The sequence below is a fragment of the Rana temporaria genome, chromosome 1 (assembly GCF_905171775.1).
Source record: "Rana temporaria chromosome 1, aRanTem1.1, whole genome shotgun sequence".
NCBI lineage: Eukaryota > Metazoa > Chordata > Amphibia > Anura > Ranidae > Rana > Rana temporaria.
In genome coordinates this window covers 26,168,655-26,312,833 of record NC_053489.1, presented here as the reverse complement: position 1 = coordinate 26,312,833, position 144,179 = coordinate 26,168,655, and the positions used below count along the sequence as shown (strand labels likewise).

At 46.5% G+C, this 144,179-nt stretch overlaps 1 protein-coding gene and 1 non-coding gene across 2 annotated transcripts; both read left to right on the top strand.

Moving 5' to 3' along the window:
- The first annotated feature begins 47,990 nt into the window (after positions 1–47,990).
- Positions 47,991–111,042, top strand: UBE2R2 (ubiquitin conjugating enzyme E2 R2). The gene is made up of 5 exons (XM_040336049.1): positions 47,991–49,095; positions 96,394–96,480; positions 98,350–98,447; positions 101,402–101,536; positions 109,516–111,042. Exons 1-5 carry the CDS (start codon positions 48,919–48,921, stop codon positions 109,733–109,735), a joined length of 717 nt encoding a protein of 238 aa, XP_040191983.1. The 5' UTR covers positions 47,991–48,918; the 3' UTR covers positions 109,736–111,042.
- On the top strand, positions 74,916–74,997 carry LOC120925434. Its single transcript, XR_005746706.1, has one exon. It is a non-coding gene; the product is annotated as a small nucleolar RNA SNORD121A (small nucleolar RNA).
- Positions 111,043–144,179: the final 33,137 nt, after the last annotated feature.

Sequence of the window (144,179 nt, the reverse complement as noted above, 5' to 3'; positions counted from 1 at the left end):
TTTGCTACACAATACTAGCTCAACGGTTTATGAAACACAAAATTCCAATACAAAAATACATTACATAAAACTATACTATAAAACTTTTTTTGTTTTTATTTTTACTTTTTTTTTATGTGTCTTTTACATTTTTAAAACTTTTTTTGATATTATTCTTATTATTATTTTTTTACATGACTTTATTGCTATCACATAAGGGACCGCTAGCATGGGCGTCTGCTCCATAGGGCAAGGGGGGTCGTTTCCCCCCCCTGGTATTGCCAGGGAGAGCCAGGAGCAGGGCCGAACTGGCCCTGGGGCCGCTTTAAGCGGCGACTGCAGCGCTCCCCTCCTTCTGTCCTCCGGCACTCGTATCGTATGTCATGGAGCTGGATCTGTGTGCAAGGTTCTGCCCCCCTAGTTCGGCTTGTCTGATAGTCTTCTAGTGTTCCGCCTATCACAAGAGCCGAACTAGGGGGACAGGACCTTGCACACACACCCAGCTCCGTGACATACGATACGAGAGTTGTAGCCTACGGCATAGTTTCTAGTTGTCCCTTATTTAGAGGGCCTGTAGTGTTTCAGTCAAGGGAAAGGGGTGCTGTGTAATGTAAAGGGGTCCAGTGATGCAGGGTGCTATGTAATGTAAAGGGGTCCAGAGCTGTGAGGTGATGTGTAATGTAAAGAGGTCCAGTGATGCAGGGTGCTGTGTAATGTAAAGGGGTCCAGAGCTGTGAGGTGATGTGTAATGTAAAGAGGTCCAGTGATGCAGGGTGCTATGTAATGTAAAGGGGTCCAGAGCTGTGAGGTGATGTGTAATGTAAAGAGGTCTAGTGATGCAGGGTGCTGTGTAATGTAAAGGGGTCCAGTGATGCAGGGTGCTGTGTAATGTAAAGGGGTCCAGTGATGCAGGGTGCTGTGCAATGTAAAGGGGTCCAAACTGCCATTCAGGACCCCCCCCCCCACGCACGCCCTCGCGCCAGCCCCAAAAAAGATGATTTTTTTTTATTGCCCCCCACTTGTCAGCCTCATTTTTTTTATTGCCCCCCACTTGTCAGCCTCATTTTTTTTATTGCCCCCCACTTGTCAGCCTCATTTTTTTTATTGCCCCCCACTTGTCAGCCTCATTTTTTTTATTGCCCCCCACTTGTCAGCCTCATTTTTTTTATTGCCCCATTTATTACTGTAGTGTCCCCAGCCCCAGTGCCCTGACTTGTCAACTGACCTGCTCCAATCAGGTTCCATTTGCTCACCTAATCTGGACTTCTGGTGTGGTGAGCAGTTGAGCGCCGGTTTTTGTTTCCTGGTCCAGGGTGGGGTGCCCCCCTCAGGCAGTCGGGCAGCTCAGGCCGCGGGTGGGAGGAGGAGAATTTTGGGCAATGCGCTGATGGAGTCGGGACCGACCCGTGGATCTAAGCCAGCCAGCACTGCAGAAATCTCGCCGCCCATCGGGAGGTCACTGAAGACTGGAGGAGTCAGGAGGAGACACAGTGAAGATGCTCTGGCTGCTTTCTCTGGGTGCTGCTGCAGCGGCCAGGGAAGGAGAGGAGGTGGGTGGATTTGGAGCACAGGGCAGCACTGGGTAAAGGCCTTGCTCCTCTCTGCCTCACTCTGACACTCTGCGAATGTGCCGTCACTGGTTGCTAGACGCCAGGCGGGGCGGCCCTAGCAACCAGTTTGGCAATCGTCTATTAGGGTGACTATATGTCCTCATTTCATTCTGGGACACTGTATTGTCCCGAAATGAAGGTACCCGGGACACAAATGCAAATTTCGGGACAATCCCAGGCAATCCAGGACACGTGGGCACCCTACTCCTGCGCCCACTATGGACGCACCGCCACTGGTACACCTGCTGTGCCCATTATGAGGGGTTCCCACCATCCCTGTGCTGAGTTCCCGGGTGTGCGCCCTTTATAAGAGGCTCCCACTATCCCCGTGGAGTTTATTTTACATTAACCACTTCATTACTGGGCACTTAAACCCCCTTCTTGCCCAGACCAATTTTCAGCTTTCAGCGCTGACGCATTTTGAATGACAATTGCGCGGTCATACAACACTGTACCCAAACTATATTTTTATAATTTTTTTCCCACAAATAGAGCTTTCTTTTGGTGGTATTTGATCATCTCTGCGATTTTTTTTTTTTTGCGCTATAAACATAAAAAAAATGAAAATTTTGAAAAAAAACACAATATTTTTTACTTTTTATTATAATAATATCCCAATTTTTTTTAAAAAAAATAAAAATTTTCCTCGGTTTAGGCCGATACGTATTCTTCTACATATTTTTGTTAAAAAAAATCGCAATAAGCGTTTATTGATTGGTTTGCGCAAAAGTTATAGCGCCTACAAAATAGGGGATAGATTTATGATTTATTTTTTACTAGTAATGGCGGCGATTTTCGATTTTTTTGTCAGGCCTGCGATATCGCGGCGGACGTATCGAACACTTTTGATACAATTTTGGGACCATTCACATTTATACAGCAATCAGTGCTATAAAAATGTACTAATTGCTGTATAAATGTGACTGGCAGTGAAGGGGGTTAAATGTATTCCCTGGGTGTGATTCTTACTGTGTGGGGGGAGGGGGTTGACTGGGGGAGGTGACCGATGCTGTGTCCCTATGTACAAGGGACACAGATCGGTCTCCTCTCTCCCTGACAGCACGTGGAGCTCTGTGTTTACACACAGAGCTCCACGTCCCCGCTGTCACCTGCTGTGTCACTGACAATCGCGGGTGTCTGGCGGACATTGCGCCCGCCAGGCACACGCATCGGCTCCCAAGCGATGCGCCGGGCGCGATGTTTCCCCGCTGCATGCCCCCAGCGGCGCGCATGGGGAACAACAACAACAGAACGTCCAGGGACGTCCACCCGGCACTTAAAAGCCGCGCTGTGGACGTCTTTCGTCTATAGCGCGGATCCCAAGTGGTTAAGGAGAATGTAAAAGGAGGAGAGGGAACGCCCAGAACTCAGAGGTGGAGAAAAAAGAGTCGGGAATTTTGGCCGGTAGATCTGACTGGTAGAGTATCCATGACCTATAACATACCTCCCGACTTTCTGAGATGGGAATGAGGGACACCAATCAGCAAAAGTATCCAGGCATAGGACACACCCCCTGCCACGCCCCCTTAAAGGAGAATTGTACAAAAAAAACAAGATTGGTTAAACCCAGTTGGATAAAAAGGTTTAGCACTGGGAAACACTTTTTGATAGCTTAACCACTTCCGGACCGCCGCATGTACATTTACGTCGGCAGAATGGCATGGACAGGCACATTGGCGTACCTGTATGTCCCTGCCTAGACGTGGGTCGGGGGTCCGATCGGGACCCCCCCCCCCCCGTACATGCGGCGGTTCCCGTGGCTTCAGGAGCGATCCAGGACGAGGGCGCGGCTATTCGTTTCTAGCTGCCCCCTCGTGATCGCTCCCCGGAGCTGAAGAACGGGGAGAGCCGTATGTAAACACAGCTTCCCCGTGCTTCACTGTGGCGGCTGCATTGATCGAGTGATCCCTTTTATAGAGAGACTCGATCGATGACGTCAGTCCTACAGTCACACCCCCCTACAGTTGTAAACACACACTAAGTGAACACTAACTCCTACAGCGCCCCCTGTGGTTAACTCCCAAACTGCAACTGTCATTTTCACAATAAACAATGCAATTTAAATGCATTTTTTGCTGTGAAAATGACAATGGTCCCAAAAATGTGTCAAAATTGTCCGAAGTGTCCGCCATAATGTCGCAGTCACGAAAAAAATCGCTGATCGCCGCCATTAGTAGTAAAAAAAAAATAATAATAAAACTATCCCCTATTTTGTAAACGCTATACATTTTGCGCAAACCAATCGATAAACGCTTATTGCGATTTTTTTTTACCAAAAATAGGTAGAAGAATACGTATCGGCCTAAACTGAGGGAAAAAAAATGTATATATGTTTTTGGGGGATATTTATTATAGCAAAAAGTAAAAAATATTGCATTTTTTTCAAAATTGACGCTCTATTTTTGTTTATAGCGCAAAAAATAAAAACCGCAGAGGTGATCAAATACCACCAAAAGAAAGCTCTATTTGTGGGGGAAAAAAGGACGCCAATTTTGTTTGGGAGCCACGTCGCACGAGCGCGCAATTGTCTGTTAAAGCGATGCAGTGCCGAATTGTAAAAACCCCTTGGGTCATTTAGCAGCATATTGGTCCGGTCCTTAAGTGGTTAAAAGTGAATTTTATAAACATCTATATGGATCAGACCAAAATGAGGAGAAATGAGGGACAGAGGGACATTGCTCCAAATCAGGGACAGTCCCTTGAAATCAGGGACAGTTGGGAGCTCTGCTATAATAGGACAGGTACTGACTCCGCCCACTGTGCTCCACCTACAACTATGATATCACATTTGGCTCGAACGATCCTCGATCATATCCACACACCTGTCTATAAAGGTAAAAAAACACAATGACTTCCCTTCAGTATACAGACCTCAACTGTGACATAGAAGAAGTGATAACAAAGGGAACTGGTCATTATCTATCCCCCCCCCCCTGTACACAGAGCAGTTTGGTTAATTAATGTCTTGCACAGGATTACGGTAATTAGCAGCGGTTCCCTCAGGACAATGGGATGAGAATGACTTGACAAGCCTGAAATGAATGCTCACTGTGCTGCCCAATGACTCACCCCGAAAGAGTTCATTACAGACTCGGGTTTGGATGAAGACGTCACATACCCGACAAGCCTTCTGCAATGGAGTTTTTTTTTTTTTATATATATTGATGGAGTTATTTTTTTTTTTTACTATTTTAATATAACATTTATTTATTTAAATATATTTATTTAAATATATTTGATTTCTCTTTCATTTTTATTTCATTTTATTTTTTATTTTATTTTAATGTTTTATAATTCAATTTTTTATATTTAAATGTATTTTATTTTTATTTATTTAAATCTATTTCATTTTTATTTCATTTTTATTATTATTTTATTATTATTTAAATGTATTTTATTTTTATTTATTTATTTAAATATATTCATTTAAATCTATTTAATTTATATTTCATTTTATTTTTTATTTTATTTTAATGTTTTATAATTCAAAATTTTATTTTGTTTTATATTTAAATGTATTTTATTTTTATTTATTTAATTTATTTATTTATTTTAATTACATTTTTATCTAATTTTATTATTTAATTCAAATTTTTATTTAAATGCATTTTATTTTTATTTATTTATTTAAATATATTTATTTAAATATATTTAATTTCGTTCTCATTTTTATTTCATTTTATTTTTTATTTTAATGTTTTATAATTCAAATTTTTATATTTAAATGTATTTTATTTTTATTTATTTATTTTATTTAAATCTATTAAATTTTTATTTCTTTTTTTTTATTATTTTTATTATTATTTAAATGTATTTTTATTTATTTATTTAAGTCTATTCATTGATTTAAATATATTACATTTTTATTTCATTTAATTTTTTATTTTGTTTTATATTTAAATGTATTTTATTTTTATTTATTTATTTATTTATTTAATTAATTGTATTTATTTTTTATTTCATTTTATTAATAAAATATTTTATTTAAATGTATTTTATTTTTATTTATAAATTTTTTATTTTATTTTAATGGAGTTATTTTTTTATTTTTCCAATACTCAGATTGACCTTAGGAGTTTTCAAAAATGGGAGAGAGCTGCAAGGAGTGTCTCGTTCATTCTTTACCATGCTTTGCTGAGATAAAACCATTTACTTGGTAGGTCCGTGCACATGTTTATAGCCTTTGTCTTGCTAACCCCAATCTTACCGATCACCGGGACCCTGGACCAATTCCCGGGACCCTGGACCAATTCCCGGGACACTGGACCAATTCCCGGGACACTGGACATACCAGTATACTGTATATCTGGTTGCTAAGGAGCAGGCTGGTAAGCCGGCCGCTGCGTCATTAAAAACTGATGAGTCATCAGCTATCAGCGGGTTTTCCAACTGACAGATGAATGTAAAAGAAAAAAAACAGCGTAGCCCCCCCCAAAAAAAAAATTGCGTAGGGTACCCCCCCCAGATCCATACCAGGCTTTTCAGGTCTGATATGGCTTTGGAGGGGAACCCCAAACCCAAATAAAAAAAAAAAAAAGAATTTCAGGCAAACAAAATCGGAAAGAAAACGGCGTGGGGTCTTCCCCAGAAAAAAATGGCATGGGGTCCCCCCCAGATCCATACCAGGCCCTTCGGTTATAGTTATAGCATCTACAAACTATGGTGTATATATATTACAGGGTTTGACAAATTTGCTTGGAATCTAGGAGCCAGCTAAAAAAGTTAGGAGCCAAACACCGCGCCCCGTCCCGCCGAGCTCGCGAGCTGAAGCGAACGCATACGTGAGTGGCGCTCGCATATGTAAACGGTATTCAAACCACACATGTGAGGTATTGCCGCGATTGGTAGAGCGAGAGCAATAATTCTAGCCCTAGACCTCCTCTGTAACTCAAAACATGCAACCCGCCTATGGGGATTTTAAAGGTAAAAGTTTGTCGCCATTCCACGAGCCGACGGAATTTTGAAGCGTGACATGTTGGATATCAATTTACTCGGCGTAACATTATCTTTCACAATATAAAAAAAAAATTGGGCTAACTTTACTGTTGTCTTATTTTTTTATTAAAAAAACAATGTTTTTTAAAAATGTAATTTAAAATGATTGTGTGTGGGCTTCACAGCATTTTTCGGGTTCTGAAAAACGACAAAAAAAAAATTCGAACATGCTCTATTTTTTCACAAAGTTTTAAACAATGTCGTTTTTCGGGTTGTAAAGAATGATCGTGTGTGGGCTTTAACGATGTGAAAAACCTGCGCATGCTCAGAAGCAAGTTATGAGACGGGAGCGCTCGTTCTGGTAAAACTACCATTCATAATGGAGTAAGCACATTCATCACGCTGTAACAGACAGAAAAGCGCAAATCGTCTTTTACAAACACGAAATCAGCAAAAGCAGCTCCAAGGGTGGCGTCATCCCCATGGAACTTCCCCTTTATAGTGCCGTCGTACGTGTTGTACGTCACCGCGCTTTGCTAGAGCATTTATTTTTCCACAATGGTGTGTGGGTAATGTCGTTTTAATGATGAAGTTAGAAAAAACTTTGGGGCAGATTCACGTACCTCGGCGCATATTTCCGCCGGGCGCAGCGTATCTAAGATACACTACGCCGCCGTAACTTATATATTTTTTTCGAATACTCAAGAAATTTGCGCCGTAAGTTACGGCGGCGTAGTGTATCTTTGGCAGTGTAAGGGCGCGGAATTCAAATGGATGTGATGGGGGCGTGTTTTATGTAAATACGTTGTGACCCGATGTAAACAACGTTTTATTTTTAACGGCGCATGCGCCGTCCGTGGGGGTATCCCAGTGCGCATGCTCGAAATTAAACCAGCCAATGCTTACGACGGTGACGTCATTCTACGCAAATCCCTATTCGCAAACGACTTACGCAAACAACGTAAAAATTTCAAAAGGCGACGCGGGAATGACAGCCTTTTGAGTACGCCTCATAATAGCAGGGGTAACTATACGCCGGAAAAAGCCGAACGCAAACGACGTAAAAAAATGCGCCGACCGGACGTGCGTTCGTGGATCGCCGTAACAAGCTAATTTGCATACTCAACGCGGAATTCGACGGAAACGCGACCAAACGGGCGCCGAAAAAATGCACCTAAGATCCAACGGCATACAAAGACGTACGCCTGTCGGATCGATCCGAGATGCAGTCGTATCTTGTTTTGTAGATACAAAACAAAGATACGACGCGCAAAATTTGAAATTACGCAGCGTATCAAGAGATACGCCGGCGTAATTCTTTTGTGGATCTGCCCCTTTGTTTTTTCTAGAGGCTGAAAACATTGTTTTTTACAAGCCGAAAAAATTATCGTGTGTACGCGGCATTAGTTCCGTTGCGAGAGGTAACAGCCAATCCCGGACGAGCCCCCCCACGTGTAGCACTACCCTCGAAGGAGCTGCTGGTTAGTTTTGGGTTACCTCTATTCCTTTGCAGTCTAGGGTATACGATGAGAGTTGAGAAGAACTGCAATGTCCACACTTTAGGTGTCTTTTTCTGTGCTTTATTACCCAACGGGGTAAAAGAATAAAAGTGGTAGTTTAAGAGGTAGAAAGGATAGTAGGTAGTGGGTTCAGGTGTATAACGTTGTTCGGAAACACTCCTGCTTCCAGCAATACTCTCGTCGCCACTTTAGCCAGAGTGGGTATTGTGCACCTGGATAGGCCTCTCTCACAAGCCTAGCAGCCAGGGAGTCACACGGAAACTTTAGCAAAGTCTCTGCCACAGACCTTCCCAAAGGTGGAGATATGTTCGGTCTAGAATCCTCTCAGCACAGGATTAACCACTTCCCGACCGCCTCATGTAGATATACGTCGACAGAATGGCACGGACAGGCACATCAACGTACCTGTACGTCCCTGCCTAGACATGGGTCGGGGGTCCGATCGGGACCCCCCCCGCTACACGCGGCGGTTGGGTTCCCTCGGGAGCGATCCGGGACGACGGCGCGGCTATTCGTTTATAGCCGCTCCGTCGCGATCGCTCCCCGGAGCTGAAGAACGGGGAGAGCCGTAAGTAAACACGGCTTCCCCGTTCTTCACTGTGGCGCTGCATCGATCGAGTGATCCCCTTTATAGGGAGACTCGATCGATGACGTCATTCCTACAGCCACACCCCCCTACAGTTGTAAACACACACTAAGTGTACACTAAATCCTACAGCGCCACCTGTGGTTAACTCCCAAACTGCAACTGTCATTTTCACAATAAACAATGCAATTTAAATGCATTTTTTGCTGTGAAAATGACAATGGTCCCAAAAAAAGTGTCCGCCATAATGTCGCAGTCACGAAAAAAAACGCTGATCGCCGCCATTAGTAGTAAAAAAAAAATAAAAAAAAATGCAATAAAACTATCCCCTATTTTGTAAACGCTATAAATTTTGCGCAAACCAATCGATAAGCGCTTATTGCGATTTTTTTTACCAAAAATAGGTAGAAGAATACGTATCGGCCTAAACTGAGGGAATTTTTTTTTTTTTATATATATATATATATGTTTTTGGGGGATATTTATTATAGCAAAAAGTAAAAAATATTGAATTTTTTTCAAAATTGTCGCTCTATTTTTGTTTATAGCGCAAAAAATAAGAACCGCAGAGGTGATCAAATACCACCAAAAGAAAGCTCTATTTGTGGGGAAAAAAGGACGCCAATTTTGTTTGGGAGCCATGTCGCACGACCGCGCAATTGTCTGTTAAAGCGACGCAGTCCCGAACTATAAAAACACCTTGGGTCTTTAGGCAGCATATTGGTCCGGGGCTTAAGTGGTTAAGCACCCGGATCTCTCTCTTGAATAAACTTGGGTAAATTCAGAACTGACAGGCGACCATCATTCAGCCTTTCAGTAATGGTCCGTCCTTCGATGAAGTTCAAGGCCTCTCCTGAGATACCAGCCTCTTGCTCGGTGCTCTCCCAGACAGGTTCTTCATCGGGTGGCTTCCTCTCTCAGGACCAGGGCCGTCTTTACCGCAGGGCAAATGGGGCAGGTGCCCTGGGCCCTGTCACTGTTGGGGGCCCAAAGCAACCCCCTTTAAAAAAAAAAAAAAAAAAAAAATTTTTTTTTTTTTTTTTTTTTTTTTTAGGGGTCCGGAGGCCCCCAGGGGCCCGGAGGACCCCAGGGCCCCAGATGGCAACCCCCTCTTTTTTTTATTTATTTTTAAATTAAAAAAAAAAATTATATATTTTTATTAAACGGACAATTTTTTAATATATTTTTATTTTATTTTTTATTAAAGGGGCAATTTTTTTTTAGAGGTCTGGGGGTCCCCAGGGGCCCATAGTTCCCCAGGGCCCCGGATGACAACCCCCCTTTTTTTTTATAAAAAAAATCTTTTTATTTATATATATATATATATATATATATATATATATATATATATATATATATATATAAAAATGTTTATTATTATTATTATTATAGGACCCAGAGGTCCCCAGGGCCCCGGATGGCAACCCCCCTTATTTTTTATAAAAAACATTTTTTTTATATATTTTATTTCTTTTTTTTCTTTTTATATATATATATATATATATATATATATATATATATATATATTTTTTTTTTTTAATTAAAGGGCTCAGAGTTCCCCAGGGCCCCATGTGGCAAACACCCTTTATCTTTTTTATAAATGTTTATTTTTTTATTTTTGTTTATATATTTTTTTATTTATTTTTTATTTAAGGGCCCAGAGGTCCCAGGGCCCTGGATGGCAACCCCCCCTTTTTTTTTATAAATGTTTCTTTATATATATATTTTTTATTAAAGGGCCCAGAGGTCCCGGATGGCAACCCCCTTTTTTTTGTAATTTATTTTTATTAAAAAAAAAATATTAAAGGGCCCAGAGGTCCCCAGGGCCCCAGATGGCAATCTCCTTTTTAAAATATATATTTTATATATATTTTTTATTTCTTTTTTTCTTTTTATTAAAGGGCCCAGAGGTCCCCAGGGCCCCGGATGGCTACACCCCTTTTTTATATATATTTTTCTTTATTTCTTTCTTTATTTCTTTTTTTGTAAATGGCCCCCCGCTTCTAAATTTGCGGCAGCCCCCCCCCTGCTTTATTAATTTCAGGCGGCAGCACCCCCCATCCCTGTTCTCTGCTCCAGGGGGCCCATGCCTGAAGCTGTGTAAGTGGCCTCATAATTCCTGATGGCGGCCCTGCCTCCCGTTAAGCCCCTGTGCTGCCCACAAATCAGGCTGAAAATCATCAGTGGCACGCAGCCAGTGACAGTACTGCTTCCCTTCCCAGTGTTTTAAAATGTACAGCACCCCTGGCTTCCCTTTAGACGTGCTCTTCTCCCTTCCTGCCACTGGGTGCTGCTTGCATATAAAAGTGAATTAGAATGTGATTTTATAACATCCCCAGTTTGCTCTTCCCGAGGCTGACTTCTTCATGTCCTGCTCCTCAAGGTATGTCACTGTTTGCTAATCTATATTGTATATAGAAGTTTTCTGTAGAGTGTGCCCAAAGTCTTTATAATATTTGATGATTCACTGCAGGTCTGGTCAGTGTTTAAAAAGTTCCTCTATTTTACACATGGCATGGCATGGGGGTCACAGCACTGTCTGTCCATTCTGCTTTAGCACCATGGGACCCCATGCCATGCCATGTGTAAAATAGAGGAACTCTTTAAATAACAGACCAGACCTGCAGTCCAGGCTGAGTAAAGCCTCAGAGCAGATGACATTACTGTCTGTATTTAACTGCTTGACGGGCTTATTTTGGGCCTGGCTGGTTCACATGTATGTGTTTTGGCGGCCCACATTTGCGCAGGCACAGCAGCCCATTCATTTGAATGAGCCGCCATGCCTGCGTTTCCTGCAAAGAAAAGCGCATGCCTCATGTAATAGGCTGCGCACACGGCATGCCTATGCCCATCAAGCACTGAAATACAGCACTGTCTGTCCATTCTGCTGTCTGCTGTGACTTATCTGCAGTTCCCGCACTGTCAAACTTGCTGCATTTTTAGACGTTTAGGTCACGCTTTTAAAAACACAGTGCGTTTGTGTGTGCAAGAACTGCAGGTAAGTAGCATGGTGCAAAAGCAGAATGGATTTCAAGGCAACTGTATTTTTAAAATGCTGAATGCACCTTTTTTCTGCAGGAAACAAAGGCATGGCAGCCCATTCAAATCAATGGGCTGCTGTACCTGCACAAATGAGGGCCGCCAATACATACATGTGAACCAGCCAGGCCCAAAATAAGCTGGAGGGGGGCCCAAAAAAAATGTTTGCCCTGGGCCCAAACCATATTAAAGACGGCCCTGCTCAGGACGGACAGCACAGGACCACTCTGCAATTGTTGACCCAGTCCGACTACCGGGCCCACACAGTAGATCACAACCCCGGACCAACGTGGTCCCAGGAACACTTGAACATGCACCCCCGGCCATGAGGGCCACACACGGGGGGTGGTGGGATGACAGACCAGCGATCGACGACCGCGAACCAATGACGTTTGTCCCTTAAGTACTCTCTCCCAGCATGCACAGCGAGGCGATCAACCCCCACTGATTGGCTGCTGAGGAAAAACACCCAATACGCCCTGACTCGACTGCTGCCACCCTCAGCCTGGGGTGGTACAGGCACCCCAGGCAGCCATAGTGGTCACTCACAGTACAGCCATGGCTGGAACAGAGGCCCAAATTTGGCAAAACATCACAGTCAGAGGCAACTGAATCTCTGATCACCCTCTAAATTTAAGGCAGCACCAGCTATGAAAGTAGCAGGGCACGACACATGAATGAAAAAAGGCCTGAAAATTTATAATAAAAAAAAACAATATTTTTTACTTTCTGCTATAAAACATACTGTATCCAATAAAATAAAAATAGAAATACCATAGTTTGTAGATGCTATAACTTTTGCGCAAACCAACAATTATACACTTTTTTTTTACCAAAAATATGTAGCAGAATACATATTTGCCTAAATTTATGAAGAAATATTTTTTTTTTATTGGATACAGTATGTTTTATAGCAGATAGTAAACATTTATTTTTTTATTCAAAATTTTTGGTCTTTTTTCAGTTATATAATAATAATAAAAAAGTGTATCAATTAGTGTCAGATTGCCCACCATACTACCACAGTCCCACTATAAGTCCCTGATCACCATTGCTAGTATAAAAATGAAGAAATAAATAAAAATTCCGGCATTTATCCCATAGTTTGTAGACGCTATAACTTTCACGTAAACCAATCAATATCCGCTTATTGCGATTTTTTTTCACCAAAAATATGTAGCAGAATACATATTTGCCTAAATTTATGAAGAAATAAATTTATTTTTTATTGGATACAGTGGGCCAGATTCATGAACAATGGTGCAGATTTGCACCGGCGTGGTGCATAATTTTTAGACTACACCGGTCCAGCGCGGAGAGGCAGTTAGGTGATTCAAGAAACTTTTTTTGTCTACGATGCCCCAGCGGGGCGGATTTTAGACGGCGTAAGGCGGGGTAAGGCCAACTGGGAGTCACCCTATGCTAATGAAGTGCCGACCGTGGCGCAGGGGTCACGCCGGGGCGCATCTTAGACCGCACATGCTCAGTGACATCCAGGGGTAAATGCCCCAATCTGCACATGCTCAGAACTGCGCCCTGGCGTGATCCCTGAGCTACGCCGGTCCACTACCAATGCCCAGTCCATAAATCAGCCCAGACTTCCGCCCTGCAGGCGCAAATGTATTTAAGCTTTTTTTTTCCAAGCTAGGTCGTTTGCATTGTGGTGGGGCAGTTATGGCTGGTGAGGTCATCCTGCAGGATGCTGGTTAATTCCAGGATGACTTCACGGCTGAACCTGTAGGTGCGATACACCTCCACTTCCCCCATGTCAAAGACGTTAATGCGCGGGCGGAAGATCCTCTCCCGTGCCCTCCTACGTGCCCTTCGACGCAATAGTGCAAGGACCACGGCTGCCCTGGCATGTTGGCACACAGATGTGTTGTCCAGCAAGTGTTGTTGCTCAGTTTGTTTGTAACGCTGCTGCTTTAGCTGCTCTCCAGCTGACCTCTGCAAGTTTGGTGCAAAGTTACCCCTGCTTTTATGAGGTGTAACTTGGCGCCGGAAATTTCAGCTCCGCTCACTGGGAGTAGCCTGCGCCGGTCAAGCTTAAGTTGATGAATCGGCCCAACAACCTCATTTGCATATTTAAAACACAAAAACCATGGCCGCGCCAGATCCGACCAGCGTAAATCTGCGCCAACGCCGCGCCGGCGTGGAAAGGTTACACCGAGGCGATGAAGTCTATTTGGAGGCGTAATCTGGTTCTCTGGGTACGGTGCAGGGATCCGCCGGTGCAAATCTGCACTTACGCCGCGCATCTACCAAAAAAAAAGGTGTAAGTGCTTCATGAATCTGGCCCAGTATGTTTTATAGCAGAAAGTAAAAAATATTGTTTTTTTATTATTAAAAAATTTCGGCCCTTTTGTTATTTATATAATAAAAAGTAAAAAACCCAGTGTGTCAGTTAGTGTCAGATTAATATATATATATATATATATATATATATATATATATATATATATATATATATATATAAATGTAATTTTTATTTATTTATTTTTATACTAGCAATGGTGATCAGTGACTTAAAGTGGGACTGTGGAAAAAAAATCCCAATAAGCGGATATTGATTGGTTCACGTGAAAGTTATAGCGTCTACAAACTATGGGATATATACTGGAATTTTTATTTATTTATTCATTTTTATACTAGCAATGGTGATCAGTGACTAATAATGGGACTATGGTAGTATGGTCGGCAATCTGACACTAACTGACACACTGGGTTTTTTATTTTTTATTATATTATATATTAAAAGGTCGGAAAAAAACAAACAAAAAAAACAATATTTTTTACTTTCTGCTATAAAACATACTGTATCGAATAATAATAATAATAATAATAAAAAAATTAAAATACCATAGTTTGTAGATGCTATAACTTTTGCGCAAACCAACCAATATACACTTTTTTTTACCAAAAATATGTGGCAGAATACATATTTGCCTAAATTTATGAAGAAATAAATTTATTTTTTATTGGATACAGTGGGCCAGATTCATGAACAATGGTGCAGATTTGCACTGGCGTGGTGCATAATTTTTAGACTACACCGATCCAGCGCGGAGAGGCAGTTAGGTGATTCAAGAAACTTTTTTTGTCTACGATGCCCCAGCGGGGCGGATTTTAGACGGCGTAAGGCGGGGTAAGGCCAACTGGGAGTCACCCTATGCTAATGAAGTGCCGACCGTGGCGCAGGGGTCACGCCGGGGCGCATCTTAGACCGCACATGCTCAGTGACATCCAGGGGTAAATGCCCCAATCTGCACATGCTCAGAACTGCGCCCTGGCGTGATCCCTGAGCTACGCCGGTCCACTACCAATGCCCAGTCCATAAATCAGCCCAGACTTCCGCCCTGCAGGCGCAAATGTATTTAAGCTTTTTTTTTCCAAGCTAGGTCGTTTGCATTGTGGTGGGGGCAGTTATGGCTGGTGAGGTCATCCTGCAGGATGCTGGTTAATTCCAGGATGACTTCACGGCTGAACCTGTAGGTGCGATACACCTCCACTTCCCCCATGTCAAAGACGTTAATGCGCGGGCGGAAGATCCTCTCCCGTGCCCTCCTACGTGCCCTTCGACGCAATAGTGCAAGGACCACGGCTGCCCCTGGCATGTTGGCACACAGATGTGTTGTCCAGCAAGTGTTGTTGCTCAGTTTGTTTGTAACGCTGCTGCTTTAGCTGCTCTCCAGCTGACCTCTGCAAGTTTGGTGCAAAGTTACCCCTGCTTTTATGAGGTGTAACTTGGCGCCGGAAATTTCAGCTCCGCTCACTGGGAGTAGCCTGCGCCGGTCAAGCTTAAGTTGATGAATCGGCCCAACAACCTCATTTGCATATTTAAAACACAAAAACCATGGCCGCGCCAGATCCGACCAGCGTAAATCTGCGCCAACGCCGCGCCGGCGTGGAAAGGTTACACCGAGGCGATGAAGTCTATTTGGAGGCGTAATCTGGTTCTCTGGGTACGGTGCAGGGATCCGCCGGTGCAAATCTGCACTTACGCCGCGCATCTACCAAAAAAAAGGTGTAAGTGCTTCATGAATCTGGCCCAGTATGTTTTATAGCAGAAAGTAAAAAATATTGTTTTTTTATTATTAAAAAATTTCGGCCCTTTTGTTATTTATATAATAAAAAGTAAAAAACCCAGTGTGTCAGATTAATATATATATATATATATATATATATATATATATATATATATATATATATATATATAAATGTAATTTTTATTTATTTATTTTTATACTAGCAATGGTGATCAGTGACTTAAAGTGGGACTGTGGAAAAAAAATCCCAATAAGCGGATATTGATTGGTTCACGTGAAAGTTATAGCGTCTACAAACTATGGGATATATACTGGAATTTTTATTTATTTATTCATTTTTATACTAGCAATGGTGATCAGTGACTAATAATGGGACTATGGTAGTATGGTCGGCAATCTGACACTAACTGACACACTGGGTTTTTTATTTTTTATTATATTATATATTAAAAGGTCGGAAAAAAACAAACAAAAAAAACAATATTTTTTACTTTCTGCTATAAAACATACTGTATCGAATAATAATAATAATAATAATAATAAAAAAATTAAAATACCATAGTTTGTAGATGCTATAACTTTTGCGCAAACCAACCAATATACACTTTTTTTTACCAAAAATATGTGGCAGAATACATATTTGCCTAAATGTATGAAGAAATTCAATTTTTTTTTATTGGATACAGTATGTTTTATAGCAAAAAGTAAAAAATATTGTTTTTTTTTTTTATTCAACATTTTTGCTATTTTTTCAGTTATATAATAATAAAAAAAAACAGTGTGTCAATTAGTGTCAGATTGCTCACCATACTACCACAGTCCCACTATAAGTCACTGATCACCATTGCTAGTGTAGCGCCTGTGTACTTTATGATACCGGTGCTAGTTGAATTTAAGGGTAGATCAGAGTGTAGTTAGACTCTGATCCAGATTGTTAAGTGGAAAACAGGGGTCTCTGTCTCAGCTTGGCTGTGCTGTGGGCTCATTCTGCTGCACTGGGGTGTTCTTTCAGCCCCGGTGCTGCAGGTGGCAGCAGTGGAGTCAAGGTTTGGGTACTCTTTCCCAGCAGCCAATCAGGAGGGTTTGACCTCACTGTGCACTGTGAAAGAGTTAATGTCGCCATTAAAGCTGGGCGGACGTGCGGCGAATCCATGTGCGCCTGCCACGCGTGAAGAAAATAACTCAGGTGGGAGGAGTCACCCACCCCTGCGTGAGACGCAGACTGAGTTTGGTGCCAAAGGACAGAGTGATTGCCCGCCCACGAGAGAAGGTCGTGCGAACATGTCTGTGCCATCAACGCCATTTGGAAAGCTGCGACCCCCAATGTCTGTGCCGAGAGTCAACGCGATGTCTGCTGCTGCTGGAGTCCCCCTGGCAGATACCGGAATTCGAATGCGGACCCAGGGAAGTTCGTCCTGTTTTCCAGCGGTAGAGTGGAGGCCCTCGGACTGTCTTGCCCCCGATGTCCGGAGCTGGCCGTCCGTCTTTTGCCTTTTACCAGATGCAAGAGGTGCCGGAGTTACCTATTTTAAGTGGAACCACTGACTGAGTCTCCCCGGGAGTACAAGATGGACTGGATCACTGGGACTGTGACCGCAGAGGAGGAGGCCCCATGGCCGGAGCCCTCCCCAACTACAGTAGTCGCTTATCCGGAGGTGGTGACCGTTTCATCCACATTGACCCTGCCATCGGCTGCTACCCCAACCGTATCACCAGAGGTAAGCGATGTGGATGATAAAGAGTGCGTGCCTAGTGTGGAAGCAGATGCCGTACCGGAGACAGCACCAACCAATGTGGTCTCTGTGTGGCACGCTATCGCTAAGATGGGCCCCGCTCAGGCCTCCCACGGCTGTGGTCGAGGCCTGCCTGTGAGCAAGAGTGATACAGCTAATATCTTTGCTGGAGGACGTTCATGTCTGCCCGCAGAGGAGTGTAACACATCGGACTTGGACTGCAGATGGGGATGATAGATGGTTCGATCCGGAGTTTCCTGAGTCTCCGTGGGGTAAAAGCTCCCGAGCCAACAAGTCCTGTAGACGCAAGAAACGCTCCGGCCATGCCGCACCAATTGCAAGTGTCCCACAGTTAACATGGGAAGTTGGAGTGCCAAGCACCAGTGTCGTTAACCCCATGTCTGCTCTTCTGCCTGTACTAAAGAGAGCTCCCGATGCTATCGTTCTACAAGGATTTGTGAACCCCCGTTACTTTGCCGCGGCTGGCCCGCCTGCCGCGCATCTTCAGGTGGGAATATCCCTATGTGCCTCCAGCCCTCATGCCCGAAATTAAAGAGAAGAGGGAGGACTGGTTCCAGGACGCAATTTAGGAACGTTTGAATGTACCAAAGGCCGACTGCAATACGGAGTATGCATTCATCTGTGTTGGTCATCGGTTTGAGGATTGTTTGAGAGACTGGAGCCCTGGCCGGTATATTTTCAGCGATAGAGTGGTTTTTAAATCCCCCGGGAAAGTGGATCAAGTTTTCTCCGTTACCACTACAAATCAGCGAGAGGACATTATCACTCTGCCGGATCCAAGGTTCTACAAGTAGGCCCCATGCCTGCATTGTTACCTTTATTTGCTGCTTTAACCACTTAACGCCCGCCGCACGCCTATTTACGTCCACAGAATGGCACGTACAGGCAGAAAGGTGTATATATACGTCCCTGCCTTCTAGCGGGTCGGGGGTCCGATCGGGACCCCCTCCGCTGCGTGCGGCGGGCGGCTTACCTCGGGGAATGATCCGTCTTGAGGGGGCGGCTGTTCGTTTCTGTCCGCCCCCTCGTGATCGCTCTCGGCCAATCCCGTCGTGTCCCGCCGTGTCACTTCCTCTGCCTGTGTAATGTAAACACTGGCAGAGGAAGTGATGCAGCTCTCCTCTCGACGGTATTTTAAAACCGCCGAGAGGAGAGAAGACTCACACAGTAAGTCGCACCTAACACTACACTGACACTTGTACACATAGGCACATTAACCCCTTCAGATGACCCCCCCACCCCCCTGTCACAGTGTCACTGAATGCAGTGATCATATATGTACTGATCACTGCATTTAGTGTCAGTGTGACAGTTAGTGTGACAGGCAGTTAGTGTTAGGTCCAGGGTAGCCCCGTACCCCCCCTAATAAAGTTTTAACCCCTTGATCACCGCCCTAGTTAACCCTTTCACCCCCTATTGCCAGTGTCACTAAGCGATCATTTTTCTGATCGCTGTATTAGTGTCACTTTTGCCGCTAGGTAGCAAATTTTTTTTTTTACTAAAGACATGTGGCTGAATAAATTTTGGCCTAAATGTTTGACTAAAATTTAGTTTATTACATTTTTCTTATAACAAAAAGTAAAAAATATTGATTTTTTTTCAAAAATGTCGCTCTATTTTTATTTATAGTGCAAAAAATAAAAATCGCAGAGGCAATCAAATACCACCAAAAGAAAGCTCTATTTGTGGGAAGAAAAGGACGCAAATTTTGTTTGGGAGCCACGTCGCACGACCGCGCAATTGTCTGTTAAAGCGAAGCAGTGCCGAATTGTAAAAACGCCTCTGGGCATTTAGCAGCATATTGGTCCGGGGCTTAAGTGGTTAAAGAAGTTACGGACAGGAACTGTTGCCCCTTTCCAGTTTTTGTTTTCATCCACCGGATCCACACTTTGTTGTTTGTGCAGAACTTCGGGGGGTTTGATAAGTTAGTAAGGGCTTGCCGGCTTCTTCACAGCACCAGGAGAAAGAAAGAAGGAGAAGAAACTGTTTATTTTTTATATATCTCTCTTTTTCTACTGATTGTTCTAAGTGAGCAATGGACTGCCTTATCCTGGTAGTACCAGTGCGCTGACCACTAGGGGCAGTGTTCTGCAACTTCTACCAGCGCAGAAAACTATTGTACATAACCATGTTTTCTTCTTTAGCCTTGCAGCAGAGAGAAAAAAAAAATACAAATTATAAATATGATTATTGTTGTTGTGTACCTCAGCATTTACTGAATGTCTCTTTGGGAGGAAGGGAAATTTCGCCCTCTGACGAATGAGTGCAGTTTCAGTTTCAATCTTAGTGGCTGTATGTTTCAGCCGGCGTAACGCATCCTATTTGCACTACACCGACGTAACATAGTGAGGCAAGTACTGTATTCACAAAGCACTTGCCTCCTAAGTTACGTCGGCGTAGCGCAAATGGCCCGGCGTAACCCCGCCTAATTTAAAATAGGCAGGTAGGGGGCGTGCTCCATGTAAATTACCCGTGACCCCATGTAAATGAGGGCCATTGGTACGGCGCATGCGCACGCATGCTCAGAATCACGTCGCAAATACTCCCTACGTAGCGACGTCGGCTCAATGCTTTCGACGTGAACGTAACCTACGCCCAGCCCCATTCACGTACGCTTGCGCAAACGACGTAAAATACGACGGCTGTTCCGTCGTCCATACCTTGCATGGGCTGCGCCATCTTGTCTAACGTAAACGGCGTATCTTACTGCGACGGGCGTACGTACGTTTGTGAATCGGCGTATTTTACTCATTTACATATTCGACACGTAAATCCACGTACACGCCCCTAGCGGCCAACGTAAATATACACATAAGATACGACGGCGAAGGAGACTTACGCCGGTCGTATCTTAGCCAAATTTAAGCGTATCTGGTTCCCAGAATACGCTTAAATATACGACGGCGCGTATTCGGACTTACGACGGCGTATCTACTGATACGCCGTCGTCAGTCTTTTTGAATCCGGCTATGTATATATATATAGTTATTTGGACGTGTCTCTCTGGGAGGAAAGGAAGTTTCACCTTAGTTGGCAGAGGTGCAGCTCCAGTTCACCCCTCAGGGACCAAAAATGTAAATAGTTAATGTATATGTGTATTTGTTTTTTTTTTAGGGATTCTTCCAATTTTGTGTTTTGCAGGTGGATTAACCAGCTATCAACATCTGTCGGAGAATAGATAGTCAGGACTGTAAAATGTTCTATGTATCACTGTACATAAATCCTTATATGATAATGTTTTAAAATGTTTGTAAATTTTCTATTTTCGTCTGTTCTACTATCCTTTTCTATTGTTATGCAGATTCCTGTCAGGTATTCAGGAGTGAATACCTTTTCTTGAGACACTGAGGACAGTGTCTATTCAGGTGGGGGGAGTGTGTAGCGCCTGTGTACTTTATGGTACCGGTGCTAGTTAAATTTAAGGGTAGATCAGAGTGTAGTTAAACTCTGATCCAGATTAGTTAAGCGTGAACTCCTGCGCTGTCTAAAAAGTGAGGGAGGTGGACGGGTGGGGGAGGGGAAGAAGCAAACTAAAAACTAAAAATACTGCTGCAAATATAAAGGTCTACCTCGATAGACTAAAGTGAAATAAATGTGTCAAATGAAATACTTGCGCTGTAAAATATGAGGGACAGTTAATGAAATAGGGTGGTATACTACAAAGTAACTAGTGAAGATAATATTTAAAATAACAATAAATCACAAAACGACGGTCCTCAATAAAGTCCGGCACTCTGAAAAAAGTCCAGATCTGGCACAATTCTGCCGTGTATGGGTGTGTTTCATCAAAAATCAATCCAATCAGTGCAAGTGTTGTATAAATAATAGTACACAAAATACACACACTTTTAAGGAAAAACGCACGGAAGGTAGTTCTAGAGAAAGTACATATAAGACCCTTGAATCCGGAGTGTGAGTGGGATAGAGTAGTTGAGCCAACACCAAGATTACATGTATACACCTCTGGTGGGCCCAGCTGCTCACCTCAAATTGGTCGCAATATGTCCAGATCACCTGGTCTGGATGTTTTATGGTCCACAAATAGAGAAATCTCCGTCCAATGTGTCATATGAGAAAACAAAGTAAAAAGACAAACAAAAATTTTTTTTCACCATCAGCTTTTTGTTGTCTTTTTACTTTGTTTTCTCATATGACACATTGGACGGAGATTTCTCTATTTGTGGACCATAAAACATCCAGACCAGGTGATCTGGACATATTGCGACCAATTTGAGGTGAGCAGCTGGGCCCACCAGAGGTGTATACATGTAATCTTGGTGTTGGCTCAACTACTCTATCCCACTCACACTCCGGATTCAAGGGTCTTATATGTACTTTCTCTAGAACTACCTTCCGTGCGTTTTTCCTTAAAAGTGTGTGTATTTTGTGTACTATTATTTATACAACACTTGCACTGATTGGATTGATTTTTGATGAAACACACCTATACACGGCAGAATTGTGCCAGATCTGGACTTTTTTCAGAGTGCCGGACTTTATTGAGGACCGTCGTTTTGTGATTTATTGTTATTTTAAATATTATCTTCACTAGTTACTTTGTAGTATACCACCCTATTCCTCTGATCCAGATTGTTAAGTGCAAAACAGGGGTCTCTGTCTCAGCTTGGCTGTGCTGTGGGCTCATTCTGCTGCACTGGGGTGTTCTTCCAGCCCCGGTGCTGCAGGTGGCAGCAGTGGAGTCGAGGTTTGGGTGCTCTTTCCCAGCAGCCAATCAGGAGGGTTTGACCCTGCTGTGCATGCTGGGGAGGGGTTTTTATGAGACAGACGCCATTAGTTCTGGGTCTTCTTCGTCCAGTGTCGCACCCACCTTTAGGGTGGCCACATCACGGCGCCCCGGCGTTATGGCCTACCTGGCCGGGGCGTGCGTGCCACGCAGTGTTCCTGGTTCTGGGGCCATGCTGGCCCGGAGCATCTGAACAGCGACAGGGACCCTGTGAGTGACTGGGTTCCCACCTTTGAGGATCCCAAGCTGTACTGCTGTTCGGTGGGGAGTCAGTCTGAGGAGCGCCATTGAGAGGCTGGTGGTCCAAAAGGGCCTGGACAAACCACCGGGGATCAAGTTAGCCAGAAACTGAGGGATTGATCACCTGTCAGTCGGCACCTGGGCGACAAGTTGAAGGAGATCCAGGCGTAACTCATCTAAGGAGGGATATCTCCAAGAATTTAATCCAGAAAGGGCCTGTGGCAGAGGTATCTTTCTGAGGCTCACTGAAGAGGGTCTGTGGCAGAGACTTTTCCTCAAGTTCACCAAGGAGGCATACCTCCCAACCGTCCCTGATCTCGCGGTTTGCGTTAAATCCCGCGGTCCTGCGATGACTGTTAGGTTTCAGAGATTTCGCGCCACCCCCCGCGATTGACGTTAATTCCCGCGACTCGTGATAATTTCCGTGATTCGTGATAAATCCCGCGATTGCCGATAAACCCCCCCCCGCTCAACAACTCCGACCCACTGTATTCCCCCCCCCACTTTGATCCGCGGAACCCCCCCCCCCCCCGCTCAACAACTCTGATCCGCGAACCCCCCCCCCCTCACTCAACAACTCCGATCCACGGAATTCCCCCCCGCTCAAGAACTTCGTTGGGAGGTATGCTCATTTGTCCCTCATTCTGAAGTTGAAAAGTTGGGAGGTATGAAGGAGGGTCTGTGGCAGAGACGTTATCCTACAATTGTCCGAGTGATACTCCGGCTGCCAGGTCAGTGAGAGAGGCCTGTCTGGGTACACTGAACCCACTCAGGCAGGAGTGGCGCTGAGAAGTGTTACGCTTGGGAGCAGGACTGTTCCCTTATCATCACGCCTGAATCTGCTGTTCTCTCTTCTTCTTCCTCAACTTTACTTTCCTCACCACAAGTTTACTGTTTTTACCCGGCTGGGTAATAAAGAGCACAGCAAAGAGCACCTGTGGTGGACATTCCTTTACTTCTACTATATGCAATACGCATCACTCACCCCTCCGGGGGTAGTGCTACACTAGTATAAAGATGAATAAATAAATAAAAATTCCGGTATATATCCCATAGTTTTTAGACGCTATAACTTTCACGTAAAACAATCAATATCCGCTTATTGGGAATTCTTTTTTCACCAAAAATATGTAGCAGAATATATATTTGCCTAAATTTAGGCCTCATTCACACATGCGGACTCTGTCTCTACGGAGTCTGCCTGCTCCCGTCAGCTCAGCGGGACATCAGTCCGCAGATCTCCGCTGAGCCGACGGATGACAAGCTCCTCTCTGTTCACTGAGCAGGGAGGGGCTTATCGGGCACCGCTATGTCCTATGGAGCGATCTGATGAAAAGGGACAGCATGTCCGTTTTCATCAGATCTTACCCGATCTGCATGGACGGATAGGGACGTGGCCCCCATACGTCTGTTTTTAGCGGATCGGGTCGGATGTCAGCGGACATGTCTCCGCTGACATCCGACGCTCCATAGGAATGCATGGAGCGGCCGTTCAGGTCTGTGACAGACGGACCCGAACGGCCTGTAGTGTGAATGAGGCCTTACGAATATTTTTTTTATATATATTTATTGGATTCATATTATAACAGAAAGTAAAAAAATATCGTGGTTTTTTTCCATTTTTTTTTAAATTTGTAGTGCAAAAAAGGGTGGTGGGAGACTGCTAGGAAAGAGGACCTGTCACTTTAAACATGAGACGCGTTTCCGCCTAACTTCGCGGGAACCTTTCACCAAATACAAAATACAGGTTTCAGGTTTTGTTTCCAACAAAAATAATCACGACACGGGGAAAGTCTAGCAGAGAGATAAGCGTGACGTTAAATATTACGATTCTGTGCGGGAAAGTTGCTGACGCTGTCAGGGAAATTTCTTCATATACGGTAGGTGTTTTTTATTTTTCTTGTACAGCACCCAGTAATATTTATTCTCCCAGCAACCCAGCCAAACAAACACTCTTCTGTTTATTTAGTGAAAAAAGAAAGAAAAAAAAGAAAATTCTCGCAAAGCTAAATCAATATTGATGGGGGTTAAAGAGGATCTCCGCTAAGCTGCTAACATGACCTCATTGTAAAAATGACGTCTCTCTCTCTGGACGCATTTGCCCGCACTCGCCACACATTGGTTACATATAAAGTCCAACAAATGAAAACGAAGGTATCGGCTGAATGTGCAGCAAGTTTGTGGTGAATTTTCGGTGAAGGTAAAAATCGCATCTCTACGGGAGATCAGGGCAAATCGCTTTCTAGGCATGGCAAGCATTTCAGAAACCAGCACTGGGGCCCATTCAGAGCTCTCCAGTGTGGTGCATTGTGGGAACGTGCGTCAACGCACCTACTGTGTGCCCAATCATTGGTGTCAGTGGGAGGAATAGTGCCCCATCATTGGTATCAGTGGGAGGAATAGTGCCCCATCATTGGTATCAGTGTGAGGAATAGTGTCCCATCATTGGTGTCAGTGGGAGGAATAGTGTCCCATCATTGGTGTCAGTGGGAGGAATAGTGTCCCATCATTGGTATCATTGAGGGGAATAGTGTCCTATCATTGGTATCAGTGTGAGGAATAGTGTCCCATCATTGGTGTCAGTGGGAGGAATAGTGTCCCATCATTGGTGTCAGTGGGAGGAATAGTGTCCCATCATTGGTGTCGGAGGAATAGTGTCCTATCATTGGTGTCAGTGGGAGGAATAGTCTTGGCAAGCATTTCAAAAACCGGCACTGGGGCCCATTCAGAGCTCTCCAGTGTGGTGTATTGTGGGAACGCGTGTCAACGCACCTCGTGTGTGCCCAATCATTGGTATCAGTGGGAGGAATAGTGTCCCATCACTGGTGTCAGTGGGAGGAATAGTGTCCTGTCATTGGTGTCAGTGGGAGGAATAGTGTCCAATCATTGGTATCAGTGTGAGGAATAGTGTCTCATCATTGGTGTCAGTGGGAGGAATAGTGCCTATCATTGGTGTCAGTGGGAGGAATAGTGTCCCATCATTGGTGTCAGTGGAAGGAATAGTGTCCAATCATTGGTGTCAGTGGGAGGAATAGTGTCCCATCATTGGTATCAGTGTGAGGAATAGTGTCCCATCATTGGTATCAGTGTGAGGAATAGTGTCCAATCATTGGTAACAGTGGGAGGAATAGTGTCCCATCATTGGTATCATTGAGGGGAATAGTGTCCTATCATTGGTGTCAGTGGGAGGAATAGTCTTGGCAAGCATTTCAGAAACCGGCACTGGGGCCCATTCAGAGCTCTCCAGTGTGGTGCATTGTGGGAACGTGCGTCAAGGCACCTACTGTGTGCCCAATCATTGGTGTCAGTGGGAGGAATAGTGTCCCATCATTGGCATCAGTGAGAGGAATAGTGCCCAATCATTGGTATCAGTGGGAGGAATAGTGTCCCATCATTGGTGTCAGTGGGAGGAATAGTGTCCCATCATTGGTGTCAGTGGGAGGAATAGTGTCCCATCATTGGTGTCATTGGAAGGAATAGTGTCCCATCATTGGTGTCAGTGGGAGGAATAGTGTCCCATCATTGGTATCAGTGGGAGGAATAGTGTCCCATCATTGGTGTCAGTGGGAGGAATAGTGTCCCATCATTGGTGTCAGTGTGAGGAATAGTGTCCCATCATTGGTGTTAGTGTGAGGAATAGTGTCCCATCACTGGTGTCAGTGTGAGGAATAGTGTCCCATCATTGGTATCAGTGGGAGGAATAGTGTCCCATCATTGGCATCAGTGGGAGGAATAGTGCCCCATCGTTGGTGTCAGTGGGAGGAATAGTGTCCTGTCATTGGTATCAGCGGGAGAAATAGTGTCCCATCATTGGTATCAGTGGGAGGAATAGTGTCCAATCATTGGTATCAGTGGGAGGAATAGTGTCCCATCATTGGTATCATTGAGGGGAATAGTGTCCTATAATTGGTGTCAGTGGGAGGAATAGTCTTGGCAAGCATTTCAGAAACCGGCACTGGGGCCCATTCAGAGCTCTCCAGTGTGGTGCATTGTGGGAACATGCGTCAACGCACCTACTGTGTGCCCAATCATTGTGTCAGTGGGAGGAATAGTGCCCCATCGTTGATGTCAATGGGAGGAATAGTGTCCCATCATTGGCATCAGTGAGAGGAATAGTGTCCCATTATTGGTATCAGTGTGAGGAATAGTGTCCTGTCATTGGTGTCAGTGGGAGGAATAGAGTCCCATCATTGGTATCAGTGGGAGGAATAGTGTCCCATCATTGGTGTTAGTGAGAGGAATAGAGTCCCATCATTGGTATCAGTGGGAGGAATAGTGTCCTGTCATTGGTATCAGTGGGAGGAATAGTGTCCCATCATTGGTATCAGTGGGAGGAATAGTGTCCTGTCATTGGTGTCAGTGGGAGGAATAGAGTCCCATCATTGGTATCAGTGGGAGGAATAGTGTCCCATCATTGGTGTTAGTGAGAGGAATAGAGTCCCATCATTGGTATCAGTGGGAGGAATAGTGTCCCATCATTGGTATCAGTGGGAGGAATAGTGTCCCATCATTGGTATCAGTGGGAGGAATAGTGTCCTGTCATTGGTGTCAGTGGGAAAAATAGTGCCCCAAAGGTTTAATAAAGTCAAGCGCAGGGCCGCAGGCTGTGAACCACTACACTAAACCAATGCTTGCTCCTTATGAAGGGGGGGACCCCATTCCTTTCTCAGTACTGAGGCGCCTACACAAGGTGGGTTTACTTGGATTGTCGACTCTCTCCCAGACGAGAGTAAAGCTGGCCATACATGTTAAGATTCCTCTCGTTCAGCCTGCAGAAAGCACTCAAATTCTCCCAACCACAGTAGAAATTCTGGGAAAACCTTGTATTCTGATTGGAGGAGGTGGAGATCTTGATGGTGAACCCCTCTTCATACCCAAAACCACAAACCCCACTTGCCACTCCACTTTGTCCAATCACAAAAGGCCTTGTATTCATTGGGGAAAAAAAGGCTTTCCCTGAATGGCAGCAGTGCTAAGTGATGAGCGACCCCCTGTGGCCACCAGTATTTCCAGCGTTTCTACTACCAGTAAAAAGGCTGGAAATATTGGTGGCCACAGGGGGTCGCTCATCACTCGGCACTGCTGCCATTCAGGGAAAGACTTTTATTTTTTTCAATGAATACAAGGCCTTCTGGGATTGGATGAAGTGGAGAGGAAAGTAAAAGAATGGGGGGTTGGGTTTGGGTATAAAGAAGTGTTGGGGAGGGAGGGTGACCATCAAGATCTCCACCTCCTCCAATCAGCAAGGTAAAGGCAATGTAGCACATTGCAAGCTCCTATGGGGTGTCTCTCTCTCTCTCCAGACACAATGCGCACCACATAGCGATGAATGGAGTGAGTCACCTCCCGGTGTCACCAGCACGCTCTGCTGATTCAACTGATAAATAGGACCCGGGCTCTCTGTTCACAATAATTGCAGGATCTGTTGTTTGGGCGTGAAGTTTATTTTTAGACGGCTCTCGGGAACCCCATTCTGTGAGGGGGGGGGGGGTTCAAATAGGGGCACTTATTTTTTCTTGTAGGCGGGGTATTGTTTTAATTAGGGGTGGGTCATTTATATGTAGGTGTGGTCTAGTAGGAGTGGAGAAATGTGAAGGAAAGAAAGAAAGATGGACAGAGAGAGAGAGAGAGTAAGAACGAAAAAGAAAGAAAAAGAAAGAAGGAGGGATCGAGGGAGAGAGAAAGAAAAAAGATGGGGCAGGAGAAAAAGAGGGATGGAGGGAGAGAGAGGTAGGGAGAGAGAAAGAAAGAAAGAAAGAAAGAGGGAAGGAGGGAGAGAGAAAAAAAAAGAAAGAAAGAGGGAGGGAGGGAGAAGGAAAGTAAAAGAAAGGGAAAGAAACAAGGAGGGACGGAGGAAGAGAGAAAGAAAGAGGAATGGAGGAAGAGAGAAAGAGGGGTGTAAGGAGAGAGAAATATAGAAAAAAGAGAAGGAAAGAAAGAGAGAGGGGCGGAGGGAGAGAGAAAAAAAGAAAAACAATGAAAGAGGGATGGAGGGAGAGAGAAAGAAAAAAAAGAGAAGAAAAGAGGGACGGAGGGAGAGAGAAAGAAAGAAAGAAAGAAAGAAAGAAAGAAAGAAAAACAAAAAAGAGGGACGGAGGGAGAGAGAAAGAAAGAAAGAAAAAGAGAAGAAAAGAGGGACGGAGGGAGAGAGAAAGAAAGAAAGAAAGAAAAACAAAAACGAGGGACAGAGGGAGAGAGAAAGAAAGAAAAACAATGAAAGATGGATGGAGGGAGAGAGATAGAAAAAGAGAAGGAAAGAAAGAGGGACGGAGGGAGAGGGAAAGAAAAAAAAGAGGGGTGCAGGGAGAGAAAGAAAGAAAAACAATGAAAGAGGGATGAAGGGAGAGAGAAGATTAGAAAAAGAGAAGGAAAGAAAGAGGGACGGAGGGAGAGGGAAAGAAAAAAAAAGAAAGGACGAGGGATGGAGGGAGAGAGAAAGAGGGAATGGAGGGAGGGAGAGAGAAAGAAAAAAAGAGGAATTAAGGGGGATATAAAGAAAGATAAAAAGAAAGAGGAATGGAGGAAGAGAGAAAGATGGATGGAGGTAAAGAGAAAGAAAGAAAGAGGGATGTAAGGAGAAAGATAGAAAAAGAGAAGGAAAGAAAGAGGGATGGAGGGAGAGGGAAAGAAAAAAAAGAAAGTGGGATGGAGGAAGAGTGTAGGCATAGTGACTACACACCTTCATTCTATCCTCTCCAGCTAGATCTCCCTGTTTTCTGTCTCTCCTGCTCTCCCCGCTGGCATTGGCTGTGTGTGAGTCACTGACAGTCCATCATACAGTGTGACAGATACTGGGAACCAGTATTCCCTGTTCCCTCCACACCTCTGTACCAGGAGTCACCACCTGGTTATGACATCATAAGCTCCCTGGTGCCCCAAATAGGTACATATTAGGTGAGGCTGAAAAAAAGTCAAAAGTCCAACCTATGTGTGTGACTCTATGTCAGTATTACATTGTATATCCCTGTATGTTGCGGTTGTTCAGGTGCTTATCTAATAGTTTTTTTACCTATCGATGCTCCCCGCTGACACCACAGCTTGTGGAAGAGAATTCCACATCCTTGCTGCTCTTACAGAAAAGAACCCTCTACGCCAGGGGTGGCAAACTCAAATTCATCGGGGGCCGCACCAGCAGTATGGTTACCCTCAAAGGGCCGGGTGCGCTACGTATACAGTGCATGGGTCAGGATTGCGCTACGTATACAGTGCAGGGGCCAGGATTGCGCTAAGTACACAGTGCATGGGTCAGAATTGCGCCTAAAAATTTCTCACATCTGTACTCTTTCCTACCTTCCTACCTAGACCAGCTCTGGTACCTCCCTGTGTAGGCGTCTTCCTCCCTATGGTACCTTTTTTTTTATTGGGCTATAGTAGTGGTACCATCCCTCTGTGGGTGAAGCTCCTTGCTTCTTTTTGTTTTTGACCAAAACTGTAAAATAGCAGCACACAGTTTTTTAAGAAGAGCCACAGGACGCAGCACGCTGGATGGGGGAAAAAAACTTCCCCAAAAACTGCCAGCAATCTCTGCCACTTCATACATTCAGTGGCATGCAAAAAAGCCAGCATCGCTGGCTGGAAAGACTGGGGTGGCGGGGTGGAGGTGGAGACAGGGCGGTGGTGGAGGCGGAGACAGGGTGGAGGAGGAGGCGGGCACTAGAGCGGCATTGTGGCTGCAGACAGAGTGGAGGCGGAGACAGGGCGGAGTAGGAGGCGGGCACCAGAGCGGCAGCCCGAACCATAATGAAAGATCACCGGCGGTGATCGGAGCCTGAGACGCAGCGTTGGAGGCAGGACGGAGGCGGAGACGGAGCGGTATGTCACATATTCACCTTACTCTGTGCCGCTCCGTCTCCGCCTCTGTCCTGCTTACAACGCTGCGTCTCAGGCTCCGCCTCCACCGCCGGTGATCTTTCATTATGGTACGGGCTGCCGCTCTGGTGCCCGCCTCCTACTCCGCCCTGTCTCCGCCTCCACTCTGTCTGCAACCACAATGACGCTCTAGTGCCAGCCTCCTCCTCCACCCTGTCTCCGCCTCCACCACCGCCCCGTCTCCACCTCCACCTCCGCCCCCCAGTCTTTCCAGCCAGCGATACTGGCTTTTTTGCTCGCTGAAATCCTGGAAATCTTGGCAAAATGAGGTGGCAGCTGTGCGGGCCACATTACAAGGTCCGGCGGGCCGGATTCGGCCCACGGGCCTTGTGTTTGCCACCCCTGCTCTACGCTGTTTCCTGTGGCTCTTCTTAAAAAACTGTGTGCTGCTATTTTACAGTTTTGGTCAAAAACAAAAAGAAGCAAGGAGCTCCACCCACAGAGGGATGGTACCACTACTATAGCCCAATAAAAAAAAAGGTACCATAGGGAGGAAGACGCCTACACAGGGAGGTACCAGAGCTGGTCTAGGTAGGAAGGTAGGAAAGAGTACAGATGTGAGAAATTTTTAGGCGCAATCCTGACCCATGCACTGTGTACTTAGCGCAATCCTGACCCATGCACTGTGTACTTAGCGCAATCCTGGCCCCTGCACTGTATACGTAGCGCAATCCTGACCCATGCACTGTATACGTAGCGCACCCGGCCCTTTGAGGGTAACCATACTGCTGGTGCGGCCCCCGATGAATTTGAGTTTGCCACCCCTGGCGTAGAGGGTTCTTTTCTGTAAGAGCAGCAAGGATGTGGAATTCTCTTCCACAAGCTGTGGTGTCAGCGGGGAGCATCGATAGGTCACCAGTGCGGTATTTGTACATTGAAATCATATCCCCTCTCAAGCGTCTCTTCTCCAGAGAGAATAAGTTCATCGCTCGTAACCTTTCCTCATAACTAATATCCTCCAGACCCTTTATTAGCTTTGTTGCCCTTCTTTGTACTCTCTCCATTTCCAGTACATCCTTCCTGAGGACTGGTGCCCAGAACTGGACGGCATACTCCAGGTGCGGCCGGACCAGAGTCTTGTAGAGCGGGAGAATTATCGTTTTATCTCTGGAGTTTATCCCCTTTTTAATGCCAATATTCTGTTTGCTTTGTTAACAGCAGCTTGGCATTGCATGTCTTTGCTGAGCCTATCATCTACTAGGACCCCCCAGGTCCTTTTCCATCCTAGATCCCCCCAGAGGCATTGAACCTCATTTGCCATGTAGTTGCCCAACCCATTTGTTTGTTCAGATCTTCTGGCAAGGTTTACACATCCTGTGGAGAAGTTTTTTACCTGACCCTTTGGTCCATGCCAACAGACCCTTTACAGTGCAGTCCCCTCTACATCACAGTGCCCCTATACAGAGCAGTCCCATTTTAGAGTACAGTGCCCCCTTTACACAGCAGTCCCCTTTTAGGTCATAGTGCCCCCTTTACAGTGCAGTCCTCTTTACATCACAGTGCCCCCTTTACAGTCCAGTCCCAATTACATCACAGTGCTCCCTTTACAGTCCAGTCCCCATTACATCACAGTGCCCCCTTTACAGGACAGGCCCCTTTTACATCACAGTGCTCCCTTTACAGGGAAGTCCCCTTTTACATCACAGTGCTCCCTTTACAGGACAGGCCCCTTTTACATCAAAGTGCTCCCTTTACAGGGAAGTCCCCTTTTACATCACAGTGCTCCCTTTACAGGGAAGTCCCATTTTAGATCAAAGTGCATCTTTTACAGGACAGGCCCCTTTTACATCACAGTGCTCCCTTTACAGTCCAGTCCCCATTACATCACAGTGCCCCCTTTACAGTCCAGTCCCCATTACATCACAGTGCCCCCTTTACAGTCCAGTCCCAATTACATCACAGTGCCTCCTTTACAGTCCAGTCCCCATTACATCACAGTGCCCCCTTTACAGGGCAGTCCCCTTTTACATCAAAGTGCTCCCTTTACAGGGCAGTCCCCTTTTAAATCACAGTGCCCCCTTTACAGGGAAGTCCCCTTTTACACCACAGTGCTTGCTTTACAGGGAAGTCCCCTTTTACATCACAGTGCTCCCTTTTACAGGACAGGCCCCTTTTACATCACAATGCTCCCCTTACAGGACAGGCCCCTTTTACATGACAGTGCTCCCTTTACAGGGAAGTCCCCTTTTACATCACAGTGCCCCCTTTACAGGGAAGTCCCCTTTTACATCACAGTGCTCCCTTTTACAGGACAGGCCCCTTTTACATCACAGTGCTCCCTTTACAGGGAAGTCCCCTTTTACATCACAGTGCTCCCTTTACAGGACAGTCCCCTTTTACATCACAGTGCTCCCTTTACATGGAAGTCCCCTTTTACATCACAGTGCTCCCTTTACAGGGAAGTCCCCTTTTACATCACAGTGCTCCCTTTACAGGACAGTCCCCTTTTACATCACAGTGCTCCCTTTACAGGGAAGTCCCCTTTTACATCACAGTGCTCCCTTTACAGTGCAGTCCCCTTTACATCACAGTGCCCCCTTTACAGGACAGTCCCCTTTTACATCACAGTGCTCCCTTTACATGGAAGTCCCCTTTTACATCACAGTGCTCCCTTTACAGGGAAGTCCCCTTTTACATCACAGTGCCCCCTTTACAGGACAGGCCCCTTTTAAATCACAGTGCCCCCTTTACAGGACAGGCCCCTTTTACATCACAGTGCTCCCTTTACAGGGAAGTCCCCTTTTACATCACAGTGCTCCCTTTACAGGACAGGCCCCTTTTACATCACAGTGCTCCCTTTACAGGGAAGTCCCCTTTTACATCACAGTGCTCCCTTTACAGGACAGGCCCCTTTTACATCACAGTGCTCCCTTTACAGGACAGGCCCCTTTTACATCACAGTGCCCCCTTTACAGGACAGGCCCCTTTTACATCACAGTGCTCCCTTTACAGGGAAGTCCCCTTTTACATCACAGTGCTCCCTTTACAGGACAGGCCCCTTTTACATGACAGTGCTCCCTTTACAGGGAAGTCCCCTTTTAAATCACAGTGCTCCCTTTTACAGGACAGGCCCCTTTTACATGACAGTGCTCCCTTTACAGGGAAGTCCCATTTTAGATCAAAGTGCATCCTTTACATGGCAGTCCCCTTTTACATCAATGTGCTCCCTTTACAGGGAAGTCCCCTTTTACATCACAGTGCTCCCTTTACAGGGACGTCCCCTTTTAAATCACAGTGCTCCCTTTACAGGGAAGTCCCCTTTTACATCACAGTGCTCCCTTTACAGGGAAGTCCCCTTTTACATCACAGTGCTCCCTTTACAGGACAGGCCCCTTTTACATCACAGTGCCCCCTTACAGAGCAGACCCTGTTACATTAATGTAAAGGGGACTGCATGATAATGGAGCACTGTAATGAAAAGGGGGGCTGTGATGTGAAGGGGAACTGAGGACACTGATATAAAGAGGGACTGTGATGTGAAGGGGAACTGAGGACACTGAAATAAAGGGGGAACTGTGCTGTAATGGGGGACTTAGGACACTGATATAAAGGGGGGCCTGTGATGTAAAGGGGAACAGAGGACACTGATATAAAGGGGACTGTGATGTGAAGGGGAACTGAGGACACTGATATAAAGGGGGGTCTGTGATGTGAAGGGGGACTGAGGACACTGATATAAAGGGTGGTCTGTGATGTGAAGGGGGACTGAGGACACTGATATAAAGGGGGGCTGTGATGTGAAGGGGAACTGAAGAAACTGATATACAGGGGGGCTGATGTGTAGGGGGACGGTGGACACTGATATAAAGGGGGGACTGTGATGTGAATGGGAACTGAGGACACTGGTATAAAGGGGGGACTGTGATGTAATTGGGGACTGAGGACACTGATATAAAGGGGGGCTGTGATGTGAAGGTGGACTGTGGACAATGATATAAAGGGGGGACTGTGATGTGAAGGGGGACTGAGGACACTGATATAAAGGGGGGACCGTGATTTGAAGGCGAACTGAGGACACTGATATAAAGGGAGGACTGTGATGTGAAGGGGAACTGAGGACACTGATATAAAGGGGGGGCTGTGATGTGAAGGGGGACTGAGAACACTGATATAAAGGGGGGACTGTGATGTGAAGGGGAACTGAGGACACTGATATAAAGCGGGGACTGTGGTGTGAAGAGGAACTGAGGACACTGATATAAAGGGCGGCTGTGATGTGAAGGGGAATTGAGGACACTGATATAAAGGGGGGACTGTGATGTGAAGGGGAATTGAGGACACTGATATACAGGGGAGCTGATGTGAAAGGGGACTGTGGACACTGAAATAAAGGGGGGACTGTGGTGTGAAGGGGAACTGGGGACACTGATATAAAGGGGGGACTGTGATGTGAAGGGGGACTGAGAACACTGATATAAAGGGGGGACTGTGATGTGAAGGGGGACTGAGAACACTGATATAAAGGGGGGACTGTGATGTGAAGGGGAACTGAGGACACTGATATAAAGTAGGGACTGTGATGTGAAGGGGAACTGAGGACACTGATATAAAGGGGGGACTGTGATGTGAAGGGGGACTAAGGACACTGATATAAAGGGGGGACTGTGATGTGAAGGGGGACTGAGGACACTGATATAAAGGGGGGACTGTGATGTAAAGGGGAACTGAGGACACTGATATGCAGGGGGGGCTGATGTGTAGGGGGACGGTGGACACTGATATAAAGGGGGGGGGCCTGTGATGTAAAGGGGAACTGAGGACACTGAAATAAAGGGGGAACTGTGCTCTAATGGGGGACTTAGGACACTGATATAAAGGGGGGACTGTGGTGTGAAGGGGGACTGAGGACACTGATATAAAGGGGGGCTGTGATGTGAAGGGGAACTGAGGAAACTGATATAAAGGGGGAACTGTGATGTGAAGGGGGACTGAGGACACTGAAATAAAGGGGGGACTGTGATGTGAGGGGGGACTGAGGACACTCATATAAAGGGGGGACTGTGATGTGAAGGGGGACTGAGGACACTGATATAAAGGGGGGACTGTGATGTGAAGGGGGACTGTGGACAATGATATAAAGGGGGGACTGTGGTGTGTAGGGGGACTGAGGACACTGAAATAAAGGGGGGACTGTGATGTGAAGGGGGACTGAGGACACTGATATAAAGGGGGGACTGTGATGTGAAGGGGGACTGTGGACAATGATATAAAGGGGGGTCTGTGATGTGAAGGGGGACTGAGGACACTTATATAAAGGGGGGCTGTGATGTGAAGGGGGACTGTGGACAGTGATATAAAGGGGGGACTATGATGTGAAGGGGGACTGTGGACAATGATATAAAGGGGGGACTGTGATGTGAAGGGGGACTGAGAACACTGATATAAAGGGGGGACTGTGATGTGAAAGGGAACTGAGAACACTGATATAAAGGGGGGACTGTGATGTGAAGGGGAACTGAGGACACTGATATAAAGGGGGGACTGTGATGTGAAGGGGGAAGTCAGGACACTGATATAAAGGGGGGACTATGATGTGAAGGGGGACTGAGGGCACTGATATAAAGGGGGGTCTGTGATGTGAAGGGGGACTGAGGACACTGATATAAAGGGGGACTGTGATGTGAAGAGGGACTGTGGACACTGATATAAAGGGGGGCTCAGTCAGATCTGTACTTCTGCCATCAGTAAAGCTCATTCTCTCTGTTGATTGGAGCTCTCAGATTCTGACTGACTCACAGGGGGCATGGCAGACCTCTGCAGAGAGACCACTGCTTCCACACACACAGAAAGGTCTCTGCGGCTGCTGGCAGGAGATGGGTTTGGTATTTCTTTTGATGGAGAAAGGGGAACGAGAAGCACACCCCTCCCCCTGCAAGTAAATGGGACCGTGCCTAACATACAAGGTTGCGGCCCGGTTGGGATCCCCCCCAAAAAGAAAAACTGATGTACAGGAGGCGATATATTGGCGTGGAGCCACCTTGTTCCTAGATCACTTTTCAGAGTGTCGTCCGTGTAAACGAGGCCTCACTATAACCAGAAGTGTGAGTAAACCAGGGAAGGGTTACAACTTCTATTCCAGATGTTTCTCCTCACTTCCTGTCTGGATCAGAAGAGAATCTCGCCTTGCTGTCCTGGTGACAACACCCCCCATTCTATGTCCCGGTGTCACAAGGACAGGAAATGAGGGAGAAATTAAACAGAAATATTGCTTCCCCACCCTTCCAAAAACAGAAAATTGGTAGGCTGTAGGATGTTAGGACTGGAGCTAGGAGTAATTTGCATTGTTCCCATATCATTGGGGTCACTGAGTGGCACAGGAAGGACACCTGAGCCCCTTACCCTACAACTACCAGAGGAGCAACATGGCCGCCCACTTCCTGTTTACATGGCAGAGCATGGAGGAATTGTGTGACTCAGATGATAATAATGATGTCTGCAGTACTGGAGATGTCCTAGAGACACACAGCTCTGTGTAGGGAGAAAAATACCAGAGACTTTATATATAGAGAACTGTATATATACACTGCACACAGGTCTACAATATACTCCCACACAAATACCAATACTGTATATATACACTGCATACAGGTCTACATCTATCATGTATATATACACTGCATACAGGTCTACAATATACTCCCACACAAATACCAATACTGTATATATACACTGCATACAGGTCTACAATATACTCCCACACAAATACCAATACTGTATATATACACACACTGCATACAGGTCTACATCTATCCTGTATATACACACTGCATACACGTCTACAATATACTCCTGACCTACACAAATACCAATACTGTATATATACACTGCATACAGGTCTACAATATACTCCCACACAAATACCAATACTGTATATATACACTGCATACAGGTCTACAATATACTCCCACACAAACACCAATACTGTATATATACACTGCATACAGGTCTACAATATACTCCCACACAAACACCAATACTGTATATATACACTGCATACAGGTCTACAATATACTCCCACACAAATACCAATACTGTGGCCCAGATTCACGAAGCTCAGCGCATCAATAGGCGGGCGTATCGCAACGCAGATACACTAGACCGTCGAAACTTAGAGAGGCAAGCAGCCTATTCAGCAAGCAAATGCGCGCTGCGATGCGCCATCGTAATGTAATTTTGATGGCGTAACCCGACGTAATTCAAAGTGGGAAGGAGGTGGGCGTGATCCATTTAAATGAAGCGTGACCCCATGCAAATTAAGGTCCGAACGAACGGCGCATGCGCCGTCACGTGATCGCATCCCCCGCGTCCCACTGCGCATGCGCCCCAATTCGCCTCTCGTATTCCCCCCCACGATAACCCAGCCCACCGTTTCCGCCCAGGGCATAAATCCGCACGGACATGCGCCAGTCAAGTGCAAAAGTACACCTGCAGGTTTTGGTCGTTTGGTGTGGCTACTTTTGCTTTGTTCAGATCAAAAAAGATGTCTGAGGCTGGCTCGAAAGATAGGAGGGAAAAAAACTTTATTATTGAGGAGAAGGCGGTGATTATTGATGCCATGAGAAAATATAACAAGTTCCTCCACGGCAAGGAAAGTGGCTCGACCAGCAAGGTCCGTAAGGATCAAATCTTGGCACAGATTGCAGCGGAGGTGAGTGCCCTTGGCTATGCCAACCGGACCCCAGACAAGATCGCCAAGAAGATCAACGACCTGTGGCGTCTTGTGAAGGAGAAGGTGGCCAAGATAAAAAAACACAGTAGGGGCACCGGAGGTGGACCAGCCCTGAAACTAAGACTGACACCTGATGAGGAGGTCATTGCCAGGTGCCTGGAGAAGGAGCAGGTGGAGGGCCTGGAGGGCTTCGAGTCAGTTGATCAGCCCTTGAGGACAGGTGAGTGTTTTTTTTCTTTTATCTGGTGTATAGCATGTGTGTGGGGGGGGGGAGTGAATATGTGACAAGTGTGTGGGTCCACCAACATGTTACTGTTTTGTGTCATCCACAGATATGCAGGATGAAGCGGGCCCATCCTCGGCTGCTGGCCAACCAAGCCCATCCCAGGATACCAGTGTCCACACCTCTCCATTAGAGGAAGTGGAGGAGGAGCACGGGCACCTGGATGATGGCATATATCTGGGGGATGAGACCACCGTCGCTGGACCCTCCCATACCTCCACCTCCATAGGGGATACCCCCCCAAGGGACTCAAACTTCATTCTAACCCCCCCAAGGCCCTCAAATGTGGGATCCCCCCCAAGGGCCTCCACCCTTTTGGGAAGCCCCCTAAGGGCCTCCGACCTTTTGGGAAGCCCATCCTCCCTAAGGGAAGTTCCCTCAGGGTCCTCCCCATACATTCGTCCCCAAGCCTCACCTGCACCCAGGAAGGCAATTAGGAAGACGAGGGGTGATCCTGATGCCTTAGAAGCCACTTTGGCTATGGACCTGGCCAGGCAGACCTAACATGTGGGTTCTGTTGCATGTGATATGCGCCGGGTGGCAGCCAGCCTGGCCTCCATGCAGCAGACCCAGGCTGCTTTCACTGCCACCATTAGTGAAAATGTGCAGGAGGTCAGTGCCAACAGCACTGCGTTGGTGACCTGCGTTAGGGACCTGGATGACACTAATTCAGGCCTTGTGGCAGAGGTCAGGAGCCTGGGAGTGGCCATACAGGCCAATACAGCAGCCATTGAGGCGGTGGGGAATCAGACCACTGCGGTCCTTACCCGCATAGCCCTGGCTTTAGAGGGTATCCAGGCAGCCAGGGAGAGACCGGGGGATGTTCCTCCTCCCAATGACCCACCCCCCCCACCCGCGGCTGCCCCCAGGCAACAAAGGGCACGGAGCCTTGGCACTAGGCGTAGTCCACGTCGGGCCAGATGAGTGCCATTTTGATTATTTTATTTTTATATTCAATTTGATTTTTGGTTATTAATTGATACTCATGATATGAGTGATATTTTGTTATTATGATACTCGATTGGAGTTGTATTTATTTTATTATTATTTTGGATATATATATTGACAATTATTTTCAGAGAAACATACAGCAACATAATTGGAGCCTTGACGTGGCGTTGCTGCTCCCAAGTACCGCACGGTGTACTTCGGTCTAATCCAATTTATTGGTGTTTGGGGGGGGGGGGGGTGTGTTAGGGACCACAGTGGGGTGCATGCGTGCATTAGCATTGTGACATGTTTCATGTGCGTGTTGCACGTGAAAATAAGCCTTCCACGAGGCATCTCCTGACTGCTCTTCCCTCAGCAGACGGGGGACCCTCGGTTGGGGGGGGAATGTCTGGTTCGGGGGTCAGGTCATGACGGACTTCAACCTGCAGGCCCCTTCTCATGGCGAAATTGTGCAAAATGCAACATGCACCGATAATCTGGCACACAAAGTCTGGGGCATACAACAGTGTACCCCCAGACCTATCTAGGCATCGGAACCGTGACTTCAGGAGGCCAAACGTGCGCTCCACCACTCCCCGGGTACGTATATGAGCCTCGTTGTAGCTTCTTTCTCCTGGTGTTTGTGGGTTCCGGAATGGGGTCATCAGGTGGGGTCCCAGGGCATATCCAGAGTCACCTGGAAGGGAAAAGACAGGAGGATGTTAGTCATGCATGTGCCCCTCGTGATGTCTGCATTATGGGGGGGGGACAGTCATACCTGACACCCATGTCACTCACCAACCAGCCAGCTGTCCCCATACACGTTCTCTTCAAATTGTCTTGGGATGTCGCTTTGCCGGTAGATAAAGCTGTCATGGGTGGCCCCAGGGTGTTTAGCACATACGTGCCATATGAGGCCTTGAGCATCGGTTATTACTTGTACATTAATGGAATGCCAATTCTTCCTGTTACGGTACATATGTTCAGCGTCACGGGGGGGCTGGAGTGCCACATGAGAACAATCAATGGCCCCCACAGTGCGTGGAAATCTGGCTATTTTATAGAAATCGGTTCTTGCCTTTGCCTGCTGGACCTCCTGGGTGGGTCTCACAATGTGGTGGGACATCCGTCTCAGGATGGCGGGTACAACTTGGTGCACGCACCTACTCATTGTAGATTGGGACATCCCTGCCAAATTTCCACTGGTTCTTTGAAATGATCCACTGGCTAAAAAATGCAGGGTTGCCATGACCTTGAGCAGTGCCGGCACTGCTTGTGATCGATGTGTTGGGCTGGTGAGGTCATCCTGCAGGGATCGTACTATTTCCATGATGCATAAGGAAGAAAAGTGTTACTGCGCTGATCTAATTATCCAGAGGTATTAAATCTCTGGGAGTATGGACATAAGTGAAATATCAGGGCCACAATGTACCCAATCTTAAATGTGAATAACCTGGATACAAACAATATATAAAAAAATATGAGAAATATATGAGTCATACAAATGTGACACAGTGATTTCAAACTTGAATCGTATATCTAGATCAGTGTGTCAGCATACAATCCATATGCCACAGTGCTTCTATGAGAAAAATGGATGTTGCTGCTACTGACCAACCAAATAGTGAAAACAATACGAAAGATATTACAAAAAATATTGTGTATATATGTGTATAAAACTACAATATGCAGTATGCCAACTGCACCGTGAGTTGTCCAATAACCGATATTGGAACAAAATAAATATCAAAAAAGTGAAATAATTATCAAACAACCATACAAATGTGCAATGTGCTGACTGCACTTAAAAATAGTCCAAATGGCAGGCAATCTTGCGCTTATACAATAGGTTCCAGCAAACACAAGGTTCAATGTTGGTAGTACTGTGTAGAGGAAAGTGCCGCTATCTCTTCCACCCGACAAAGATGTGCCACCATCACCAATGGTTAAAATCAACACTCACCAGACCCCAGATATTATTAGGCTCCAAAGTGGTGTCTTTTCTTTGTCCGTCAGTGGGTGTTGCCTCCTTTTCCCTTTTACAAGGTGTCATCAATTCCTCAAAAACAAGGGGCTCATCATGGTGTAGTATATTAAAATATGTATTTATTTAAAAAAGGTAAAAAAATAACACTTACAATATAAAGTGCCTCTGACCGGCACTGAGTGTCTTTGGCAGTGTCAACCGTTAAAAGCCGCTGACCAGCATTTAAATGGCGTCCTAAGAGGTGTGCTTGCCCCGCTGTGCTCCGCATGTATTGCTACAAGGGGTCCGGGCGCGCTGGTGTGCTGCACCCTCTGTGTGCGTGTCCAAACAGCCTCTACGCGTTTCGCTAATTGCGTCGTCAGGAGAGCTCTCCTGACGACGCAATTAGCGAAACGCGTAGAGGCTGTTTGGACACGCACACAGAGGGTGCAGCACACCAGCGCGCCCGGACCCCTTGTAGCAATACATGCGGAGCACAGCGGGGCAAGCACACCTCTTAGGACGCCATTTAAATGCTGGTCAGCGGCTTTTAACGGTTGACACTGCCAAAGACACTCAGTGCCGGTCAGAGGCACTTTATATTGTAAGTGTTATTTTTTTACCTTTTTTAAATAAATACATATTTTAATATACTACACCATGATGAGCCCCTTGTTTTTGAGGAATTGATGACACCTTGTAAAAGGGAAAAGGAGGCAACACCCACTGACGGACAAAGAAAAGACACCACTTTGGAGCCTAATAATATCTGGGGTCTGGTGAGTGTTGATTTTAACCATTGGTGATGGTGGCACATCTTTGTCGGGTGGAAGAGATAGCGGCACTTTCCTCTACACAGTACTACCAACATTGAACCTTGTGTTTGCTGGAACCTATTGTATAAGCGCAAGATTGCCTGCCATTTGGACTATTTTTAAGTGCAGTCAGCACATTGCACATTTGTATGGTTGTTTGATAATTATTTCACTTTTTTGATATTTATTTTGTTCCAATATCGGTTATTGGACAACTCACGGTGCAGTTGGCATACTGCATATTGTAGTTTTATACACATATATACACAATATTTTTTGTAATATCTTTCGTATTGTTTTCACTATTTGGTTGGTCAGTAGCAGCAACATCCATTTTTCTCATAGAAGCACTGTGGCATATGGATTGTATGCTGACACACTGATCTATATATACGATTCAAGTTTGAAATCACTGTGTCACATTTGTATGACTCATATATTTCTCATATTTTTTTATATATTGTTTGTATCCAGGTTATTCACATTTAAGATTGGGTACATTGTGGCCCTGATATTTCACTTATGTCCATACTCCCAGAGATTTAATACCTCTGGATAATTAGATCAGCGCAGTAACACTTTTCTTCCTTATGCACTATTGACCCCCACTAAGGGCACACAGTACTGCAGCAGATCACGGTTCACATTTTATTTATTTATTTATTTTCTTTTGCGCCGGTGACATTCACAACCAATTATTTCCATGATGGCTTCAGTGTCAAATCTCAACAAGCGAAACACCTCCGATTCCACCATGCCAAAGAGGTCCATGCGATCTCGGGGTACCCTCTCCTGTGCCCTCCTCCTCCTCCTGCGTGCGCGTAGACGCCGTAGTAGTATGACCACGGCTGCCCCTGACATGTTGGCACACAGATGTGTTGTCCTGCAAGTGTTGTTGCTCAGCTCCTCTGTCACGCTGCTGCTGTTGCTGCTCTCCAGCTGACCTGTGCAAGTCCGTTGCAAAGTTACCCCTGCTTTTATGAAGGGTAACTTTAGATCGGGCTAGCAGCTTACGCGCACCGCGCGTAGCCTACGACGGACAATCGTACGCATGTGAATCGGCATTTCTCCCTCATTTGCATAATTGAATAGCTAATCAATGGGAACGAAGAATACGCCTAGCCTAAATATGCGCCTAAGTTTCGCCGGCGGAGGACAGTTGCGTTGGACGGGTGAAGCCTAAGTTCACGTGTATGTGCTTCTGTGGGTACCGCGCATCGATACGACGGCGCACATCTACACTTACGCCGCGTATCTCGAGATACACCGGAGTGTGTCTTTGTGAATCTGGCCCTGTATATATACACTACATACAGGTCTACAATATACTTCCACACAAATACCAATAATGTATATATACACTGCATACAGGTCTACAATATACTCCCACACAAATACCAATACTGTATATATACACTGCATACAGGTCTACAATATACTCCCACACAAATACCAATACTGTATATATACACTGCACACAGGTCTACAATATACTTCCACACAAATACCAATACTGAATATATACACTACACACAGGTCTACAATATACTTCCACACAAATACCAATACTGTATATATACACTGCACACAGGTCTACATCTATCATGTATATATACACTGCACACAGGTCTACAATATACTTCCACACAAATACCAATACTGAATATATACACTGCACACAGGTCTACAATATACTCCCACACAAATACCAATACTGTATATATACACTGCACACAGGTCTACATCTATCATGTATATATACACTGCATACAGGTCTACAATATACTTCCACACAAATACCAATACTGAATATATACACTGCACACAGGTCTACAATATACTCCCACACAAATACCAATACTGTATATATACACTGCACACAGGTCTACAATATACTTCCACACAAATACCAATACTGAATATATACACTGCACACAGGTCTACAATATACTCCCACACAAATACCAATACTGTATATATACACTGCACACAGGTCTACATCTATCATGTATATATACACTGCATACAGGTCTACAATATACTTCCACACAAATACCAATACTGAATATATACACTGCACACAGGTCTACAATATACTCCCACACAAATACCAATACTGTATATATACACTGCACACAGGTCTACAATATACTTCCACACAAATACCAATACTGAATATATACACTGCACACAGGTCTACAATATACTCCCACACAAATACCAATACTGTATATATACACTGCATACAGGTCTACAATATACTCCCACACAAATACCAATACTGTATATATACACTGCATACAGGTCTACATCTACACCCCTACACAAATATAAAGACAATACCAATACTGTATATATACAAGTTCTACATCATATTTATACTGTACGTATATATTCTATCTATGGCTACTGGGGTGTAACTGGCTAACAGTGTGCATATCCAGTATATGTATATATTCTACACTATTCTGTATGTATAGAATTGTATACAGCATTTACTGTATACTGTGTGTGTATTGCACACTACAATATAGTTTTGAATATTTTATTTGAACATTATATATAGTTATATATCTATAGAACTGAATACAGTAGTGGGCCGGATTCAGAAAGCCCGGCGTAAATTTGTGAAGGCGTAGCGTATCTCAGATACGCTACGCCGCCGTAACTTAGTGAGGCAGGTTCTGTATTCAGAAAGAACCTGCGCCCTAAGTTAAGGCGGCGTAGCGTATGTGGTCCGGCGTAAGCCCGCGGAATACAAATTATCCATGCAGTAGGCGTGTTGTATGGTAATGAAGGCTGACCCCACGTAAATTACGTTTTTGACTAACGGCGCATGTGCCATCCGTGAACGTATACCAGTGCGCATGCTCCAAATTACGCCGCAAATAGTCAATGCTTTCGACGTGAACGTAACTTACGTACAGCCCTATTCGCGAACGACTTACGCAAACTACGTAATCGACGGAAGGTTCAATGCTGGCCCGACGTCCATACTTAACATAGGATACGCCTCATATAGCAGGGGTAACTTTACGCCGGAAAAAGGCTTACGTAAACGACGTAAAAAAATGCGCCAGGCGCATGTACGTTTCTGAATCGGCGTATCTACCTAATTTACATATTCTACGCGTAAATCTACGGAAGCGCCACCTAGCGGCCAGCGTAAATATGCAACTAAGATACGACGGCGTAAGAGACTTACGTCAGTCGGATCTTAGCCAAATTTCGGCGTATCTTGCTTTCTGAATACAGAAAGAAGATACGCCGGCGCAGCTTAGAATTTACGCGGCGTATCAATAGATACGCCAACGTAAATTCTTCCTGAATCCGGCCAAGTGTGTATAATAAACAATGTGGGCCAGATCCACAAAAACGGGCGTATATTTAGGCGGGCGTAGCGCATCTCATATGCGCTACGCCGCCGTAAATCAGAGTGGCTCGTAGGGTATCCACAAAGAACTTGCTCCCATATGTGTGCGCGGCGTAACGTAAATCTGCCGGCGTAAGGCCGCGTAATTCAAAGTAGGCTTGGAGTGGGCGTGTTGTATGTTAATCTAGTATGACCCCACGTAATTGACACTTTTTACGAACGGTGCATGCGCCGTCCGTGAACGTATCCCAATGCGCATGCACGAAATCACGTTGCAAATAGTCAATGCTTTCGACGTGAACGTAACTTCGCGAACAATTGACGTAAACGAAGGAAAATTCTACGCTGTCCCGACGTCCATACTTAACATTGCGTACGCCTCATAGAGCCAGGGGTAACTTTACGCTGGAAAAAGCCTTACGTAAACGATGTAAAAAAATGCGCCGGGTGGACGTACATTTGAGGATCGGCGTATCTAGCTAATTTGCATACTCGATGCGGAAATCAACGGAAGCGCCACCTAGCGGCCAGCGTAAATATGCACCTAAGATCCGACGGCGTACTAAGACGTACGTCAGTCGGATCTAGCCCACATTCAGGCGTATCTTGTTTTGTGGATACAAAACAAAGATACGACGGCGCATTGATGGAACTTACGCGGCGTATCAATAGATACGCCGTTGTAACTCTTTGTGGATCTGGCCCTGTGTGTGCATGTGTGTGTGTGTGTATATATATACTGTATAGTAGTATTATATACAGTATATTTTGTACAGTATAATAGTGTATATACAGTATGCAGTATACAGTATAGTAGTATTATATATAGTATAACATTATATACAGTATATAGTGTAAAGTATAGTATTATTATATACAGTACCTGTGTATAGTAGGATATACAGTATGGTAGTAATATATACAGCATATAGTGTACAGTAAAGTCATATTATATACAATATAGTATTATATACAGTATATAGTGTACAGTATAGTATTATTATATACAGTATATAGTGTAAGTGTACAGTATAGTATTATATACTGTATAGTAGTATTTTATACAGTATATAACGTACAGTATAGTAGTAATATATACAGTATAGTGGTATAATATACAATATATAGTGTACAGTATACTATAGTACTATAAACAGTATAGTAGTATTATATACAGTATAGTAGTAATATATACAGTATAGTGGTATAATATACAATATATAGTGTACAGTATACTATAGTACTATAAACAGTAGGGTTGTCCCGATACCACTTTTTTAGGACCGAGTACAAGTACCGATACTTTTTTTCAAGTACTCGCCGATACCGAATACCGATACTTTTTTTAAATGTGTCCCCAAATGCAGCCATGTCCCCCCCATATGCAGCCATGTCCCCCACATATGCAGCCATGTCCCTCTAGCCATGTCCCTCACATATGCAGCCATGTCCCTCTAGCCATGTCCCTCACATATGCAGCAATGTCCCTCTAGCCATGTCCCTCACATATGCAGCAATGTCCCTCTAGCCATGTCCCTCACATATGCAGCCATGTCCCTCTAGCCATGTCCCTCACATATGCAGCCATGTCCCTCACATATGCAGCCATGTCCCTCACATATGCAGCAATGTCTCTCTAGCCATGTCCCTCACATATGCAGCAATGTCTCTCTAGCCATGTCCCTCACATATGCAGCAATGTCCCTCTAGCCATGTCCCTCACATATGCAGCCATGTCCCTCTAGCCATGTCCCTCACATATGCAGCAATGTCCCTCTAGCCATGTCCCTCACATATGCAGCCATGTCCCTCACATATGCAGCCATGTCCCTCTAGCCATGTCCCTCACATATGCAGCAATGTCCCTCTAGCCATGTCCCTCGATGCGGCGGCGCGATGCGGCGGCAGCGGCGGGGGGGGGGGGGGGGGAAGGGGGGGAAAGTATTCTATTTAGGTATCGGGGGTATTTGCGCGAGTACGAGTACTCCCGCAAATACTCGGTATCGGTCCCGATACTGATACTGGTATCGGTATCTGGACAACCCTAATAAACAGTATAGTAGTATTATATACAGTATATAGTGTACAGTATAGTAGTATTATATTCAGTATATACTGTACAGAATAATAGTATTATATACAATATAGTATTATATAGAGTATATAGCATACAGTATAGTATTATTATTATAGTGTTCAGTATAGTAGTATTATATACAGTATAGTATATAGTAGTATTATATACACAGTATAGTAGTATTGTGTACAGTAGTATTATATACACGGTATACAGTACAGTATATAGTAGTATTGTATATAAAGTATATAGTGTATATAGAAGTATTGTATATAGAGTTTATAATATATAGAGTATATGGTGTATATTGTATATAGAGTACCTAGTGCATATAGTGTATATAGCATATATGGTGTATATTGTATATAGAGTACCTAGTGCATATAGTGTATATAGAATATATGGTGTTTATATTATATATTATCCAGCAGCACACACAACTATACAGACACGTGACTTGATGTTGATGTTCCGCCCTTCTCCTCACAGCCACGCCCCTTCCCCTTGTCGCACCGTCCCCCTCTCCCGCCCCTCTGGGCGGCGTCGTGATGTCAGCGCGTTGGTGACGTCACAAAAGGAACTGGTAGAGCGGCGTTTCGGGTCCAGCTGGGAGCCCGTAGAGAGTGAGCGTTACCCGTCTCGGTTACAGAGACACCCGCACCGCGACCGGCCCGAAGGAGACGTCTGAGGTCAGCGAGGCCTGGTTCCGGACCCACAACAGCCTGCCAGAGAGGAAGCGGAATACGGGGCCCTCGTCACCCTCCATCCGGGCCACTGAGGAGGTCACTCCACCCACAGGGCCCCACTGCGTCCCAAGCGAGGGGAGAGAGCCCGGGGAAAGGGGGGGGACCGCAGCTTCTAAGTCCCCAGACTCCTAGAGCCACCAACTGGTCCCAAGAGCTGACACTCACTCTACAAAGGAGCTGGAACTTGGTTGGCTGCTCTGGTCCCAAGAGCTTACACTCTACTACGGCCAGGACTCCCCCTCTACGGACTGTGGCTCACTTATTGGGACCTGTGTAAATCTGTACAGAGCCCCAAGGGGCCCACATAGACTTCTGGGCACAAGAGCTAGCACTCTGTTGTGGCCAAGACAGAGATCTGAGTGTCTACAGACTGTGGCTGGTGCATAACGCTATACAGGGGCCCCACACAGCCTGCTGGTCCCAAGAGCTAGCACTCAGCAGCTGGGGGAGGGGAGTGACAAAGGAGTTTCCCCCCCTGCTGACCACCACCACTGGGCCCCACTAATGCAAGTCCAACAAGTAGCTTGTCCCAAGAGCTGGCACTCGTCTGTGGCGGAGGCACCAGGACTTCACTTTATCTAGACTGGGAGTGGGATCTGGTTTGTGGAGGAGACAAAGGACTTGGAGACCCCCTTGTCCCAAGAGCTGACACACTATAGACACACAAAGGATCAGACTCTTTGGGCCCTAAACTCTCCCCCCTCCCTTCCCCCCCCCACCACCACCACCAGGCCACCATGGCCCAGCAACCGATGACCAGCTCACAGAAGGCCCTGATGCTGGAGCTCAAGTCCCTGCAGGAAGAGCCGGTGGAGGGTTTCCGCATCACGCTGGTGGACGAAAGCGACCTGTACAACTGGGAGGTGGCCATCTTCGGGCCCCCCAACACCCTCTACGAAGGGGGGTACTTCAAAGTGAGTATTGGGATGGAGGTCAGGTACAGTACGGGGCCTGAAAGACCTGAGTGTTTACACATCCTGAATGTATGGTGTGTAATGTGAGTTTGATTGGGACGGGTTCCTTAAAAGATAAGTGGGGGGTGTGCGTTGAAAGAAGCAGGAGGAGGGGGTTCCCTAGAAGGTGAGGGGCCGGGAGGAGGGGGTTCCCTAGAAGGTGAGGGGCCGGGAGGAGGGGGTTCCCTAGAAGGTGAGGGGCCGGGAGGAGGGGGTTGCCTAGAAGGTGAGGGGAGGGGTTCCCATAGAAGGTGAGGGGCCGGGAGGAGGGGGTTCCCCCCTAGAAGGTGAGGGGCCGGGAGGAGGGGTTCCCCCCTAGAAGGTGAGGGGCCGGGAGGAGGGGTTCCCCCCTAGAAGGTGAGGGGCCGGGAGGAGGGGTTCCCCCCTAGAAGGTGGGGGGCCGGGAGGAGGGGTTCCCCCCTAGAAGGTGGGGGGCCGGGAGGGGGGGTTCCCCCCTAGAAGGTGAGGGGCCGGGAGGAGGGGTTCCCCCCTAGAAGGTGAGGGGCCGGGAGGAGGGGTTCCCCCCTAGAAGGTGAGGGGCCGGGAGGAGGGGTTCCCCCCTAGAAGGTGAGGGGCAGGGGGATGCCTTAGAAGGTGAGGGGCCGGGAGGAGGGGGTTGCCTTAGCAGGTGAGGGGCCGGGAGGGGGGTTCCCCTAGAAGGTGAGCGGCCGGGAGGGGGGTTCCCCTAGAAGGTGAAGGGCTGGAGGTGTTCCCTAGAAGGGGAGGGGGGGTTCCCCTGGAAGGTGAGGGGCCGGGACGGGGGTTCCCTAGAGGGTGAAGGGCCGGGGGGTTCCCTAAAAGGTGAGGGGCTGGGAGTAGGGGTTCCCTAGAAGGGGAGGGGGGTTCCCCTAGACGGTGAAGGGCCTGGAGGCGGGGTTCCCTAGAAGGTGAAGGGCCGGGAGGAGGGGGGGTTCCCCTAGATTAGGGATATGCAATTAGCGGACCTCCAGCTGTTGCAGAACTACAAGTCCCATGAGGCATAGCAAGACTCTGACAGCCACAAGCATGACACCCAGAGGCATGATGGGACTTGTAGTTTTGCAACAGCTGGAGGTCCGCTAATGGCATATTCCTAGAAGGTGAAGGGCCAGGAGGGGGGGGGGGGGGTTCCCTAGAAGGTGAGGGGCCTAGGGGGGGGGATCCCCCTAGAAGGTGAGGGGCAGGAGGGGGGGGGTCCCTAGAAGGTGAGGCGATGGGAATGGATTCTTTAAAAGATAGCGGGAGGTAGGTTCCCTAGAAGATGAAGGGCCGGGAAGTGTTCTTTAAAGGTGAGGATGGGTGGGTACCCTAGAAGATGAAGGGCCTGGAGGGGTTCCTTAGAAGATGGGGACCACCGGTGGTATTTGAAGACGGCAGGATGGGGGTTCTTTAGAAGATGAATGGACTGTGAGGGGTTCTGTAGATAGGGGGTTTCACTGAAGTTGGGGGCTTTCTCAAACAATGGGTGGACCGGGGTGGTTCTTTAAAGATGGCAGTTCCTTAAAGGTACCTTGGAGGACCTTACCAATGCAAGTTTCTGCCGTTTTACCCCCTTTTTGTGCTTTTTGCTGCAATCATATACTACCCAACATGTCCAGTGTTGTCATCAGCTTTCCCATTTCAGGTCCTGTCCCACGCCTCCATTTTTTTCATGACTGTATTTTTCTGCTTCTTGCCGAGGGACAAGGTTCCTGTGGGGACTGGTCTACCTTAGAGGACCTTCACCCTACCAATGCAAATTTAATTTCTTTTTCTCCTTTTTTGGTGCTTTATGTGGCATTCATATACTACCAGGCGTGTCCAGCGGTGTCCTTTTCTCTGGCACTGCTTTTCTACTCCAGGTCCCATGGTGCCATCTTTTATTTGGTCACCATGATCCAACTGTCTATACTTACTTTTGGTGACATGCCGGGAGACATTGTTTGCATTAAAAGACTTTGAAAATTCCCCTCGCATAACTTCTTGTAACAGGGTGGCAACGCTGTATGTAGGGGAGTGATCACCCGCACCAGTCGGGTGGCAACGCTTGCATGTAGGGGATTGATCAGGCGTACCGGTAGGGTGGCAATGCTTTCATGTAGGGGAGTGATCACCCGTACCGGTACGGTGGCAACGCTGCATGTAGGGGAGTGATCACCCGTACCGGCAGGGCGGCAACGCTTCATGTAGGGGAGTGATCACCCGTACCGGCAGGGCGGCAACGCTTCATGTAGGGGAGTGATCACCCGTACCGGCAGGGCGGCAACGCTTCATGTAGGGGAGTGATCACCCGTACCGGCAGGGCGGCAACGCTTCATGTAGGGGAGTGATCACCCGTACTGGTAGGGTGGCAACGCTGCATGTAGGGGAGTGATTACCCATACTGGTAGGGTGGCAACGCTGCATGTAGGGGAGTGATCACTTTTACCGGTAGGGTGGCAATACTGCATTTAGCGGAGTGATCATCGTACTGGTAGAGTGGCATGTAATGGAATAATCGCTCGGATCGGTGCGCTCCTGTAGCGGTCTACAAAATGGGCTCTTTCTCTGACAGGCTCCCTTTATCTGAGACTAGGCTCTTCTTCAAGACGCTTGCCGTCACACGATGACATCACATACAATGTAGGACCAATAGCCCTGTGTTCATGAGGTTGGCAAGGGCCTTCCATAAGACTGAGCAGAGGCATACTGCCTGCCAGAGCAAGGAATGGGTTAAGTCTGACACCCTACTCCTCATCTTGGATAATAAGTATTTGACCCTAAAAGGGGGGTCCAAAATCATAAGAACTGCCCAACAACTAACCAATGATAAGAGTGACCCGTCCTCTAAACGCCAGTTCTTGATGGTCTCCAATCGTGCTTGTCACTATCCCTCACGTTATCCACCAACAGGGTTCCTCCAAATATTCCAGTGCTGGAGCGAAGAGACTTCTGGCTTTTGCAGGACTGCAGGTGAAGGAGAGTCGTACACTGGTGGAAAAGTGGAAAAAAAAGTTGGTGGGAGAAGAGCCTGGTTACACTGGTGGTTAATGGGAGAAGGTCCTTATTACACAGATGGTCATTAGGAGAGACCATCAGAGAAGGACTTAATTTCACTGGCTGTCATTAGGAGAGTCAAAGGAAGAAGGGCCTTGGTACACTGGTGGTTAGTGGTAGTTAATGGGAGAAGGTCTTTATTGCACCAATGGTCATTCGGAGAGACTTGTCAGGGATCGACCTAATTTCACTGGTGGTCAGTCAATGGAAGAAGGGCTCTTGGTACACTTGTGGTCATTGAGAGATTCGGTGGGAGAAGGGCCTGATTACTGGAGGTAATTCGAAGTCAATGGCAGAAGGGCCTTGGTACGACACTTGTGGTCATTAGGACAGTTAATGGAAGAAGGGCTCTTTGTACGCTTGTGGTCATTAGGACAGCCCTTAGTACACTTGTGGTCATTTGGACAGTTAATGGAAGAAGGGCCTTTTGTACACTGGTGGTCATTGAGAGATTCAGTGGGAGAAGAGCCTTATTACACTGGGGGTCATTAGTAGAGTTAATGGAATAAGGGCACTTGGTACACTGGTGGTTAGTGGTAGTTAATGGGAGAAGGTCTTTATTACACCAATGGTCATTCGGAGAGACTTGTCAGGGATGAACCTAATTTCACTGGTGGTTAGTCAATGGAAGAAGGGCCCTTGGTACACTTATGGTCATTGAGAGATTCAGTGGGAGAAGGGCCTTATTACTGGAGGTCATTTGGAGTCAATGGAAGAAGGGCCTTGGTACAACACTTGTGGTCATTAGGACAGTTAATGGGAAAAAGTGCCCTTTGTACACTGGTGGTCATTGAGAAATTCAATGGAAGAAGGGCCTTGGTACAACACTTGTGGTCATTAGGACAGTTAATGGGAAGAAGTGCCATTTTGCACACTGGTGGTCATTGAGCAATTCAGTGGGAGAAGGGCCTTATTACACTAGGGGTCATTAGTAGAGTTGATGGAATAAGGGCACTTGGCACACAGGTGGTCATTCGGAGAGTTAATGGAAGAAGGGCCTTATTACACTTGTGGTCATTCGGAGAGTTAATGGAAGAAGGGCACTTGGCACACTGGTGGTCATTGGCAAAGTGAATTTGAGACGAGCCTCATTACTTTGGTGATCAGTAGAAAGTGCCTCCTTTACTGAGAACTAAAAAGTTAATTGGAGTCATCGGTTACGTCTTTCTGAGAGTCAGAAATCTCATTTCTCCTCCTTTGGAGGGGCTCCTAGAGCTCCACTGAACCCTGGGTGAGAAAAGCCGCTCTAAGGAAAAGCCTGTTGCCGTCGTCCTAATGGGTAACAAATCCTGTTGGTGAACACCATGGTTGTCTAGCATCTGTGGGCCAACTTTCAGTTCCTTCAGACCTGCTTTGTATGGATAGAGATGTTTATGTTTGTTGTATTGCTAACCAGTCTCAGTCCGATGGCATTACACGATGGTGGAACACGATGGTGGTGGTCCGATGGCGGAACACGATGGCGGTCCGATGGCGGAACACGATGGCGGTCCGATGGCGGAACACGATGGCGGTCCGATGGCGGAACACGATGGCGGTCCGATGGCGGAACACGATGGCGGTCCGATGGCGGAACACGATGGCGGTCCGATGGCGGAACACGATGGCGGTCCGATGGCGGAACACGATGGCGGTCCGATGGCGGTCCGATGGCGGAACACGATGGCGGAACACGATGGTGGCCCGATGGTGGGACACGATGGTGCGACACGATGGTGGCCCGATGGCGGAGCACGATGGTGGCCCGATGGCGGAGCATGATGGTGGCCCGATGGCGGAGCACGATGGTGGCCCGATGGCGGAGCACGATGGTGGCCCGATGGCGGAGCACGATGGTGGCCCGATGGCGGAGCACGATGGTGGCCCGATGGCGGAGCACGATGGTGGCCCGATGGCGGAGCACGATGGTGGCCCGATGGCGGAGCACGATGGTGGCCCGATGGCGGAGCACGATGGTGGCCCGATGGCGGAGCACGATGGTGGCCCGATGGCGGAGCACGATGGTGGCCCGATGGCGGAGCACGATGGTGGCCCGATGGCGGAGCACGATGGTGGCCCGATGGCGGAGCACGATGGTGGCCCGATGGCGGAGCACGATGGTGGCCCGATGGCGGAGCACGATGGTGGCCCGATGGCGGAGCACGATGGTGGCCCGATGGCGGAGCACGATGGCGGGACACGATGGTGGGACACGATGGTGGAACAAGATGCTGGTCCACGATGGTGGCCCGATGGCGGAGCACGATGGTGGCCCGATGGCGGGGCACGATGGTGGCCCGATGGCGGGGCACGATGGTGGCCCGATGGCGGGGCACGATGGTGGCCCGATGGCGGGGCACGATGCTGGCCCGATGGCGGAACACGTGTCTCCAGCACAATGGAACCCCCATTTAGGCCCAACCAGGAAATGCTACCAGCTCATCCATGGCTTGGGAAGCAAAGACTTTAATTATAACCTGTGCTTTACAGACTTGATCCAGGAACTGTTTTCCTAGGTGGATACGATGGTGACACCACTGATAGAACTCGTTTCATGAGTTTTATATTTAAGCCTTTATGAAATAAATATGAGGCCGACAGCCCTTTTTATCCTTGGGGATAATTAGGCGCTCGTCGGGTAGGGTACTTCCTAGCAGCTGCTCTGCTTTTGTCTGCTTTTGTGTTGGCTTCTTGGGTAGTAGTTTGTACAGCTAAAAAAATAAAGGCATTGATAATCTATGTCCTCGTGCGCTCAAGTAACCAGAGGAAGTAAAAGAAAAAATCCTCTCAATGGTTGTCATCAACGTTGTCTTTTATCTGTTTGTTGTGGTTTCTTGTTTGGTGACACCTAGGAATGTACCTCCTTTTTCTCTGTATGTGTAAATGGCTGCTTCTTCATTTATCACTTCTACATCCAATTTGTTTGATTTAAAAATATTTTTGATAAACAATAGTCCACCAGTGGCCCATTCTGCCAGGCGACCTTATTTGTAGAGGAGAAAAGTCCAAGATTGTTTTTTGTTTTTGCATACAAACGGGTTGTAAAGGTACAATTTTTATTTCCTAAATGGCTTCCTTTCCCTTAGTGCAGTCCTCCTTCACTTACCTCATCCTTCCATTTTGCTTTTAAATGTCCTTATTTCTTCTGAGAAATCCTCACTTCCTGTTCTTCTGTCTGTAACTCCACACAGTAATGCGAGGCTTTCTCCCTGGTGTGGAGTGTCATGCTCGCCCCCTCCCTTGGACTGCAGGAGAGTCAGGACGCTCCACTAACACACGGCTCCTTTCTCAGGCTCCTTTCTCGGTCTGCAACGTAGAGAGCGTCCTGACTCTCCTGTAGTCCAAGGGAGGGGCGAGCACGACACTCCACACCAGGGAGAAAGCCTCACATTACTGTGTGGAGTTACAGACAGAAGAACAGGAAGTGAGGATTTCTCAGAAGAAATAAGGACATTTAAAAGCAAAATGGAAAGATGAGGTAAGTGAAAGAGGTAAAGGAAGCTATTTAGGGGGGGTGGGGGAATTGTACCTTTGCAACCCCTTTAACCGCTTCCCGACCGCCGCATGTAGATATACGTCGGCAGAATGGCACGTACAGGCACATTGGCGTACCTGTACGTCCCTGCCTAGACATGGGTCGGGGGTCCGATCGGATAGTTACATGCGGCGGTCGGATCCCCTCGGGGAGCGATCTGGGATGACAGCGCGGCTATTCGTTTATAGCCGCTCCGTCGCGATCGCTCCCCGGAGCCGTATGTAAACACGGCTTCCCAGTGCTTCACTATGGCGCTGCATCGATCGAGTGATCCCTTTTATAGGGAGACTCGATCGATGACGTCAGACCTACAGCCACACCCCCCTACAGTTGTAAACACACACTAGGTGAACCCTAACTCCTACAGCGCCCCCTGTGGTTAACTCCCAAACTGCAACTGTCATTTTCACAATAAAGAATGCAATTTAAATGCATTTTTTTCTGTGAAAATGCCAATGGTCCCAAAAATGTGTCAAAATTGTCCGAAGTGTCCGCCATAATGTCGCAGTCACAAAAAAAATCGCTGATCGCCGCCATTAGTAGTAAAAAAAAAAAAAATTATAAAAATGCAATAAAACTATCCCCTATTTTGTAAACGCTATAAATTTTGCGCAAACCAATCGATAAACGCTTATTGCGATTTTTTTTTTTTACTAAAAATAGGTAAAAGAATACGTATCGGCCTAAACTGAGAAAAAAAAAGTTATGTTTTTGGGGGATATTTATTTAGCAAAAAGTAAAAAATATTGCAGTTTTTTCAAAATTGACGCTCTATTTTTGTTTATAGCGCAAAAAATAAAAACCGCAGAGGTGATCAAATACCACCAAAAGAAAGCTCTATTTGTGGGGAAAAAAAGATGCCAATTTTGTTTGGGAGCCACGTCGCACGACCGCGCAATTGTCTGTTAAAGTGACACAGTGCCGAATTGTAAAAACCCCTTGGGTCATGTAGCAGAATATTGGTCCGGTCCTTAAGTGGTTAATTTGTTATGGATGCAGGGCCAGGTGAGTCACACCTAGAAACAAATTGAACAAAACTGAGAATTTCTAATTTTGAAGGCCTAATACAAACCCTTAACCGACTGCTGCACAACTTTGTACGTCGGCGAATGGCTCGGCTGCGCATATGGACATACCCATATGTCCCCTTTAAGAGGCTGCATTGCGGGCGCGCCCGCCACGAGCTCCGTGAGTATGATCGCGGGTCCCGGCGGCCTCTATGTCCGGCGGTTGCCTGCGATCTTGTCGCGGAGCAGCAGAACGGGGGGGATGCCTTTGTAAACAAGGCATATCTCTGTTCTGCCTAGTGACCAGACACTGTCTGCTCCCTGTCATCGGGAGCGGTGATCAATGTCGTGTCACTTGTAGCCCAGCCCCCACTGTTAGAATCACTCCCTAGGACACACTTACCCCTTCCCTGCCTCCTACTGGTTAACCCCTTCCCTGCCAGTGTCATTTACATAGTAATTTTTATAGCACTGATTGCTGTATAAATGACAATGGTACCAAAATGGCGCCAAGTGTCCGCCATAATGTCAGAGTCACGATAAAAATCGTTGACCGCCGCCATTACTAAAAAAAATAAAAAATAACCTTAAATGCCATAAAACTATCCCCTATTTTGTAGATGCTATAACTTTTGCACAAACCAATCGATATATACGCTTGCGTTTTTTACCCAAAAGTATGTAGAATACATATCGGCCTAAACTGAGAAATTCATTTTTTTTATATCTTTTGGGGATATTTATTATAGCAAAAAGTAAAAAATATTGCCCCCGCCCCCAAATTCTTTTTTTTGTTTTTGCGCAAAAAATAAAAACCGCAGAGGTGATCAAATACCACCAAAAGAAAGCTCTATTTGTGGGGGGAAAAGGACGCCAATTTTGTTTGGGAGCAACGTCGCACGATCGCGCAATTGTTGGTTAAAGCAGCGCAGTGGCGAATCGCAAAAAATGGCCCGGTCATTGGGCAGCCAAATCCCCTGGGGCTGAAGTGGTGTGTGCCAGAGATAGAGCTGGGGAGAGAGAGATGGAGCTGGGGAGAGATAGTTCCATGTATAAATATTACTTTATTAGTAGTGTTTTACTTATTTTTTTGTCTGTAGGATTAGAGCTTTTGGCGCTCCAAAAAAAAAGCCTTATTTTTATTTTCAGATATCGTTAAGCACTATCTATTTTGCATTTATTAATGGCTTTGTTGTTCAGTGACCTGCCCTTTTTTTTAACATTTAGTTTTCAAAAATGTGTCACAGTTGGCAGAACTGGTGCTACAGGATTACGGGCCGGGGAGAGATTTCTGTTCACATGGCTGACTTCCTGTTTAGTAATCCCAGTGTGTAGGACAGCGGTGACTACTGATTAAGACTTGCACCCAACCCATTTGTGTGTGTGTGTGTGTGTGTGTGTGTGTGTGTGTGTGTGTGTGTGTGTGTGTGTGTGTGTGTGTGTGTGTGTGTGTGTGTGTGTGTGTGTGTGTGTGTGTGTGTGTGTGTGTGTGTGTGTGTGTGTGTCCATTTTAAGATTTAAAAGATGAAAACAAAACTTTTTTTTTTTACATTTCTTCTATTAGATTTTTACTTTTATCTTCTCTGTATTTGTAGAGCCTCTCCCTAGTAGTTTTGTGTATGTCAAACAAGTTATTTGCATCTCTGGTGAGTGGCTGCTGTAATGACGGATAGACCACGCGGTGCATACTAGCTCATTATGGCTTTTGCCTTGCAGGTGTAAAAAAGTCCTGTAGTTGGCGGCTCTGTATACAGGACTCGGGAGCGCATCCGCCAGGTAACCCCCTTGGGAAAGCGCTTCCCAGGGGGGGGTTAGCTGATGCAGGGAGGAGCCGAGACAGACGCCGAGGGACCCCAGAAGACGAGGATCGGGGCCACTCTGTGCAAAACAAGTGTGTGGTGTGTGTGTGTGTGTGTGTGTGTGTAATCAAGTCTATAGTACCCCTTTAAAGAGGAAGTAAACCCAGTTAAAAAAAAAAACACATGCAAGACAGGCATAATGAGCTAGTGGGCATAACCTACTAGCTCATTATGTAATACTCTCCTCCGATCGAAGCCCCCGCAGCCGTCCTCTTCAAATACTCGTGCAGCCGGGGGTTACGTCCGGGTCTTGCGGCTCCGGCGCTGTGATTGGCCGGAGCCGCAATGACGTCACTCCCGCGCATGCGTGCGGAAGCCGTCAGCGTCGACATGGACTCAATGAGGGACGGCACGCTACAGTGCGCCTGCGCCGCTGTCTACGGAGCAATCGCCATAGACGGTGGCGCCCGTGATTTTAGTAAATATTTCCTAAACCGTGCAGGTCTGGGAGATATTTCCAGCACCTACAGGTAAGCCTTTAACCAGTTCCCGACCCCCGCATGTACATATACGTCCACAATATGGCACGTACAGGCAGATGGGCGTACATGTACGTCCTTGCCTATTAGCGGGTGGGGGGTCCGATCGGGCCCCCCCCCCCCCCCCCGCTACATGCGGAGGTCGGGTCCGCTCGGGGAGCGATCCGGGACCACGGCGCGGCTATTAGTTTATAGCCGCTCCGTCACGATCGCTCCCCGGAGCTGAAGAACGGGGAGAGCCGTATGTAAACACAGCTTCCCCGTGCTTCACTATGGCGGCGCATCGATTGCGTCATTCCCTTTATAGGGAAGACACGATCGATGACGTCATTCCTACAGCCACACCCCCCTACAGTTGTAAACACATACTAGGTGCACCCTAACTCCTACAGCGCCACCTGTGGTTAACTCCCAAACTGCAACTGTCATTTTCACAATAAAGAATGCAATTTAAATGCATTTTTTGCTGTGAAAATGACAATGGTCCCAAAAATGTGTCAAAATTGTCCGAAGTGTCCGCCATAATGTCGCAGTCACGAAAAAAATTGCTGATCGCCGCCATTAGTAGTAAAAAAAAATAAAAATGCAATAAAACTATCCCCTATTTTGTAAACGCTATAAATTTTGCGCAAACCAATCGATAAACGCTTATTGCGATTTTTTTTTTTTACTAAAAATAGGTAGAAGAATACGTATCGGCCTAAACTGAGGAAAAAAATGTTTTTATATATGTTTTTGGGGGATATTTCAGCAAAAAGTAAAAAATATTGCATTTTTTTCAAAATTGTCGCTCTATTTTTGTTTATAGCGCAAAAACTAAAAACCGCAGATGTGATCAAATACCACCAAAAGAAAGCTCTACTTGTGGGGGGAAAAAGGACGCCAATTTTGTTTGGGAGCCACGTCGCACGACCGCGCAATTGTCTGTTAAAGCGACGCAGTCCCAAACTGTAAAAACACCTTGGGTCTTTAGGCTGCATATTGGTCCGGGGCTTAACTGGTTAATCTAGACTTACCTGTATGTTAAAGTGGTTGTAAAGGGTTTACAACCACTTTAAAAGCATTAAAGTAGAACCATAGACGATTTTTTGTTAAATTTTGGATTGAGTGAGGGAGGGTTGTTATAACCCCTGTCCGTTTTTATTTTTTGACACCCCAAAAGCAGGTCGCAAATGTAGTACCGTATATACTCGCGTATAAGCTGTCCCGAATATAAGCCGAGGCACCTAATTTTACCACAAAAAAAATGGGAAAACGTATTGACTCGAGTATAAGCCTAGTGCAGTGATGGCGAACCTTGGCACCCTAGATGTTTTGGAACTACATTTCCCATGATGCTCAGATACTCTGCAGAGTGCATGAGGATCATGGGAAATGTAGTTCCAAAACATCTGGGGTGCCAAGGTTTGCCATCACTGGCCCATGCCTCGCTGTGCCCATGCCTCGCTGTGCCCATGCCTCGCTGTGCCCATGCCTCGACTTGCGTTTTAATATGGGAGTATATAGAAGGGGTGCCTGGTTTTGAAAAATCGGTGCTCCCCGGCCGTAGGTCCCCTAGACAGCAAACTTTGCACACTTGTAGAGGCAAAATGGTGCTACAAGTGTGCCAAGTTCCAGGGAACCTTTGGCCAGCCAGTCCCGGGTTACCAGAGAAATTACCGTTTAACATGGGAGTCTATGGAAGGGGTGCCAAACCTATACTGCTGACAAGCTCACGGACTTGGAAGACCGCTTGAGGCGTAACAATTTGCGCTTCTTGGGGAAAGTCGGTACTCCCCAGCCGTAGGTCCCCCGGACAACAAACTTTGCGCACTTGTAGATGAAGAGTGGGGCCCAGTAGACCTATGCCCGGCCAGTACCGGGTCCCCAAAGTCCGGGAGATTAGGCGCAAAAAGGTGACTCGAGTATAAGCCGAGGGGCATTTTCAGCACAGAAAAATGTGCTGAAAAACTCGGCTTAGACTCGAGTATATACGGTATGTTTGCCTGAACCGGATCCCATGGGTATAAACACCCATGTGATCTGATTCCAGAGTGGCTTAACCCTTTCATGCCTATGCCTATGTATGACATTTGGTGTTTACAAGTTAAAATCCATATTTTTGGCTAGAAAATTACTTATTATACATTATATATATATTTTTAGCAGAGAATCTAGAGAATAAAATGGCGATTGTTGCAATATTTTATGTCATACGGTATTTGTGCGGCGGTGTTTTAAACACAACTTTTTGGGAAAAATTTACTTTCATGAATTTTAAAAAAATGAAAAAGTAAAATTAGCCCAATTTTTTTGCATAATGTGAAAGATGTTATGCCGAGTAAATAGATACCAAGCATGACACGCTTTATAATTGCACGCACTCGTGGAATGGCGACAAACTACGGTAACTAAAAATCTCCATAGGCGACGCTTTAAACTTTTTTTACGGTTACCAAGTTAGAGTTAGAGTAGGCCTAGTGCTATAATTATTGCTCTCGCTCTTACGATCGCGGCGATACCTCACATGTGTTATTTGAACACCGTTTTCATATGCGGGCGCGACTTCCGTATGCGCTTTCTTTGCTGCGCAAGCTCGCGGGGAGGGGGGCGCTTTAAAAAAAATTTTTTTTGTTTTCTTATTTATTTATTTTTTCTAATAAATTTTTTTTATTTTTTTTTTTAACATTTTGATCACTTTTATTGCTGTCACAAGGAATGTAAACATCCCTTGTGACAGCAATAGGTGGTGACAGGTACTCTTTATGGAGGGATCGGGGGTCTAAAAGACCTCCGAGCCCTCCTTTGCACTTCAAAGTATTCAGATCGCCGAAAACGGCGATTCTGAATACTGTGTACTTTTTTAAATCCGGCGCCATTGGCATCTGAGAAACCCGGAAGTGACGTCATGACGCCGCGTCCGTGGTTTCAATGCGGACACTGAATCAAAGCCGTTTACGGCTTTGTTTCAGAGCGCGCCGAGACGCTGGAGGCGCCGGATCGTGGATCGGGTCTCCCGGTGGGACGGGAGGCCCGGTCAGAGCGGCGGGAGGGGGGGGGATGTCCCCTCCCGCTCCTCCGGCATAACAACCGAGCGGCTTTTAGCCGCATCGGTTGTTATGTTTGGAAAGCCGATCGCCCGCTCTAAACAACGGTACCGGGATGATGCCTGCGGCTGCAGGCATCATCCCGGTATAACCCCTGAAAGCCGAGGACGCATATATGCGTTCCGTCGGCGTGAAAGGGTTATAGTGCTTGCACTTTTTATTTATTTTTTTATGCGTTGCAATTTGAGTCCTTCAAAATAAATTGCATGTAATTTGCTCAGGAATGCCGTGCGACTCCTGTGTGATTCACATGCGGTTCCCAGTGTGAACCTAGGCTCAATGTGTTGAGTTAATTTTTTTGCGGATTTGCACAGAGGAGTCAGGGTTCCAGGTAAAGATTTTGTTTTTTTCTCCCCTCCCCCCCACTCGGTGTGTTGGCTGCTCCTCTTAAATTGCCCTGGGCCTGTATGATGTCATGTCAGATGAAGTGATGATGCAGAAGGGAGTTCCTCTTTTGTATTAAGGGATATCTAATCACTTTATTTTATTTTTTTTGCTTTGAGAATCCCGGAATCTTCCTGTAAATGTCCCCCGTGTTGGGTGTCCTCGCCTGTATGCGGATGGGGGTTTGCTGTGTCAGGCCGCCCTGCGTTCTCCATGCTGGGCTCTATGCAGGGTGCTGTGAACGGAGCTGCACATGTACAGGCAGGCTTTCCACACTCTTCAATAATGCAAATCTCTTCTGTCCTGAGGCCTCTCTCTTACTGGAACGCACATCATGGAGGAAAGGGTTTGCTGGTGCCTGGGGGGTGAGGGGGGGGGGGGGGGAGAGCTTTTATACCAGATATATGACAAGTGCGATGAAAGCATCCAAAGCCAAGCACTAACACAGACCCTATTGTAGTTTACCAGTCTTAAGATGTGGTGGCTGCATTCCTTTTTATTTTTTTCTCTTTTCAGGTTTTTATCCGACAAAAGGAAACGATTGACTTACTTTGTTTAACCTGTCAGAACTTGGCAGTCTCCGTGTCCGGAATTGGATTTTGGGCCTGGTCAATGTTATAGACGGCTAGATTCAGAAAGATTTACGCCGGCGTATCAGTAGATACGCTGACGTAACTCTGAATCTGCGCCGTCGTAAGTTTTAATTGGGGGTTCACCAAAAATCAACTTTCTGCCATTGGATCCAGCATACTGCTGACATCTGCAGTATGCTGTTTTTTTTGTACTTATCGTTTTATCAGCCGTTGTTATCTGGCTCCGAGCGGGGATTCCTTCCAGGTATAGGCGTTCCTAAGCCAAGCGGAGTTGATTGACGGGCTGCTAAAGCGCGTCAATCCTTCCGAAAATACCCAAAGTGACACTCGAGTGTTTACGGCGCCTGCCGTGTAGAGCCGACTGCGCAGGCGCCGTAAACACTCGAGTGTCACTTTGGGTATTTTCGGAAGGCGTGACGCACTTTAGCAGCCCGTCAATCAAATCCGCTTGGCTTAGGAATGCCTATTCCCCACAGAAATCCCCGCTCGGAGCCGGATAACAACGCTGATAAAACGATAAGTACAACAAAAAAAACAGCATACTGTGGATGTCAGCAGTATGCTGGATCGAATGGCAGAAAGTTGATTTTTGGGTGAACCTCCGCTTTAAGTGTATTCTCAAACTGAGATACACTTAAACCTAGCTAAGATACGTCAGCCTGCGCCGTCGTATCTTAGGGTGCAATATTTAGGCTGGCCGCTAGGTGGCACTTCCGTTGAGTTTGGTGTAGAATATGTAAATGACTAGATACGCCTATTCACGAACGTACGTGCGCCCGTCGCAGTAAAGATACGCTGTTTTTACGTAAGGCGTTTTCAGGCATGAAGTTATTCCATCAAATAGCTGGACTAGTACAATGTTGAGTATGGCCGTCATTCCCGCGTCGAAATTTGGAAAATTTGACGTCGTTTGCGTAAGACGTCCGTGAATAGGGCTGGACGTAATTTCCGTTCACGTCAAAACCAATACGTCCTTGCGGCATACTTTGGAGCAAAGCACACTGGGATATGTACACGGGACGGCGCATGCGCCGTTTGTAAAAAAAGATCAATCACGTCAGGTCACCCCCCATTAACATAAAGCGCCCCCTCATCCTAATTTGAATTGGGCGCGCTTACGCCGGCTCCATTTACGCTACGCTGCCGTGTAAGTTTAGGAGGCAAGTACTTTGTGAATACAGCACTTGCCTCTCTGACTTAAGGCGGCGTAGCGTAAATACGATGCGCTACGCCGCCTTAAAGTTGCAGCGCTTTCTCTGAATCCAGCTAAGAATCTTTTCTGTATGTAGCCGGTAATGTTGGGGCGCAGAGCGGCCTTCATGCTGTTGTATTGCAGTGAAGCGTATGTCGGGAATAGAGGAGTGTGAGGAAAGGTGAATGTTGGCCTTCGCCAAGGTCACATGACCTCCATTCCAAGCACAATACCCAATCAGCATGAAACTTTACACCACCGCAAGAGAACTAAATCTAATCTTAGCAGCTGAAATGTCACATTTGTCTGCTGGGGGGGTCGGTGTTACTTCATTCAACATCATTCTGAAATCGAACACCCCGCTCAGGGCTGGAAGCCCGGGGGTCTGCTGTTGTCTGTGCTCCGGTCATGTGACTTTGTATACAGTACCCATATATATGGTGTAATCATGAATTGCATGTGATTTATAGTGCAGCCCCATTCTCCTAATTGCACTGGCTGCATCATTCTCTTCAATTGCATGTGGTTGCAGCACAGTCCCATTCCTTCTTATTGCATGATAGTGGTGCCCCCCATTCTCTTACATGTGTGCTCTAAACCCAGGACTCTGCATTCCCTATATCCGGTCTCCCCAGGACTCTGCATTTACTATATCTGGTCTCTCCAGGACCCTGCATTCCCTATATCTGCTCTCCCCAGGAGCCTGCATTCCCTATATCTGGTTTTCCCAGGACCCTGCATTCCCTATATCTGGTTTTCCCAGGACCCTGCATTCCCTATATCTGGTCTCCCCAGGACTCTGCATTCACTATATCTGGTCTCCCCAGGAGCCTGCATTCCCTATATCTGGTCTCCCCAGGAGCCTGCATTCCCTATATCTGGTCTCCCCAGGAGCCTGCATTCACTATATCTGGTCTCCCCAGGAGCCTGCATTCCCTATATCTGGTCTCCCCAGGAGCCTGCATTCCCTATATCTGGTCTCCCCAGGAGCCTGCATTCACTATATCTGGTCTCCCCAGGAGCCTGCATTCACTATATCTGGTCTCCCCAGGACTCTGCATTCACTGTATCTGGTCTCCCCAGGACCCTGCATTCACTATATCTGGTCTCCCCAGGACCCTGCGTTCCCTATATCTGGTCTCCCCAGGAGCCTGCATTTACTATATCTGGTCTCCCCAGGAGCCTGCATTTACTATATCTGGTCTCCCCAGGAGCCTGCATTTACTATATCTGGTCTCCCCAGGAGCCTGCATTTACTATATCTGGTCTCCCCAGGAGCCTGCATTTACTATATCTGGTCTCCCCAGGAGCCTGCATTCCCTATATCTGGTCTCCCCAGGAGCCTGCATTTACTATATCTGGTCTCCCACAGTACACAGAACTTGGAAATGCAATTATTTTTGTGAATCTGCTAAATACGCTTTTTTTTTCTTTTCCTCATAGCAGTATATAGCAGTCTTGTGACTTCTATCAGTGTCTGGTTAAAGTTTGAGGAAGCTTATCAAGACAAGTCTGATCATTGGAGGCGAGCAGGCTTCGTTTCCAGCACAGCTATATTACAGACTATGGTGTGCTCTCCTGCTTAGTGTGGTCAATGTTTAACCACTTAAGCCCCGGACCATTATGCAGGTAAAGGACCTGGCCCCTTTTTGCGATTCGGCACTGCGTCGCTTTAACTGACAATTGTGCGACGTGGCTCCCAAACAAAATTGGCGTCTTTTTTTTTTTTTTTTTTTTTTTTAACAAATAGAGCTTTCTTTTGGTGGTATTTGATCACCTCTGCGGTTTTAATTTTTTGCGCTATAAACAAAAATAGAGCGACAATTTTGAAAATCGTGAAAGACTGGTCTTCAGTCTTTCACAAGCTGTCTTCGGAAGCCTACAGAGGAATGCAGTTGTCGGTATGAAATGTGTTGCATTTGTTCTCCCAGTTCCTAGAAAAGGACAGATTTGTTCTGCCAACAGAAATAGCGTGTGGCAAGGTGGAGGAGACAGAAGGTGGGTGAGTCGGTGGATTGAGCGGCAGTTGGATGATGTATGGGTGGAGGAGTCTGGAATGTGGGTCACGGGCCTTTATACCGTGCAGTATATAGACCTCCATTGTCAGCACTCCTTTAATGGAGACCAGAGAATGTTCTCCGAGTGCTTGTTTAGGGTTACTGCTGCCACCCTTTATTCTGGGTGTTTTGTTACTACGTGTGTGTGTGTTGTATTGTGTGTGTGTGTGTGTTGTATTGTGTGTGTGTGTTGTATTGTGTGTGTGTGTTGTATTGTGTGTGTGTGTTGTATTGTGTGTGTGTGTTGTATTGTGTGTGTGTGTTGTATTGTGTGTGTGTGTGTGTTGTATTGTGTGTGTGTGTGTGTGTTGTATTGTGTGTGTGTGTGTGTGTTGTATTGTGTGTGTGTGTGTGTTGTATTGTGTGTGTGTGTGTGTTGTATTGTGTGTGTGTGTGTGTTGTATTGTGTGTGTGTGTGTGTGTTGTATTGTGTGTGTGTGTGTGTGTTGTATTGTGTGTGTGTGTGTGTTGTATTGTGTGTGTGTGTTGTATTGTGTGTTGTATTGTGTGCTGTATTATGTCTACAGATTTATAGATTCCCTCTCTAGTGGCTGGCTGGATTTCACACCATGCGTCGCCCTTCATGTGCCGTTCACAAAAGACGTAAAGGGAAGCGTGTCAAAACACTTGTGTATTGCAGATCACATTATCGTATTGTAACCTGTTTTTGACATGTTTGGAAGCATTTGTAAAGAGCCGTATAAATATATATTTTTTTATAACCTCATAGGAGTCTGAAGGGTGTTTTTGGAGTGCCTTGTTTACTTGGAGGAAGTAAAGGGGTTGTAAAGGTACCACCCCCCCCCCCCCCCCCCCAAATATCTTCCTTTACCTTAGTGCAGTCCTCCTTCACTTACCTCATCCTCCCATTTTGCTTTTAAATGTCCTTATTTCTTCTGAGAAATCCTCACTTCCTGTTCTTCTGTCTGTAACTCCACACAGTAATGCAAGGCTTTCTCCCTGGTGGAGTGTCGTGCTCGCCCCCTCCCTTGGAGTGTCAGGACGCTCTCTACGTTGCAGAGAAAGGAGCTGTGTGTTAGTGCAGGGGTCGACAAAATCCGTGCGCCAGATCGCAATTGCGACAAATTGTGACCTGGCAGCCGGTAATTGAGGCCGCGGCCTGCAAGGCCACGGCTTCATTTACCGGCCGTCGCGATCGCGCGGTGGGGGAGGTGGAGGCACAGGATCCTGTGTCTCTGTGTGCCGCCCGGTAATTGAGGCCGCGGCCTTGTGAAGTCCCAAGCTCTTCCTTCTGTGAGCTGGCGCCATCTGGTGGTGGCCGTTGGCATTACAAGTTAAACAGCTGTTCTAATGTGTAATCGTTCACTATTTTCACTGCCATCTCCTTCCCTCTAAGTCAGACCTGGGCAAACTACGGCCCGCGGGCCGTATACGGCCCGGCGGACCTTTTAATCCGGCCCACCCCCGCCGCCGAAACCGCCGCCGCTGCCACGTTAATCACCGCGGCGGGGAACATTAGACAGCGTTCGTTTGAACAGCTGTTTTCCCCGCTGCGCATAGACACTCCCCCTTGGACGGATCTGTCCAATCGCGAGCAAGGGGGAGTCACATAGACACTCCCCCTTGCTCGCGATTGGACAGATCCGTCCAAGGGGGAGTGTCTATGCGCAGCGGGGAAAACAGCTGTTCAAACGAACGCTGTCTAATGTTCCCCGCCGCGGTGATAACAGTAGGCAGGGCCGGGAGGGGTCACACGCAGCCACTTGTGCCAACACACGCAGCCACTTGTGCCAACACACGCAGCCACTTGTGCCAACACACGCAGCCACTTGTGCCAACACACGCAGCCACTTGTGCCAACACACGCAGCCACTGTGCCACCATAAATTGTCGCCACTGTGCCAATCACACGCAGCTACTGTGCCAATCACACGCAGCCACTGTGCCAATCACACGCAGCCACTGTGCCAATCACACGCAGCCACTGTGCCAATCACACGCAGCCACTGTGCCCATCACACGCAGCCACTGTGCCCATCACACGCAGCCACTGTGCCCATCACACGCAGCCACTGTGCCCATCACACGCAGCCACTGTGCCCATCACACGCAGCCACTGTGCCCATCACACGCAGCCACTGTGCCCATCACACGCAGCCACTGTGCCCATCACACGCAGCCACTGTGCCCATCACACGCAGCCACTGTGCCCATCACACGCAGCCACTGTGCCCATCACACGCAGCCACTGTGCCCATCACACGCAGCCACTGTGCCCATCACACGCAGCCACTGTGCCCATCACACGCAGCCACTGTGCCCATCACACGCAGCCACTGTGCCATCAATTGTCGCCACTGTGCCCATCACACGCAACCACTGTGCCATCACACGCAGCCACTGTGCCATCACATGCAGCCACTGTTTAATCAATTGTTATTGATTAAACAGTGGCTGCCTGTCCCCAGCGTCTGTCCCCCTCCTGTGCCATGTCCCCAGCGTCTGTCCCCCTCCTGTGCCATGTCCCCAGCGTCTGTCCCCCTCCTGTGTCATGTCCCCAGCCTCTGTCCCCCTCCTGTGTCATGTCCCCAGCGTCTGTCCCCCTCCTGTGTCATGTCCCCCTCCTGTGTCATGTCCCCAGCGTCTGTCCCCCTCCTGTGTCATGTCCCCAGCGTCTGTCCCCCTCCTGTGTCATGTCCCCAGCGTCTGTCCCCCTCCTGTGTCATGTCCCCAGCGTCTGTCCCCCTCCTGTGTCATGTCCCCAGCGTCTGTCCCCCTCCTGTGTCATGTCCCCAGCGTCTGTCCCCCTCCTGTGTCATGTCCCCAGCGTCTGTCCCCCTCCTGTCATGTCCCCAGCGTCTGTCCCCCTCCTGTGTCATGTCCCCAGCCTCTGTCCCCCTCCTGTGCCATGTCCCCAGCCTCTGTCCCCCTCCTGTGCCATGTCCCCAGCCTCTGTCCCCCTCCTGTGTCATGTCCCCAGCCTCTGTCCCCCTCCTGTGTCATGTCCCCAGCCTCTGTCCCCCTCCTGTGTCATGTCCCCAGCCTCTGTCCCCCTCCTGTGTCATGTCCCCAGCCTCTGTCCCCCTCCTGTGTCATGTCCCCAGCCTCTGTCCCCCTCCTGTGTCATGTCCCCAGCCTCTGTCCCCCTCCTGTGTCATGTCCCCAGCCTCTGTCCCCCTCCTGTGTCATGTCCCCAGCCTCTGTCCCCCTCCTGTGTCATGTCCCCAGCCTCTGTCCCCCTCCTGTGTCATGTCCCCAGCCTCTGTCCCCCTCCTGTGTCATGTCCCCAGCCTCTGTCCCCCTCCTGTGTCATGTCCCCAGCCTCTGTCCCCCTCCTGTGTCATGTCCCCAGCCTCTGTCCCCCTCCTGTGTCATGTCCCCAGCCTCTGTCCCCCTCTTGTGTCATGTCCCCAGCCTCTGTCCCCCTCTTGTGTCATGTCCCCAGCCTCTGTCCCCCTCTTGTGTCATGTCCCCAGCCTCTGTCCCCCTCTTGTGTCATGTCCCCAGCCTCTGTCCCCCTCCTGTGCCATGTCCCCAGCCTCTGTCCCCCTCTTGTGTCATGTCCCCAGCCTCTGTCCCCCTCTTGTGTCATGTCCCCAGCCTCTGTCCCCCTCTTGTGTCATGTCCCCAGCCTCTGTCCCCCTCTTGTGTCATGTCCCCAGCCTCTGTCCCCCTCTTGTGTCATGTCCCCAGCCTCTGTCCCCCTCTTGTGTCATGTCCCCAGCCTCTGTCCCCCTCTTGTGTCATGTCCCCAGCCTCTGTCCCCCTCTTGTGTCATGTCCCCAGCCTCTGTCCCCCTCCTGTGTCATGTCCCCAGCCTCTGTCCCCCTCCTGTGTCATGTCCCCAGCCTCTGTCCCCCTCCTGTGCCATGTCCCCAGCCTCTGTCCCCCTCCTGTGCCATGTCCCCAGCCTCTGTCCCCCTCCTGTGCCATGTCCCCAGCCTCTGTCCCCCTCCTGTGCCATGTCTATAACAAGTACTCGTACGAGTTTTCCAACAATGATATTTACTGCTCTTTATAAGGAAATAAAAATGATTTTATGCAGTATTGAGTTTAGCCTTTTGGCCCGGCCCTCCAAAATATTTTTAGTTTCTCATGTGGCCCCATCGAAAAAATAATTGCCCACCCCTGCTCTAAGTAGAACTCCCAAACATTATATGTATTTTTTATTCCAACACCCTAGAGAATAAAATGGTCATCGTTGCAATACTTTCTGTCACACCGTATTTGCGCAGCGGTCTTGCAAGCGCACTTTTTTTGGGGAAAAAATTTACTTTTTTTTTAATTAAAAAATAAGACAACAGTAAAGTTATCCCAATTTTTTTTTATTGTGATAGATAATGTTACGCCGAGTAAATTGATACCCAACATGTCACGCTTCAAAATTGCGTCCGCTCGTAGAATGGCGACAAACTTTTACTTTTTAAAATCTCCATAGGCAACGTTTAAAAAAAAAAACTACAGGTTGCATGTTTTGAGTTAGAGGAGGTCTAGGGCTAGAATTATTGCTCTCGCTCTAACGATCGCGGCGATACCTCACATGTGGTTTGAATACCGTTTACATATGCGGGCGCTACTCACGTATGTGTTCGCTTCTGCGCGCAAGCTTGGTGGGACGCGTTTTCTGGCTCCTAACATTTTTGGCTGGCTCCTAGATTCCAAGGAAATTTGTCAAACCCTGTGTTAGTGGGAATCCTGACTCTCCTGTAGTCCAAGGGAGGGGACGAGGAAGACACTCCACACCAGGGAGAAAGCCTTGCATTACTGTGTGGAGTTACAGACAGAAGAACAGGAAGTGAGGATTTCTCAGAAGAAATAAGGACATTTAAAAGCAAAATGGAAGGATGAGGTAAGTGAAGGAGGACTGCACTAAGGTAAAGGAAGCTATTTAGGGAAAAACTTTTTTTTACCTTTACAACCCCTTTTAAACCCTGATTTTATTTATTTTTTTCCTGCAAAAGTATAAGCATAATGGGGTAGTATGCATTGAGTACTAGCCCATTATGTGTAACTTGCATGCAAACGAAGCCCGAGCTGTCCCCACTGAAGGCAGCATCCATCTTCGCCCCTCTTCTTTCTGGGTCTCCGGACTCCGGCTCTGTGACTGTCCGAAGCCGCGTGACGTCGCTCCTGCGCATGTGTGCAGGGGATGTCTGTCACGGCACTTGCGAGTGAAGAAATGGCATAGAGGTCCGTTTCTTGACAGCGCATTCACCGATGACCCTTATTGGCGCACTACAAGGTGAATATCTCCTAAACTGCGCATGTTTTAGGAGAGATTTGCACTACCTATAGGTAAGCCTAGAATAAGGCTTGACTAGAGAGGGGAGGGGATGGGGATAGAGAAGGGGATGGAGAAGGGGGAGGGGATGGAGAAGGGGGAGGGGATGGAGAAGGGGGAGGGGATGGAGAAGGGGGAGGGGATGGAGAAGGGGGAGGGGATGGAGAAGGGGGAGGGGATGGAGAAGGGGGAGGGGATGGAGAAGGGGGAGGGGATGGAGAAGGGGGAGGGGATGGAGAAGGGATGGAGAAGGGGGAGGGGATGGAGAAGGGGGAGGGGATGGAGAAGGGGGAGGGGATGGGGAAGGGGGAGGGGATGGAGAAGGGATGGGGAAGGGGGAGGGGATGGAGAAGGGATGGGGAAGGGGGAGGGGATGGAGAAGGGATGGGGAAGGGGGAGGGGATGGAGAAGGGATGGGGAAGGGGGAGGGGATGGAGAAGGGATGGGGAAGGGGGAGGGGATGGAGAAGGGATGGGGAAGGGGGAGGGGATGGAGAGGGGAAGGGGGAGGGGATGGAGAGGGGAAGGGGGAGGGGATGGAGAGGGGAAGGGGGAGGGGATGGAGAGGGGAAGGGGGAGGGGATGGAGAAGGGGGAGGGGATGGGGAAGGGGGAGGGGATGGGGAAGGGGGAGGGGATGGAGAAGGGGGAGGGGATGGGGAAGGGGGAGGGGATGGAGAAGGGGGAGGGGATGGAGAAGGGGAAGGGGGAGGGGATGGAGAAGGGGGAGGGGATGGGGAAGGGGGAGGGGAAGGGGGAGGGGATGGAGAAGGGGGAGGGGATGGAGAAGGGATGGAGAAGGGGGAGGGGATGGAGAAGGGATGGAGAAGGGATGGGGGAGGGGATGGAGAAGGGATGGGGGAGGGGATGGAGAAGGGATGGAGAAGGGGGAGGGGATGGAGAAGGGATGGAGAAGGGGGAGGGGATGGAGAAGGGATGGAGAAGGGGGAGGGGATGGAGAAGGGATGGAGAAGGGGGAGGGGATGGAGAAGGGGGAGGGGATGGAGAAGGGGGAGGGGATGGAGAAGGGGGAGGGGATGGAGAAGGGGGAGGGGATGGAGAAGGGGGAGGGGATAGAGGAGGAGGGGATGGAGAAGGGGGAGGGGATGGAGAAGGGGGAGGGGATGGAGAAGGGGGAGGGGATGGAGAAGGGGGAGGGGATGGAGAAGGGGGAGGGGATGGAGAAGGAGGGGATGGAGAAGGAGGGGATGGAGAAGGGGGAGGGGATAGAGGCTCTGGAAGATTTTATCCTTTTCATGACCAGGGCATTTTTTTGCTATTCCGTCTATGCTACTGTACTCTAACTGGCAATTGCATGTTCGTGCAACCCTGTACCCACATGAAATTATATATATATATATATATATATATATATATATATTATATATATATATATATATATATATATATATATATATAAAAAATTCCCACTTACCTGCTTTCTTTTGGTAGTATTTTTGCGCACGTAATTTGTAAGTTTCCCTCCACAACCACTTTTCCTATTTTATATATACTGTGATTCTGTACTTGCCAAATATGCTGCAGAAATCTCCCTCCACTTAGTCTGGCTGTAGACAATTAACTGTGGGCAGCGGAAGCTGCTGCTTGTTTACTTCCTGAATTTACACAGACAGAGGAACATCTCCAGCCCTGCAGCTCTCATTGGCCCTCTTATGACTTAACTCCCCCTCGCTTCCTGGCAAATTCACCAGAGAGCTGTGCATGATGTCATAAGCCTAGGATTGTTACTAGATGAAAAACAACAAGGGCAGAAGATTTAATAGAAGGAAAGTTGAAAAAAACGCATTTCGTCTCGCCTTGCAGTAATGCGAAAACAACAAATGGGATGTAAGGGGCATGTTGCTGTGTTTATGTATTGGTGCAGCCCAATGTCTATGGTGTGTGTATGTATTGGTGCAGCCCAATGTCTATGGTGTGTGTATGTATTGGTGCAGCCCAATGTCTATGGTGTGTGTATGTATTGGTGCAGCCCAATGTCTATGGTGTGTGTATGTATTGGTGCAGCCCAATGTCTATGGTGTGAATGGACCCTTATGGTGGCAGCCTGGTAATAGAAGAGCAGGTAGAGTTGTTGGTACACAGAGATGCCCACATGTCTCTGGTCTGATTTTGGTCGGTCAGTGACTCTGGTTTGCACATGATGTGCGGTGAAGGGGGGGTGGGGGGGGTGTTTGGTGGGTGATGGGCTCTGTGGTTTATCAGGACTGTATGAATGTGACAGCACAGTGTGACCTGGTGTCATGGGACCTGATAAATGGTTATCGGGTTCTATGTTTGCAGAGTGACTGTTTACACTCCGTCCACATTCTTTGGCAGCTGCCATGTCTGGGTCACCTGACCAGGGGTCACACGAAAACAAATTTCAATAAGGAAAATCTCTGTAGGTGCAGCAATATGGGGGGGGGGGGGGACTTGCCGAACTGTGGAGGTGTTGTGTTTTGGTTAGTGGTGCACCGAAATGAAAATTCTGGCCCAAAACCCGAAAATTCAGGATGCACCCGACTAAAATCCAGAATGGACAGCAGAGCTGCACGATTCTGGGAAAAATGAGAATTGCGATTCTTTTGCATAAAATGAAGATCACGATTCTCAATTTTTAATTTTTTTTATTTAAAGCGCTAATTTGCCCATGTTGTCACCCCTATCCATATATGTATACTCTCGCTCAGGCCCCCAGGTAGTACAATGGCGCTCTCTCTCTCTCTCTCTCTCTCTCTCTCTCTCTCTCTCTCTCTCTCTCTCTCTCTCTCTCTCTCTCTCTCTCTCTCTCTCTCTCTCTCTCTCTCTCTCTCTCTCTCTCTCTCTCTCTCTCTCTCTCTCTCTTTGATTGACAGCAGCCAGTGGCTGCACTGCGATCAATCTATCCAATGAAGAGCCGAGAAGACCAGGCAGAGAGACTGCGCGTCCTCGCTGTGGGACATTCCAGAGCTCAGGTAAGTAAAACGAAGGGGCTGGTGACTGACAAGTTTTTTTTTTTTTTTTCACCTTAATGCACAGGAAGATTTACAACCCCTCTAATGCATCCTATGCCTTAGGGTGAAAAAACACCTGAGCCCCTTTATTTCCTCTGCGGGGACACGTCGTCCTTCTCTCCAGAGAGTCTTGGCTTTGATTGGATAGATTGATGGCAGCGCAGCCATTGGCTCCCCCTGCTGTCAATCAAATCCAATGATAGCTGGGGCTGAGTCCTACTAATGCTCTTCTGTCATTGTGTGTTCTATCCGAGTCACTTTACTAAATAGTCCTTTGGCCTTGGCAACCGGAATTGTAGCTTTAATGGCTGATATAGACACATGTCTTGGGGTTTTTTTGTTTTGTTTTGTTTTTTTCCTATCCTGGCTGTAAGAAAAAGCGAGTCCAGAACACAATGATGTTTTATTTCCAAGCACATATCTGAACCTTGTGTGTTGAAAACGATAGTACTGAGTGCTCTGGATTTGTAATTACTCCCCGCACACCAAGGCCCCTTTCACACTGGGGTGGCGTCAACGTTAAAGTGATTTACCGTCAATTTGGCTGCCGGCGGGGTGCTTTTACCCTCCCCGCCTTCCAAAGCACGGTATAGCTGTGGTGCCCATTGACTTCAATAGGCAGGAGCAGTATACACACGCCGCTCCTTCACTGCTCCAAAGATGCTGCTAGCAGGACTTTTTTTTTTTACTGTCCTGCTAGCGCCAAGTTCCAGTGTGAAAGCCCTCAGACTGGAGAGACGGCAGCGACTGTTTCAGGGGCTACTTTTAGCGTTGCAATGCCTGCAAAGTGACCCAGTGTGAAAGGGGTCTAAGTGAACCTGTAAAGTACACCCCAATTACAGAAATGCCATAACTGAGTGTCGTGCTAGTATGTATTGCAGCACACCAGCCGATGTCTCGTGTCCTGATTGGTTTGTTTGATGGCAGCGCAGCTATTGACTCCCGCTGCTGGCTGAAGCAGGGGCCCCCCCCCCCCCCCAAGTCCTGCTGTCTGTGTCCACAGACGCAGCAGGACATGGGAGCGCACCCACACGAGTGCCACGAGGGAGAGCGGCTCTCCAACGGGGCACTCGAGAAGAGGAGGAGCCCCGTTGAGGGTCCCCAGAAGAGGACTGGGGCCACTCTGTGCAAAACAAGCTGCACAGTGGAGGCAAGTATGACGTGTTTGTTTAAAACAAAAAACAAAGCTTTAGTATCACTTTTAAAGGAAAAATCATTTTGAATTTTCGAACTACTATAGTCAAGACATTGAAGTTTAACCACGTAAGGATCGCCTCCTGCACATTTACGTCAGCAGAATGGCACGGCTGGGCACATGCATGTACAGGTACGTGCTGTGCTATTGTCCAGCCGTGGGTCGCGGGCGTGTGCCCGCGGGCCAGTCCGAAGCTGTGGGACCCGCAGACCCGATCGCCGCTGGAGTCCCGTGATCGGTCCCCGGAGCTGAAGAACTGGGAGAGGGGTGTGTGTGTGTGTGTGTGTGTGTGTGTGTGTGTAAACACACCTTCCCTGTTCTTCACTGTGGCGCTCTCGATGATCGTGTGTTCCCTGATATAGGAAAACGCGATCAATGACGTCACACGTCCAGCCCCGCCCCCCTACAGTTAGAAAAACAGATGAGGTCACACATAACCCCTTCATCGCCCCCTAGTGGTTAACTCCTAAACTGCAATTGTCATTTTCACAGTAATCCGTGCATTTTTATAGAATTTTTTTGCTGTGAAAATGACAATGGTCCCAAAAATGTATCAAAAGTGTCCGATGTGTCCTCCAGAATGTCGCAGTCATGAAAAAAATTGCCGCCATTGGTAGTAAAAAAAAAAAAAAATTAATAAAAATGCAATAAAACGATCCTCTATTTTGTAAACGCTATACATTTTGCACAAACCAATCGATAAACGCTTATTGCGATATTTTTTTTTTTTTTTTTTGTACCAAAAATAGGTAGAATACGTATCGGCCTAAACTGAGGGAAAAAAATGTTTGTTTTGGGGGGATATTTATATATAATATCCCCCCAAAACATAAAAACATTTTTTTTCCCCTCAGTTCGAAAATTCTAAATTCTGTTTCCTTTTAAAGTGATACTAAAGCTTTGTTTTTTTTTTGTTTTAACCACTTAACCCCCGGACCATATTGCTGGTCAAAGACCAGAGCACAAAAATAGAGCGACAATTTTGAAAAAATTCAATATTTTTTATTATTTGCAAATAGTAAAAAATATTGAATTTTTTTCAAAATTGTCGCTCTATTTTTGTTTATAGCGCAAAAAATAAAAACCGCAGAGGTGATCAAATACCACCAAAAGAAAGCTCTATTTGTGGGGGAATCGCAAAAAGTGCTCTGGTCTTTGACCGGCAATATGGTCCGGGGGTTAAGTGGTTGAAACAAAAAAAAAAAGCTTTAGTATCACTTTAAAAGGAAACAGAATTTAGAATTTTCGAACTACCAATAGTCAAGACATTGAAGTTTAATACAAACTTTTGTATAAATATCCATACAAAATCTACCAGTGTGTGGCTAGGTTAAGGCCGCCCCTTTAATACTATAAAAGCGATCGGGCGGCTTTAGATCGCTTTTACAAGACAGACGATTGCTGTGTAACCAAAAGAGGGAGATAACTAGTGACAAGATCATGTCTACAGCCACGATTTCTCCTAATACCCTCTTGCTGACATGCTATGTATGTACCTACGGCGGTCAGCAAGTGGTTTAAATCCCTGCAATATGTACATAGATCACTCAGCTGGGATTGCTTTTCTCAACAAAAGTAGACTTGCACTTTAAATGGCTCATATATATATATATATATATATATATATATATATATATATATATATATATATATATATATATATATATATATATATATATATATATATATATATATATTCACTGAAAGCAAAAATAAGAATTTAGTTGAGTCTTCCCTGTGGAGTGTCAGGAGTGAAGCATTTCAGGGGTGGGTGTCTCTCTCTCGGGTGGTAGAGAACCTAAAAATATCTGAGCATGTGGGAGGGGGTCATGTTTGTAGAAACACACAATTGAATCGCATTGTGTGTTTGAAAAAATAATGGAAATTATTTTGCATAGCAGCAGCTGTACCTGAAACCTGCACCTTGTAAGCCATGCAGTGCGCTTTGCAACTCGCCGCAACACGCAGCTGCGAACCATCTGTTCATTGTAATGTACGTCATTCCCTCACTGGATGGTTGTGGCTGACTATTACCTGGGAAGACACGTGGCTACTTCTTAAAATTAGAAGAAAAGAGGTTTAACCTTTAACTACGTAGAGGGTTCTTTACTGTAAGAGCAGCAAGGATGTGGAATTCCCTTCCACAGGTGGTGGTCTCAGCGGGGAGCGTCAATAGTTAAAAAAAACAAAACTATTAGATAAGCACCACAACATACAGGGATATACAATGTAATACTGACGTAATCGCACACATAGGTTGAACTTGTGTGTTTTTTTTTTTTTTACCTCCCCTATGTAACTCACCCCTTTGCAGTTGTATTCTCTGCATGCTCTTTGCCCCCTTGCCGTCATATGGAGGGGGGGGCCCCCCTTGCCGTCATATGGAGGGGGGGGCCCCTTGCCGTCATATGGAGGGGGGGGGGCGCCCTTGCTGTCATGGGACCACATATCTCACTGAGTTTGTTCAACTTATGCTCAGTGTGTATTCAGTGGAAGACTTCAAGCCGGCAGGTACATGTTCCTTGTTGCAGAAGGGATATAGCAGGTCTCTTTGCACTAAAGCGCTACCTGCTCACAGTTGGTCAAGTTTACTTCCAATGTAAGATTGTAATTTGCAAGTTATTGAACGCATTTCTATTTCCAATGGTAAAGTGGTTGTTAAAGGCTCAAGGTTTTTTGCCTTCGTGCATTCTATGCATGAAGGTTAAAAAAACGCCTCTGTGCAGTTCACCCAGCTCCCCTAAGACTTGCCTGAACCACCATCTCGATCCTGCAATGTGTGCGCGTGCCTCGGCTCCCTGGAGACTCTGCCTTCTCATTGGCTGAGACGACATCGGGAGCCATTGGCTGCCGCTACTATCAATTGCAGCCACTGAGCCGATCAGGGGAGAGAGGGGGTGGGGCTGAGCCGTAGCTCTGTAAGTGGACACGCAGAGCCACAGCTCAGGAACGAGCCTGCTTGGGTGCCCCCCCATTGGAAGCTGCTTGCTCTGGGTGGGCACTTGGAAGGAGGAATGGGCCAGGAGCGCCGGCGAGAGACACAAGGAGATTCAGGCTGCTTTGTGCAAAACCGCTGCCCAGTGCAAGCAAGTATGATTTAAAAAAAAAAAAATGAATCGCTTTAAGGGCCAGTTCGCACCATAGAAACACATTTGAATGCTTTTCTGCATGGGTTTTGATGCAGTCCAGTGCATCAAAAGCACTGTATGGCCCCTTTTAGACGTGCGGACCGTATGTCCGCTTTTTCATCCATCCGTTTGCGGATGAAAAAGGGACATACATTGGTCCCTATGTGATTGCGGGTGTCGGCGGATAAACATCTGCTGACACCGTAATCACCCGCCTCGGCAAAGATCCGATTTTGCAGACGGAAGAATGTCCTATTTTTTTTTTCTTCCGTCATCGGATCGGATGAACACCGACACACGGTCAGTGTTCATCCGATCCCCCCCATAGTGGAGAGCGGAGAAAAGACAGGGCGATCCCTGCACAGTGTGCGGAGACCGCCCTGTCATCCGACGGCTCAGCTGGGATATACGGAGCGATCCCCGCTGAGCTTACGGACACACGGAGGTGGATCATTATTGATCCACCCCATGTGAAAGGGCCCTATGACAGAAACATGACTGTTCAGCTCCCCTCTTTTCTTAACCTTAAATAAGAACAGGTGTGTCTTTGGTGTGGTTCCAGTGTGTCTTTGGTGTGGTTCCAGTGTGTCTTTGGTGTGTTCCAGTGTGTCTTTGGTGTGTTCCAGTGTGTCTTTGGTGTGGTTCCAGTGTGTCTTTGGTGTGTTCCAGTGTGTCTTTGGTGTGGGTCCAGTGTGTCTATGGTGTGGGTCCAGTGTGTCTATGGTGTGTTCCAGTGTGTCTATGGTGTGTTCCAGTGTGTCTATGGTGTGTTCCAGTGTGTCTATGGTGTGTTCCAGTGTGTCTATGGTGTGTTCCAGTGTGTCTATGGTGTGTTCCAGTGTGTCTATGGTGTGTTCCAGTGTGTCTATGGTGTGTTCCAGTGTGTCTATGGTGTGTTCCAGTGTGTGAAAAATGCAGCGTGTTCTACTTTTTTTTTTTTTTCTGGAACGCAGTGGAACTGCAAGTACTGGTGTGAACTACGCTATTAAAAAACATATAACCGACTTCCTATGCGGGGAAAAAAACCTGCACTGAGCTGCATGTGCCGTGAACTGACCCTCAGTCTTATAATTTGATCAAAATATGAGCCAAAGTATTGCAGTGCTGCTAATCGATGCAAAAGGCTCAATTTGTTTTCTGCTCTGGCCGATCGATTCCGTATGATTGCTTCCAGTCAGAATTGGTCAGAGGAAATATTGTTGTGATTTGCATATCGATCAGAGAAAATTGAAACCTGTGTGGCTGCTTTGTACTGGCTGCACAGCGGCGGGTCTTCACTGTTCCATCTTATCAGTCTGGTGAGACACGTTTTAGATAAATTGTCTCCTCTCAGCCAATTAGTAAGGTTAGCAGATGGCCATCGGACGGAAAATAGACAAAGGATATACTAGAATGAAAATATGGAACAGCAAGCCGGTTACAATTTTTCACTAAAACAGGGGCACCTTAAATGTATAGAGAATGAATGCAAGTCGGACATTTGGTTACTTAGAAAGCGGTGAGGGTTTGCTTCTAATGAGGGAGGTTTTATCTGAACGGGAGAAATGAGGACACTTTGTCGGTGTTTCTTCTCTGTATACATTCACCATATATGACAGAAAACGTGACTTCAGCTCCCGAGGAATGTTTTGTAGAAGGGTTCAGAGTGTTCTGTTGATGGTATAGGTCGTGTGAGGCCTCCGCCGCCGTACCCAGGCGCTGTCACCGCTCATAGCAAATGTTATTTTCCTATAGGTAGAAACTGATTCTGCTGAGTTCATGGTTTGACCATCCCTGTTCTGCCGAGAGATAATTTCAAGGAGTGACTGTTTATGAGCAACGAGGAGGCTGACTGATTATATAAGGACATGTTTTGCAGTCTTTGTTCCTCTGAAAAATATGGTGTGCTGCTGTTTATGCATGACGCACAGGGCAGGGGCTTCCCGAATGTGGTACAGGCCTCAGGATATTGTATGTGCAACCATAAAATGAGAAGTGCACTTTAAAAGTACACTTATCCTTTATGTCCACCTTTCTTGACCTAAAATACCCCACTCTTCTCTTTTTCTTCCTCTTGGGGCCACCTTTTTCTTCCTCTTGGGGCCACCTTTTTCTTCCTCTTGGGGCCACCTTTTTCTTCCTCTTGGGGCCACCTTTTTCTTCCTCTTGGGGCCACCTTTTTCTTCCTCTTGGGGCCACCTTTTTCTTCCTCTTGGGGCCACCTTTTTCTTCCTCTTGGGGCCACCTTTTTCTTCCTCTTGGGGCCACCTTTTTCTTCCTCTTGGGGCCACCTTTTTCTTCCTCTTGGGGCCACCTTTTTCTTCCTCTTGGGGCCACCTTTTTCTTCCTCTTGGGGCCACCTTTTTCTTCCTCTTGGGGCCACCTTTTTCTTCCTCTTGGGGCCACCTTTCTCTTCCTCTTGGGGCCACCTTTCTCTTCTCCTTGCGCCTCCCGGGGCCACCTTTCTCTTCTCCTTGCGCCTCCCGGGGCCACCTTTCTCTTCTCCTTGCGCCTCCCGGGGCCACCTTTCTCTTCTCCTTGCGCCCCCCGGGGCCACCTTTCTCTTCTCCTTGCGCCCCCCGGGGCCACCTTTCTCTTCTCCTTGCGCCCCCCAGTTCCTAATTTTCCTTGATCTGGTGTTTGCTACCACTGTTCCTGCTCTGAAAGTCTTCTGTGGGTATGTGCCCCAAAGCCAGAGAGCCTTGGAAGATTGCCCCCATACAAATTTATAGAGAGTTGCTGCTCAAGTGTGGCCGGTACAGACTTTCGGAGCAGAGGATAACACCAGAGGCTGCAGTGTCTGGATTGAGGTATGCCAACATCTGGGAAGGGGTGATGGTGGGGTAGTTTAGGTCAGGAAGGGGGGCAAAAATAGGTGCACTTTTTTTCTTCTAGAATTGACTTAAAGGGCAAGTTCCCACTCTACATTAAATTGACCATGCACTCCAGGATCCACAGAACTTTAAATACTGCTTGGGTTTGATAAATTGGGTTTCTTTTCAATAGTGTACTTAGGCCAGTCAGACTCTCGTGAACATGTCCCAAAAAATGTCTTCTTAACCCCCACACCCCTCCATTTGTCCATTTTAGCTGAGGACGGGCTGACAAGTGCCCCTACCAGCACCACAAGGTATGAGGGCACTGGCTGATTCGAATCTAGTGTACAAGCTTTGTGCGCTCTTCTCCCCCATGTAGTGGCTGAGCTCAGTATTGTGCTCTAGGTGGGCAAGAGCATGCACAGGATTTGAACTGAGCTGCCATACCTGAAGTGTTGAGCATGCTTGCAATGGTTTTCCTGTCTGAGGGTTTGGGGAGGGTTCACTTGGAAAAATGGGTGAGACACAAGCCACTTGCTTGGCGTTTAGGGTAGGCACAGACATGGCACGGCTGCCCTGGGCTCTGTGGCGTGGCTATGGGCACGGCTGCCCTGGGCTCTGTGGCGTGGCTATGGGCACGGCTGCCCTGGGCTCTGTGGCGTGGCTATGGGCACGGCTGCCCTGGGCTCTGTGGGGTGTCTACAGGCACGATTGCTCTGGGGTGGCTACGGGCACGGCAGCCCTGGGGTGGCTATGGGCACGGCAGCCCTGGGCTCTGTGGGGTGGCTATGGGCACGGCTGCCCTGGGCTCTGTGGGGTGGCTATGGGCACGGCTGCCCTGGGCTCTGTGGGGTGGCTATGGGCACGGCTGCCCTGGGCTCTGTGGGGTGGCTATGGGCACGGCTGCCCTGGGCTCTGTGGGGTGGCTATGGGCACGGCTGCCCTGGGCTCTGTGGGGTGGCTATGGGCACGGCTGCCCTGGGCTCTGTGGGGTGGCTATGGGCACGGCTGCCCTGGGCTCTGTGGGGTGGCTACGGGCACGGCTGCCCTGGGCTCTGTGGGGTGGCTACGGGCACGGCTGCCTTGGGCTCTGTGGGGTCGGCCTGCCATACCTTTCAGCTGCATGGTTGGGGAGCAGCTCATTTATTTCATTTCGGGCTTCCAAAACTTGGAGGGAGGGGATTTGATTATAATTGGATCATTATACGGCTCTGTCACTGGACTCTATAGAAAAGGTTCATTTGGATCCGGAGCTCCCAGGTTGTCCTTTTGTGCCGTTTTTCATTCTCGGTGCAGTGTAAGTCCTTGTAGAATCCGGTTTATCCCCGCGGTGGTGTTTTAGCGGCACAGACTACGCCTGGATTCTTCATTAACCCCCTGCTGAGCCTCTCCTAATGAACAGAACTTAAAAAGTGATTTTCCCGTAATTGGCATTAAATGAATGTCGCCGGGCTCCCATTGTTAATGATTACTGCGATGGACGGAGTTGCTCAGCTGCAGCGTTGGGCCCATCCTCCGATGCGCAGAGGATTCGGCGGAGGCAGAATAATCCTGGTTTGCAGCAGATGGATTTATTCTCTTTCTCCGTACTTCAATTTTTTATGCTCTTCTTATATATGTGTACCTTTTTATGGACTTTACAAATCACTCTTGCCCCTCTATTTGCAAAACTGTTAGCTGGGATTCTGTCTTATTATTTTAATTAGATTTTCCTTTCCTCTGTTCATTTTTCCTCTGGTGTGTTTAACACATGAATACACATCTCCTCTGTTTCACAAATTAAATTCATAAAAGGGGGGGGGGGGGCTTACCCTGCCAAGGGATTTGTATTTGTCCATTCAGTTCTGAGATTTACACAACTCTGCCCCACAGCACATCCTTGTCTGTCCGGCCAGAAGACCTGATTTTTTTTTTTTTTTTGTTTAACCACTTAAGCCCCGGACCTTTAGGCAGCTAAATGTCCAGGACAGGTTTTGCGATTCGGCACTGCGTCGCTTTAACAGACAATTGCGCGGTCGTGCGACGTGGCTCCCAAACAAAATTGGCGTCCTTTTTTCTACACAAGTAGAGCTTTCTTTTGGTGGTATTTGATCACCTCTGCGGTTTTTATTTTTTGCGCTATAAACAAAAATGGAGCGACAATTTTGAAAAAAATTCTATATTTTTTGCTATAATAAATATCCCCCAAAAACATATATAAAAAAAAAAAATTTTCCTCAGTTTAGGCCGATACGTATTCTTCTACCTATTTTTGGTAAAAAAAATCGCAATAAGCGTTTATCGATTGGTTTGCGCAAAATTTATAGCGTTTTCAAAATAGGGGATAGTTTTATTGCATTTTTATTAATTTTTTTTTTTTTACTACTAATGGCGGCGATTAGCGATTTTTTTTCGTGACTGCGACATTATGGCGGATACTTCGGACAATTTTGACACATTTTTGGGACCATTGTCATTTTCACAGCAAAAAATGCATTTAAATTGCATTGTTTATTGTGAAAATGACAGTTGCAGTTTGGAAGTTAACCACAGGGGGCGCTGTAGGAGTTAGGGTTCACCTAGTGTGTGTTTACAACTGTAGGGGGGTGTGGCTGTAGGACTGACATCGATCGAGTCTCCTTATAAAAGGGATCACTCGATCGATGCAGCCGCCACAGTGAAGCACGGGGAAGCTGTGTTTACATACGGCTCTCCCCGTTCTTCAGCTCCGGGGAGCGATCGCGACGGAGCGGCTATAAACGAATAGCCGCGCCGTCGTCCCGGATCGCTCCCCGCGGGAATCCGACTGCCGCATGTAGCGGGGGGGGGGGGGGGTCCCGATCGGACCCCCCCACCCGCTAGAAGGCAAGGACGTACCTGTACGCCCTTTTGCCTGTACGTGCCATTCTGTGGACGTACATATACATGCGGCGGTCGGGAAGTGGTTAATTTTTTTATTTATTTTATTTATTTATTTCCTTTTGCAGCGTTGGTGTTACTAAATCCAGGACTCTGCATTCACTATATCTGGTCTCCCAGAGAACATGGAAATGCAATCATTTTAGTAAATATAAAATGCTAAATACTTTTTCTCATCAGAAGTACATTGGAACCTTTGATTTAGGATTAAAACGCGGTTAACGAGCGTTTTGAATAACAAGCAACTTTTTTTTATCTGTCTCGGTTTGCAAGTGTCTCGCAAAACGTGCCGAATTCAAGCTAATGGGGTGTGCAGTACCGCAGTTGGCCAGAGGTGCGGGGGCACCAGTGACACTCGGTACAGCTCAGGCTCCATTCACCCCTAGGCGTTTTGACGCCCGACGCTATTGCAGCCTGAAATACGCTGGAGGGGTGATTTAACATTGTCGGCTATGGAGATGGTTCACCTCTCAACGCCGTACGCCTGAAGCTCAAAACAAGTCCTGACCCCTTTTTTCAGGCGGCTTCGGCGTTCGGCCATAGCCGACAATGTGTAAATCGCCCCTCCAGCGGAAACCGCGGTAAAACGCTGCGTTTTGTCGCGGGACAAAACGCCGCGTTCAGGTGTGAATGCAGCCTCAGAGTTGTCTGAAAATACTCGGAATGACTTGGTAATACTGTTCCCGAGTTTCCAAATCTTTCCGAGGGTTTCGGAGATCAGCCAAGCTGTTCCCCAAGTATTTCCGTGGCTCTCAGGTGCCCCCCTCACCTTTGGCCACATGCGGTATTACAGGCCATAGAAGTCAATGGGGAACTAATTATCTTCGTTTCCATTGACTTCTATTGGAAAACTCGCTTTAACCACTTAAGGACCACCTCCTGCACATTGACGTCGGCACGGCTGGGCACATGCACGTACAGGTACGTCCTGTGCTAGTTCCCAGTCGCGGGCCCGCGACCTGGTCCGAAGCTCCGGCACCCGCAGACCCGATCGCCGCTGGAGTCCCGCGATCAGTCCCCGGAGCTGAAGAACGGGGAGAGCTGTATGCAAGCACGGCTTCCCCGTTCTTCACTGTGGCGGCTTCATCGATCGTGTGTTCCCTTTTATAGGGATACCCAATCGATGACGTCACACCTACAGCCACACCCCCCTACAGTTAGAAACACAGATGAGGTCACACTTAACCCCTTCAGCGCCCCCTTGTGGTTAACTCCCAAACTGCAATTGTCATTTTGACAGTAAACCATGCATTTTTTGCTGTGAAAATGACAATGGTCCCAAAAATGTGTCAACGTTGTCTGTCGCCTTAATTTTGCAGTCACGAAAAAAATCGATGTTTGCCGCAATTGGTAGTAAAAAAAAATTTTTTTTATAAAAAAAAATGCAATAAAACTATCCCCTATTTTGCGCAAACCAACCGATAAACGCTTATTCCTATTTTTTTTTTTTTTTTTTTTTTTTATACCAAAAATATGTTGAATACGTATCGGTCTAAACTGAGGAGAGAAAAATTTTGTTTTTTCTATATTTTTGGGGGATATTTATTATAGCGAAAAGTAAGATATTGCATTTTTTTCAAAATTGTCGCTCCTATTTTTGTTTATAGCGCAAAAAATAAAAACCGCAGAGGTGATCAAATACCACCAAAAGAAAGCTCTATTTGTGGGGAAAAAAGGACGTCAATTTTGTTTGGGAGCCACGTCGCACGACCGCGCAATTGTCACAGCGACGCAGTGCCGAATCGCAAAAACTGTCTGGGTCCTTTTTAGCTGCCTAAAGGTCCGGGTCTTAAGTGGTTAATATACGAGTGCTTTGGATTACAAGCATTCTCCTGGAAAGAATTATGCTCGTAATCCGAGGTTCTACTGTATATGGCAGTCTTGTGACTTCTATCCGTGTCTAGTTAAAGCTTGTAGGAGGAGTTTTTGTTCTCTCCTGAGGTTGCAGGAACCTGACCCTCTGTTTGAACAGTGCTGATTGGCCCTGTGCCGATCACATGCACTCTACCAAGGGAAAATAAAAACTCTCTAGCAATGCACACCAAACTGAGCACATGCAGAGTTGCCTCCAAGGCTGTGGATCATCAGGAGGTGGTTTGGGGACAGTGGAAGGAGGACCAGAGAAGACGGCCTTTTTACATAATGCAGATTAACCCTTTAGGTTCCAGTGAGTATAAGAAGCATGCTTCTATAGCCACTTAAGGACCGGACCAATATGCTGCCTAAAGACCCAAGGTGTTTTTACAGTTCGGGACTGCGTCGCTTTAACAGACAATTGCGCGGTCGTGCGACGTGGCTCCCAAACAAAATTGGCGTCCTTTTTTCCCCACAAATGGAGCTTTCTTTTGGTGCTATTTGATCACCTCTGCGGTTTTTTAGTTTTTGCGCTATAAACAAAAATAGAGCGACAATTTTGAAAAAAATTCAATATTTTTTACTTTTTGCTGTAATAAATATCCCCCAAAAACATATATACATTTTTTTTTTTCCTCAGTTTAGGCCGATACGTATTCTTGTACCTATTTTTGGTAAAAAAAACGCAATAATCGTTTATCGGTTGGTTTGCGCAAAATTTATAGCGTTTACAAAATAGGGGATAGTTTTATTGCATTTTTATTTTATTTTTTATTTATTTTTACTACTAATGGCGGCGATCAGCGATTTTTTTTTTTTTTTTCGTGACTGCGACATTATGGCGGACACTTCAGACAATTTTGACACATTTTTGGGACCATTGTCATTTTCACAGCAAAAAATGCATTGTTTATTGTGAAAATGACAGTTGCAGTTTGGGAGTTAACCACAGGGGGCGCTGTAGGAGTTGGGGTTCACCTAGTGTGTGTTTACAACTGTAGGGGGGTGTGGCTGTAGGTCTGACATCATCGATCAAGTCTCCCTATAAAAGGGATCACTCGATCGATGCGCCGCCACAGTGAAGCCATGTTTACATACGGCTCTCCCCGTTCTTCAGCTCCGGGGAGCGATCGCGACGGGGCGGCTATAAACGAATAGCCGCGCCGTCGTCCCGGATCGCTCCCCGAGACTTATCGACCGCCGCATGTACCGGGCGGGGTCCCGATCGGACCCCCGACCCACGTCAAGCAGAGGACGTACAGGTACGTACATGTGCCATTCTGCTGACGTATATGTACATGAGGAGGTCGGCAAGTGGATAGACTGATTTTACTGTTGTGGGTTTAAACAATGGAGGCCTGCATTCAGAAGACTTCTAATCTAGCCATCGGGCCTGTCCGCCCTTCTGTATCGGTGACCGCTTTACCCCCCCACCAATTTTAGGCAGCTCTCTAAGTGTATCACTGGAGCTGTAGGGCATAGCTGTGTGTGTGGAGCCTTCTGTTCTGCTAGATACTTCTTCTATCAGCTGTTTGATTATCTGCCTAATAATGGCCTCATAACTGCTGTCAGCCCTGCAAGCTCTGGCCTTTGTTTGCAAGCATTCCTGTCAGCAGATGGTGCCTCTTAAGTCCTTGGATCCACAACACTGTTATCTCATTTATGGGGGAGCGCTGACACGATTTGTTTTTAACCTCGATTGGTATACCGTAGAAGATATTAAATGCGCATTACATTTAAGCCCTGATTCAAACTGATGTGATGCGGGAAATGCAGCGTGTCCTGTTTCCTGCACCGCATTGCAAACGCACGGCGTGAATGCGATCTGCTGCGACTGTCCATGTTGGACACCCTGAAACCGCTCGCAAAATGCGATTGCCAGAATCGCTTTGCATGGTTGTGAACGCACGAGATGCGATTCGGGTGTGGGATAAGGGTCCCTCACCGTTTTGGCGCTGATGCATTTGAGCCGCTCATATCGCATGGGAATGCGCACAGGAATGCGGTGTGAGTCCTGTACGGATCGCATGCGGCGTCCAGCAATGCACCAGTGTCAACCCAGGCTAAAGCGGAACTAAAGGAGCACCGAATGGAAATTTTCGTAACGAAAATTCAGGCTGCTCTGACCGAAATTTATATATATATATTTTTTTTTTTTTAAATCTATATCTTCTACAATTTTTCTTTTTAACCACTTAAAGCGGGAGTTCACCCGAAATTTTTTTTAACATTAGATTGAGGCTCATTTTGTCTAGGGGAATCGGGTAGTTCTTTTAAAATCGAAGCAGTACTTACCGTTTTAGAGAGCGATCTTCTCCGCCGCTTCCGGGTATGGTCTTCGGGACTGGGCGTTCCTATTTGATCGACAGGCTTCAGACAATCGCATACATCGAGCCACGAGTAGCCAAACGTCGGTGCGGCTCTATACGGCGCCTGCGCACCGACGTTCGGTTGCTTTCGGAAAATCGTGACGCGATAGATGCGACCGTCGGAAGACTGTCAATCAAATCGGAATGCCCAGTCCCGCAGCCCATACCCGGAAGCGGCGGAGAAGATCGCTCTCTAAAACGGTAAGTACTGCTTAGATTTTAAAAAAACTACCCGATTCCCCTTGACAAAATGAGCATCAATCTAAGGTTAAAAATTAACTTTTCCGGGTGAACCTCCACTTTAAGGACCTCTTCACTCCGATATACATCGGCAGAATGGCACGGCTGGGCACAATCGCGTACCTGTATGTGTCTCTTTAAGGCCCAGTTGTTGGGTCGTGAGCGTGCCACCGGCGGCGCGCACGCGACCCGTTCCGAAGCGCCGTGACCGCGGGACCCGATCGCCGCCGGTATCCCGCGGGCGGTCACTGGAGCTGAAGAACGGGGAGAGGTGAGTGTAAAGACACCTTCCCTGTTCTTCATTGTGTCAGTGATCGTCTGTTCCCTGATATAGGGAAAGACTATCACTGATGTCACCCGAACAGCCCCGCCCCCTACAGTTAGAAACACATATGAGGTCACACTTGACCAATAGGGGGCGCTAAAGGGGTTAACTCCCAAACTGCAATTGTCATTTTCACAGTAAACGATGCGTTTCTATAGCACTTTTCGCTGTGAAAATGACTGTTCCCAAAAATGTGTCAAAATTGTCCTATGTGTCCGCCATTATGTCGCAGCCACGAAAAAAATCGCTGATTTCCGCCATTAGTTGTACATAGTTTTATGGCATTTTTATATAAAAAAAAATCTATTTAATAAACGCTATAAGTATATCCGGCGGGAGGGGACATTCCCCCCCCCCCTCCCCTCCCGCTGCCATCCGGTGCTTCTCCGGGCTCTCCCATGCCATCGGGGGCCCGGAGAAGGAATCATCTGGCGCAGGCAGGAAGCATAGAGATGACTGGTGACCAGTCATCTCTATGACCGTCGGACGACCCCAGCGCGATGTGATGACGTCACGCCCGGGTACCCGTAAGTAAACAAAGCCGCGATTGCGGCTAGTGAGCAACACTGATCATGAGATCGGTGAATTTTTTTTCACCGATTTCATGCATTTCAGCCTGGAGGAGAGATGTGGGGTCTTATTGACCCCGCATCTCTCCATAAAGAGGATCGGTCACACACATTTCCTATTACAAGGGATGTTTACATTCCTTGTAATAGGAATAAAAGTGATTAAAAAAAAAAGTGTTAAAACATAAATAAGTAAAAAAAAATCTAAAACTAAAACAAAAAAAAAATTTAAACGCCCCTGTCCCCGGTAGCTTGCGCGCAGAAGCGAACGCACACGTAAGTCCCGCCGACATATGTGAACGCAGTTTAAACCACATATGTGAGGTATCGCCGCATGCATTGGCATGCCAGAAACAATTCTAGCACTAGACCCCCTCTGTAAATCAAGTAACCTGTAAAAAAAAATTCAAAGCGTTGCCTATGAAGATTTTTAAGTACTGAAGTTTGGCGCCATTCCATGAGTGTGCGCAATTTTAAAGCGTGACATGTTGGGTATCTATTTACTCAGTGTAACATCATCTTTCATATTTTACGAAAAAATTGGGCTCACTTTACTGTTTTAATTCATGAAACCTTTTTTTTCCTAAAAAGGCGTTTGAAAAATTATTGCGCAAATACCGTGCAAGATAAAACGTTGCAATGACCGTCCGTTTTATTCCCTAGGGTGTCTGCTAAGAAAACATATATAATGTTTCGGGGTTCTGCGTAAATTTATAGCAAAAGAATGATGATTTGTACATGTAGGAGAGAAGTGCCAGAATAGGCCCGGTATTGAGGTGTGTGTATATAAAAGCCCGGTATTGAAGTGGTTAATAAACACGCTCACCTGCTCCAAGGTCATCTTCTCCCCCCCAACATCTTCATTGTTAATGTGGGCTCCCGGCCCTGACAGCTTTTGGCTTCACAGCCGGGCACTCGCTGGGCATGCGCGAGCGGCGCTGCGCACTGGTGATTGGTCAGACGATCTCCTGGGACCTGTCACGTGTCCCAGGCGATATGACTTATCGACTAAGCTCTCCCAGGGCGGAAGGGGACGTGGGACAGGAAGTCCCACTCCACCTTGAAGCCCCCTCCCCCAATAAAAAAAATTGCATGCCAAATGTGGCATGTAAGGGGGCAAGGAGTGGTTTAAGTGGAAGTTCCACTTTTGGGTGTATCTCCGCTTTAAGACACTTCTATCAAGATCTGACTGCTTATTGTCCATGGCTATCTAGCAGTTTCCAGATCGGGAACCCTCGGTGTCCACCTTGGGGAGCATTACCTGGACCTCAGTGTGTGGGACCAGGTTGTAGTTTAGATTTTGGCATTTGGGGTTCCCCTTTAAACTGTTTATCAGGCTCCAGCTCTTCTGTGCCATTGACTCTGGCCTTGTACACTCAGTCTCCGTTAGCCGTGTGCTGACAAGGCTGCAGGAATAAATAGCCTGGCTGGTTGCCCAGCACTGGAGAGTCTACAGCCTGTTGCTGCATCCACTCCATGTTCTGCCTGCTCAGGTCTTCATTAACACCTTCACTGCCTGGCCTCGTGTATTTTTTTTCCCCTTGTACCTTTTTAATGGATATGCTGACGTTCGTTATTCTGTTTGGTTGTTTCATGTTCTGATGCAAGGCTCTACAAAGGGGGGGGGGGGAGACGAGATTTGGGTAAAAGCAATGATGGTAGTGGCATGACTGGCCTGTGCATGGCTAGCCTTGGGCCTCTTTCACATTGAGGCGTGGAGCTGTGGTGACGGTATAGCCACGCTATTTGTAGCGCCGCTATACCGTCGTATTTACCGCAATATTCGGGCGCTAGCGGTGAGGTTTTAATCCCCGCTAGCGGCCGAAAAAAGGTTAATACCACGGTATTACCGCGGTTTCCCATTGATTTCAATGGGAAGGCGCGGTATAGGAGCCGTTAACACACCGCTCCTATACCGCTCCAAAGATGCGGCTAGCAGGACTTTTGGAGCGTTCCTGCTACCGCACCACTTCAGTGTAAAAGCCTTCGGGCATGATTTTTCATGCGGTATAGCAGCGCTATTTTTAGCGCTGTACCGCATGAAAAACGCCTCAATGTGAAAGGGGCTTTAGACCCTTTCCACACTGGGGTGTTTTTTCAGGAGCTTTGGCATAAAAAAAAAAGCGCCTGAAAGAAGCCTCTTCTGCAATCCCAATGTGAAATCCCGAGTGCTTTCACACTGCCAGCGCCCGAAAAATGCTGGTAGAGCTCCACTAAGACCCCTTTCACACTGAGGCCTTTTTTTTTTTTTTTTTTAGGCGCTTTGGTGTAAAAAAAGCGCTTCAATGGGAAGGGGCGCTTTAGGAGCCGTGTATTTACAGCTCCTAAAGCGCTGCAAAGAAGCTGCTTGCAGGACTTTTTTTGATGCCCTGCCAGCGCAGCGCCTCAGTGTGAAAGCACTCGGGCTTTCACATTGGGATTGCAGATGAGGCTTCTTTCAGTTGCTTTTTCAGGCGCTTTGGCGTTAAAAAAAAATAAAAACACCCCAGTGTGAAAGGGGTCTTGGTGTTAAAGTGGAGGTTCACCCGGAAATACCATTTTTTAACCTTAGATTCCTGCTCATTTTGTCAAGGGGAATCGGCTAGTTTTTTTTAAATCGAAGCTGTACTTACCGTTTTAGAGATGCATCTTCTCCGCCGCTTCCGGGTATGGGCTGCGGGACTGGCCGTTCCTATTTTGATTGACAGGCTTCCGACGGTCGCATCCATCGCGTCACGATTTTCCGAAAGTAGCCGAACGTCGGTGCGCAGGCGCAGTATAGAGCCGCACCGACATTCGGCTTCTTTCGGCTACTCGTGACGCGATGGATGCGACTGTCAGAAGCCTGTCAATCAAAATAGGAACGCCCAGTCCCGCAGCCCATACCCGGAAGCGGCGGAGAAGATCGCTCTCTCTAAAACGGTAAGTACTGCTTCGATTTTAAAACAACACCCGATTCCCCTAGACAAAATGAGCATCAATCTAAGGGTAAAAAAAATTAAAAAATTAAAGTGCCTGAAAGCTTTCACACAAAGGCGCTGTGCTGGCAGGATGTCAAAGTCGCTAAAGTCTGTCCCTGCTGGAAACGCCAACCTGTCCCTACACTGACAAAGTATATGAATGTATTGCACACCTATGTACTGCAGAGCAAGTATCACACAAGGCGCTGTGCTGGCAGGATGTCAAAGTCCTGCAAGCAGCTTCTTTGCAGCGTTTTTGGAGCGTTTGGGCTCCTAAAGCCCCTTCCCATTGAGGAGCTTTTTTAATGCCAAAGCGCCTGAAAAACGCCCCAGTGTGAAAGGGGTCTTAGCGGAGCTTTACCAGCAGGTCTTCGTGGCACTGGCAGTGTGAAAGGGCTCTGAAAGCACTCAGGCTTTCACATTGGGATTGCAGATGAGGCTTCTTTTAGTCGCTTTACAGGCGCTTTTTTTTTTTTTTTATGGCAAAGCGCCTGAAAAACGCCCAGTATGAAAGCGGTCTTAAAGTTCCCGTTTGTTAAAAAAAAAAAAGTTATACTTGCCTTCACTGTGCAGTTTGTTGCACATAGTGGCCCCAATTCACCTGTTCCACGACGGCTCTCGCAGCTCCTCCACGCATTAGATGACCCCCTCGTGAGAGAGCTTCCCAGAGAGGGGGTTACCTTGCGGGCACGTGCTCCTGTGGCATACATTTAGCGTCCATAGACACGAATCGCATGACTAGGCCCCGGCACCTGCGTGATTTGGTTGACTGCAGCGGGAGCCAATGACTGCGCTGCTATCTATCCAATCAAAGCCAGGACTCCAAGGAGAGAAGAACGGCTGGGACATGTCCACGGAAATTCGGGACGGGGGACTGGGGGGCCGGGCACTGCAAGGATGCATTAAGGTAAAAAAAAAAATCGTTTTTGGTAATTAGACTCTGTCACTGACGTGAATGTGTGTGCCCTGAAAACGGCCTGGGCTCAGGTGGGTTGAATGACACTGACCATCATTAAACTCTGCAGTTTGGCCACATCTATTGGTGGCAAAGAAGTGCTGTTGGTGACGATGTCTCCTCCTTTGTTCTTGGGCCAAATCATTTTTTTTCTACCCCAGATCACTCAATATATAGGAGCTGTCATGCTTGTTTCTGTTACAAGGGATGTTTACGTTCATTCCTTTATAATAGGAAAAAAAAGTGGTAAAAGTGTGTGTGTGTGTGTGTGTGTGGGCATACCCCGCTTTAAGTACACTCACTTTACATACACTCGCGAGTAAGGACATACCCCCGAGTGTATGTAAAGTGCCTTACAAGTACTGTACAGGCATTTTGCAGCCGCACTAGAAGGAGCTGAAGCTTCGAGAGCATAGCCCACCCTGTTCCAGTGTGCCCCTGACACCCCCAATACAGCCCCTGAGACCTCAACTACAGCTCCTGACACCCCAAATACAGCCCCTGGCCCCCTACTTAACCCTAGAAGTGAAAAAAGGTATTGTTTCACTTTAAGTACATTTTCGTTTTACATACATGCTCTGGTCCCATTGTGTACTTAAAAGTGGGGTATGCCTGTATAGATATATATTTTTTTTTTTATTAACCTCCCCATACTGGTTAGTCGCGCGGACATTTGTAAACTGTGTTCCAACCACACATGTGAGGTATCGGAGTGAGAGCAATAATTCTAGCACTAGAACTCCTCTAACTCTGAACCGGTAACCTGTAAAAACGCATCCATTTACTCGGCGTAATCTCCTCTTTCATGCTACAGAAAAAATTGAGGTAACTATTGTTTAAATTAAAAAAAAGTCCCCCCCCCCCCCCCCCCAAAAAAACACAGCTGTACAAATGACATAAAATATTGCAACAATCGTCCTTTTTTTTATTTTTATTCTCTAGTGTCTCTAAAAAAAAAAAACTATGGGGGGTTCCAATTGTTTGTTGCCATAAAAAAAAAAAAATGCTGATTTAAACTTGTAAACAAAGTTACAAAAAAAGTCCTGGTCAGCAAGTAGTTAAACCTCTGCTTTGTATATTTTTGTGTACCGTTTCTGGGGCTTTATCACCTGAGGCTTGTCCTTTTACTCAAGGAAATTGGGTACATAACTTTTCCCAAGAGCAGAAACACAGCCAGAGGATACGGTGTGGTGAAATACTACGGGACAAAAATACATTTCCTATTAAAGGACAGGACATTGTGTAATGTTTTTTTGGATGTCTTTAGTTGCTTACAAGTGAGACTGGATGTCTATTTGGGACTGATGGAAATACAGTAGCTGTGATTTGTAACCATGTCAGGAAGGTTATTTATTTTTGTGTGTGTGTGTGTGTGTGTTTGTTTTTTTCTAAATGATGCATCTGCTAGTTTGGGGATACCAACAATTCAGTAAATATTTTATCTCAAATTGTTCTGCTTTCGTGGTCACTCACTTAGGCTGCATTCACACCTTGGCGTACCTAATTGCGGCATTTTGTACCACGATTTTCGGCGACAAAACGCAGCGATTGTGAATGCAGCCTTACCCCAGGTCCACATCTCCTATGCCGAAGGCCGAAGCCGCCTGGGAAAAAAAGGGTCCGGGACTTGTTTTAAGCTTCAGGCAGCGTTTCGGCGTTCGGCGTGGAGATGTGAACCATCTCCATAGAGGGCAATGTAAAATCATCCCTCCAGTGTATTAAGGGCTGCTGCGGCGTCGCGATTCAGGCGTATATACGCCTAGGTGTGAACAGAGCCTAAGGGATGGCACAAGTGGAATTGTCTGTGTAGAATGACGTTTCTTTATGAAAGTAGAAAAGGCGCCACTCGCTAACCCAGTGCATTAATATGTGGATGAACGTGGCCTCGGCCAGTGTCGTTCCAGCAACCTCCCCTAACATGTTTCGCCCCCAGCTCACCGGGGCAAAACATACCAGGGGGACGTGGCTGGATGCAAAAATACGAAGGAAACTTGGACAGCCGCACTCCAAAAATGTTTTAATTTAAAATCGATCACAAAATAAACATGCCACAGCAAATAAATTGGAACAAAAGCCAACGTTTCGCACTATAGCTTCAGTGCTTAGTCATAGCTGTACCAGCTATGACTAAGCACTGAAGCTACAGTGCGTAACGTTGGCTTTTGTTCCAATTTTTTTGCTGTGGCATGTTTTATGTTGTGATCGATTTTAATTAAAAGAACATTTTTGGAGTGCAGCTGTCCAAGTTTTCTTTTTGCATCACTATTGCATTGCCGGCACCCATGGTTTGGTTCCAGTGAGGAGGTTCTTTTGAAGACTACTGTGGGTTTTTTTTTGTCTGGGACGTGGCTGGAGTGATGCTGGCTAAGGCCACTTTCATCTACCTACTAATGCACTGGGTTGGTGAGTGGCGCCCTTCTCTTATGCTTTTACACCTCTGGTGCACTGACACCAGCTCCTGTCATTGCCATCGGCAGGGATATCTGTCTCGGCTTAGAGCGGCAGTTTAATTTGGATCAGACTTTCTTTATAGTTGTATCTGTGGAATGATGGAAAATATTTATATAATTTTTTTTTTTTCTTTTTCTTTCCAGTCTCACATAAAGTTTCCAATAGATTACCCATACTCCCCTCCGACTTTCCGCTTCCTGACAAAGATGTGGCACCCGAATATTTATGAGGTAAGAAATTCGTGTTGGAATATTTGTAAGGGGTTTTTGTTTTGGGGTTGTTTATCCACCAACAGAAATACAAAAACAATAATTTGAAAGTCAGGATGAAGAAAACTTTCTTTGTTTGAACTAACTTTTCAGAACAGTCCAAACCGCATTTATGAAGCAAGACTGTGTGATTGGTCTGCGAAATAAATTTTTATTTACTCTTGGCTCATAAAAAAAAAAAAAAAAAAAAACTAGTTTAAAAATAATAATAATAAAAAATATAATAAAAAAACTCAGAGCTGCTTACCCTGGGAGCGCTAATGCAGGTGTGCTCCCGAGTCCTGCTGCGTCCATTGACAGCACTGCCCCCAGCTCCCGTGACACTGGATTCGATTGATGGCAACGGGAGCCAATGGCTCCTGCTATCAATCTATACAATGAGAACCAGAGACAGTGGCTGGAGCTGCTGTGCTCGTCTCCGTTGCTGGAACGTTCGGGGTTAGGTAAGTAAAGGGGGAGTGGTCTGGAGAGGTGCTGCATCACAAAGGGTGTTTCACCTTTAAAGTGGAGTTCAACCCCAAGGACCCCTTTCACGCTGAGTCGATGGTAAAACGCCACTATTTTTACTGCCGAAGCTATGTGCCGAAGCGGGCTTTCACACTGGAGACAATGGAGCAGCTGTTTGAGGGCGGATTGCAGGCGCAATTTTGGACGCTATAGCGCCTGCAATATGCCCTCAGTGTGAAAGGCGTCTGAAGTGGAACTTCCGCTAATCGGATTCCTTTCCCCCCCCCCTCCCGGTGCCACAATTGCCACCTTTCGAGGGGGGGGGGGGGGGGGAACAGACACCTGTCTTTGACAGGTATCCTTTCCCACTTCTGGGAGTCTGGGCCGCGGCCCGTGATGTTACCGCGGGGCTCCTCCCCCTGCTGCCGGGCCGAGAGGGGCATCACGTGTGCGCAGTAGGGTTCCTGGCGTGAAGCCGAAGGGCTACACTGCCAGGTTCCCTGAAATGGTTGCGGTACCGACATCGCTGGACTCAGGACAGTTAAGTGTCTTATTAAAAACCAGCTGCTGCAATATGTGTAGCAGCTGCTTTTTTAATATATATTTTTTTTTTTGGCTGGAACACACCGCTTTAAGACATAAAGATGAACACCCCCCCCCCCCAAGGGTTTACAACCCCTTATTTTTTTTTTAAGCAAAAAAAAAATAAGTGGTCGAACAAAATGCTGACACAAGGGGGTGATCCTTTTTCCAACTCAGATTCTGTTTTTTGAATTTTACTTTTTTTTTTTTTTTTACTAAATACATACAGCTGGATAAAAAAAATGGTTGCCCCCCCCAATGGATAGGGGGAAGATATGGGAAGTTGTTCTGTAGTAATGATACGCTTCCTGTCCTTGTGTGGCAACTCTACTCCTTTGTACATGCAGTCCAGTTAGTGTGACTCTAGGTTAGGAAGGGTTACTGGAAGGATCACCAGGTGAGCAATATATAAAAAGTCGGAGGGGAGGGGGACGACAAATGAGGCCACCACATCGAATGACAGATGTATGTTTAATTTAGATTTCCCACACAACAAAGTTTTTGCAGTTTCAATGGCTTCTGACATTCTGGTCTTTTGTGTGCACTTTGAAAATTGTACCTGTGACTCAAATGGTTAAAGCTGATCCCGGTTGCATCTTTGTCTAGAACGTCGCGTTCTCGTTGGAATGTCATATCTGAAAGCAGAACTGTCATGCCGGTAGGCGGCACTGCCTATAAAATGTGTAATTAAATCTCCCACTACAAACCTTGGAGGGGTCAGAAGCAGCAGGAGGTGGTTGATGATAAAATATAGTTTCAGCTGAAAAACTCTTCTCTAAAATTTGTTGTTTTTTCTTTCAGAATGGTGATGTATGTATCTCAATCCTGCACCCTCCTGTAGATGATCCACAGAGCGGTGAGCTGCCTTCTGAAAGGTGGAACCCCACCCAGAACGTCAGGTAAGGTTAGGAATAGTTAGGAGAGCTCCACACTAAATTGATTTATTTCTTGGCTGGTGGTGGTGGTGCAGGGTTTAAACTCCGGGGGTTTTCTGGAGGCCAGGCTGGGCGCTCTCCACACCACAGGCTTAACGGGGTACAGGTCATATTGATCTTGTGCTTTATTTTGGGTACCCAGGGAGGCAATTGTGGTAGGGCACAGTTCTCAATCAAAAAGGGGAATTCCTTGAACATCATCTGGAATTGAGGGTCCCTTGCATACACAACGGCATTGGCATCTAAATTGTAAAGGTATTTTCAGAACCCTTCTAATGGGTTTAGGTTACTGTATTGGTCAGTTGCCAAAATGTAGCACTATGAGTTGCACTAGATGTCAAATAATGTTGTACAGGCAGAGTAACTACTGTAGGCACCCTTAAAGGAATTGTAAAGCTTCGGGTTTTTCCGCCTTAATGCTTCCTATGCATTAAGGTGAAAAAACATCCGATGCTTACAAGACCCCCAGTTTACTTACCTGAGCCCTCGAAAGTCCCGCGTCATGAACGCGCTGTCTTTTTGCGCCGTCTTTGCCCATGTCGTCTTTGCCCATGTCGTCTTTGCCCATGTCGTCTTTGCCCATGTCGTCTTTGCCCATGTCGTCTTTGCCCATGTCGTCTTTGCCCATGTCGTCTTTGCCCATGTCGTCTTTGCCCATGTCGTCTTTGCCCATGTCGTCTTTGCCCATGTCGTCTTTGCCCATGTCGTCTTTGCCCATGTCGTCTTTGCCCATGTCGTCTTTGCCCATGTCGTCTTTGCCCATGTCGTCTTTGCCCATGTCGTCTTTGCCCATGTCGTCTTTGCCCATGTCGTCTTTGCCGATAGCAACGTAGCCATTGGCTCCCACGGGACGGGGCCGAGTGATGCACTTGGCGGCTATGGCCGCCACTGTATAACACGGGAGCGTGCCCTTGGCAGAGTGCTTCCCAGAACGGGGTTTAGCTCTTGCTTGGAGGAGTCAAGACAGCTGCTGAGGGACCCCAGAAGACCAGAATCGGTGCCAGAACGAGCTGCACAGTGGAGGTAAGTATGATCTGTTTAAAAAAAAAAAGAAACCTTTACAACCCCTTTAAATGTAGAACTATGGTCAGGCTATTAACCATTAAATTCCATATTAAAGTGGTTGTATAGCCATAAAAAAAAAAAAACTAAGATGGGCATAATGAGCTAGTATGCGTCGCATGCTAACTCATTATGAAATAACTTGGAACTAAGCCCCCGCGGTGTCGCCCAGTGACCGATGAGGGGGCCGACATGTTTCCCGGCGTTGCTTCCGGGTTCGCAGGCTCTGGTGCTATGACTGGCCGTAACCGGGATGTCACTCCTGTGCATGCGCTCGGGAGCCTACGGTTCCAGCAAGCGGCTCCTAAAGTTCCGGTAAGGAAAAAGGGTTCTCTGATTGGACTAGGAGGGCTTTACAAAGTATTCCCTGAGAGGTGCCTGTGCAAAGGCCTCGGGCCCAAAGCTAGCTGCCGTGCCTCTTGGTGATTCCCAGCTTCCACGGGGATCCCACAGTGCCCCCCCAATAAAGTCTTGACGACAGTAAAACTGGCCCTTGGTGTACAGTTTGGAGACCCCTGGCTTAGGATATCAGCCACATGGAGTTGTTTTCAGCTGCTTGACCATCCAGTATTCTAGAATTGCCCTCCTCCACCCTTATCGGCTACAACAGCTTCCCCTCTTGGCACAAGATTTTGGAGTAACTCTGGAAATGTGCCCATTCACTGTGCAGACCAGTCTGGTTCCTCTACTCCAGACTGGTCAAGACCTGTCCTTATGGAGCTGGCTTTGTACACAGGGGGACAGTCATGGTGGAACAGGCAAGGACCTTCACCAGACTTGCCACAAGGACAGCACAATTGTTTAAAATGCCTTTTTGTAGGTTGTAGTATTACCAGGAAACATCTGAACTCCATCATTGGCAGTGGTGTCCTCAGGGCAGCCATCACAAATGTTGGGGCCCCTTACACCGCTTTAGGCAGGGCCCCTCTGGAGCAGAGAACGCTCCTGGGGATCGTTGGGCCCCTTACAGGTGTATTGCAAAAAAAAAAAAACACGGGAGGGGGCCAGCCGGGCCCCTGTGAACCATCGGGCCCCTTACAGGTGTAATGCCTGTACCCCCCCTGATGGCGGCCCTGGGTGTCCTCATACTTTTGGTCGTATGTTGTGGGTAGGAAAAGTGGAAACTAATAAAAACTAGAAAAAAAAAAGAATTTTGGCGGCACATGTATAACGAATGTAAAAATCGATTAGATATTATAAAGATTGGTATATAAAAAAAGTATCTAGACTAATAATACAATGTTACATCAGCATAAGAACCCAACATACATTCCAGCAACACTTCCAAAACCTTATATTACTTTAAATATGTTCACGCCATAAGAATGCAAGTAGTAATATAAGGTTTTGGAAGTGTTGCTGGGTTCTTATGCTGATGTAACATTGTATTAGTCTAGATACTTTTTTTCATATACCTACCTTTATAATAAATCTCTCTAGATTTTTACATTGGTTATCCATGTGCTGCCAAAAGACAATTTTTTTTTTTTTCTAGTTTTTATTGGATTCCACTATACTGGGACGTTGGCACATCTATACCGATGCATCTACAGTTACTAGTCGCCCTGTGTTGATGCACATTTAATCAAGTTCCATTTCAAAAGTATGTTGTGGGTAGGTGTAATGGTCGGGTGTCCCCATACTTTTGACCATGTAGTTTACATTAAACATACATTGCGCACAAAAATCAAGCTTTTGAAACCTTCCCATGTATTGATAAAGTTTACATGAAGCTGATTATTTTCATGCTTATTGACCTCTAAATAAAAATGTTCTCCTTTTTTATAATTGTTTATGGTTTTCTGTGCATAGTTTGTGGCCCCCAGACTCAACTTTTTATTTTTTTCTCTTTTCAGGACCATTTTACTGAGTGTGATCTCTCTGCTAAATGAACCAAACACCTTCTCCCCAGCCAATGTAGATGCTTCTGTAATGTTCAGGAAATGGAGGGATAGTAAAGGAAAGGACAAGGAGTACGCAGAGATTATTAGGTGAGTAGTCATTCTGGAGATGGTTCGAAAATATTGGATATTAGACCTCCTTTACCCCATATGATTTATACACTTATGTAGGCTGCTTGACGGAAATTGGAGCAGTTGCCTGTACCAACCAATCAGAGCAAAAACCAGTCACCAGCAGTGTACTGAAAGGCGCTCTGTACCAGGCATAGGCGTACGCAGGGGGTGTGTGGCACCAATTTCCCCCTACTGCCCAGGGTCCCCCCCCCCCCTGTGCCCTGCAGTGCTTCTGGCTTCCCTCCTCTCCCCTGGCTGCTGCGGGGATGTTTCAGGATGGAGAGTTTAACCGTCAGGGGTTAACACGGTTTACAATATTCGATTCCACCAACCCACGACAGCTTATCCGACACTCCACAATCCAGCAGACACGATCCATAAGAATTCCCCAGAAGACAGACGAGACACAAGCTCTGTTCTCTGGTTCAAACAAATGAATTCTTTATTGGTAACTTAGCCTTGTTATTTACAGTTACAAGCATGCTACAGTTATCACAGGGACAATGAAACTCTCCACCCAAAACATCACACAGTGGGTGCTTGACGAGTCCCCCCCCCCCCCAATCCACATCCCAGACAGACATTCTGGCACCGAATCTAGAGGAGTTAATTACTACAGCTGACAAGTCACATTCCACATCGATTATCAATAGCATTTTCACACAAAACAGTGTCATTAGCATACACAATGTAATATCTTAGGAGCAGACTTAATTAGCACAATGGACAACAGAATGCAATCACAGCAAGCCCCCATCACCACAGCCAGGTGGACTTAATTGGCATCTCAACAGTCTATGATACACATTGAATGATACACTCTTATTGACCTGTTGGGGTCAGAATAAACCACCTGTAATATGTCAAGATATCCTGTAATGCATGAATTATAATTAATGTCCCATCTCATGTAATCCGATATATCAGTTCTCAGTCATCCTATGCCCCTAAGGGACATAGGATGACCCAAGAGTCATTGGTCAAGCTGGCACAGGAGTACCCCACATCCTTCAAAAGTCTCTGGGTATCAGGGGCCTTTCCGTTTACAGAGAGCATGGGAAGTTGCTAGTAATTATAAAATTTACCGGCACCTTCCTTTTCTAAATGGACACACTTGCTCATAAATGAAGCATGGTAAACTTGGCATAGTCAACAGTATTCTATCCTTCAGTTGGTGAATGAACGGGAAGCCACTCGGCACAGAGCACTTCCCATTCATTCACTACCCCATGCAGCTGAGGTTGTAGAGAAAGGAATATGTGTTTGAGCTTTGGGGTGCACACCCTAATGCAATGGGCTGCACACACCTATGGTACCAGGTCCTGTTCTATTTAACCAAAGGTTTGGGAAGGGTTAAGGTGTCTCTTCGTTTGATCACAGAGGTGTGCAATGGGGTTGATATTCCTGGAGGAGTTTGTAAAATGGAACATAACTCGAAAAGGTGTAAACTGCCGTTCAGTGTTTTCTAAATGAAAAAATAATGTATTTGGGGAAATAATTTATAGCAGTGGTTCTAAACTCCTGTACTCGGGGCCCACTAACAGGCCAGATTTTAGGTATTACTTTGGGGAGATGTAGACGAGAATACTGCAATCACTGAGCCTATGGGCAGTCCTTGCTGATAAAACCCCTCTGCTATACAGAAGCCAGTTATTTATGCCCTGCTGGGACCTTTGGTTCCATAGCTTATTTTTTTTTTCAATCACCAGGCAGGCTGGATAATCTAGATCCAGTCGGTGCCCCAGCCTGGACAACAAGCAGACCTTTAGCTAAGCGCTGGGTTGGCAGCAACAAGCCTCATCCTGGACCAGAGCAGTGAGTTAAGGGTCTGACCATTAAAAAGGTGGATCTGTTAAGGGAGCCTTGCCCTCCAAGCTTCACTGAATCGTTAAGTTGATGCCTTCGCTCCGGATGCCGTGTGGGGCACAGGTCCTCCTCTCCTCTTGCCCCCCCCCCCCCGGTATTTCCTCTTTCCTCGGCCAGGCTCCCTACCCTGCTTCTATATACCTCCCAGTCCCCTTGGCGCTTGGGCTGACTTTTTCTGGCAACCTTGAGTGGGAGTGTGGCTTCTCGGTTGTCCCTGCATTATGGTCCTCTCCAGGGGTCCAGGAGGCAGTATTGCAACTGCTATGTGCTTTTGCTGTGTCTGGTAGCCATTTTCCCAGTGATCTGGTGGCCATTTTGCAGTGGACCTTGCATGGGAGCTGGCTGGGGAAGTGCATGGCAGCCATTTTCTTGTAGCTTGGACAGTCCCTGGGGCAGGAAAGTGCACTTTCTGAGGCCCATGGCGGCACCCACAGCGCTCCCCTGGTGATCAGGTGGTGGTGAGTCCTCTCTGGGGTACCTCCCCTCTCTGCTCTAGTCAGCCTGGGGGATGGGGGGGCTTTTGTTACTCCTCCCTTCCCCCTGGGTGTCCTCACTTTTGGCGATGCTGTTCTGTCGGCGGTGCTGGAGCTGCACTGATTGCTTCCATGCAAGAGACACTTAAAATGAATGGGGCTGCCCACAATGCGCCTTTTCACCTTTGGTACACATAAGCTGGCTAGGTATATTGGTTTTTCCTTACCCTGCATACTTTAAGAAGTTTGTTTTCAAAGATTGGGAACACTTGAAGCTTCATTTTGTGGTTCCGAAGTGCTTTGTGGTATGTTACCCTTTTGAGGAGGCTGTTCTGAAGAAGATTGAATAAAGCAGCTGTGATACTGGTGGAAGAGTCTTCCTCTTAGATCCTGCAGACTGCTGGGCCGAATTGGCCGCCCACTCTTTTTACCATTGCCAGGTAGGCGTTGCGGTCTGTTGGCCACAGCCCTGGTGTCTTAGACGCTTACAGAATGGGCCACAGTTCTGCAGAAAAGTTTGTCCGCCAGAGAATTGGATCAGGTGTATGTGGATCTAGTGGACCAGTTGGTCCAGGGCCTGAAGTCTGTTTGCATCCTTGGATGTAGCGTAGCTCTGCTCCTTTTTCAAGCTCTACATCTCGGCGGTGGTGCTTCATTGGGCACTTTGGCCAAAATGCTGGTCTACGAATCTGCCCTTCCAGGGAGACCGTCTCTTTTGTGCTACCTTGGAAGACTTAAGCAAGAGAAACTTTCTCCCACAGGCCAAGAAGGAGATTGGACTTCATCAGAAGTCTGGGCCTTCCTTTTGCTGCTCACACAAGACTTTCATTCCCCCTGGCTCCTCTAACCAGGACACATGCCCTTCAAGGCCCCAGCGGCTGGACGCACAAGTCCTCTTTAGTATGATGGGGTGTTTCCAGGGTGGGGCTGTCATCTTTTTGGGCCCTTGGACCTCTCCTCATTTCCAGGCATGTGGTTATGGCCAGGGACAGGATAGATTGTTTTTTTTTTTTTGTTTGTTTTCTTGTGTATTTAAAAAAAAATTGGGCCTTCTGGTGTCCACTTCCATGGTAGTTCCATATGAGTTCTGCAGTGGGAAATCCTGTTGACATGGAACCATTCTTCCGCTTCCCTAGACGACCAGATTTGTCTCGGCCATTCACTAGTGGCACCAGTTTCCTCCCCTACAGACCCAGAAGTCCTTTTCTTTCTTCCAATGTCCAGTCTTCTCCGGGGGCTTCAAGTCGGACAGTGGCCTATGTCAACTATCAAGGTTGACCGAGCACATTTTGCGGTTGTGGAACAGCGTGTTCTGGTTCTCTGTCCGTAACTTAACGTTCCTCCAAAGATGGTGGATATTCACCTGAATGAGGACCTTGTTGTCCTGCCTTGTGTCCACGGTCCTCGCATCCAAAGGAGTTTGTTTTGAAATCCCTAAATGTGGCCTGGGTTTGTATGTGCCTGTCTGCTACGGCCTCCTTCCAGAGGTCAGATTCTTTGCGTTCATGGACGGTCCAAGAAAGGTCTGGCGACCTACTCTGCTGCTGTTGGCTACTGCAGTCCATTTTGTACTGGTGTACACCATTAAGGGTTGGGCCCCTCCCTTTCCGGTTGGGCCCCTCCCTTTCCGGTTGGGCCCCACTCCACCAGGGCAATTAATGTCTCCTGTGCATTTAGACCTTGGGTATCCATCTCAGGTTTGCAAGGTGCACACTGTTAAAACAAAATTGTGTTGGCATCTTCAAATACTTGTTTGGACTGCAAGGTATTGCAGGCCACTGTTTAACTGAGGAAGTAAAGCCTTGGTTAAAAAAAAAAAATACTCCCTGCAAGACAAAGGCATAATGAGCTAGTATGCATAGCTCATTATGAAGTATTTGCCTGAGATCTAAGCCCCCGCAGCCGTCCTCATTTGCCTCCAACGCTGCCATCTCTCCTGGAGTGACTTCCAGGTATCGCGGCTCCAGCGATGTGATGGCCGGAGCCACAATGACGTCACTCCCGTGCATGCGCGCGGAAGTTGCCACTAACTGCAATATCCCATTCACTAACGGCACGCTCAGTGCGCCTGCGCTGTAGACATCGGTGCAGTCTTTTTTGCAAAATTCTCCTAAACCGTGGAGGTTTTATTAGATATTTGTTGCACCTACAGGGAAGCCTTAATCGAAGCTTGCCTGTAGGTAAAAGTGGTCTGTAAGGGTTTACTACCACTTTAAGATTGCTTGTTTTTGGTTTGCCCACCCCTTTGACACCCGAAGAGCTGTCTGTCAATGAACACAAGGGCGAAAAGGGACTTTTGTTGTTCACCGTAAAATCCCTTTCTTGGTGTTCTTTGATTGGCACTTGCTTCTCTAGTTTGGAATTTATACTTCTGAAGCTGTTTTGGTATAGGCAAGCCTGTTAAGTCACAGAGAGAGGGTATATACCAGCTAGGACTGCCCATAGGCGATGCTGTTCTTTTTTTGCCTAGTGTCCTACTCCTGTAGGTGGAGATATAACCCCTTTGGTCAAAAATCAGAAAAGCTGTGTCGGGATTTTATGGCGAGTAACAAAAATCCAGTTTTTAGATTGTAAAATGAGCCTGTCTGTGGGAAAAGAAAATAGAATTTGAGTGTTTATCACTAAAGGGGTCACCCAGGCAAAGGTTATGATTCCCCAATATAGAGGTTTAGTTATCACTGGAAGGGACACCAGCAGGAGGAAGGAAGTCCTGATTGCCCCTATATAGCTCTTTAACTATCACTGAAGGGATCACCGGCAGAAGAAAGGGAGGTCCGAAGTCCCCTACATAGTTTGTCCTCACTAGAGGGGTCCTCAGCAGGCGGCAGATCTTGGTTCCTTCTAATTTGAGATCTTTAGCTGGACCTCATGTCTAGTTCTGGAGATTTGCTTGCAAAAAGATATCAACACAAACAGGAGGAAAGTTCACACCTAACCTTGGAAAGTATTTTACTGAAAGTAGTTGACACTTGGAACACTCCAGTAGAGGTAGTGAGCTGGTCAACCCGTAAGGGAATTTTAAACATGCTTGGGACAAACCTAAATCATCCCGGTATAACCCCCTAAAGCAAAGGCCACACATGTGTTTACAGTCGGCGCGAAGGGGTTAACCATTTGCTTACTGGGCACATATACCCCCTTCCTGCCCAGGCGAAATTTCAGCTTCCGGCACTGTCGCTTTAACTGACATTTGCGTGGTCGGGCGACGTGGCTCTCAAACAAAATCTATGTCCTTTTTTCCCCACAAATAGAGCTTTCTTTTGGTGGTATTTGATCACCTCTGCGCTTTTTTATTTTTTGCGCTATAAACAAACAGAGCGACAATTTTGAAGAAAACACAATATTTTTTAGTTTTTGCTAATAAATATATATATATATATATATATATATATATATATATATATATATATATATACATACATACATACATACATACATACACACATACACACATACACACACACACACACACACACACACACACATACATACATACATACATACATACATACATACATACATACATACATACATACATACATACATACATACACATACATACATACATACATACATACATACATACATACATACATACATACATACATACATACATACATACATACATACATACATACATACATACATACATACATACACACACACACACACACACACACACACACATACATACACATACATACATACACATATATATATATATATATATATATATATATATATATATACATAAATAATTTTTTTTTTTTTATACTAGTAATGGCGCCGATCTGCGATTTTTATTGGGACTGCGACATTATGGCGGACACATCGGACACTTTTGACACACTTTTGTGACCATTCACATTTATTCAGCAATCAGTGCTATGAAAAGTGACTGGCAGGGAAGGGGTTAACACTAGGGGGCGAGGAAGGGTTAATGTGTGCCCTGCATAGTGATTCTAACTGGGGGGGAGGTGACTGATCTGTGTCCCTATGTACGAGGGACACTGCATCAGTCTCCTCTCCCCGACAGGACGTGGAGCTCTGTTTACAGAGATCCACGTCCTTGTCTGTGTAACAGCCGATCGCGGGTACATGGCGGACATCGCGGCCGCAAGGCACGCGCATCGGCACCGCCGTGATGCGGCGGGCGCGCGCCCCCTTATAGACGTCCACCCTGCAATTGAGAGCCACCTTGTGGCCATCTTTTATCTATAGCAGGGATACCAAGTGGTTAAAATACACATATGATAAAAAAAATTATAGACCCTTCAGCTCTTTGTAAGTGGGCAAACTTACAAAATCTGCCGGAGATCAAATTTCCCCACTGTACGTGAACCTTTGTTCTCCCATTGCCAGTGCTGCTGATCTTTGCTGTCTTGAAGAGCTATGCTTACTAAAAGATCTTCAGCATCCAATCCATGAGTTTTGGGTGCCTGGTCCCCCTCTGCTTTGTGGTTTCTTCTGCCGCCTTCTACATCACTTGGGGAACACATCCTTAACCACTTCCCGACCGCCGCATGTAGACATACGTCGGCAGAATGGCACGGACAGGCACATCAACGTACCTGTACGTGCCTGCCTAGACGTGGGTCGGGGGTCCGATCGGGACCCCCCGCTACATGCGGCGGTCGGATTCCCTCGGGGAGCGATCCGGGACGACGGCGCGGCTATTCGTTTATAGCCGCTCCGTCGCGATCGCTGCCCGGAGCTGAAGAACGGGGAGAGCGGTATGTAAACACGGCTTCCCGTGCTTCACTGTGGCGGCGCATCAATCGAGTGATCCCTTTTATAGGGAGACTCGATCGATGACGTCAGTCCTACAGCCAAACCCCCCTACAGTTGTAAACACACACTAGGTGAACACTAAATCCTACAGCGCCCCCTGTGGTTAACTCCCAAACTGCAACTGTCATTTTCACAATAAACAATGCAATTTAAATGCATTTTTTGCTGTGAAAATGACAATGGTCCCAAAAATGTGTCAAAATTGTCCGAAGTGTCCGCCATAATGTCGCAGTCACGAAAAAAAATCGCTGATCGCCGCCATTAGTAGTAAAAAAAAAAATAATTAATAAAAATGCAATAAAACTATCCCCTATTTGGTTTGCGCAAAATGTATAGCGTTTACAAATCGATAAACGCTTATTGCGATTTTTTTTTTTTTTTTTACCAAAAATATGTAGAATACGTATCGGCCTAAACGGAGGGAAACATTTTTTTTTAGATATGTTTTTGGGGGATATTTATTATAGCAAAAAGTAAAAAATATTACATTTTTTCAAAATTGTCGCTCTATTTTTGTTTATAGCGCAAAAAATAAAAACCACCAAAAGAAAGCTCTATTTGTGGGGAAAAAAGGACGCCAATTTTGTTTGGGAGCCACGTCGCACGACCGCGCAATTGTCTGTTAAAGTGACGCAGTGCCGAATTGTAAAAACCCCTTGGGTCATGTAGCAGCATATTGGTCCGGTCCTTAAGTGGTTAATGAAGCCACTGACAGAACGAAGCACGCAGTGGTGGAAGTTTGACTTTTAATGGTCATACAAGAACGATCATTTCATAACATTTTCTTACATTTGTGCTGACAACCCCCCTTTCTTTTCTTAACAGGAAACAAGTGTCGGCGACTAAAGCCGAAGCGGAAAAGGATGGCGTGAAAGTCCCAACCACCCTGGCAGAATACTGCATTAAAACCAAAGTGCCTTCTAGTGATAACAGCTCAGACTTGCTCTACGACGACTTGTACGACGACGATATAGACGACGAAGACGAGGAGGAAGAGGACGCTGACTGTTACGACGACGACGATTCGGGTAACGAGGAATCGTGACGACCTCCTGCATCCGTTTTCTCCCTTCTCACGGCCTGAAACAACCCTTTTAGACCTTCCTGCTCTCTGTCCCTTGGCCTCTCCTGCTGCCCTCCCTCCCCTGCTGATTCAGGCCACTAATGGAGTAGTGTTGGCCTTGCAGATCTCCTGCTGTCCTGAGCTCTAGGATATAAAGAGGACCAGTCTTCTGGCATATTTGTGGACTTGGCTCCATTTATTTTCTTCTTTTTTTTTTTTTTTTTTTTCCTGGACCTATCATGGAGACGCAAGGGATAGGAAAAAGGCACGTCACGGAGTGTATGCCGCACCAACCTGCTAGCGTTGGTGCAAAACTTTTCCTTTTTTTTTGTTTTACTTTTTATTTCATAGAAACGACTCTCCTGTTTATATACCTTTAAGATATATTTCAAAAAGTGAAAAAAAAAAAATTGCAAAAACGTTGAAAGTCACAGCTTTTGGTTTTACATTAATTGAAATTGCAGCGGTGGTGTTGAGTGAGACATTGTTTCCCCCCCCTTTTTTTTTTTTTCTGCAAATCTTGTATCCCAAGGGCAGCTGTTTTTTTTTTTTTTTTGTTTTGTTTTTTTTTTGAATACTGAGTGATACAAAAACTCATAAATAGTGGGAAAACTACAGGTTCAAGCCCAGGGTTAGTGACTTATTATCCCCCCTTTTTTTTCCCCCCAATGATGTGTGTATCATGTTATGTTTACCTCAATCACGCCCCATTCCCAAACCCATGCCCCCCCCCCACCCTGTCTCCACCACCAAGGTATCAACCTGTGAAGAGGCTGCATTCACAACACCAAGTCTCCTGTCCGTCGCGACCAGCTGCTAAAGGGTCTGAGTATGCTCACTACTACTTCTAGTACTACTGCTGCTGTTTGTGCTGATGGCTTTTTTTTTTTTTTTTTTTTTGTGATGTCAAGGGTTTGAAAAAAAATTCTATATAGAGCTATAAGAAGCAGAGTATACAACGGGAGGGTGCATTTTGGTATGTGGCACAGTTTTTAAAAAACAGAGTTTTGTTGCTATATCCTTTAGACTACCGAAAGTTGTCTGTGTGCAAGAGGTCACGGCTTTGCAAAGGTTTTCTTCTTTCCTTTTTTTTTTTTTTTTATTTTACATTTTTTTTCTTCTTTAGCTTTTGTATTTTTTTTTTTCTTTAGATTTTTTTTATTTTTATGTCTGTGCAGCACCCTTGTCATCTTAAAAGTTGCAGGGCTCTTGTGGTATGTATGTTTGTGGGTGTCTGTCACTGTTAAGCAGAAGAGGACAAATAAAGCGAGATGTGAAAATCCACTGGTCATCCTTATCTAAGCGCTTATTTAAAATTGGTGAAGGGGGTCACATGGAACACGATATGTACGCACTTTGTGAGCATTTTGATTGATTTTTTATTTAAAAAGAAAAACCTGATTTGCTGAATTAATATTGTACTGAAAATAGTCAAATTCTAGACATAATGGAGCCACATCTGCTGAAGACCTTAAAGGGGTTGTAAAGACAAAAATATTTTCCTCTTAAATTAAAGTCTGACAGTAGCTGATAAAGTAAAAAGTAATGTTTTGCATTATAACTAGTTTGATACCTGTTGAAATCGAGCTGTTTTATTCACCTCCAGCACTCCTGAATCGTTGTTCTCACTGACTTCCTGGTTTGCGGTGCGCATTCATTCTTGCTACATCACGGCCTAATGGGAACTACAGTTGCCATTAGGCTTAGCCTCCATGCCTGTGAGGGATAAGAGAGCATCTTCACGCAGGGCTGTAGTCATAGGGAGGGGGTGAGCACATTCTGCTTTCCACCATGCAAAACGGCTCAGGTGCTGGTGGAAAGCAAGAAGAGGAGAGACAGGAAATTGCATTTTTAAACCTGGATTACTGTATTTTGGAGGTCAAAAGGAAAAACGAGGTAAGTGATATTTAAATGCTCTTGCTTACAGCAATCAATTGATCTAATAAAAACAAACCTTTTAGTGTTCCTTTAAAGGGGTTGTAAAGTTACAAAAAACATTTTTGTTTCCTAAATGGCTTACTTTTACCTTGGTGCAGTCCTCCTTCACTTCATCCTTCCATTTTGCTTTTAAATGTCCTTATTTCTTCTGAGAAATCCTCACTTCCTGTTCTTCTGTCTGTAACTCCACACAGTAAGGTGAGGCTTTCTCCCTGGTGTGGAGTGTCGTGCTCGCCCCCTCCCTTGGACTACGGGAGAGTCAGGACGCCCACTTACACACAGCTCCTTTCTCTATCTGCAACGTAGAGTCTCCTGTTGTCCAAGGGAGGGGGCGAGCACGACACTCCACCAGGGAGAAAGCCTCGCATTACTGTGTGGAGTTACAGACAGAAGAACAGGAAGTGAGGATTTCTCAGAAGAAATAAAAACATTTAAAAGTAAAATGGAAGGATGAGGTAAGTGAAGGAGGACTGCACTAAGGTAAAGGAAGCTATTTAGGGAAAAAAATTGAGTTTGACAACCCTGAATTAAAGGGGTTGTAAAGGTACAGTTTTATCACGGGCCGCATCAGCACTATGGTTGCCCTCTAAGGGCCAGATGTATCTGTTAAACTAGTTGTCCAGAGCACCCCCACCATCAGAAGTCAAGAGTCCCTCGCCATTTCTTGCATTAGTGCAACACATTTTACCTTTTTGTGCTGGGTGGAGGCCGAGACTGGTGGAGGCCCTAAGCAAAATGACATGGCACATTAAAAATGAGAAGGGGGGGGGGGTGCTGACTTCCTACCTCTTCTCCCATGCAGCCAGCGAGTTGAGAAGCGGGGTGAGGGGGCGAAAATGACTTCTCACCAGGTGGGGCCTCTAGTAATTTGGGGGGCCCTTCACAGCTTTGCGGGGCCATAAGCGGCTTGCATAGTGAGCCTATAGGGCGCATCGGCTCAGGTGAAGGGTCGCATGAAATGGCCTATGGGCTGGATTTGCCACACGTGCCTTGGTAGGTGCTGACTTTCATTAACTTCACTTAAGCCTAGTACACCCGCTCGGAAAATCATGCAATAGATACTGCTTCTTAAGCGGTTGTGCGATAATCTGATTGTTGGCACACCAGCTTTCGAGACCCGATCACAACCGTTCATGAGAAATTATTTGAAGAGACCAACACTTAACTTTTCTCTGATACCAGATCGTATTATTTTTTTCTGTTTATTCAGTACAATTTTCGCCCCCTGTGGGCTCAAAGTGCTTCTGCTATTGTGGTAGATGGTGAGGCAGCCATCTTGGGTGCACTCAGACTATCATACTAGGACAATTTTTGACAGGAGCCAGTTAACCTACCAGCATGTCTTTTTTGAGTGGTTGAGGAAACTGAAGTACCTGGAAGAATTTCATCCAAGCGCAGAGAACATGCAAACCTGTAGATACTGTCCTAACCAGGACTTGAGTTGAAGAGTCCAGTGCTCCTGCTAACTGGTGGGAAGCACCAGGAGAAGTGGAGGAAGTAAAGATTTAGAATGAAGCAGCGAGATTTTTGCACTGAAGTTGCTTTGGTACAGCTTTCTCTCCAGCAATGAGAACAGTAAGCAGCACCAATAATTTAAGCTGATCTCTCTAAATCTAAGACTTTCAGCAAGAGGCAACAGTTCCTTAGATCTCACACTGCAGATGTACAGATATGAGGCTGTAGACACAGGAGTGCCTAGGCACACTCTTGCATAGCAGAAAGTGCACTGCTATTTTTCAGGAGCATATCCAGACCAAAGGTACTTTTTTTTTTTTTTTTTTTGGTCTGGTGAGATGATTTGAGTTTTGTGACATGGGGCATTATCCTGCTGGAAGGAGCCATCAGAAGATTTAGACACTGTAGCGTCATGCATGTTTTTTTTTTTTTTTTTTTTTAGCAGACTACTTGAACACAAAATACTACGACAAATGCACCCAAAACACACACGTGCATTTTTTCCATGTGCTCCCTTTGAAGTCTCTGGGGCTAAAATCGCACCTTCCTGCACCTTTTCCAAAAATGTACTACAGGAAAATGCATAGTTGTGACTAGACCTCTAGAAAATGTTAATGTGTGTTGCGCTTCAACAAACGTCCTACAAATTGCAGAAATAAGTGTAAGGTTTGTGGTCACAGGGATAACTCTTTATGTGGCAGGACCACACTATTGACCACTTAAGCCCCGGACCAATATGCTGGCTAAAGACCCAAGGTGTTTTTACAGTTCGGGACTGTGTCGCTTTAACAGACAATTGCGTGGTCGTGCGACGTGGCTCCCAAACAAAATTGGCGTCCTTTTTTCCCCACAAATAGAGCTTTCTTTTGGTGGTATTTGATCACATCTGCGTTTTTTAGTTATTGCGCTATAAACAAAAATAGAGCGACAATTTTGAAAAAAATGCAATATTTTTTACTTTTTGCTATAATAAATATCCCCCAAAAACATATATAATAATTTTTTTTCCTCAGTTTAGGCCGATACGTATTCTTCTACCTATTTTTGGTAAAAAAAATCGCAATAATCGTTTATCGGTTGGTTTGCGCAAAATTTATAGCGTTTACAAAATAGGGGATAGTTTTAATGCATTTTTATTTTTTTTACTACTAATGGCGGCGATCAGCGATTTTTTTCGTGACTGCGACATTATGGCGGACACTTCGGACAATTTTGACACATTTTTGGGACCATTGTCATTTTCACAGCAAAAAATGCATTTAAATTGCATTGTTTATTGTGAAAATGACAGTTGCAGTTTGGGAGTTAACCACAGGGGGCGCTGTAGGAGTTAGGGTTCACTGTGTGAGTGTTTACAGCTGTAGGGGGGTGTGGCTGTAGGTGTGACGTCATCGATCGTGTCTCCCCTATGAAGGGGATGACGCGATCGATACGCCGCCACAGTGAAGCCGTGTTTATACACGGCTCTCCCCGTTCTTCAGCTCCGGGGACCGATCGCCGCACCCGCGCTTAGAACCGGGTCGCGGGAGCGCGCCCGCGACCGGGTACAAGTACAGGACATATATATACGTGCTTGGTGCCCAGCCGTGCCATTCTGCCGACGTATATGTGCAGGAGGCGTCCTTAAGTGGTTAAAGTGTCCCTAAACACACAGCCTAAAAAAAATATTCATAAATGTGTATTACATGCTGTTCATACTCACTATGAGATTCCTTGTCTGTATTCTGCTGTTCAATATCTCCACCTTCTGTCCATGTCCCCAATGCAGCTGTGGTGGCAGTTCTGCACATGCTCCGCTTTCAGTGAGTTTCTATGCTGAGCATTTACTCACCACATCTGAGCAGCCCATGTGACTATCGAGTCACACGTGTGGGTGTATACACAGTGGTAAATGACGTCCCACTCCCTCCTCCATGCCCACCAACCAGCTAAACACAATGGGGTGTCATATTACATGTAGACTGATAGTGGCTTCACCTCCCTGTTGTTCAAAGACACAGGCTTGAGGGATGTGAAATCCGCCCACATAATGTTATTGCCAAAAATAATTTGATTTGAAATATATATTTTGTATGACAATTTAAAACTATATAAATATTTTATTTTTACTCTGTAAGCTGTTCTTTTTTTGAACATGTGACCAGCAGCAGAGGACTAGAAGCTCCTCCTACTTATGTTTCACTGCAGCCAGGCTGGGAGAGAGCTGGGTCATGTGACAGCTGGATATCAATTAGGAAAAAGATACTTAGATGTTTTTTTATAATTAGTGCGATCATCCACATACTGAAATTGAAGGGACAATGTAAATGAACCCCTTCACGCTGTCTTCTGGTCAAACTTCGGGAGCCACAGGCCATGATTCGCTGGCTGCTGTCACGCAGACAGTCTTCTCTCCTGTCTTGCATACAGGTTCTGGGCCTGGTGGTGGCCACCTTCAAGGCAGTTCTGTTTGCACAGGCCTGTACATGACTCCTTCAGCAGGTAAATTTCAACAGGAAGATACCGAGGTTCCTGGTGAGGTCAACGGGCTCCTCTGATGGATGCTGCAGTCGTCTTAGTGCCAGTGTGGGGCCAATACCTTCCTCTTCTCAAGCTTCTTCTGCGGTTCCTGTAAAGGATCAAGGGCAAAGGTCTTCTGGTCATTCTGGTGGCTGTAAACATCCCTTGGGAGCTACCCTCTCAGAGAGCACAAGTTATCCCAAGGGCTGAGCTTCCATCCTGCTTTACAGTTGCTGGTTTTGATCGTTTGGATGTTGAAATCCAGGTATAGAGGTTTGTCTGTATTGGTGATCCCTACTATGTTGAAGACGAGGCCGTGGACTTCTAACAAGATATACCATTGTACGTGGAAAGCGTACATTTCTTGGTGTGAGTCGATTGGCGCTTATCCTCACTCCTTTTCTGTGGCTTGGATCTTGGCCTTTCTTCAACGGGACTTAAGGCAGAAGTTGGCCTTGAGTACCATCAATGGGCAGGTGTCTGCCTTAGTAGTCTTCTTTCAGCCACTCCCTAGCCACGCACTCTTTAGTTTTGTACCTTCATTCAGGGTGTTCAACATGTGGCTCTGCCTCTACAGTCTCTCTTGCCGCTGTGGGATTTAAACATTTGTGCTCTGTTCTCCAGAAACCTCAATTTTGAGAATATTCAACAGATTCCCTTGCCTATGTTGTTCTAGAAGGTGGCATTCTTGGTGGCTATTACATCGGCCAATAGGGGGTCAGAGTTGGTGGCATTATCCTGTTGTACTCCCTAGTTTGGTGGTCAACAGATCATTTCAATGAGGTCATTAGGGTTGATTTACCTGATCTACACCGGAATCGCTCGAACCACCATCCAAGGCATGCAAAGCAAATTCCTTTGGCTGAGCCGGTTTGGGACACTAGGAAGGCAAATCCACTTGCACTACAAGTGCAATTGAAGTGCAATCGCTGTAGATCTGAGGGGGAAGGTCTGCTGAATTTTATCTAATTATGCAAGCAAAAAAATTCTGGTTTTAATTTTCCTTGCACTTCTCCTCAAAACTATGGTGACTGCACTTCCAAGTGAACTTGTAGTGCAAAGTGGATTTGCCTTTATGTCCTAAGCCGGCTCATCGCAAGGAATTTGCTTTGCATGGTGGTTCAAGCGATTTGGGTGTATCTGGCAGCCATGGAGTCCTTTCGGAGATCAGACTCGCTTTTTGTGGTTACACAAGGACCAAGGAAAGGGCTGGCTGCTTCTTTGGCTACCATCTCCAGATACATCAGACAGACGGTGACTTCTATTTAAAGGTCGGGTTCCTCCTTTACCTGTCATAGCACATCCTACTTGGGCACTTGCTACTTCTTGGGCCTTCCGTCATCAAGCGTCAAGTTCTCAGATTTGCAAGGTGCCAACTTGGTTGTTGGTGCATACTTTAACGCATGGGTCTTCAAACTTCGGCCCTCCAGTTGTTCAGGAACTACTATTCCCGTCATGTCTGTGAATGTCAGTGTGTTACAATGCCTCATGGGATGTGTAGGTCTACAACAGCTGGAGGGCCGTAGTTTGAAGATCCCTGCTTTAACCGAATTCACAATGTTGATATTTTGGCATCTGCAGATGCTTCTTTTGGCCGTAAGGTTTTGCAGACCGCTGTTTTAGAGGGGCTGTTCCTTCACTTTTTTTTTTATATTATTTTATATTGGGCTTATTTTTGAGCTTCTGTGACCCAGTTGGGTCTCTTATGTTTGGCCTTGGGTTATTCCCCCCCCCCCCCCCCCTCAGTTTTTCCTTTTTTTGGCGCTACTTTTTGACGTACCTATAGTCAGAAATATTGGAATGCTGTGTCTGTCAAACTAGAGAAAATTAGGATTTTTATCGAAGGGCATGCACCCACCCCTCTAAGGAGTGTGATATTTCGAATACTGAATGCCTATCGGGAGAGGGGTTATATACCAGCTGAGGATGGTCCATGGGCATCTGTCAACACTCTGTTATGATCTGTTTTCTGGCACGCACATTTTACTTGAGTGGCAGCGATCAACAAAATTCCACCATAGATGCTCGACTTGACAGTCAAATTGATCAAGAGCCATCAAAGTTGATTAACCGCTTGCCAACTGCCTCAATCACTTATACGTTGGCAGAACGGCATGGGCAGGCAAACCAACGTGTGTGTGTGTGTTTTTTTTTGCTTTGGCCCTGCCACGGTCTCCGCGACTGTACCTGCGGGACTCTATGTTCGCCGGTGTCCCGCAACGGCAGAAAGGGGAGATGCCTTTGTAAACAAGCATCTCCCTGTTCTGCCTAGTGACAGAAAACTGATCAAATGCTCCCTCTCATGGGGAGCAGTGATTACTGTCATGTCATAATAAGCCCCACACAGTTAGAATCACTCCCTAGGACACACGTAACCCTTTCCTAGCCCCCTAGTGGTTAACCCCTTCACTGTCACATTTTATACAGTAATTGGTGCATTTTTATAGCATTGATCACTGTATGAATGTGAATGGTCCCAAAACAGCGTCTGTGTCCGCCATAATGTCGCAGTCATGATAAAAATTGCAGTTTGCCGCCATAACTAGTAAAAAAAAATGCCATAAAAGTACCCCCTATTTTGCAGACGCTATAACTTTTGTTATTGATTGCAAACCAATCAATAAACGCTTATTCCGACTTATATTTTGGTTAAAAAAAAACAAATGTAGAACAATACGTATCTGGCTAAACTGAGGAAAAAAATGTATTTGATATATATATATATATATATATATATATATATAGGGGATATTTATGATAGTAAAAAAAATTGCTTTTTTTCCCTCAAAATTGTCGCTCTGTTTGCCTTTTATAGCGCAAAAAGTTAAAAACCACAGATGTGATTAAATACCACCAAATGAAAGCTCTATTTGGGAGAGAAAAAAGGATGCCAATTTTTTGTTTGGGAGCCACGTCGCGCGACCGTCAAATTATAGCGTCACAGTGCTGCACCGCAAAAGTGGGCCATTCATTTGGCAGCCAAATCCTCTGGGCCTGAATTGGTTAAATGGGAGGGTCATATATATATATATATATATATATATATATAATTTTTTTTTTTTTTTTTTTGTATTGCTATGTGTGTAATGCATTGCTTATTCTTCCATAGAGATGACCTGGCCCTTCAACACAAGCATTCTTGGGCACAGGAGAGAAATGTGGCTGTATTTTTAATGGGGGAATTATCCTCTTTCTTTTAATCCCTTTGTTAAACAGAAATGGGTAAAAAAATTGTTGGGTGACGTTTGTATTTATTGTGCAAGCTTCTCAGAAATGAATAACGCCATGTCATTTTTGGATTTTTTTTTTCAATCTCAAACTTGGTTTAAAAAAAAAAAAAGTCACCCGTATGCCAATTTCTGTCCTCACAAACTCGATCTGGTCCTATGTTAAAGGCCAAATCTATGTTTAAAAAAAATAAATGTAATAAATAAATGCACATATTTGTGCAGCTAAAACATATGCATTTATTTTTTGAGAGGAGTCTACAAAAGCATTGCACCCCCCTATTAGAATGTGGGTGCATTGTCAGTCTTCTGTACACTTTAATGCAGGGGTCCTCAAACTACGGCCCTCCAGTTGTTCAGGAACTACAATTCCCATCTTGCCTAGTCATGTCTGAATATCAGAGTCTTGCAATGCCTCATGGGATGTGTAGTTCTGCAACAGCTGGAGGGGGGGGGGGGGGGCGTAGTTTGAAGATCCCTGCTTTAATGCATTAGGGTAGTCTCCCTAGAGAAGAGACGCTTAAAGGGGAAGTATGGTCAAGTCTCTGTTGGCCATACTTCTATGGGTCGCAGAGGTGCATTTAGTTCTGCACTCTTGTTAACCAGATTCAGCCGTCTGTTGACGGTCCAGGTTTCGCAGGGGTCCCGACAATAAAGCCTGACTCAGCCTCTAAGCGTGGTGCTGAGATCCTGAGGCAGCCACTTCTGCCCCTCCATAGGCTGGCACTCCAGTGAACGCTGGCGGGGCAGAGCACAGAGCTGTGATGGATGGTGAGCCACTTAGTGACCTTTGATTGTCGTCTCGCAGTGTGGCTTAATTCTGCCTCCACATAGGTATGTATGTCTTTTTTTTTTTTTTATATATATATATATATATATTTTTTTTTTTTTCTATCGTCTTCTCCCCCACTTCTCTTTTAGGAGGAGATATGATTGCTGTAATGGAACCCCAAATGGGACAAGGGTTAAAGCCGTTTAGGATATTCCATTCCCGAACACAAGGCAGCTACCGACACTCCACAGTCAGGCAAACTAACCCCCAATAACGAGACACACAGCTCTGTTTGAGGCTCAACAGGAAAGAGACCCTTTATTGAGAAATACAGCACTTATATACAAATTAGATACTGCAGTAACCAAATGAACAATGACCCAACTCCCACCCACAACATCATCATACAATGCTTACCTAATGAGCCCAAATACACATTTTTTTTAGTAGACATCACTGACTCCGGCTCTGACCTAATTTACATGAGCTAATTAACTACAGCTGATGACTCATACACCTGACCTTTAGGTGGTCTGTTATCTCACAATACACATTTATCATCAATAGACCTTCACACAATACAGGGTCAATTAGCACAAGCCACAATAAAAGATCCTTAGAAGCCATCCTAGATTCATTTACATCATAACAGACAGACAGGTGGGCTGCAGTCAAGACATATTCTGCATGTCCATTATTTTCTGGCTCAATCTGTGCCCAAAAGTGACTCCCGTTACAATTGCAATATAGGAATTCACTGGAGATCAAAATTGGAGAACAATTTATGAACACTTGATTTTTTTTTTTTATATCCCCCCCCCCCCGAAAAAATATAATCTTCTTTGCTGAACATTTAATACCTTCTGCTAAAACTTGTGAATCCGTACTGCTTGGACCTTGAAGAAGGTGAAACACCCCGAAAACTCGTCCACGAAAGGTTACATGTTAGTGCAAATAAAAAAAAAATATCACGGACAGTACTCTATTTTGTCTGAACATTTGATGATTTTTTGTTGGGGGCGAAATTTATCCGAATAGAACAGTATTTTTTCAAAATAACCAAGGCACTGCAACAAAAAAAAATATATATTTTGTAGAAAACACCATGATCAAAATTAGAGCACAGCAATGATTGGTAGCATGGAGGAAGATGACTAAAAGAGTGCCGGTTCACTACAGGGGCGGCTACAAAGTCACACGACTCTGATCACCACCCCCTTTTTAGCTACGGCTTGCTAAAACTACTTCTGTGTATAACAGTCTATGGCTAGCCGCACTAAAGTCGCCCCAAAGTAGTACACGGAAAACTTTCTTTCTAAGTCGGAATGACTTGAGCCCCTCCTATTAGAAACAAGTTGCCATTGTACGAGTATGGAGCTCGGACTTGTCTGGTGGCCAGGTCGCCCCCTGTGTGAACTGAGTCTGACAGGTTACAACAATTAGTGGGGGGGGGGCCCCTTTGCTTTGAATAACTTAAGCACATCTGCGGCCACAGGACATCACTAGTCTCTCACGCTACTCTGGTGTGATTTTTGTTGTCTGAGCCGAAGTTTAATCTTAAAGCGGATTGCCACCCAAAAATTGAACATCCACTTTTTGGAATCCCCCCCTCCGGTGTCACAGTGGGATTGCGCAGCATGAGTCGCACATGCACAGTAGGGAACAAGGCTGTGAAGCCGTAAGGGCTCTTTCACACTGAAGCGCCCGTAACAGGTCCGTTCTGTCAGTTTTTTTTTGCGGACCTGAACGGGCGTCCTGTGGCTCATCTATGGAGCCGCGGATGTCAGCGGGTTGACATCTGCCGCTGGACACATCCGATCCGCCAAAGTGTGACGGAGGAAAAACCTACTTTTCCTTCCGTCTGGTGGATCGGATCGGATGAACACGGACATACGATCCATGTTCATCCGATCCCCCCCATAGGGGGGGAGCAGAGAAAAGACAGGGCGGACCCTGCACAGTGTGCGGGGATCGCCCTGTCATCCGCCGGCTCAGCGGGGATCAACGGAGCGATCCCCGCTGAGCAAGTGGAGGTGCACGGGGCAGATCATTACTGATCCGCCCAGTGTGAAAGAGGCCTTAGGCTTTACTTCCTGATCCCCTTACCGAAGATGGCAGCGGCAGCACCCGATAGCCGATGGACAAATCGGCTTCGGGTGCCGACATCACGCGCGCCCTGGACAGGTAAGTGTACTTATTTTAAAAGTCAGCAGCTGCAGTAATTTGTAGCTGCTGACTTTAAAAAAAATTGGCGGAACTTCGCTTGAAGCTATGTAGGGGGTTCTTTACTGTTGAGCGTTTAAAGGAGAGAATACAGGGAAGTTTTGTTTTGCTGGGCTTCTCCTCACAGGAATGCAGTTCCTTTTGCACTCCCTGTGACCTGTTTTCAGCCGAGAGTGGGCTGAAGTCCGCTCTCTGCTGACGTCACAGAAGTCCGTCCAGGCTCTGGCGTCATCACGACCACAGAGTCGGAATCCACTAGATGCCTGGACCGACACCCAGGTTGGCCTTTCTTTGAGCCGTTGAGCGCCTGAGTCGGCCGCCCCCATCCACAGCTCAGCACTCCAGTGAGGGAGGATGGGGCTGAGAAGAGAGCTGTGACTTGACAGTCACCAGCTCTCTGCTCTGGGAGCTGTGAAAACCGAGTGATCGGCAGTGTTTGGTCGCTCGGTTCTCAGTGTAGAGGCGCTGAGGAGACATTGGGCCGATGTTGCATCCACCCAGGCAAGTATGAATCTAAAAGAAGAAAAAAAAAAGAAACCCATACTTCTCTTTTAAGGACGTGGAGCTCGCTTCCACAATTGGTAGTGTCAGCAGGGAGTGTTGATAAGTTTAAGAAAAGACTTTGGGCATCTTGGCGAACAAAATATACATTGATATAGTAGAGACCTAAATTCATACATACTCGTATACCCACAGGGGTCATAACCCCTCTTACTCTATCCAAATAGCCCTACTACTTTAAGCCTCGTACACACGACCCGAGGAACTTGTCGTAAATTAAACATTGTTTTCCTCGACCGAGTTCCTTGTTAGGCTTGTCGAGAAACTTGAACAAGCTTTCTTTGCATACTATACACTGTCCCAGACCAAATCTCGTCGTTCTCAAACGCGGTGACGTACAATACATACAATGGCAGGGGAAGGTTCGATTCCACTGGCGCTACCCTTGGGGCTGCTTTTGCTAATCTCATGTGGTGAGAGCACGATTTGCACTTTTCAGACTGTTACAGCGTGACGAATGTACTATCTCCATTACGAACGCTACTTTTACCGAAGGTGCGCTCCACCGTCTCATACTTTATTCTGAGCATGTGCGGGTTTCTTAGCATACACAACGAACGTGTTCTCGTCGAAAAAACCAGCCCGACGAGGAACACGACGAGGAAATTGAGACTCCCGTCAAGAAAAAGAGAACTTGTTGGTGCCCCAGATCCACAAAGAACTTACGCCGGCGTATCTATTGATACACGCGTAAGTTCTACGATGCCTCGTCATATCTTTGTTTTGTATCCACAAAACAAGATACGACTGAATGTGGGCTAGATCCAACTGACGTACGGTCTTAGTACGCTGTCGGATCTTAGGTGGCATATTTACGCTGGGCGCTAGGTGGCGCTTCCGTAGATTTACGCGAGGAATATGCACATTAGGTAGATACGCCGATTCCTCAAACGTTCGTCCCGTCCCGTGCATATGTTTTTACGTCGTTTACGTAAGGCTTATTTGGCGACGTAACGTTACCCCTGGGTCTATGAGGCGTACGCAATGTTAAGTAATGGACATCGGGACAGCGTCGTTTGCGTAAAATGTTCGCGAATAGGGCTTTGCGTAAATTACGTTCACGTCGAAAGCATTCACTTATTTGCGACGTGATTTCGAGCATGCGCACTGGGATACCCCACGGACGGCGCATGCGCCGTTAAAAAAAAAAAAAACGTAATTTACGTGGGGTCAAGATGTATTGACCTAAAACACGCCCACATCTTAGCCATTTGAATTGCGTGCCCTTACGCCGACACATTTACACTACGCCGCCGTAACTTACGGCACAAATTCTTTCTGGATACTGAAAATACGCTCTAAGTTACGGCGGCGTAGTGGTTCTGAGATACGCTACGCCTGCCTAAAGATAGGCAGATCTTTGTGGATCTGGGCCGTTCTCTTTTTTTCCTCGTCGAGTTCCTCGACAGTTTTCTCGATGAAAAGCACACACACGACCGTTTTCCTCGACAAAAATGCTCTGCCATCAAGTTTCTTGATGGATTCTGTCGAGGAAAACGGTCGTGTGTACGAGGCCTAAGGGGAAAAAAATCCCAGGGGTTCATGTAGTCAAAGAGAACGTTTTTGTTTCACTGTGAAAGCCTCTAAGCCATAATGCAAACTGCCCTGTAATCAGTTGGGTAATGTAATAGAACACTTGTGCAGCACTTTAAACTGTCCTACAGCTGCTCTGTCACATGTAGCGGTTCTTTCTTCTGCTGTTGTCACCTGACAATATGTCCGTCCATCCCCCCCCACCACCACATCGCTGTCACAAGGAGCAGGTGCGACCACATGGCTATGTGATGGACAGCTGCATGTGCCTTTCATGGACGGAGATCACAGATTGACCTGCAAACTAACAACACAAACACGTTCTGCCCTGAACTGATACACCGCAGAAGGATTTGTGGTGCAACAAGTCCGAACATTTTCAGATCTCTCCCTCTACGTATCCGTCCTTCCTCCAGGATATGTCATGCAGCTGCTATTGAGAAAAGTGGTGTTTTAACCACTTAAGCCCCGGACCATTTTGTTGCTAAATGCCCAGGCCAGGTTTTGCGATTCGGCACTGCGTCGCTTTAACAGACAATTGCGCGGTCGTGCGACGTGGCTCCCAAAAAAAATTGGCGTCCTTTTTTTCCCCACAAATAGAGATTTCTTTTGGTGGTATTTGATCACCTCTGCGGTTTTTATTTTTTGCGCTATAAACAAAAATAGAGCGACATATTTTGAAAAAAAAAATTCAATATTTTTTACTGTAATAAATATCCCCCCAAAAACATATATAAAAAAAGTTTAGGCCGATATGTATTCTTCTACATATTTTTGGTAAAAAAAAATCAAAATAGAGGTTTATCGGTTGGTTTGCGCAAAATTTAAGAGCGTTTACAAAATAAGGGATAGTTTTAGTTGCATTTTTATAAAAAAAAAATTTTTTACTACTAATGGCGGCGATCAGCAATTTTTTTCGTGACTGCGACATTATGGCGGACCCTTCGACCAATTTTTGACACATTTTTGGGACCATTGTCATTTTGCACAGCAAAAAATGCATTTAAATTGCATTCTTTATTGTGAAAAATGACAGTTGCAGTTTGGGAGTTAAACCACGGGAAGCTGTGTTTTACATACGGCGCTTCCCCGTTCTTCAGCTCCGGGGAGCGATCGCGAGGGGGGCGGATATAAACGAATAGCCGCGCCGTCGTCCCGGATCGCTCCCCGCGGGTTACCGACCGCCGCATGTACCGGGGGGCGGGGGGTCCCGATCGGACCCCCGACCCGTGGAAAGGCGGGGACGTACGTGTACGCCCATATGCCTGTACGTGCCATTCTGTGGACGTACATATACATGCGGCAGGCGTTAACCGGTTAAAGGCCAAGTTTACCTCTTACCATAAACTGGCCCATGCAAAGAAGGGGCCTCAGTAGTAGAAATTACAATATGCAGTTTTTAAAAATAGTATTTAACCACTTCCCTACCGAGCCTATTCTGACACTTCTCTCAAACATGTAAAAATTATAATTTTTGTTTGCTAGAATGCCCAAACATTATATATATATATTTAGCAAAGACCCTAGGGCAGTGATGGTGAACCTTGGCACCCCAGATGTTTTGGAACTACATTTCTCATGATGCTCATGTACACTGCAGTGTAGTGGAGCATCATGGGAAATGTAGTTCCAAAACATTGGGGTGCCAAGGTTCCCCGTCACTGCCCTAGGGAAATAAAGTGGCGGTCATTGCAACTTTTTTTCTCGCACGGTATTTGCGCAATAATTTTCAGAACGCCATTTTTGGGGAAAAAAATACGGTTTCATCAATTAAAAAAATAACAAAACAGTAAAGTTAGCCCAATTTTTTTTGTATAATGGAAAGATGATGTTTACGGTCCAAGTAAATGGATACCTAACTTGTCACGCTTTAAAATTGCGCACACTCATGGAATGGCGCCAACTTTGGTACTTAAAATCTCCATAGGTGACGCTTAATTTTTTTTTTTTTTTTACAGGTTACCATTTTGATGAGTTACAGAGGAGGTCCAGTGCTAGAATTGTTGCACGCGCTCCAACGCACCGGGCGGATACCTCACGTGTGGTTTGACACACCGTTTACATATGTGGGCCGGACTTATGTGTGTGTTCGCTTCTGAGAGCGAGCCTACCGGGGACAAGGGCGTTTTTAAAATTTATATTTATTGTGTTCATTTGTTTTATTTTTACACTTTTTATTTCCCATTTTTAATTATTTTGATCACTTTTATTCCTATTACAAGGAATGTAAACATCGCTTGTAATAGGAATCACGAACTGTGACAGGTCCTCTTTATGGAGAGATGGTCAATAAGGACCCCCACAATCTCTCCTCTGGAAAGCATGAGATTGGGAAAAAAAAATCACAAATCATCATGCTGACAGCCGCAATCGTGGCTTTGTTTTTCTTCCGGGTACGCGGGCGTGACGTCATGACGTCATGCCCGGGCCTCCGACGGTCATAGAGAAAATCCCCCCTCTATGGTCCTCATCCGGCGGCAGGCCGATTCGTTCTCCGGGCCCCCGATGGCACAGGAGAGCCCGGAGAAGCACCGAAGGCAGCAGGAGGGGGGAGGACGTCCCTCCCGTCTCCTATAAGAATGTATCATCGGTGGAACTGCCGCTATGATCACTTCTTATGGTGCGCCAGATTCGCCGGCCGAAAAGGATATCTGATGATGCCTGTAGCTGCACCCATTAATTCAGATATCCACCCCCTAAAGTCCAGGACGTCATATGACGTCCTACGGTAGGGAAGTGGTTAATGCAATTTCTGAGCCTGTAGGCCAGTGGTAATCAATTTAAAATTAACGACGAGGTCCAATCGGTAAAGTTTTTCTGGTGAATCCAAAAAACTAGGACTTTATTTTTTTCGTGCGCCCTGTACCTAATCAAAACATACAAGAAAAGGAACGCCCTTAGCTCAGCCAATCGTATTTAAAGTAATTAGGTTATACAAGTAATTTACAGTACGTCACTGTTATACAACGTGTGTAAAACATAGCAGTCACTATTTTCTGTGTGACCAACGAAAACCTTGGCCCAGATTCCTGAAAGGGCTTACAAACGGCGCAATGCAATGATCGCCGTCGTAAGTCCTAATCTGGGCCGTCGTATCTATGCGACTGATTCTTAGAATCAGTTACGCATAGATATCCATTAGATCCGACAGGCGTAAGGCTCTTACGCTGTCGGATCTTAAATGCAATTTTATTTTTTTGCCGCTAGGTGTCGCCTCCGTCGTTTTCCCCGCCGTGTATGCAAATTAGCAAAATACGCGAATTCCCGAATGTACGCGCGGTCGACGCAGTGAAGTTACGACGTTTACGTTAGATTTGCGACGCGTAAAGTTGCCCCTGCTATATGAGGCGCAACCAATGTTAAGTATGGCCGTCGTTCCCGTGTTGAAATTTTAAAATTTACGTCGTTTGCGTAAGTCGTCCGTGAATGGGGCTGGACGCCATTTACGTTCACGTCGAAACCAATGACGTCCTTGCGACGTCATTTAGCGCAATGCACGTCGGGAAATTTTAGGGACGGCGCATGCGCAGTATGTTCGGCGTGGGAACGTGCCTAATTTAAATGCTCTACGCCCCCTACCCGGCTCATTTGAATTAGGTGGGCTTGCGCCGGGGGATTTACGCTACGCGGCTGCAACTTTACAGGCAAGTTCTTTGTGAATAAAGCACTTGCCTGCAAAACTTGCGGCGGCGTAACGTAAATGACATGCGTTACTCCGCCGCAGTTTTACGCCCATCTACGAGAATCTGGGCCCTTGTTTCTACCGCGCCTTATCTATGTTATTGTTCTCTGCTCAGTACATAATAACATTTGGCAAGGTTGTTCTTAGCTTCTGTGTAATTAATCCTAGAGGCTCTGGGTTAAAGGATACATCTCTATACAAGCATTGATTATTATGGGGGAACTCTAGCAAGCATTACAATGCATTGATATTATGGGGGAACTCTAGCCTTACAACCATAAGACAACTTTAGCAGAAGTTGCCCAAATTGTGGCGCTAAAGAGCTGAAAGACCACATCGTTTCGTGTTTGTTGGCTGACAATTCTTTGCCATTTGTATGCAATACATGTTCACGCCCAACGCCCTTCAGACAAAAGTCCTACGCTTTGTCCGCAGAAAATCAGATCGTGTGTATGAGGCTTTAGGGTGCTCTTCAGGTGCAGGGCTGTGGTACTGCCACTGGTGTTACCGTGCCCCTGAAGACTTCAGAGGGAATATGCCCACCAGCAGGGCAAAGACTGCTGGATAGGGTTGTTTCCTACCACCCTACCCATCTGCTGGGTGGGTACTGAAAATCTGTAAACAGGACCTTTGGCCTTTCTGGAAGCCTAAATGTACTGTGGCATAGGTGTTAATGTGTGGAGTGCCATAAAAGAGCAGGCTCACTTTTTGAATTTTGCCAGACTTTTTGCGTTTTCTGCTTGGATTTCGGCCTGAGACGCCCAACTGTGTCTACATAGCCCCCTTCCTGTTGGAGTGTTGTGTGCATGCATGTGCCATCTTGCAACATGCATAAACCTGGCTCCACTCCCTGCCTCAGCATACAACACGGTGATCCACTGGGACGTTCTGAGCTGCCTGCAGTGACTGACCACACAAGGCCTAACCTTTCCTGCTCTGCAGCGCATATTAATGTGCACCCCTAGTAGGACGTTACATTCTATGGAAGCTCGTAGGAAGGGGGGTGGCTGAAAATGTTTCCTAAGAATTTTGGCTCTGCGAGCCTGGACTGATTTACTGCGAGCCAAAGTGATTTACTACCTTCCTCAGAGACCTACCTAAAGGGGTTGTAAAGGTACAATTTTATTTCCTAAATAGCTTCCTTTACCTTAGTGCAGTCCTCCTTCACTTACCTCATCCTTCCATTTTGCTTTTAAATGTCCTTATTTCTTCTGAGAAATCCTCACTTCCTGTTCTTCTGTCTGTAACTCCACACAGTAATGCAAGGCTTTCTCCCTGGTGTGGAGTGTCGCGCTCGCCCCCTCCCTTGGAGAGTCAGGACGCCCACTAACACACAGCTCCTTTCTCTATCTGCAACATAGAGAGCGTCCTGACTCTCCTGTAGTCCAAGGGAGGGGGCGAGCACGACACTCCACACCAGGGAGAAAGCCTTGCATTAAGAACAGGAAGTGAGGATTTCTCAGAAGAAATAAGGCAAAATGGAAGGATGAGGTAAGTGAAGGAGGACTGCACTAAGGTAAAGGAAGCTATTTAGGGGGAAAAAATTACCTTTACAACCCCTTTAACCCCTTCAGGGTATCCCCCTCATACTTTAATCAGAGAGGCGGCACAGAGACCCAAGGTAACCCTGGAGGAGCTGCAGAGACTGGAGTATCTGTACATAGGATGACAATAAGCCGTACACTCCATAGAGTTGGGCTTTATGGGGGAGTGGCCAGAAGAAAGCCATTACTTTCAGCAAAAAACAAAATGGCATGTGGGAGACTCCCAAAATGTATGGAGGAAGGTGCTCTGGTCTGAAGAGACTAAAATTGAACTTTTTGACCATCAAAGAAATCGCTATGTCTGGCGCAAACCCAACACATTACATCACCCAAAGAACACCATCCCCACTGTGAAACATGGTGGTGGCAGCATCATGCTGTGGGGTTGTTTTTCAGCAGTCCGGACTGGAAAACTGGTCAGAGTTGAGGGAAAGATGGATGGTGCTAAATACAGGGATATTCTTGAGCAAAACCTGTAGCACTCTGTGTGTGATTTGAGGCGAGGACGGAGGTTCACCTTCCAGCAGGACAATGACCCCAAACACACTGCTAAAGCAACACTTGAGTGGTTTAAGAGGAAACATGTAAATGTGTTGGAATGGCCTAGTCAAAGCCCAGACCTCAATCCAATAGAAAATCTGTGGTCAGACTTAAAGATTACTGTTCACCAGTGCAAATCCTCAAACAATCCATGTTAAATTCCAGGTTGTGAGGCAACAAAACACAAAAAAATGCCAAGGGGGGTGAATACTTTTGCACGGCACTGTATATCTCCCCAGCCTAAGGATACCATTTCTATCCTTTATTGACCATGCAAACATTCCTTGAGCTAGAGAAATGTGTGTTGGCTCCTCATATCCTGCCAACATCTTGCCTGTGGTATTGTGTTGATGGGCTAGCGGATAGACTTTGCAGGGGTCCAGGATAGATAGGTCTTCTTTTGATACATATGAGAAGACTCTCTTGTCACAAATATTGGTCTGCGGAACTCCAGTGCAAGAAGCACCTTTGTGCGGATGCCCTTTAACCACTTAAGGACCGGACCAATATGCTGCTAAATGACCCAAGGGGTTTTTACAATTCGGCACTGCGTCGATTTAACAGACAATTGCGCAGTCGTGCGACATGGCTCCCAAACAAAATTGGCGTCCTTTTTTCCCACAAATAGAGCTTTCTTTTGGTGGTATTTGATCACCTCTGCGGTTTTTATTTTTTTGCGCTAACAAAAAAATAGAGCAACAATTTTGAAAAAAATGCAATATCTTTTACTTTTTGCTATAATAAATATCCCCCAAAAACATATAAAAAAAATGTTTTCCTCAGTTTAGGCCGATACGTATTCTTCTACCTATTTTTGGTAAAAAAAATCGCAATAAGCGTTTATCGATTGGTTTGCGCAAAATTTATAGTGTTTACAAAATAGGGTATAGTTTTATTATTATTTTTTTTTTTTTTTTTACTAGTAATGGCGGCGATCAGCAATTTTTTTCGTGACTGCGACATTATGGCGGACACTTCGGACAATTTTGATAAATTTTTGGGACCATTGTCATTTTCACAGCAAAAAAATGCATTTAAATTGCATTGTTTATTGTGAAAATGACAGTTGCAGTTTGGGAGTTAACCACAGGGGGCGCTGTAGGAGTTAGGGTTCACCTAGTGTGTGTCCCGATTGGACCCCCGACCCGCGGAAAGGCGGGGGACGTACATGTACACACATATGCCTGCACGTGCCATTCTGTGGACGTACATATATATGCGGCGGTCGGCAAGTGGTTAAGAAAGTCATGGAGGAAAGATTACCCTTTTCCCACAGAGGAGGCAAAACTCAATTTTTTAAACCTTCTGCTTTTGAGTTGAAAGAGTTCTTGTTTCTCTCAGGCTCTGGGTCCAAGTTCCAGCCTGGAACTCAAGGGTGATCCCCAACTTGTCAAAGTAGGAGGATGTTTGTTGACCTTCATGGCCATCTGCTTCCCGCACATTTCAGACTCTTGGATCCATAACCTAGAGCACAGGTGTCAAACACAAGGCCCGCGGGCCGAATCTGGCCCTCCAGGCCATTTCATGTGGCCCTCACACCTCGCCTGCAGCTGCAGGAGAGCTCCCCTCCTCTGATCCTCCTCCAGACTTCTGCTTTCAAGCAATGCATCCAGCTTCTTCCCAGCAGCAGCATAAGGTAAGGGGGGTGCATTGTGATGTAAGGGAGAGTGGGGGGACTCAACTTCTGATGGTGGGGGGGCTCTTGACACTTAATGTAAAAGGGGAGGGGATGCACTGGACATCTAATTTTAAAGATATAACCGGCCCTTTGAGGGCAATCATAATGCTGATGCAGCCCACAATGAAATTGAGTTTGACACCCCTGACCTAGAGCCTACACCAGGGGTCCTCAAACTTTTTAAACAGGGGGCCGGTTCACTGTCCCTCAGACCGTTAGAGGGCCGGACTATAAAAATTCATTTCAAGCCCCCCCCCCCTCACCATTGCAAGCCACTCACGGTCATTGCAACCCTCCCCCTTCATCATTATAAGCCCCCCCTCACAATCATTAATTGCAAACCGATCATGATCATTACAGGCCCTCCCACCTCACCATCATCACCCCCTCATTGCAAGCCCCCCTCGCCATCATCATTGTAAGCCCCTCATTGCAACCCCCCCCTCACAATCATTAATTGCAAGCCGATCAAGAACATTGCAATCATCATCATCATCCCTCATCATCATCATCCCTCATCATCATCCCTCACCACCACCAGCTCCCCATCAACATCATCATCATCCCTCATCATCATCATCCCTCATCATCATCAACCCTCATCATCATCATCATCCCTCACCACCACCACCAGCTCCCCATCAACATCATCATCCCTCATCATCATCATCATCATCATCCCTCATCATCATCATCCCTCAACCACCACCAGCTCCCCATCCATCAACCACCACCAGCTCCCCATCCCTCATCCATCAACCACCATCAGCTCCCCATCCCTCATCCATCAACCACCACCAGCTCCCCATCCATCAACCACCATCAGCTCCCCATCCCTCATCCATCAACCACCACCAGCTCCCCATCCCTCATCCATCAACCACCACCAGCTTCTCATCCATCATCCCTCAACCACCACCAGCTCCCCATCCATCATCCCTCAACCACCACCAGCTCCCCATTCCTCATCCCTCAACCACCACCAGCTTCTCATCCATCATCCCTCAACCACCACCAGCTCCCCATCCATCATCCCTCAACCACCACCAGCTCCCCATCCCTCATCCATCAACCACCACCAGCTTTTCATGCATCATCCCTCAACCACCACCAGCTCCCCATCCATCATCCATCAACCACCACCAGCTCCCCATCCATCAACCACCACCAGCTCCCCATCCATCAACCACCACCAGCTCCCCATCCCTCATCCATCAACCACCACCAGCTCCCCATCCATCAACCACCACCAGCTCCCCATCCATCAACCACCACCAGCTCCCCATCCCTCATCCATCAACCACCACCAGCTCCCCATCCATCAACCACCACCAGCTCCCCATCCATCAACCACCACCAGCTCCCCATCCCTCATCCATCAACCACCACCAGCTCCCCATCCATCAACCACCACCAGCTCCCCATCCCTCATCCATCAACCACCACCAGCTCCCCATCCCTCATCCATCAACCACCACCAGCTTCTCATGCATCATCCCTCAACCACCACCAGCTCCCCATCCCTCATCCCTCAACCACCACCAGCTCATCATCCATCATCACAAGCCAGCCCCCCCATTGTAAGCCTCCTTACTGTGCTGTGTCACGGTCGGTCCGGCTGTATGCTCCCCCACTGTAACAGTTCTGCCGCGCTGATAAATGTCCCGCCCTCCTAGACAAGCTTGTGTGACAGACAGCACACTGGCTCTATCACACAAGCTAGTCTTCTAGGAGGAGGAGGGCGGGACATTTATCACAGCGCGCCGAACTGTTTAACGGCGCTGCGTCACGGAGATGGCCCGTGACACAGCGGGATTGCGGTGTAACCGGCTGGCATTGCCTGTCAGGGACGGGCGGGCCGGTTTATAAAAGTCTCTCTGCGGGCCCGCATGTGGCCCGCGGGCCCGTAGTTTGAGACCCCTGGCCTACACCCTCTGCCTCTGCCTCGCATTGTGCTGTCAAACTTCCTGAGCTCCTCGCAGAGAGGAGCAAACCTTTCACAATGGGTCATAGCTATCATCCCAGAGACAACAGTTCCAGGGTTTCTATTCAAACCTGTTCATCATCCCAATTCACAAGGAGGCACCCTGATCAATATTTTGGAACGTAATGCGGAGTTCGTATTTTTTTTTTTAAGTCAGCAGCTACAAAGGTGTTGGAAAAGGCGTAGATACCCGCGGGTGGCTCGGGTATCTATGCCCGGAAGTGGGAGAAAAATACCTGTATTAGACCGGCATCTGCTCCCCTCTGAAAGGTGCCAAATGTGACACCGGAGGGGGGGGGGGGATTCGGAAAAGCGGAAGTTCAATTTTTGGGTGGAATTCCAGTTTAAGGCAATTCGGTTGTCTCTTCAATGCTGGACATTTTAATTCCTCAACTAGGATTTGTTGCCACAGCTGTGGCTTATATCGGCCATCAGAGAGGCACCAAAAGTTGAGCAGGTCCAAAGAGAAGCGGACTTTATTATAGCTTGGGCAGAACTTTACATTTTGGCCCATTTTGGGGAATTGGAATGGTCTCTGCACCTGACTGTGTTTCAAACTCTCTGACGCAGGTGAGGGACGCCAGACATGGACATCCTGGTGCCAGGCTCAACCGCAAACTGGACAGTTTTGTTGCCCAGACTGGGGCTTCTTGGACCTTTTGTAGTAAATGCTTTTACAAGTGTAAACTTGCGGCGGCGTAGCTTAGCGTGTTTAGGCTACGCCGCCGTAAGTTAGCGAGGCAAGTACTTGATTCTCAAAGTACTTGCCTGCTAAGTTACGGCGGCGTAGCCTAAAGCAGGCGGGCGTAAGGGCGCCTAATTCAAATGTATGTAAGGGGGCGTGTTTTATGTTAATGGTGCTCGACCTTAAGTTTTTGACGTTTTTTTTTCAACTGCGCATGCGCCGGGTGCCTACATCTCCCAGTGTGCATTGCGGCTAAGTAGGCCGCACGGGCCTATTGATTTAGACGTGGACGTAAACGACGTAAATCCCTATTCACGGACGGCTTACGCAAACGACGTAAAAATTTCGAATTTCGAAGCGGGAACAGCGGCCATACTTAACATTTGCAACGCCACCTAGGGCCCAGCTCTAACTTAAGGCGGCCTATCTCTAACGTAAACGGCGTAAATGTACTGCGTCGGCCAGGCGTACGTTCGTGAATCGGCGTATCTAATAATTGACATATTCTACGCCGACCGCAATGGAAGCGCCACCTAGCGGCCAGCTTCAATATTGCAACCTAAGATAGGATGGCGCAAGCCGTCGTATCTTAGATATGTTTAAGCGTATCTCTGTTTGAGAATACACTTAAACATAAGTCGGCGTAGATTCTGAGTTAGGTCGGCTTATCTACTGATACGCCGGCCTAACTCTACCTGAATCTACCTATTTGACTTTATGCGATCAGTTCAACCTTCCCCTCTAAAGTTCCTTCTTCACCTACTCTGTAGGATCGAGATGGTGGGCATTCCGATTGTTTTTTTATTACATGGCACTGGTCCAGGAGGACTTGGCATTTGGATATATTCAAACTCCTGGCAGATTCCATGTGCGTCCTCCTGGATCTTTTGTCACAGGCCGGTCTAACATCCTGCTTCTCAGTTGCTGGCTTTAAATGTTCTGGCTGTTTGAAGCTCAGGCCCTGAGGGAAAGGGGCTTTTAGTATTTGGCCATTTGCTCTTAAAGGGGTTGTAAAGGTACAATTTGTTTCCCCTAAATAGCTTCCTTTACCTTAGTGCAGTCCTCCTTCACTTACCCTCATCGTTCCATTTTTGCTTTTAAATGTCCTTATTTCTTCTGAGAAATCCTCACTTCCTGTTCTTCTGTCTGTAACTCCACACAGTTGGGAGGTGTATGTTGCTTGGTATGAGGTAAGGAAATTCCATTTCCAGAAGTACTCTATGGACAAATCCCGCCTTTTCTCCAATTTGGTTTTGATCATAATTTTGGCCTTGCGTACCATTTAAGGACCAAATCTTAGCCTTAGAATTGAAGGGAGAGTATCTTATATGGAAGACCCTGATAGGTTACCAACACCCCTGGTTTAGATAGGAAAAAGGAGAAATTCCCCCAGGATGGGGCTTTAACGGTAACAATAATTAGAGAGGGTATACGGTGTAATAAAATTTATTATATAAAGGATTACAAAAGAAAAAATTGAAAAGCAACACAATTGTTTAAGAACAAGGTACATTGATAGGTGGTGTGTACATCCGCAGGTATAGGTTCAGGCCCTACGCGTTTCGGAGTTCCGTCCCTTCTTCAGGGGCCAGAGGTCCATGCAAAATTTATACTGTATATAGTAGAAGATTATAATAAAACAAATTACAAAGTGTGTTCATATACAAGAAAAGAAAAGCAAAAATTTAAAATCTGCACAATACATAAACCACATACCCATCACCACGTGTATGGACCGAGAGCATCATAGTACCGAATCCCTAAGATGTATAATTATTGTTACCGTTAAAGCCCCATCCTGGGGGAATTTCTTCTTTTTCAAATCTCAGCCTTATGCATTGTACACACGGACGGTGCGAAAGTCTGCCACGAGTCCGTCGGCAGTCCGACCGAAAGAAAGAGAAAAGGTTCTCTATCTAATGCCCGTCTGACTTTTTTTTCTCTGAAAATCCGGCCGCGTGTATGAGGCTTTAGTGGTCCTTCTAGGCCTTACTAAAGGCCTTTGTACAGTGTCGCTTACATTGTTCCTAATGCATGTTCCATTGTGATGCTATAGGATCTCAACTTGGTCCTGTCGGTCATTTCATGGATAGCCCTTTGGCTTGGTTAGTTATGCTCCTCTGTTTGCCCTTACAAAAGGGGGGGGGAGTTGTGGGGGAGGCATTAGGATAAGGTGACCAGATTTTTAAAATGAAATCCAGGGACATATTTTTTTTTTTTACTAGTAATGGCGGCAGCGACTCTCTGCCTGTTGTGGCCCGCCTCACAGCCTGTCAAGTCTCACTCTTCGGCCCCGGCTACTACTTGGTGGGGAGCGGAGAAAGATAACTCCTCCAGGGAAGGCAAGGAGATAAGCAGGCAGGCGGCTGGCCGGAGGCTTGAGCCAAGGCAGAAGAAACATGCAAGCGGAGCTGAAGAAATATTCCCTCCGCTCCAAACACCACATGATCATCAGAAAGGGGCACAGATAATGGGGGGAAAAATACACCCCCCCCCCCCAAGCTAGTAGGTGCGTGGAGTGAGGTGTGTAATTCAGATAATTTTTCTTTCATTCTGCACTGACTGTCTTTGAAATTGCCCCAGCCCCTGTTCAAATCCAATCCGGGGACAAAACCGGGGACAGCGTCCTCAATCCGGGGACTGTCCCCTGAAACCGGGGGTGTCTGGTCACCCTACACTAGGGGGGGGGGGGGAGGTCTAGGTAGATCTCAACCTCCAAAAGGTTGCCTACCCGTGGTTTAGATACTTTGGGCCAGATTCAGAAAGAAGTTACGCTGGCGTATCTATTGATACGCCGCGTAACTTCTAGGATGCGCCGGCGTATCTTTTTTCGTGATTCAGAAAACAAGATACGCCGGAATTTTGTTAAGATCCGACCGGCGTAAGTCTCTTACGCCGTCGTATCTTAGTTGCATATTTACGCTGGCCGCAGATTTACGCAAGGAATATGCAAATTAGGTAGATACGCCGATTCACAAACGTATGTACGCCTGGCGCATTTTCTTACGTTGTTTACGTTAGGCTTTTTCCGGCGTATAGTTACCCCTGCTATAGGAGGCGCAGCCAATGTTAAGTATGGACGTCGGGACCACGTAGAATTTTTCACGTTTTACGTCGTTTGCGTAAGTCGTCCGTGAATGGGGCTGGGCGTAAGTTACGTTCACGTCGAAACCAATGAGTCTTTGCGGCGTAATTTGGAGCATGCGCACTGGGATACATCCACGGACGGCGCATGCGCCGTTAGTAAAAAAAACGTCATTTACGCGGGGTCACAATTAATTTAAATAAAACACGCCCACATCTAACACATTTGAATTAGGCGGGGGCTACGCCGCCGCAACTTACGGAGCAAGTGCTTTGTGATACTGCACTTGCCTGTCAAAGTTGCGGAGGCGTAGCGTAAATAGGATACGCTACGCTCGCACACAAATACGCGCTCCCTACCTGAACCTGGCCCTTTATCTGTTAGTTTAAAAAAAAACATCTAGGGAGAGCAAAATGACTTCAACAGATCCCATTGATCGTTAACCCTCGGGGCAATTATGTCTAGAACCAAGGGTTATCGCTGTCACACACTACTCAATTTGTCAACTCCGCTGTGCTCTATAGTGGAAACTTTCCCCAGCTTTGAACGGCTCTGCGCTCACGTAACCAATACCAGGGGTTGAAACACCTTTGCCTGGAGCACGCCCCGGAGGTGTTGTGACTTCTGTCTGAACTTGCATTTCACTATGATGCGTTCAGAAACAAAATCTGTATAAACAAGTTGAGTTCACTAAAGGCAACAAGGAGACCTTAAAAACTTATGTCATGCTAAAAACTTTTTTTTTTTTTTTTTTTTAAGGTTTTTATTCCTGGCTTTTTTGAATCATTGTTAAGCTGACCCTGGGGTGGATTGTCTTTTGATCCGCCTGGTGGGTGAGGAATCCTCCCCCCGCTATGTTGTATTCTGACAGTGGGAGGCAACATTTTTCCAACAAGCCCCTTCACGAGCAGTCGATCCTAAAAGAAAATAGTAAAAAAATCAGCGCAATATACAGGTAAAACAGAATCAGCAGCTATGCACTAGGATTCAATTTATAAATTCCTTAAGAGTCAATGTAAAGTAGATAGTGCAGCGCTAGAGGAAAAGTCCAAATAAAGATCATCCAGGTGATTCTCTTATAAGTGACTGACAATATGAGGCATGCAGGTGATATAGCGTGGGTTAGCAGGAGACCTCCACCAATAGTAACAATGGCCGCTCACCTCATTGATAATAAAAAATCGCTTTCCCATAACATAAGGGTCAATCCCAGGCATGTAACAGCATAATCCAAGCAGGAAAGGAATACATCTCAGGTAATATCAGCATGGATGGCAGAATCTCAAGTAATATCAACATGGATAGCAGCCATGGAATCCGATGTAAGAAAAACAAAACATAGTGTTTCTCCGCAATAACCAATATAACATTTAATAGTGAAAATACACTTACATAAAAAGCACTATATCCAGTGCTAGGAATCAAATGCAAACAAAAACGCACAGCATGGTCCGATAGATGGCAGCGGGTGACGTCACGTACTTCCCTACCGAACGTTGCGTCCCAAGGGCGGGACTTCTTCAGCGGATGTAGGGGAGAGGAAACGTGCACCCAGTTATATACATGTATGTTGCTATGGAAAGTAAGTGGCTACAATGCAGCATATGGACCAAAAAGGTCTCTAGCTACAGGGCAGTGTGTGGGACAAAAAGCTCACTGGCTACGGATCAGCATGCAGGACAAAAAGCACCGCAAAAAAACAGAAAGCAAATCACTTACTGCGGCGATCATACCTATTCAAATCTGTCAGCAGAAATATGCAAGGGGAGAGTGAATATTACTTAAAAGTAGGGTTGTCCAGATACCGATACTAGTATCGGTATCGGGACCGATACCGAGTATTTGCGGGAGTACTCGTACTCGCGCAAATGCTCCCGATACCTAAATAGAATACTTTTTTTGTATTTATCAACATGTTCTATGAAAATTCTTTGAGTTTTTTACTACTGCGTGACAAGCAAATAAAACATTTTTATTCATTTTTACTCATTTTTATTCTTTTAGTTAGAGTTCTTCATAATTCTAAAGAAAATATCCTTAGTCTGTATTGTGGTTTGAAAACTGTCACATGACATTTAAAAAAAGTATCGGTATCGGTATCGGCGACTACATGAAAAAAAGTATCGGTACTTGTACTCGGTCCTAAAAAAGTGGTATCGGGACAACCCTACTTAAAAGCCCCGGAATACATATGTTTAGCAACGACAAAGAAAAAATATAAAAATATATAAATATACAAAAGTCCCATTTAGACAAAATGGAAGATAGAAAAAACAGGGCTGCATAATCATGCAGACCAGTACAACACATGAGGTCAAGTCGATCCTAAAAGCCTAGTACACACGATCGGAAAATCGTATGAAAAATACCGCTTTCGGAGCGATCGTACGATAATCTGATCATTAGTACCAGATAATCCAAATGATGAGTAAATCCCAGCGAAGATTTCTGAAAGTTCAGGACCAATCCAAGTCGCTGTAATGTCTGGATGCTCTTTGTCATGTTGCCTAACGGAGCCTTGTGCCCACTGTTCCCTCAACAGGAGTTTGTTCAATACCGGGCACTGTCGCCCCCTTCCTGCCCAGGACAATTTTCAGCTTTCAGCGCTGTCGCACTTTGAATGACAATTGCGCGGTCGTGCTACACGGTACCCAAACTACATTTTTATCGTTTTGTTACCACAAATAGAGATTTCTTTTGGTGGTATTTGCAAACCTTTGCGGTTTTTATTTTTTGCTAAACAAACTAAAAAAGAACACAATTTTGAAAAAAAACAAAAGTTTTTTTTTGTTTCGGTTATAAAATTTAGTTTTTTCCTTCACTGATGAGGCGGCACGGATATGTAGAATTGATGGGCACCAATAGGCGGCACTGATATGCAGCACTGATAGGCAACACTGATAGGTGGCACTGATGGGCACTAACTAGCGGCTGTGATGGGCACTGATAGGCAGCACTGATAGGCGGTACTGATTGGCAATGACAGGTTTACTGACGGGCAGCACTGATGATGAGGTACCGACAGGCAGTGGCGGACTGACAACTCATGAGGCCCCCGGGAAATAGGAGATTATGGGACCCCCAGGCAATAGATTATGGGGCCACACAGTATACACACACACACACATAGTATACATACACACAGTTAGGTAGATTCAGAAAGAGTTAGGCCGGCTTATCAGTAGATAAGCTGACCTAACTCAGAATCTACGCCTACTTATGTTTAAGCCTATGCTCAAACAGAGATACGCTTAAACATATCTAAGATAGATTCGACGCAAGCCAGCCTATCTTAGATTGCAATTTTTCGGATGGCCGCTAGGTGGTGCTTCCATTGCGGCCGGCGTAGATTATGTAAATGAGTTTGTACGCCGATTCACGAATGTACGCCCGGCCGCCGCAGTCGAATTACGTCATTTCCGTAAGGCCTTAGGCGGCCTAAAGTTATTCCACCTATGAGGTGGAATAACAATGTTAAAGTATGGCCGCCGTTCCCGCCGCGAAGTTCAAATTTTTTACGTCGTTTGCGTAAGTCGTCCGCGAATCGGGAGTTACGTCGTTTACGTCCACGTCGAAATCAATAGGCCTGTACGTCAAAACGTCAAAAACTTGAGGTCAAGCCTCATTATCATTAAACACGCCCCCCCTCCAACCCATTTGAATTAGGCGCCCTTACGCCCGCTCGTTTTAGGCTACGCCGCCGTAAATTAGCAGGTAAGTATATTGAAAATCATTACTAGCCTAGCTAATTTACGGCGGTGTAGCCTAAACAGGCTAAGCTACGCCGCTCTAAAGTTAATCCATTGTACCTGAATCTACCTAAGAATGCACATACACACACTGAAAAGGTACTGGAGAGGCAGGGCAGCTATAATCTTGGGATTAAAAAAAAAAAAAAAAAAAAAGATTTTTACATAATGTCCCTGGTTTTACTGAGGCTGGCAACCCTGAAGGGGCCCCCTAGTGGCATGGGGCCCTTGGGCAGTGCCCAAATGGTCAGTCCGCCCCTGCTGACAGGTTTTACTGCTGGGCACTGACTAGTACTGATATGGGCACTGATTGGCACTGTGATCTGTATTTGTACGGGGCACTGAGTGGCTTTAGAACCTGTTGTGGCACATGTGATGGGGGCTGTGCTGATAATCAATGTGCTGATTATCAGCACAGACAGACCCCCCCCCCCCTGACAGGGAGAGCCGCCAATCAGCTCTCCCTATCAGCGCGAACCGAGAATTGCCATTTACCGGTCACAGCTGATCACGTGGTAAGAAGCCTCTGACAGAGGCTTCTTATCACGATCAGAGATGCGGGGTGTCAGACTGAAACGCCACACACACACACGATCGCTGGGCTGCGCCCCCACGTCATCATGACGTCCAGTCAGGATAACAGAATCACTTCCCGGACGTCAATATGCTATTGACCGGGCGGGAAGTGGTTAAGTATGCCACAACGGGTTAGGCCATAAGAGCACATCAGGGTTAGTACTGGGGCCAGCACCTTGAACAACACCCAATGTGCAGGCCTACGAATTAGTAGTGCTGTGGCCCTACAGCAAACTGCAGGAATTGTTAATGCAATGGAAATATAGGGACATGGAAGTATGCGTCTCTGAAATCCACAGGAGTCAGATATTCTCACTTGGTGACAGGAAGGCAAAGTGAGAACAGTAGTGATTTTGCATTTCTGCTGTAGGCAGCAGTATAACCCGGCAGTGTAAGTATTCCAGTGTCCTGCTACGAATAAAGTTACTTTGTCTCCATACCATTGCAGGGCGGAAGCAACGTCAAAACATCACCTCTGCCCATAGCGCTTAAAGGGCCATTTTTCTTTTTTTTCAAAATGACAAATTATTATTTTTATTTTTATTGCATTTTAGTGTAAATATAAGATCTGAGGTCTTTTTGACCCCACGTCTCATATTTAAGCGCTTAACGACCGCCGCATGTACATATACGTCGGCAAAATGGCACGGACAGGCAGAGCGACGTGCCACGTCGCTGCCTTTCCGCGGGTCGGGGGTCCGATCGGGACCCCCCCCCCCCGGTACATGCGGCGGTCGGTAAGCCTCAGGGAGCGAAATGGGATGAGGGCGCGGCCAGTGGCATCTTAAGAGCATTATAGGCCCCCGGGCAATACAGTGCACTGGGGCCCTGTCTACACAATCGTGCACGAAAATGTACTGACAAAAATCATGAAATTTACTGTCAGAACCAAATTTTTTTTACTGGCACTGCAATAAGTACCTAAAATTACAGTTTTACAAATGTCTTCATTGACATGAAGGTCAGGTTACTATAACCTAGCCTTCTCAGAGTTTCCTCTTACATCAGAGTCTGCAGGATTCCCCCTTACAGTGAAAGGGAACTCTTATGTAAAGGGGAACGCTGCAGATCATGATGTAAGGGGGAACTCTGATGTGGAGGGGGACTCTGGTGACCAGAGACTACCTTATATCAGAGTTCACTGCTTTCTCTTTACATCAGAGTTCCCACTTACATCAGGGTCCTTGCACTGTAAGGGGGAATCCTGCAGACTCTGATGTAAAGGGGAACACCAGAAACTCTGATGTGTGGGGCACTCTGGTGACCAGAGACCACCTTCCGTAGAGTAAATACACTAAGGTAAGGGGGGGGTCACTAATATTTTTGTATTCACTCCCCCCTTACATCAGCAACCACCCGCCCCTTAGACTGGCCTGGCGGCGCTATCACTGACCTCCTCTCTGGTGCAACATGCACGGCTCAGTCAGATGGCTCCAGCATGGCTGCTCTGGTTTTACCCTACTGTCTCCTCATGTCTGACTTCTCCCGTGACCCCCATCCCGGAGGCGCTCCCACTCTAGACTCCTCTTCAGACTCTTCCTCAGAGACTGTAGACAGTCTCCACCATTTTTTACTGGGGTTGCTGAGCAGCCGATGGGGGCCCCCCAGGTACGTGGGGCCCCCGGGCAACTTCCCAGCGTGCCCAATGGAAAAGACAGCCCTGGGCGCGGCTATTGGTTTCTAGCCGCCCCCTCGCGATCGCTCCCCGGAGCTGAAGAACGGGGAGAGCCGTATGTAAACACAGCTTCCCCGTGCTTCACTGTGTCGGCTGCATCGATCGAGTGATCCCTTTTATAGGGAGACTCGATCGATGACGTCAGACCTACAGCCACACCCCCCTTCAGTTGTAAACACACACAAAGTGAACCCTAACTCCTACAGCGCCCCCTGTGGTTAACTCCCAAACTGCAACTGTCATTTTCACAATAAACAATGCAATTTAAATGCAATTTTTGCTGTGAAAATGACAATGGTCCCAAAAATGTGTCAAAATTGTCCGAAGTGTCCGCCATAATTTCGCAGTCACGAAAAAAATCGCTGATCGCCGCCATTAGTAGTAAAAAAAAAAAAAAATTAATAAAAATGCCATAAAACTATCCCCTATTTTGTAAACGCTATAAATTTTGCGCAAAACAATCGACAAACGCTTATTGCGATTTTTTTTTACCAAAAGTAGGTAGAAGAATACGTATCGGCCTAAACTGAGGAAAAAAAAACATTTTATATATGTTTTTGGGGGATATTTATTATAGCAAAAAGTAAAAAATTTTGATTTTTTTTCAAAATTGTCGCTCTATTTTTGTTTATAGCGCAAAAAATAAAAACCGCAGAGGTGATCAAATACCACCAAAAGAAAGCTCTATTTGTGGGAAAAAAAGAACGCCAATTTTGTTTGGGAGCCACGTCGCACGTCCGCGCAATTGTCTGTTAAAGCGACGCAGTGCCGAATCGCAAACCTGGCTTGGGCATTTAGCAACAAAATGGTCCGGGGCTTAAGTGGTTAAAGGGCCATTTTTTTTTTTTTCAAAATGACAAATTATTATTTTTATTGCATTTTAGTGTAAATATGAGATGTGAGGTCTTTTTGACCCCACATCTCATATTTAAGAGGACCTGTCATGCTTTTTTCTATTACAAGGGATGTTTACATTCTTTGTAATAGGAATAAAAGTCACCATTTTAAAAAAAAAAAAGA

What these genes read in the sequence shown, in the direction of transcription:
- UBE2R2 (XM_040336049.1), top strand. Translation starts at nt 48,919, where the DNA reads ATGGCCCAGCAACCGATGACCAGCTCACAGAAGGCCCTGATGCTGGAG. An exon ending in ACGAAGGGGGGTACTTCAAA is followed by an intron (nt 49,096 to 96,393) that starts GTGAGTATTGGG and finishes TTTTCTTTCCAG; the next exon opens with TCTCACATAAAGTTTCCAAT. An exon ending in AACCCCACCCAGAACGTCAG is followed by an intron (nt 98,448 to 101,401) that starts GTAAGGTTAGGA and finishes TTCTCTTTTCAG; the next exon opens with GACCATTTTACTGAGTGTGA.